Source organism: Grus americana, chromosome Z, assembly GCF_028858705.1.
Source record: "Grus americana isolate bGruAme1 chromosome Z, bGruAme1.mat, whole genome shotgun sequence".
NCBI lineage: Eukaryota > Metazoa > Chordata > Aves > Gruiformes > Gruidae > Grus > Grus americana.
Window position 1 is genome coordinate 40892515 of NC_072891.1, and position 144179 is coordinate 41036693.

At 40.2% G+C, this 144179-nt stretch overlaps 3 protein-coding genes across 16 annotated transcripts; 2 read left to right on the forward strand and 1 right to left on the reverse strand.

The window, feature by feature from the left end:
• Nucleotides 1-8753: 8753 nt before the first annotated feature.
• Nucleotides 8754-22349, reverse strand: CZH9orf85 (chromosome Z C9orf85 homolog). The gene is made up of 4 exons (XM_054809113.1): nucleotides 22212-22349; nucleotides 15413-15519; nucleotides 10595-10708; nucleotides 8754-9826 (listed from the first exon to the last, which is right to left on the reverse strand). The coding sequence occupies exons 1-4, from the start codon at nucleotides 22311-22313 to the stop codon at nucleotides 9649-9651; spliced, it is 501 nt and encodes a 166-aa protein (XP_054665088.1). The 5' UTR covers nucleotides 22314-22349; the 3' UTR covers nucleotides 8754-9648.
• A 219-nt stretch (nucleotides 22350-22568) lies between these two features.
• ABHD17B (abhydrolase domain containing 17B, depalmitoylase) lies at nucleotides 22569-42264 on the forward strand. 2 transcript variants are annotated; one of them, XM_054809115.1, is made up of 5 exons: nucleotides 22569-22859; nucleotides 29924-30157; nucleotides 30245-30398; nucleotides 39658-39837; nucleotides 40739-41033. In XM_054809115.1, the coding sequence occupies exons 2-5, from the start codon at nucleotides 29932-29934 to the stop codon at nucleotides 40956-40958; spliced, it is 780 nt and encodes a 259-aa protein (XP_054665090.1). In that variant the 5' UTR covers nucleotides 22569-22859; nucleotides 29924-29931; the 3' UTR covers nucleotides 40959-41033. The 2 variants fall into 2 exon arrangements, with proteins under 2 accessions (XP_054665090.1, XP_054665089.1); XM_054809114.1 differs by having other exon boundaries at nucleotides 29924-30398; nucleotides 40739-42264.
• Nucleotides 42265-58435: 16171 nt separating this feature from the next.
• On the forward strand, nucleotides 58436-118570 carry CEMIP2 (cell migration inducing hyaluronidase 2). 13 transcript variants are annotated; one of them, XM_054809121.1, is made up of 27 exons: nucleotides 64793-64882; nucleotides 70752-70814; nucleotides 71574-71765; nucleotides 72823-72987; nucleotides 77661-77997; nucleotides 82735-82875; nucleotides 83411-83972; nucleotides 86656-86825; nucleotides 90873-91061; nucleotides 93977-94146; nucleotides 96810-97019; nucleotides 97402-97607; nucleotides 98185-98254; nucleotides 100967-101095; nucleotides 102734-102822; nucleotides 104730-104861; nucleotides 105388-105423; nucleotides 106134-106289; nucleotides 108917-109094; nucleotides 109565-109780; nucleotides 110488-110696; nucleotides 111214-111399; nucleotides 112568-112787; nucleotides 113397-113495; nucleotides 114635-114783; nucleotides 115531-115637; nucleotides 116365-118570. In XM_054809121.1, exons 5-27 carry the CDS (start codon nucleotides 77673-77675, stop codon nucleotides 116559-116561), a joined length of 4146 nt encoding a protein of 1381 aa, XP_054665096.1. In that variant the 5' UTR covers nucleotides 64793-64882; nucleotides 70752-70814; nucleotides 71574-71765; nucleotides 72823-72987; nucleotides 77661-77672; the 3' UTR covers nucleotides 116562-118570. The 13 variants fall into 13 exon arrangements, with proteins under 13 accessions (XP_054665091.1, XP_054665102.1, XP_054665104.1 ...); XM_054809118.1 differs by lacking the exon at nucleotides 72823-72987; XM_054809124.1 differs by lacking the exons at nucleotides 71574-71765; nucleotides 72823-72987.
• Nucleotides 118571-144179: the final 25609 nt, after the last annotated feature.

Below are 144179 nucleotides of genomic sequence, written 5' to 3' on the forward strand. Positions count from 1 at the left end.
TAATATAGGTTCAGATCTTTCTTTCAATAAAAGAGCTGCTTATCGTGCATCTTACTCCTCTGTGAATACAGCAACCAACTTTTAGTGAGAGGCAAACATTTCATCAGATTGATGCATATGGATCCCCATGTGTATGCTCATAAATTTTCTTGCAAATTTGTTCAGTCTGTGCCTAGAAAGGTCTGTACTGACAATTTTACAATAATTTATATTTTTGGCACTCAGACTCGAGATGTAACGCTGAGACAATTCAGAAAGCACATTCAGTACATAAATATACTGGGTCTGGCTGGGATGGGGTTGACTTTCTCCACAGCAGTCCATATGGTACCAAGCTTTGTATTTGTGACCAAAACGGTGTTGACAGCACACCCGTGTTTTGGCTGTTGCTGGACAGCACTTGCACAGAGCTAAGGCTCTCTCGCTTTCACACTCTGCCCCCCACCAAGCAGTAGGCCAGGGGTGGGCAGGAGGCTGGCAGGGGACACAGCCAGGACAGCCGACCTGAACTGGCCGAAGGGCTAGCCCATACCATATGGATGCCATGCTCAGCAATAAAAGCTGAGGGAAAGGAGAAGGAAGGGGAGATATTTGATAGTGTTTGTGTTCTTAAGTAACTGTTAGGCATGACGCAGCCCTGCTCGTCAGGGAGCAGCTAAACATCTGTCTGCCCACAGGAAGTGGTGAGTGAATTCCTCTTTTTGCTTTGCTTGCATGTACAGCTTTCGATCTACAAGTCTCCTCGCCTTCCTTCTATGTTCTCCCATGCTGCGGAAGAGGGGAGCGGCTGTGTGGGCGTTAGCTGTTAGCCAAGGCTGGCCCACCACGGTACGTGAGCGGGTGCTCATTGAGGTGGAATTCAACACAGGATGCCGAACTAACTCTTTTTCATCTGCTCTTGTTCTCGGCTACCTGAAGAGAAGGGCAAAATTTTGTTGGCCCTGACACACACCTACTTAGAGGTCCTATCAACTAGCAGCTCAGAGGTGCTCCTGAGAAGCTGCTGCTGAATAAAGTGTCCTGGGTGAAATGTCATTTGGTTGCAACATTTTCATTTTCAGGCTTCTTTCTCTCTCAACCACTCTACACGAGTTTTCCAAGATTGCTGAGAAATTCACAAGCTGAGCTTAACATATCAGTGTGTAGTCCTTTCTTTGGTGTGATTGATATGTTGTTTGTGCTGTGCTGTGTTTATTCTTTTTCATTTGCATGACAGGGGGCCAGAATATTGAATGAGCACATTAGCATTGGCTTTTGAAAATTCAGTATTTGCCTATTTGTGATATTGCAGCTGCAGGTGTGGAGGCCAGGCTAGGAAGCACGGCCTTTTAAGCTTTCCCTAAAAGCGGACTCCAAATTAAAAGCAGAATTCCCAGCTCAGGTGTCCACCCTTGATCCCAGCTCCTCTCCTGAGCAGCTTGCTAGAAGTGCAGATCATCTGGGTCGCAGCGAGCTGCACGGGTCAGGAGGGGTTGCATCCCGGTGAGTTAAAGGCTGGCCAGCCAGCTGTGGGGTATGAAAGCAAAGTACCTTGGAGATACCCAGACTGGAGCCCTGAGATCGCAAGTGGTTTTAACGCGATTATCATCACGCAGTGTGAAGCCAGCTTCCAAGACAAATTTTTCGTTTTGCTACAGTGACACCTGGTGTTGTAAAGGAGATTTTTTTTTCGAGAGAGAAACTCCAGGATGTCAATAAAAACAGCACCGGAAAGGCTTGCAGCTTTGCTCAGCCATTCGCCATACGTCACTTGCAACCAAATGTGCTGATTTTTGAACACATGGCGTTTTTTGAGCACTGTTTTCTTTGTTCCACATATATTAAGTGAAGGAGGGAGGAGGGGGAAGAAAAAAAAAGAAGAAAAAAGAAGAAAAAAGAGGTGACTTCCTGGTTTTTTTTAGATTCTTAGTCTACACAAGGTCACACCTCTCATTTGTACGTTGGGTGTAGAAGTCATATGGTGGGCTGCAAAGTTAAATGGGCAAGCATCGGAGTAGGATGTAAGAGTTTTGGTTCTTCTGCTAGTCTCTTGCTGACCTTGTAGCTCCTGCGACCTCATGCATCTACCCTGATTTATGCCATGGACTCTGGGACAGCAAATGCCATGCAGAATTGGGGCAGAGCAAAGCACTCCTGTAAATAAAAACACACTCATAAAAAAACCCCAGCCCTCAGTGAAAATAAGTTAAACATGAAGCCCAGTGGGCTATCTTGATGTTAAATCAGTTAGGGAAGATATAGTTCACCACTAATACGGTTTACTCAAGCTTCCTCATAACACTACTTACCTTTAGGAAGGTACAAAGCAATTCCAGCTGCAGAATGGCAAGATTCAGTGGTGGTGGTGTTAAAGCAGTAGCTTTACGCAGAACAGAGCTACACTCAATAGTGTAACTAAAGGCAAACATAACTTTAGTATATATATTTAAAGAAAAGTAATGAAAAAGCCCATAAAATTACAGAGGTAAAGTGGTGATAACTCTGTATTTTGTCACTGTGAAGGTCTAGCTTCAGTTCCAAGAACTGGAGTCTTAATCTGAATTATTCTTTTTAGGTAATTTCCATTTAGGCCCCAGGAGAACAAATACATTACAGAATAGTTAGTGTCCATTACAAAATTTCATTTAAATTGCTTTCACTTTGACCTAAAATTAAGAGAACTCAAAACAGAAATAAGCTATTTCATTCCCTGGAGCCTGCTTGCAAATCTCTTTTAACGTGCTAGGGGGCAATAAACACTAACTTGTTGTCAGGCTAATTATAGTAAAGCTGTAGGTTTATTATTTGGATTAATTTCCATGTACATTACAGTGACAGCTGGAGACTGTGAAGATGCAGAGAGGCAGTTGCAGGCTGTGTGAACTTCTGCCTCTCCATACTCGCAAGCTGGCTGCTGTGTTTATTTGTTAGAAGCTTTTTCTTTTTTTTCTTTTTTTTTTTTTCTTGTTTCTTTTTCCCTCTAAATGGTATTTTGGACAGATCTGGCTTGGGCACCCTGCCTGACACCCTCAAATATTTGGCAGAGACCTTTCTCTGCGTTTAAAGACTAGAGGCAGATACATTACCCTCCTTTTTGAGCCACACACTGTGTTCTCATTAATGACAAGCAGAACGTCTCTCTGCTCAGTGGGGGAACGATGCTCACTTTTAATCCCAGCCTCTATAGTAGAGAGAGGTCTGGACTGCCACATGCTCGGAGTGGCAGGGGACAAGAATGCCCAAGGGGACGCATTTCTGAAGTGCGCTGGGTAAGTGCTACAGTCCTTTTTCTTTTTCTTTTTTTTTTTTTTGTCACAGCCACTCAGCTGTTAATGGGATTTTTTGGAGTAATGTAGACAGCCATCATCTTTCTTTGGTCTCCACAGACCTTAGAGAGAAGTTCAGCCATGGAGATGTGAAAGGAGCAACTAGCTGAATGTGGTGATACAAAATGTAATTCTTTCTTGATGCTGAGAGATCACAATGTCAGTACTACTTATACCCAAATGCAACCCAAGCTAATACAAAAACTGGAAAGAGTAGATAACTCTCTGCTGAAACCACAGTAAAAACAATAGCTCTGAAGTTCCAGTCACTGCATAGTTTTGAGATGGCTTAATCCTTCATGAAACACTTTCCTAAAATAGGAATATTTTGGCATAACAGCATCAGTTTTGCTAGGCATTTATGCCAAAATCCTCACAGTCTTTTCAGAGCACAGGGTTACAGTTTCATAACATAAAGAATATATTACGTCTTTTCTCCAAATAATGCAGATACAAGCTTGTTCCATTCTGAGACGTTCCATCACTAACTTATTATAAGAAAGACTGAGCCACTACTGAAGAGTTCTTATCCTTTGAGCATGATGTATTAGCCATTCCCAGAGAAAGACTTTTTAAATCTCTGTCACGTAAGCAATAGTAAACCTGCTGTTGCTAAAAGAATAGATGTAGTCTGATTTTATGGGGGTTTTACCCTTGGAAATGGAAGGTTTGGGGTTATTCTGCATTTCTCTACTATAACAAAAAAATATTGTAGGGCCCTTTTATCCTTTTCCCCAATACCTGCAGCTTCATTTCATTTCACAGACATCTCACAAACATCACAACTTCCAAGGATGCAGGAGTTTTTATGGTTCTGGCAACAACTCTGTCGCTGCTACTGGGAATAAGCCAGAGTAATCTATTTTTGCTGTCAGTCAGAGTCTGTATCAGCTCTCATTCAAGCTAGCAGCTTCTACAGTTCTACAGTGCAGAACCACACTGTGGGACAAAGATAGAAAATAACCCTAAAAGGAACAAAATAGTCAGGAGACAGACTAAGGGCTATGAAAAAAAAAAAAAAATTAAAAAAACCCTAAACTGTTATACATGTAGCTTAAATTACTGATTTAATAAATGCTACAAGTTTCACTGCTGCGACTTTTACTAGTACATAAACTATGGATACTCTCAACAGATTCTTCATACACATTATGTAACACTTTCTCACTTAGGATTTAGGAAACTGCAAGCCGAGTGCAAGGAGTATAGCTGTGACAAACTTGAGACTCAGAAATGCAAGCTGTCCTAAAAAGAGAGATTTCAAGTGAGTGCTGTCATTCAGAAACATGCATAATCAATTTTTTTTTTTTTGTACAAAAACATGGTCTGTGTTGCAGTTTTAAGAAAAATACTGAAATATTTGGTACTGCTTTCGAAGTGCTTTTAGTTATGAGACTACACCAGACCCTTTTAACTTGGGTTTCTAAAGCTGTATCGAAGGCAAATGGAAGTACAGGTGCTGAAATTCAGGTCAAATCTTAATGTGTTGGATGTGGTCTTCAGTCTGTTTTCAGATCTTCAAATTCAAGCTTCTTATTGATGACTGAATTATGAATCCTATCCCTATTATTACAAATAGTTGTTTTCTCACTGGCTTCAGTAGGAAAAAAGAGAACTCCTGTGTGATTTCGTCTTAACTATTTTAGAGGCTCCAACAGGAAAAACTGCTACCTGAAATATGCCAGATATTTCATTTCTAGTCTGTTACTGATTATTTTTTAGATAACATGTTATCAATCCTGAGACAGATCCACCTCACTTCAAATATTAACATATTTTCAACTGGTTTTAGGTTTAGGAACCCTACTGTACACATCCACTGTATGTGATAAGAGCATGTATGCAGAGCACATACTTTCTTTTTCATATACATTTTTGTCTTCTAACAGCTTTCAGATCAAAGATAGGCCAAAGAATGAAGTGAAACAGATGATGACAGTGTGCATGACCACCTCCCTAAACACCTGATTATTAAGAATGTCTCTCCATTACAAACCTTTCCTCCTTAGCTCTGTAAGTCACCCTGATGCTTCCTATAAGCAGAGGTAATTTTGCATTTTCTACCAGCATCCGTTCACTTGTGAGCACATATAAGTGCAGGGCAGAGGGTTACAAGGTGGCTCACATTTGATTACCTGCTATATTTTCCTCTATTCTCCTTGCTAATGCTACGATTTGCATCTCAGCATCCAAGTACATGCCCATTACAGGGAGAAAACAACCCATCCTTTTCCTAATTAGCCAGTAGTCCTATAAAACTTCAGAGGCTGGTATTATTTTAGTACTTTACAGGAATTAATCAGTAGGCAAGACAAGAATAGAAGAGCCCAGCCCATGCAAAACTAGAAGTAAATCATTGGGCAATGCTTTTTGTATCACCTGATACTACAAAACATTTGATGATAGTATGTCTCAGAGATGCCTGTGAACTTTGACAGAGAAGATTGTTAAAGAATTATGCTAGGAGGCAGTACTGTGCCCATACTGCAGTCTCCTCATAGTGCAATGAATCCAGATTGCCCTAAGAAATCCTCACATATGGGAACTTGGTTTTCTCGAAACCTGTACAAGTCAACAATGACAAGTTCTGACAGCTCAAGCCTATGATAAGCATTTCCCCTTGTGCAGAGAGAATCATCTTGCATGCCTGCCGACAGTCCATTATCTAATTAATTACTGTCAGTGTTGAGTCACACTAAATGAGAATTGGTAGTACTCCTAAGGACAACCAGTAAACAGGAATCCAACTGTGTCAGCAGCATCACTGCATCTCCTTTATTCTTCAGATGACTAATTATTAACATCTATCATTCTCTTCTTCAGTAATGTATTCGGTAAGAACCCACGAGGTTCACTTAAATTCTTGAAACACCCAATCAGTCATCCTAGGTAGATTCTTTAAACTGCTTCTCAATATCCTGCAGGCATGGTGGTGTTATTTCCCCTCTTTTGAAGTTTACAAACAGAAATTCATTATTCTTTGTGAAAGAAGAGGTAGATACCTTTCAAAATCTTAATTAAAAACTCTAAATATGCAACTACCCTAAAGATTGCCTCAGAAATCTCTTTGATGACTTTTGATCTCCTTCCTTTTTTTTTTTTTATCTCATCTATATATGATTTTACCGAAGATCAGGGTCTAAAGGTGTTCTGCCCCCACATCATCCTCTGTTCAACAAGTTCTTCACAAAAAAACCCTCCCTTGAAACTCAGAACTATTACTTAAAAGTCTTAGAAAAATAGTATCTTACTCCAATTCCAAATACATTCTAACCAGTCAAAAGTTAAACAAGAAAACTAAAATTGTTTCTTCTATTCCTGTTAGGTGTCTTCCGTAAAATACAAACTCTTTTCCTATAACAGCAAATGTGCCCAAACTCCAAGTTATCAATTTTGCAAGCTGACTCACAACCACATCATACATGGTTTTAGTTGCAGCAATCATTCCCAGCAGTGTATCTTTTAACCGCAGTGACGACCAAAGACAGAACACTTGCCAGAATCAAAAGCTGACCTCAGAGAGGTTGGACGAACACCATCCAGCCACCACTGCAGCTGTGCTCACTCACAGCAAAGTTGCGTCAAACATAGTATCAACTGCCCACCTAAACTCCCAGCAGAGCAGTGGATGTGCGACACAAAGATGCTAATTTCAGAGGACTGTCCCTAACATTTGTGTTTTGCTGCTGCAGGTTTCTCATCTGTGTGGCACTGCTCTTCCCTGGTACTGACAGGTTGTGTCACCACTTTGAGAGTCCTTCCCCTTATTTTCTCACTATACAGCTCCTGCCAGTTCCATGACATGTTTTCCTCTCGTTTCAGGATTTCCTCTCACCTTTGGGCAAAGGGCTAGGCCATTACCTAATTTTTCCAAGTGGGAGAATATTTCCTGTACATATGTCACTTTCAAAAGCCAAGTTCACTTTTGATGACACACATGGTTTCCCCTTCAGAGAGACCCTTTCTGAAGCTAACTCCATATCACTTCTTAATTCCCCTCTACCCCACCTCCGCCCTGTCATCTGCAGTGTTTGGGGGGATATTCCTTGTTCACGCTATTGACGTCAACTGGCAGGACAACAGGTGATGTCGCACTAAGTCAGACGTCACTGCTGTCCTGTTGGGAGGACTTATCTGTCGATACAGCATGACTTTCAGACCAATTTCCAGTCACTTCTAAACACACCAGACAACCTCCTTTTCTGCCACTAAGCACCTCTTGGCATACTGCAGCTTCATGGACCATTCCAAGAATACCATTGCCCTTCTACAAATTTTAAACTTCTAAATTTCTTGGAATTTGTTAGTTGCAGTTAAGTGAAAGTACCAGCGTGTATAATCACAAAACTAGTGGTTTAGCTTATAAACATGTTTATAGTGTGGGTGGAGAAAGGAGATGGGTTGTTTGGGTCATCAGTCCTAGTTCTGTATGACTGCAAACAACTATATAATAAGCAACCACAGAAGGAAACAATACATAGTATTCAACACTTAGTAAACTTTAGACTTTGCCTCAGTGAAAAGCCACAAAAGTCATGATGCATCATGGGAACAGAGAAGTCCAGTGCAATGTTTTTCAATGGTTTACCACTAGTGGTTATCACAAAACACTTAGCAAAAATCTACCTATGCAAAAGATCTACATGGGCCAGAAAAACTAATAATCCTAGGGAATCAAATTCTTCAACAGTGGAAGGGCAGCATGGAAAGGGAAAAGGAACCACAACAACAACCAGGGAAAAGGAACCACCACCACCACAACAACCAAAAAAAAACCCAACCAAAAAACAACAAAAACCCCAAACCCCAAAAAACCAAGCAGATTACTAGTCCTTACAGATTATTATAAAAGCATGTTTTAGATACTAGAACACAAACTTACAAATAATTTAGAAAAGGTAAAAGGGTGTTTAAATGTGCAGTACAAAAGTGAAAGACAAATCTAAATAAATAAACGAAAAAGCTTATTCTTAAAGCTTTATGTGTAGTGACAAGGACCTACAGTTAAGAAAAACCAGTAAGAGCTCACTGTTCCATGACTGATTATAAGAATTTTTGCTGTTGCCTGTTATTGTCAATACTAAGTAATAAAGTTGTCCTTTACATCTGAACAGTTTCTAGGCTATCAATTGTTGAATGTCTTTGTACTCCACATCTTGGTAACTAGTTTTTCTTTAAAGTTAAGGCCAACTACAGCAGCCACAGGGTGCCTATCTCTAACCAACAGATAAAGTTACAGTATTTCCCCCATTGGAGGGTGGGGAATAATCCCAGAGCTGAACTCCCTCACAATTCATTAGGAGAAGGTAGTTTGGGAATTAAATCTTTCTGTGCCCACTACTGTAAATCAGGCAGAACACCAAAGCAGATCTGTAGTTGTTATGCAGTTAGTAAAAATGGCATAGTATGTTGTCATAGGTTAAACCACTAAATTAAATTACTACAAAGTACTTCTTCAGCTTTATTTATAGAGGTAGCAGACAATACAGAAATCAAATCATCCTGAATTCCATAAAAGACAGTTACTGCAAATTCAGTTAAGTTCTTCCTACAGCTTAATATACATTGAAATAACCCCTAGAAAGAACTCAAAAGCAGGAAGAGTAACTATATAAGCATCACTACACAAGTGTTTTCATATCAGATCTGCATGCATTAGATATACAGTCAAAGGAAAAGGAAGTGTGAGACCTGTTATGAGAAATTCTAAAGTCTTCAGTTTTTTTCTTTTCAAAACATTGGTAGTAACAAGGTCACACATTTGTAATGCATATTTATATACAGTAAATAAGTGTTAACTGCTGAAGAACTGTACTGGTGATGGCATCTAGGCCCTCCCTTTTTGCAGAGAAAGAAACAACAGGCATAAGAGTAACGGCCACTTGGTATTTTGACCCTGTATGGAAACTCACTGACAGAAGTGGCAAGTTTTTCCCTCAGCAAACTATTACAGCTGGTATAGCTCTTCCTTTTTATGACAAGACTCTGTATTTATTCTAGACTTTCATGTAGCTTTCCAAGTGGCAATACAACCATCACATAATACTGAATTTAGAACAATTACATAAAGATGCTTTATTCCAGAGACACAGGAAGTTGTTACATGTATGTAAGAAGTAACTATGCTTAAAGATTCAATTTCTGAATCCTTTCACAAGAAATTCTGCTCTTAATACAAAAAAATATTTATTTATACAAAACTCCCAACAAAGTGTCATAATACACAGTGCCAACATTTATATGCAAGGACCTCAGATGTCAAATCAGGTTTTCAGAGCAATTTAAGGCAAACATTGGTTTACCACTGTTGATTGTACACAGTCTCTCATATAAACTCAACCTTTTACATCTCTGTCCTTTCAAAATTCATACTTTTAAATCGTTCTTCAAGCACTTCAGAATCTTCATCACTGTCTACGCTACTGAAGTTTGTATGAAAATCCAGCTCATCTTCCAATCCACTGCTCTTCTGGCCATTTTTAGCAGTCACACTCTCAGTTCTGTCTTGTCCTTTATCAATCCTGCAGAAAGTAAGAAGATGTTACCACCACCCACTTTGGGAATTTATTTTTCTCTTAAACAAGAATGGGATGGAGGGTAGAATATGCTACCGGAGATGGAAAGAGGCAGGAGGTGGGGAGGAGGAGGAGCGAGACAATAACCTAAAGTTATTTTCACATTGAGTAGAAAAGATATAAAAGACAGTAAAGGAAAAAGAGTCTGTGAAGAAAAAAAAAAAAAAAGGACAATTTGACCAACTAAGCAACTGCTAGACAGTTGTCACAAACTAGTCAATTAATACAGAAGGCTCCATAAAGAGAGAACTCTAGTAAAAGAGTAAAAAAAACCAAAAGCCTGCTAACTATGTTGTGGTAACTGTGCTCAGTATCAGCCCGTGTTTAGTTTTTGTGTTCACTAGTAACTGAATCATCACATGACAGACAAAATACAAACAGTAAAGTGGCTTACGCATATTTTATGATGCTTGATACTGAAATCCATTTTGAAGTGCTTTGTTCCTAAGGAAGACATGCAATTTACCCTTTGGTATTAAAATAAAGTGTCTTATCCAAGCAAGATTTTTTTTGGCCCAGCCCCACTAAGATCAGTAGGCATTTCACCCCTAGTTTCAGCAGAAAAAGTGAGGGTAATGACTCCTACTTATTCCTGTCAGGATTATTCAGAATATGGCATAAGTACAACAGCTTCCTGACAGTTTCCAAACAAGCTTTATTAAAGGAGGAAGAAACAGTGCCGTAATGAAACTATGTAACCTATGAGCTACTTACGGAATTACTATTTCTTCTTCTTTTCCACATTTAGCACAAACTTCTAGTTTACCAGCACATGGTCGACAAATAATATGGTAAGGATCTTTTACAGTCTTCTGAAGGCACTTCACACTGTGAAGAGAAAGAAAACATGATTAAAAAACATTTGTGGACACCTATTAAACATCCTGTGTTAAAAGACAATATATACATACTCTTTAAAAGAGGAACATCATGTTATAGGCCAGTCTCATATAGAATCATAGAATGGTTTGGGTTGGAAGGGACCGCAAAGGTCACCTAGTTCCAACCCCCCTGCCATGGGCAGGGACACCCTCCACTAGACCAGGTTGCCCAAAGCCCCATCCAGCCTGGCCTTGAACACTTCCAGGCATGGGGCCTCCACAGCTTCTCCGGGCAACCTGTTCCAGTGTCTCACCATCCTCATCAAAAAAGTTTTTTCCTTCTATCTAATCTAAATCTACCTTCTTTCAGTTTAAAGCCATTACCTCTTGTCCAAACACCAAACAATTGGAGTTTTAACAAGCAGCACTATCAAAATCATTGCCTGTCATCCCCCTCCTTTAACTTCTCCAGGAAGAAATATTAAAACAAGAACTGAAGAACAAACATAAAGTCAAGAATTTTTATATTTAAAGTGACAAAAGAAACCTTTCCATTCATTTCAGTAGATAGTTTAAAAGCTACATAACATCTTCTGGTTTAACAATAAAAACAAATAAAAATATGTTATAAAAAGGTGCATGCATTTTATAAATAAAAAGCTTTCAATTTCAAACACTACAATGTCTTCCTCTTGAACTTCTCAGAGCCAGTGTTGGACTTTGCTTTCTATGAACACAAGCCTGCATGGAACTGTAGTCTGAACAAACCAAACCTAATTATGTAGAGGTTTTTGGCTATTCTTTTCCAAGATATGATAAAACTCTGTAGATTAAGTCATTTCTAAAATGCTATGGCTTAACATTCAGCTGACATTTCTGCAGCTTTGTATTTTTGGAGCCCAGAGCCCAGAACTATATATCCCATGTAATGCAGCTGTCCTAAAAGTCACTCTTTCTTGGTTTCTCAGGCACGCAAAAGTCTGTCAGGAAAGATTTAGCATACAGTTCTGAACAGTGGATTTGCAGACTTGGCTAAAACAGGCTGAAGAAAAATATCAAGTGTTTTTGCCTTATAAGGAGAGATGCATCTAGTAAAACAGAATTTTTACTTGCTTTCTCAAATCCCATTCTTAAGCACTATTGCCTTCTCCCTACTATCTTCATCTAGGCTCTGCTTTCATTATTAAGATGCACATATGCAATTCCTTAAGAAGCTGTAAAATCACAAGAATTGCCATAGGACACATTTGACAAAAGCAAAGTCTGAACTATCTAGTGTTTCCGGTCTTCCCTCTGCCCCAGGAAAAACCTACAGTTAGATGTCACTGGAAACACCTTCTTAGTTTGGGGTTGTTTGGTTTTTTATTTCTTCTATGTTCTGTTGCATTAGTATCAAAAAACATCTACAGCTCTTCCCAGCCATGTCACTCCAATCACAGACGCTATCAGGGCAAGGCGGATAGACCTTTTCTTTATAAATAGTTTAATTTGTAATATAATAATAGAAGTAAAGTGGGGATAATTTGTGGTTGTACTAACAACCATAATTTTGAAGATGTTAAAAAACTAAAGATAAATTGAGGTACAAAGAAGTCCTCCATTCCTACCATTTGTGATGTGAAGAATTCTTTTTTTCCCATATAGTCACATTTTTAATGTCCGTAATGTGTTTACTTTACCTAGAAGCTTCACCACTGAAAATCTTCATAGTCTTATTCTTTCAGAATGCTCAGCCATTGTCCTGCTGTAGGCTACATTAGAAACCAACACCTGCAGAGCTAGATTGGTCTGCAGCCCAATTAACTTGTTCAGAAATACAATGGAAAACATCACATATTCTGTCATAAGCAGCTGTCCCACAATGCCATTTTTTCTGTTTCCAATGTTTCTCCGATTTACATGCTTTTTGCCTGCTTTTTTTTCCTTTGGGGGTAGGCATAAAAAAGGAAAAAGAATCAGATCCACCACCACATGATTTATTACAGCTCGTTACTTTTAAACAGGATGCACATAGTCATTTGAGAAAGAGTTACAAAAAGACAAATCCCAACTTTATCCATGGTGAATAGAACCCAGAATATTTACTTTGAGAACCAGTGAGCCTTCTACCTAATAAATTATTTTTTTTACATGAAAGGGTGAAATTGTTTACTAAAACCAAAATATTTGTTGCATATGGTTTCATATTAAAAAGTAAAACTTTTCACAAGTGAGGGATATAATATGAACAAACATTCCTTCTCTTTTAACCCAGTGAAAATCAAAATAAAATGCATTGTCATTCAGAGAACTGCACACATACATTTACAGAACCTCTTCAAGCAGTTCACAAGTATTTCAGAAGTATGTACCTGAGAACACACCAACACAGAGTGAACTACTGTGACAAAGGCTGGTGTATACCATACACCACAGGCCAGCTGTAGTTTCTTTGAGTACAACATTTCATTGTTGAAACACTGGCTGCGCCTGCAGCCACAGAGGTAAGGACCTCTGGAGCTGAGCAAGTAAGAAGGAAGCAGAGAGTATCCACTTCAGAAAATTAACCTACCACAAACTTATAAATTATTTTAAGATATTTATCACATTTGTTATGTCTTTATTCAAAAATACTTAATACAGAACTGTATGCAAGCAATGCTAAAAATTTAATATTTAGTATTATAGTTTCATAGAATCATAGAATTTTAAGGTTGGAAAAGACCTCCAAGATCATCAAGTCCAACCATCGACCCAACACCACCATGTCTACTAAACCATGTCCCGAAGTGCCATGTCTACATGGTTTTTTGAACACCTCCAGGGATGATGACTCCACCACCTCTCTGGGCAGCCCCTTCCAATGCCTGACCACTCTTTCGGTGAAGAAATTTTTCCTAATATCCAATCTAAACCTCCCCTGATGCAATCTGAGGCCATTTCCTCTTGTCCTTTCGCTAGTTACTTGGCAGAAGAGACCAACACCCACCTCACTACAACCTCCTTTCAGGTAGTTGTCCAGAGCGAGAAGGTCTCCCCTCAGCCTCCTCTTCTCCAGGCTAAACAACCCCAGGTCCCTCAGCCGCTCCTCATAAGACTTGTGCTCTAGACCCTTCACCAGCTTCACTGCCCTTCTCTGGACATGCTCCAGCACCTCAATATCCTTCTTGTCATGAGGGGCCCAAAAGTGAACACAGGACTCGAGGTGCGGCCTCACCAGTGCCCAGTACGGGGGCACAATCACTCCCCTACTCCTGCTGGCCGCACTATTCCTGATACAAGCCAGGATGCCGTTCGCCTCCTTGGCCACCCAGGCACACTGCTGGCTCATGTTCAGCTGGCTGTCAGCCAGCACCCCCAGGTCCGTTTCCACCAGGCAGCTTTCCAGCCACTCTTCCCCAAGCCTGTAGCGTTGTATGGGGTTGTTGTGACCCAAGTGCAGGACCCAGCACTTGGCCTTGTTAAACCTCATTCAGTTGTCCTTGGCCCATTGATCCAGCCTGTCCAGATCCCTGAGTAGAGCCTTCCTGCACTTCAGCAGATCAACACTCTCTCCCAATTTGGTGTCATCTGCAAACTTACTGAGGGCGCACTCAATCCCCTCAAGATTGGCCCCAAGACTGAGCCCAGAGGAACACCACTTGTGCCTGGCCACCAACCGGATTTAACTCTGTTCACCACAACAATCTGGGCTCAGCCTTCCAGCCAGTTTTTTACCCAGCAAAGAGCACACCCATCTAAGCCATGAGCCACCAGCTTCTCTAGGAGGATTCTGTGGGAGACAGCATTGACGGCTTTACTAAAGTCCAGGTAGATAACATCCACAGCCTTTCCTTCATGCACTAGGCGGGTCACCTGGTCACAGAAGGAGATCAGGTTGGTCAAGTAGCACCTGCCTTTCATGAACCCATGCTGGCTGGGCCTGATCCCCTAGTTGTCCTGCACCTGCCTGGTGAGCGCACTCAAGATGAACCACTCCATAATCTTCCCTGGTTGCAAGGTCAGGCTGACAGGCCTGTAGTTCCCTGGATCCTCCTTCCGGCCCTTCTTGTAGATGGGCATCACATTGGCAAGCCTCCAGTTTGCTGGGACCTCCCTTGTTAACCAGGACTGTTCATAAATGATGGAAAGTGGCTTGGCAAGCTCCTTCGCCAGCTCCCTCAGTACTCTTTGTTTCATATACAAAAAGACAGAACATGTTAAGAGGTAATGAAAGACATGTATTGCAAACATTTTGTAGGAATTGAGGCCTCAGTAATGCTGAGAACAGTGTTGCTGATGAGTTTTGGTACGACACAAAATTAAAGCCTTCCTCTCCTCATTCTTCTACCAGATAACTTTTGCCATTCACAAAGGCTAAGACACGTGCAGATTCCCCTAGTGCTGACTTACAACAAGGCCTTAGAAAACCATGTTACAACTGGTTCAGGTTTGACTTTTTGTTCAGGAGGACACACTGGCAGTTTTGGAAACTTACAGGTCCACAGTTCAAGCATTTTAACAGTGAGGAGGGAAGCACCTGCTTTTCCACTGTGTTTTCTTTTCAAAAGTTTAATATAAAAGACTAATGAATTAGAAAATTAATGTTGCATATATATTGTCATTGCAGACTCCGAATTTGAAGAATATCATATAGTAGCAGCTACTGCTTGTGAGTTTCCAAAACTAGAATATTTTCCAAAATGTTCACAAACTACACTATCAGTGATTAACGCAGAGTATCTTAACTTACCATTTTTTAGGTTGTGATAGTAGTTTGTACTTGCTGAATTTTACTCGCCACTCCAAGATACCTTTGCAATGCTGACACACTCCATCATGAAGCTTAGCATTTATTTTCTGCATAAATAAATAAAAATTGAAATAAGAATATATTGAAGATTTCCCACTTTTATGAGTATAATCTTGCTTAGAAGGTGTTTCTACCCATCATGTGATTAACACAGTATTTAGAAAGATGTTTGTTTGATATTAACATAAGCATTTCACATACATTTGCTACCAGTAATTTTCTTCAGTGGAAAGAGTGCTGAGGTAGTCTTTTACCTCAAGGTAGTCTTCATCAGTATTGTCATCATAATTTTAATATTGTTAATAGTAGTACTTATTATATTGTTGATAATGATTATTATAGATATTTTATGATTATTTTTCCATCTCTAGAGATTTTATAAAACAGATTTAAGTAGAAATGAGCCCTAAAATATGCAGTTTTTATCCAAAGAAGACAACTTGCAAGACTTAACATTTAACTTGTTATTGCTCAAGCTACCATTATACTACACACTTTAAGTAAGTAGTCTCAGGATTTTTTTCTCAGATCATAACAAAGTAGAATCCACATATTATTTGCAGTCAAATCATTCAATGTCTCTTTCATAATAAACTTCCGTTATGAAAATGTAGTACTTTTTTGCTCTCTAGTATCTAAGATAAAACCATCAAAATGGTCATTTAAACTACAGTATCTTTTCAAGACAATGCAAAGTTTACCTTAAGATCTTCAACAACACTTTGCAATTAGTTTGAGGAATACAAGATGTCAACTGGCCAGTACTATTTGCACAAGAGAAGTTATTCTGAGATGGGAAGTAGTACCAAACCACACAGTTACCTTAAACAATAAGCAACATATATTTGTACATTCAACCTACTTTTATTTCTTTTCTATCTAAAAATGCCAGAAGTAACTTTATCTATCATATGGTTGTGTGTATTCATTCAGAACTTTAAAAAATGGAAATTTCACAATTTAAAAAAAATGCATATAGCAAAAAAAATTTCTATTGTGCCTTTTTAAACACAGTTTAAAAATGGCTACCACACCAAAATTACATTATTAACATGGTCTAAAACATATCTATTTCTCAGAATAACTAAAAGTTCATTGGAACAGATTCTGCATTAATTGGGATTAGACTTTATGTTATTCTTTTACAAATAAATTGAAAAGTTATTCTATGCATACCATAGCTTCTGAAGTAATTTCCTGGTTTTATGACCCACAAGAGCTTCTTATTTACTAATCCATAAAGTTCTACTTTACTACACTAGACAAAACAACAAGCCTAGCTTTAAATATACAGTATCTTATTCTATTCCGAAAAATGTATGTAGCAGAGGAAATGCTACTTATGAGTGAGACTATACTACAAGTCTTTTCTTCCATTGTTTCCATTTTCACTAAACTTCAACCATTCAGTATGAGTTTTCCCATCATGCAGTTAACTGAAGGTGTGGTGCATTTGGCTAATGTGGAAACCTTCTGAGAGAAGAAAATAATTGGTAAGTTCTCAGCAAATATCTGTTAAAGGGCTGGCAATTCAAACTACTGTCAGTACTGACTGTGTTCATTCTTTCAAAATTGATGCAATTAGAAGGTAAGCCTTCTTCTCAGTGCTTGACTAGCACAAAGTAAGGCTCCAAGTAGTATAGCCTGAATAACCTTATAACAACATGCAAATTAGCCTGAACTTCCCAGTACTCCTCTCACTCTCCTGATTTGCATAAATTAGTAATGCAGGAGGGGAGAAAGACACAAACACTGCAATTTGTATTCCCAGGTTTTCTTTATTGTGTTCAACTATTTTTAGTATTGCTAAGACAGAATCCAATATACATGAAAAGACTGCAATAGTTTAAGCTGAAGACAGCTGGTTGTCCTTCTAAAGGGAGTTAGCTTCCTTCCTGAAAACCACCTCGTTTCAGCAGTTTTTCTTTTCTTTTTTAATGCTCATTTCCCTGGTTTAGTCAATAGCTCTTTCCTCTTTTCTTTTGCCATACTTCCCTCCAAGGACGAGTGCACCTCATCCAGTATGTCTATATAGACTCTAAAGAAATTACGGTTATGCAATACAGGCACACGCAAACAGTCTGAAATATACAGTCACAAAATATTCCATGTACATATTATACACATGCTGTCAGGTCAACTGCATTAACAAAACAGCATCCTCTGTATACTCATGTAACCTAATATTAAATCATTTAACAACCAGCCAAAAGCAGTTCAGAATGTATTAAAGTAAACACATGCACCTACACCTACTAACTTGGCACACAAAATAACCCGTAGCTTAAGCCAGCATTAAAACACTCACAAGCAAGATGTAATGATGGGGTTACAAAGAAGCATCACTGTCTGTCTGGAAGTTTCTAATTATGTGTGAACCTATGGGTATTTTGATTTACTCTATTGAAAGCAGACTCCTACTACTGAGCACACATCAATGGTCTATTCTACTGTAAATAAATGCAATGTCAATGTCATGCATAAACCTCCTTGTCAGAAGCACGGGTCATACTGCTTCAATCAACAAAGCTGAATATCAGCATTGCTGAATAAGCACACTTCTCAGAAAAACAAAACTCCACAGGATCTCCAATGCATGACTACAAAGATCAGTGCAGACTAACAAATGTGAAACTGTGATACGAGACACCAGCTTCTCAGGGTTCTATTATGCATTTCACAGGATAAAATCAAGTCCCCCAAAGAGCTTCACCTGCTCACATATTGTGGCAGCATTACTTTAAATTTCATTTTCCACACAAATTTTCTCACATCCTTCTAAAGAGAAGTATATTTAATATTTTAACCAAAGCTTTAAAGTCATCCTTACATCCATACTGGTTATGTATGGATGGCTATATAGCTACCATTTAAGGCCCTTTTGTGTTTTATTCCTATAGACTTTAAAACACGTGAAGTCAAAAGCTTTCTATAAGCCCAATTCCAAATGGTCATCTTGGAGATCAAGATGTTTAGTTTTTTTCAGATCAGTGACCACAGATCTGAAAACATGCAAGTAACTGGCAAGAGAATGTACGCACTTGGAAGGACTGACAGTCAACTCCCATCCTCGTCACCACAAAGAACTGAAGACACACACACGCACACTCTCTCCCCACACCCCTGCCAAGTTAGGTTAGAGTCCAGAATAGATGTTATGCTTGCTCCTCTTCTCCCTGCCTGAAAGGCTATAACCACAGCCTGACTGTACTTCTGAACCCAGAATAACAGGTGTGGCTAGAGAGTAGACTTTAGCCAAGCTACTCTATGAGGCAGCAAGAACAGAAACTTAACCAAACTCCAATACTGTTATCTGACAATTCCAGTTGGCTGCTGGATTATCTGTATCTCCCCTCTGAGCTTCAAGTCAAAATCACTGACTCAGCATTTAAGTTCTGTATACACCCGTTCTGTTCCTACTGTCTTCCAACAGTCTTGACCAGTGTCTCCACTAAAACAAGTTATTTATCTGTACAGCCAGCTGAAGAAGTAGCTGACATCAACACTATGGTAAAGCTGAGGTTCAGAGATAATAACCTCTGAAATTTAGGGAAATGTGGATTATCATCTGGGGCGCACTTAATGAGAGGAAAGAAATGAAGAAACAGATCAGTCATTTGGGTGTAAATATGAATCACTTTGTGGTTTACCATCTTATTACAATGGAGTTCTAAATGTTCCCATTGAATGCTATTTGCTTTCATCTCTAGAACTACTCCAGCTTCCATGTTGACTTATGTAATGTACTTTACATAAAATGTATATTCATATAACATAATGTATATTCCTCAGCTCAGTGCCACAAACAGCTGTTCTGGAATATGCTATGCAAAGCAAGCACCCATAAACAAATTCTGAGATTCAATAAGTAACAACACAGTGTGTCTTACGCTGTCCTGGCTCTTCTTTCTTCAATTCATCCTAGGATGCAAGCTTTCACAGCACTGTTGTAGGCAGCTACCCAAATAAAGTAGAGAGGTAGTGTACTTTGCTGCAAGGGTGTTTCACCCCAACTAACCTATTCCAGAATAATGCTGTAGTAAAGACTCATCATTAGAGGAAAAAGAGATGGATCTTTCAGTATGTTCTGCAAGTAATCAGATCTACGGTCTTTAAGATGAGAAAAGGGATGCCAAGGTCAGTGTCAGACAGAGAGCACAAAACCTTTCAAAAAACCACGAAACAACTGGATAATGACTGCCAGCAGGGAAAACTCAGAAGATTATTAGATCAATTTCCTTTGTAGATACTGCTTCACTGAGAGAAGCAGCAATAACACACCGAATAACTACCTCAACTCCACCCAGCTGAAGCTACTGTAGTTAATGTTCAACATTGCTAAGGCAGTGCACAAATGCAGCAATATAAAAATTTTAACCTAAAAAGCATTCTGCAACCTTTCAAGATAGTATTGCATTGGACAGTGTATAACAGTAGTCAAAGACAGGCCTAAAACCTAAAAAAAAAAATAATTAAAATTTAGCAGTGATTTACAGGAGATCCACCCTCTTTCAGCAGCTCAGCATTCTTCTGACCTACTGAGATGTGAAAAGGAAGAATGCCACACTCCTGTATCAGTCCCTGTGATCAAATTGCTACTATTTCTTTCCTTCCCTCATCACACCTTGAGCATCTGAGGCACATCTGACCATTCAGGACTACCCAAGACAGAGGTGCAAAACTGTCATCGTTCAGCATAGTCTGTATCTAAACTACGACATTAATCACCACTTACTCTTTGTTAGTCTAACTTCTTTTCAAATTTCTCAAATAGCAGAATCAGGCCTAGTCATCATTATAAAGAGCCTTGTATGTCCCTTAGAACTAGAATTTGTACATAACAGTATGCCAAAAAAAACCCGCATCCTTTCCCTTTACACACTATCCAACCTCATCATAGGAAGGACTTCTTCAAGAAGCTTCTTCCCTGTGTTCAGCCATCTCCATGAACTGGCAGGCACAGAGAGAAAAGAAATAATTTGCTTGAAACAGAAAGGAAAAAGACACGGTCCCATATAACAGTTAATGCTCACAGTGAATCTTGGCTACATTCAAAAGCTTTTAAAAAAACCTTGTTTATCTGAGTGCATGGTACTGTGTAACCAGTTCTATATGATATAAAATATTAAAAAAGGGAAGAAAAACAGCCATATGAGTATTAAAGTGATTACTTCACGTTGTTTACTGATGTCAGAACTCAGTTTCTCTTTGAAGACTTTTCTGATAGACCAACTCTCTAGGACATTTTCTGTGTCTGTAGAGACCAAACAGGAAAACACTCTCCTATGAGGGATCATGCAGTGACTCACAATAAATAACATTGGTTCTGCTTACAGCCCCAGGACAGCAGCCTGTTCAACTTGCAGAACCAGTCCTACATCTGGGAAAAAAAAAAAAAAAAACAAACCCACAAAAACCCCAAACCTCCTTTTTCGGTAGCAGTTTTAACTTACTACTTTCTTCCCCTCCTCTCAGTTCTTTTTGCCAACCCAGTCAGGTTCAATTAAAGCGATACTGACATAACAGCAATAGTACCAGATAAGCCTCTTCTAGAATGCTCATCTTGTGTTTTGTTTTATTCATCTCTTTCAGTTTAGCTTGTAAGACAAAACATTCCATTTCTGTGTTACCGCTCAGGCACACTGCTTGGTCTTCATCCTCTCCCACACAGCTATTATGTTACCGCAACTACATGCACAGAGCATGTTCCAAGAATATAAGGTAAACCATTACCTTTTCCTTGCTTAGAAACAGAAAAGACAACAATGGTCTTTTGTAACAGTAGTGTGAAAATATCAAGCCTTGATAATTAATGTATGTAGCAAAAGCATTGATTAAACAGCTAAAGACACCTTCCTATGTCAAAACTCAGAAAAGACCTTTAAGATTTCTTTAAAGCCTAAACGCAAACATGAGCCTTTTTTAAGTTGTCTCAGAATAATGCAAAGTGAAACTTGATATTTATGTGGATGATGGGGGCAGCTGTTCAAAATAAATTCTCAAAATGTTAAGATGTCTGAAGTAAGACCACGTAGTCACAAACTTTGAGGAAACCCAACACCTTTCAAGAAGTCACATGGAGAACGCTGCAGGGCACGTTTACTTACTGTAGTCACTGCACAAAAGTAAATGTTTGATTTGTCTTCCTCTGCACAATTCTTTGGCTTAACGAGGGCATTTCATGTCATAAACATAATTCAAGTATCACCCATTGTATTCGCTTACACAACAGCCTAAGACACAGGGCCAGGTGACATCTGACTGAAACGGCTGGTTACGGATTACTCCCTCAACACCGCCGTAAACCTTTCGGACAGGTCTGGGCCAAAAGTTTCTCCACCGCTAAAATGACGAGGTTTCTCGGCTTCCACTAATGTCTGACTTCGTTTGCGATCCTGAAGCTCTTCGAGACCCTCCGGCAGAAGACCGCACAGCGACAGGCCATCGCTCCAAAGGCATCCGTGCACCCAGCAGGCCGCAGACTCCTATTTACGCTTTCGGCACCAAACCCCGACCGCCGCTCCGACCCCCAACCGCTCCGCCGCCTCAAGAGGGGTCGCCCCTGCCACGGCGTCTCCCCGCCCGCCCGCAACGCATCCGCGCCCACCGGGCAACGAGCTGCGCTGCGCGGCCTGGCCCAGCGCTCTGCCGGGGGGAGGGGGGGGGGGCAGGGAGAAGAGGGGAGAGGAAAAGAGGAGACGAGATGCCGGTCCCGTCCCGGGGCCGCCCCGCCGCCCACCTTGCGCCGGGCGCTGGTGTCGTATTTGTCGTTCCTGAAGGCGCGCGCGTTCTGGTAGCGCTGGGGCCGCGTGCGCGACACGTTTCCCTTCTCCGAGCTCATCCCCCGGGCAACCGACACTGCCGGCGACACCTGCCCCGGAACCGCTCCGCTCCGCGCTCCGCGCCCCGCCCCCTCCGCCTCACCATTGGTCCAGAGCTAGCGTCTGTATAGCCCCTCCGCCCATAGCGGTTCGCTGTCTCTTCACTGCTTCCCGCCCACCCGCCTTCAGGCGGAGCCTCAGTGGCCGGAGCGGTGCTGCGGGCTGCGGCCCCATTGGTGCGCTGCAGCCGCCGGCCGGTCCCGCCCCGCCGCCCCCTTGGCCGCTTAGGCAGCCGCTGGATGCGATGCAGTCGCGAGGCGAGGCGAGGCCGGCGCCGCTTCTCTAGGCCTCGCGGAGAGCAGCTCTGCAGGGACCGCGCGTTCTCTGCCGCGGAGGGTCGGCCGCTGAGCTGCGAGTGCTGGCCGGGGCACTGACAGCCGCCCGCCGTCGCGCCGTTACTCAGCACAACCGGCACCCCTCCCCCCCGCCGGCCGGGCGCTCGAGCGGCGGCGGTTGGGAAAGTGCGGGGCCGCGCGCGCCGCCGCCGAGCGGAGCGCCAGGCGCAGGTACGGGACTCTCCTTCCCCCGGCAGCGGCGGGGCCGGGACGAGGGGGTGCGGGGCCGGGCGAGTCGCGGTGAGGGGATGGTGGGGAGCAGCCAGCGCGGCTCCGGCTCGGCTCTGGCGGCGGGGTTGCGGTTCGAGGATCCGCTTCCCAAGTGTGGCGGCGAGTTGACCCCTCGGCAGGTCCGGCCGTTTCTTTTCCCTCCTCACCTATCCGCGGTCCTTCTCCTCCGTCTGGGGCGGGCGTGTGGCGGCCCCCCTCCCAGGGCTCTGGCGTGGGGCAGGAGGAGGGGCCGCGGCAGGCACCGGCTTTTCCTCAGTGAGGAAGGCGGCGGTTCGGCTCTCCGAACCGGGCGGGTCGGGGAGGGGGGTCTGCCCCCCTGCCCGCGCCCCGGCTGTGGGCTCGAGGCCTCTGCCCCAGCGCCGCGGGAGGGATGTCGCCTGCCTCAAAGGGCCCGGCGTGCTGCGGGCGGTCTGTCCCGGGGCTCTCGTCTCCGGGGTCTTGCTTTGGACTCCTTTGTTCGGGAAACGGCCGCGCTGACCTTCTGAAACGCTTGTTAAATTCTGGCTTTTACGGGTCTCAATAGTGCCGCCGCGTCAGTGGTGTTGACTTTTGCGAAGTCCTTTTTGGACGTGGACACCTGAAGTGTTCGTTTAATTCTCGCGAGCCTGATTTAACGTATGACTTCAGCTTCTGCTGTTGATGGTAGGAGTGACACTGGCGTTAAAATTGTTCTCAGGTATTATTAATTTGAAAGTTTAAAGTATTTGGCCAGAAGGCAGCTATAAAAATACATGACTGTAGAAACCAAAACAGTACCATCTGAACATATACCAGTTTTAAAAGTGTAGCTTCTTATTAGTGATTGACCGACTGGTGCAGTAAAGCACCAGCCTGCTGTTGCTGAAATACAATAGGGGTCTTCAGCGCTTGTCAGCGTCCAGATAGTTTTAGCAGAGCAGTTCCGTGGTGCAGAGTCTTGCTTGGAGCATGCAAAACATCATGTAATCCCACTTAATCCCACAGTTGTCTCTCTGGGATCTTCAGAGGGTTCGTTTGCTCTTTAGGTGAGAAGGAATGACGATTTTTCACTTAATGTTTCCTGTATTCCCTTTCTTTTTTCAACTGTGCCATTAGGTTTCGAGGTATACAAAGTAACCAGCAGAAGGAGGATAATGTCTCTGTATACAAGTTAAGTTTAATAATATTGCTAGAATTTGTGAGGACAGTAAAGCTGTTTGTTTAAAATCAAACTAACCAAATGACATTTTGGTCCCATCAGGCTTCTTTGTTTTGATATAGGTAGTTTTGCTCTTTGAAAACTATCTTAAAGAGTTATTTCACATTATTTCTTGGTGTGGCTTTTTCATTACTGAATAGACTTCGTGTTCTTTTCTGGACCTGCAGTGTATTTTTTGTAATAATTCTATTACTTTAATCTTTTTATACAATACTTATTTGGGCATTGTTTGGGGTTTTGGGTTTTTTTTCCCCTACTAAATATTTTGTCCATTTAACTGTTGAAGAGGTTGGAGCATGTTCATATCCTTCTGTTCCATTTTAATATAATGCAGATGTTGAAATAAATGAGTGCTTCAGCAGTGGCTTGAACTCAAGTTTTCATTGCTTTGTGCTCAATGAAAGGGTGAGGGAAACTACTTTAGAGTTTCTTATTTCAGCATTATATAATGGAAAATGATGCTTTAAAAACGCAAAAAACCAACACCCAAACAACAAACAAACAAAACCCCCAACAATTTTAACATCTTGCCTGTTACAGTTAGAGCACCACTAAAATTTACAAACCGGCAGCTGTATTTATGAGTTTCACTTTGTTCTTGTGAATAGTTCATATGAAATAGGTAATTTAATTTAAATCTACAATTAGAATAACTTATATTCAATGTAAATATAAGATTTCTAGATAAGTGTTTGTGAGGGTTGGGCTTTTGAGGCTAACACATAGTGAAGTACTAAAAGATGTGATTAATAGGACCCACACTCTTGTTATGATTTACAGAGGGAGGAGCACAGGAATAATTGCCTATATGAAAGAACTACATTTGTGTTATCCTAGAAATCACAGGATAAATATTCGAGGTGTTCTTTCAGATTAGATAGACTTTTTCCCTCCCTCTTCTGTCAGCCTTAATGAAAGTGTTAATTTTCAAAGAATGGATTGAAATTACTGCCTGTGGGCAGTTTTACATTTGTCATTTTCTATGTTACTTTTTTATTCATAAGAGAGTTAAAGAGATAAATTTGTTAGAATGATCTCGCCTTTTAAAACCTATCCCAGAAGGGCTGGGTGGTGCCACTTGGGCCTGTTTTATTTCATAGTGAAATTGCAGAAGCTTATCGGTTTCCCACAGTTTCTTCCACAGAATTTTCCTACTTAAACTATATGAAAAATGCAGTATAATTTTGAGATATATATATATTTCTTCTGTTATATTAGTTTTGTTGTTAGTAATTTTACCAGCATTAAGAACTATGTTTGCAGAACAGCACTGGCTTCTTTATTAGTACTGAAATGACAAATAGAAGGGGAAATAGTTATGTTGTTGGGACGTGTTGAATTCTGCGTCTGACAGTACTACTGTAATGAGCACAGAGATTTACATCATACATGCTGAGAAGGTGTTAAGACTATAACTTAGGTATTCACAACATATCTTAGGCAAACGAGTCCCATTAAAGTTATTAATCTGTACTTGTAGAACAGTATGCTTGAGGTAATTTGTGGGCAGTGTTGTTTTTGCCCCAGTTTCAGTAAGAGTCCAGATAAAGCGTACATCAAGCCTATTTGTTATTACAGTGATTTTTAAATGCAACTTCACTTGTGATACCTTGTTGTCATGGTTTAGCCCTGGCTGGCAACTAAGCCCCATGCAGTTGCCCGCTCACTTCCCCCCTGGCAGGATGGGGAGAGAATCGGAAGAGTAAAAGTGAGTAAACTTGTGGGTTGAGATAAAAACAGTTCAATAGAACAAACACAAAAAGGAAGATGATAATATATACAAAACAAGTGATGAAGAGCACTATTCTTATCACCCGAAGTCAATGCTATGCATGACCACCAGCTACCCAGCCCACATGCACAGAACACAGGACAAGGAATTCAGTTACCACTTCTCATCCACCAGCAGGTGTTCAGCCATCTCCAGGAAAGCAGGGCTCCATCACATGTAATGGTTTCTTGAGAAGACAAATGCCATCACAGAGAAGTGGATGCTGCGCCAGGCCCCCAGCTGCTGCACCGGGCCTACAGCTGCCCAGTTAGAAAATGGGACATGAAGTTGTATGGTATGGAATATCTCTTTGGTCAGTTTGGGTCAGTTGCCCTGGCTGTGTCCCCTCCCAGCTTCTTGGGCACCCCCTGCCTTCTCCTTACCAGGGCAGTATGGGAAGGTGAAAAGTCCTTGACTGCTTGGCAACAGCTAGAAACATCAGTGTGTTATCAACATTATTCTCACCCTAAATCCAAAACACAGCACTATACCAGCTGTCAGAAAGCAAATTAACTCTATCCCTGCCAAAACCAGGACACTTGTTCACTTTCCATTATAATTTAGACTTAATAAAATAATTGGTCTCTTAAGCTTTTACCAAGGTTGGGTGATGCTAAATGAAGGGGGGTTTGTGACTTTTCATTTTTACCATAATAATTTCTGGCTGGATGAATCGTTAGGAAATTGTTACATTTTCTAACATTAGGAACACTAAAAAAACCCACTATTGGGAGGTAACATTAAGTTTAATCTCTCATTGAAGTATCTGAGTAGTATACCTTTTGAGGAAGGATAATGCCTGTTTAGTTGAAGTCAAGTTATGATATCTGGTGGATAACTACTAGCCTGAAATGCTGATTCAGTTGAACTTTTAAACAGTGATATCAGAATTACTCTATACACCCTGGGGACTCTCTCACATCCTGGTTCCCTTCCAGATCCGGAGGTTAAGAACACACTCATGTGAATACAATGAATGACAAACCAGTTCCAGTATAATGGAAACATTGTTTGCATTTAGTTGAAGATATCCTCCTGAGGAAGTTCAGTAGGTGTTTTGTGTCAGATTTGTTCAGTTAGTGATGCTAGGGATCTGCTGTTTTTCTTAGGTCTTTTGAGTGAAGAAAGTAGCAAGTATTTGTTTTAAAGAAAAGAGTTGTTGCTAGCCATGATTTAGGTGGAGAACAACTCTGGAATCAGAATATTTAGCTTTGGTAGGCAGAGTTCCCATTTGATTAAATGGACATTATATAAAGTCTACATTACATTTTAGTATAGGGGAGGAATAATACTTTAGCCATGGTATACAGCATAACTCATTTGCCATATGTGGCAACAACCCATTTTTAGCACATTTAAGCTATCTTGGGGCACAGTACCACCTCAGCTGATTAACTGTGGTTACTGCAGTACTTCCATGTGTGTGAATTCCACAGGCCAGCTTCCAGTCTTCTGAAATGACTTTGACAAATAGCAAATATTTTCTGAGTGAGGTGGTATTTGTAGTGTTGCTGGGCTGTTTATAGTTACAAATAATGTAAACTCCTGTTTTAATTCTTTCTGACAAATGGATTGGGAAACAAGTAAGAAATTGTGTAGCTATGGTTGTATGCTGTAATAAAGTACAGCCTGTTGTTCCTGGGAAGAACAGGCTATTTATACCTCACTTCTGGAAGTATGTATTCTTCTAATTTTTTCACATAAAATAATTTCCCCCTCCCTAGAATAAATTGTAGTATCTAGCTTGGCCTTCAGCTTTTCTGAGAACATGGGAAAACTTACTTGGAACAGATTGGTTTGATAGTTTCTGACAGAAGTGTGGTTGAATACTGGACCATGAGCACTTCTTGGGGAAAAAAAGCCTGCTGAGGCATCGCAGCAGTTTGTCTGGGCTATGAATATGAACTTTGTAAGTAGAGGTGAAAGAAGTAGCTCCTTTGGTGCTCGTAGCTGTAAGAGAATTAAAAAAGGAAAAAAAGTATTGACTTTGTCCTGTTCATAAGGCAGCCCAAGCCTTTTGCCAATCCCTAGACCTTTTCCATAGACCTCTTCCACTTCTTGTTCTGACTTTCAGGTTAAAATTAAAGTTAATGTCCAGATAATCTCACCTGACAGGGAACAGATGAACTATTCCAAATTTGAGTGACTACTTGTGCTGATTACATAAATACATGAGGTGGTTACTTCTTTAGCTGGCAGAAATATGGTCATTTATTCAGGATCTTCTTTTAAGAAACAGTCTACCTTTTTACAGGAAGTGATTAGTGCACCCTTCCTGCCATCTCCTCTAAATCAGTAGCGTTGGTCACCCATACCTAAGAACCTGTGATTTCCCTCTATTTTGAAGGAAACTGGAGACTCAGGATGAAAGCACTTGTCTTTAGCAGCCTTGGCAAAAAGCAAGGTTCTTTTGTGCCCTACAAAGAGAATATTCCAAGAATGCTCATGCTCTTTTTCAGACAGTCTTGCTGTGCCTGTGTTGGCTACTCTGCAAGTATACTCTATGTAAGATTGTATGCAGTATGCATTCATACTCTACCAGGAAGAGACCATTCGTGCATCCAAAATATGGATAGTTGTTCTGTGATCTATATTCAACAGTTCTTACAGCATTGTCCTTCAAGATTTTTTTAAAGAGAAATTTATACAGGCATGAAAACTATGCTTGTATACCAATTAGAGGACAAACTTTGAAATATGATCTAAATATCACCAAGTATTATAGTTAGCAGTAACATTTTATTGTTGGATTATTCACGTATTTCTGAAATGATGTAGGACTGTGGATGTCAGAAATCAGTTTGTTTTGTTCCCATTTGTAAACTTGAATCTCGCAGTCAAAGCTGATACATGAAACTGCAAGAGTGTTTCTGTTTGCAGTGGCCTGGCTGGAACTGAGCTTGAGACCTGTGGATAAATTTGGGATGGAAAAGTTAAGTTGAGATGAAACATTAGGTGCCTTAACACAAGTAAAGTAGTGTAAATGCTTATCTTAGGTGTGTTGGTTTCCACCCACAGCTCTTAGCAGATTTCATTGCTCTTCCTACCTCTGAGAAAAAGTATTGTTAGAACAAAGGATTCCCCCACACACCCCCAACACTATTCTCCCTGCTGTAAATTAACGGGTCGCAATGCCTGCTTTTTGGGGCAACTGTATCTTTACCTCTAGCTTGCTTTAGGTGTATGTGTGTTTACTTCTTTTCACCCCCACTCTGTTAACCAATGCTTTGAATTGGTAGTGCGTATTATATTGATTTGCCAAATGTCTGTGATAGAGCATTTGGTTTGGGATGTTTTTGTTAAAGTGTGGAATAAGAATAGCCGTATCATTAATATAATCCCATTTCCTATGTGCAATACAGGAAACTTAGCTAATACTGTCTTTGAAGGATTTGGAAACTTTAATGTCATCCAGTATGTGCAGCAAGAAAGAGTTTATGGCTGGATTTTGGTGTACTGAAAGTCTACAGTGTTTCCTAAACCAGCAGAAGCATCTTGTTTTGCCTTCTAAGTTTTGACCTTCATGTACCTTTCATACTACTGATACTGCTTGCAGGAGCCTATAACTCATGATTGCAATACATATTCTCTGTATTTAGGAAATGCTGTAGTGATTTTTCAGTGCAGAGATCTACGTAGCCTTAGTATCCTGCAAACGTTGCAACATATCTTAATGGTTCTTTATAAGATATGTATTTGTCAATGGGGTGAACACTTCTCTTAATGGCTTGAGATGAGGGACTTTATTTCATCCAAAGAAACTCCAAAACTCATGCTTGTTCTTTCCCTGGGTGATCATATTTTAGTTTAACTATCTGGCCGGGCTTTAGAGTTATCGCTGTTCTTTAATAATATGCTCATTTTAAAGTAGCTAATAATATCAAATAAGCTATTATATAGAATTTTACATATATATTTAAATCTATGTTTTGTTAAATGTTTCCACTAAAATTATGTATTATTTTCTAGAGAGATTAAGTTTACATTTTCCATGAGGGTTTTTTTTTATATAGGATCGTAACTAGTAACTGATACCATTCTCTCTTCCTATTTCAGACTAGAAGATGAATAATCTTTCCTTTAGTGAGCTGTGTTGCCTGTTCTGTTGTCCACCATGCCCAGGGAAAATTGCCTCCAAACTGGCATTCTTACCTCCTGATCCCACGTACACACTGATGTGTGATGAGAGTGGTAGTCGCTGGACTCTACATCTCTCAGAGCGAGCAGACTGGCAATATTCTTCTAGAGAAAAAGATGCTATTGAGTGCTTCATGACTAGAACAAGTAAAGGTAACAGGATTGCCTGCATGTTTGTGCGTTGCTCGCCTAACGCCAAGTATACTTTGCTCTTCTCACATGGAAATGCTGTTGACCTAGGTCAGATGAGCAGCTTTTACATAGGACTGGGTTCACGGATTAATTGCAACATATTCTCATATGACTATTCTGGATATGGTGCAAGTTCTGGGAAGCCAACAGAGAAGAATCTGTATGCTGACATTGATGCTGCTTGGGTGGCTCTTAGGACAAGGTAAGACATTAGTTGCCATTTTCCTTTTACAGTGTGCTTTTCAAATGGATGTACTTCATCTACATTGGTAGTTTAAACAGAAATGCTGTATTTTAGGATTAAAGAATTCATATTCAAGCTGATTGGTGAAGCATTGTCAGTATTGAGCAGGATCAGTGTATAGTACTGATATACTAGAAAATTGAAATGGGATGAAATTTAATAAGGTATGCTTCAGCTTTGAATGATTAGAAGATAATACTTATTGTCACAGTTTGGTATCTTCTCAGTTGGAAATCTCAGAAGATAGGAAAATCTTATATTTCAGATTCCCCAGTAACTGAGCCACTGGTGTGACGTTAGTGAAAGAAAATGCAAGTTGGTTTTTCAGATAATTCCATGTACTTCTTTGTAAGGAGGGGCAGTTATAAAGGAACCTGATGATACTCTGGATTTCTGTATGGTGTTCAGACCACCATGATTTCAGAATTCAGACTAGCAGCTACAGCATTTCCAAAGATAGCTTTCTATATAAAACAAATATGTTTTTATCTTACAAAATATGATGTGTGGGAGAGGTTGTAGTTGAACTGTGTAAATACATTGTGGTTGGAAGGAAAAAAAAAAGGAATTTGAATCAGTGATGTTGGCTCATAGAGATTAAAACTGGACAAGGAAAAAAGTGCAAATTGGAAGGATGTTGTTTCAGCAATATCTGTGTTCTAAGCCTCTGGTTATACAGAGATAAAATATTAAGATTAAAGACTCTGGAGGCATTCTTTCATACAGGTAAGAATCCCAGGCACCAAACAAATGCATCACTGAGTACCAACTTGTTAAATTTGAGAGCATTTTTCACCATGGTTTGTTCCATTTAGAGCAATACTGTTCTTCTGTTACCAGTACCCAAACTACGAAAAGATTACTTATTTTAAAATACTGTGTGATCATAAGAATACATGTTCACCAGAAAATCTCCTATCATATTGTGTATTTAGCACCAAAAGGCTGTGAAAACCTGGATTTAATGTAGAGCAGCATGTTATGGCTTGATCATGGCAACTTGAGAATACTGTTTAATAATATAATACGAGGAATGTGACTTAGTATAAGGGTGTGTGTAAAGACTCTTTAAATCCTGGAGCCTGGTAGTTGTCACAGTGAATTTAGACCTTGATGTATGTAATATTAAACTATTTTTCTATTACTTTAGAGCAGATTGGCCCTTTTCAATGTTTTAAGTATTGCCTTGCATTTTTTTTTACATTATTAAAAAGAAGTATCGCATCTTTGTTAAGCATATTTTATTCATATATTAAAGTAGAGGGAACACTTATTATCTTAAACCTCATACAACCACAGAGGACGGGTATTCAGCCTCATATTCAAAAACATGTGTACTATGTTGTTAGATTAGGTTTTGGTATTTCTTTTGGTGGAAAGTTGAGATATAACTGGACATCCATTCTGTAAGCCAAGAGCTGCAACAGGTGCACTGGTGACTGTAGTTGATAGGTGGTCTGGAACTTAGCCACTTGGTGAAATAGCCAGTAACATTGACCAAAAACATAACATGGTTTATGAACAATGTGGAAGACAGTCTGAATTGTTTAAATGTACCAGAAAAAGGAAGAGAACTAGATGATGAAGCTTAATCATTTGTTTATGTCAGTTTACTGGCTCTGTCTTATGAACTAATTTGTAATTATCGTCTCTTCCCCCTGATGAATTTCTGATTGAAAACCTAAAAAGAAGTGTGATTGCAACTTGAATTCTCACATCCATTATTTAAGAACGCATAGTGTACCTTCCCTAATCAAATAAGATTGTTCATTATAATATCCCATCTGAAAATGCCCTTTGCTGAACAGACATTGTCGGGAGAACTCTAAATATATACTCCATCTATCTGCTTTTCCCTCTTCCATTCAGGAATGACCTCACCTCAATCCTATTTGCTGTCTGCATTTATTTTTTGTTTCAAAACTCTCTTAGAAATACATTATTCTGTACCATGTATAAGGCTTGGATTGATCTGCCCAACTTGTGGATTTCACAAATGTCAACAGAATTTTTTCTGTTGCTTAAAAAGTGGTTAGTGTTACTAGTTTCCACTGTGATACTTTCAACAACTGTCCAATTGGTGCACCTGGACTTGTCCTTGAATCTGAATGCTGACTGGAGCAGGGAGAAGTTCAGCGCATGACTCTGGGTATACTGTCTCACACAGTTTGGTAACCAGTCCATGGTATTCTCTTGAGCCCAGAGACAGTGCTCAGCTGTGTTTAAATACTTGATAAACATCTGGACCAGAATGGAGCCTTTGAGCATTTGCTTGCAACATTGATTCACTTTTCTAGCATAGCCTGTTCTGTCAGTGTTACAGTGGCACCATCTTTAACATTTTATAATGTGTTCTGCAAAACCAAATTAATTCAGCAGATTGTTTGCAGACTAGATATAAGTATAGCTGTACCTCCTTTGAAATTCATGTTGATGGGATGAGAGAAGAAAGGAATCCTAGACTTTTAAACTGTGCCTCACAGATTGTGATGGGGCGAAGAAAAGAGTGGAGAAATTACCTTTGTTGGAGGTTGGCTGACAGCCACCCACAACTCCCTGCATTCCCTGTTCTGAGAAATGGGATCATAAAACCCAGCATTAAAAGGTGTTTCTGGACTAAATGAAATGTTGATGTGGACTTCATTCTGCAGTCAACACAACTGCTTGTGGTGGAGGCATGTTAGTGTCTTAGTTTTATATCTTGGAAGGACAGTCCAGATGGTCATCTGTAAATTGGCACAACTGTCCAGTGGGGACTGGACACCTAGGGTGAAATAGTCTGCAACTAGTATTTAGACTGGTGGTGAGGTTGGTCCAATGCCACTTTCTTAAAAGTGGTTCCTGTAAGGATATTTGGATATTATCATTCATGTAAATGAATACAGAAAGCTAATTTGGCAGCATATCAGAAGAGGTAAACAGCAGATGCAGATTCTGAATTGTGTCCCTATTCTTTGCCTGCTCTTGAGTATTTTAATAGGAAGCAGTAACTATCCATGTGGACGCTGACTGTGAAAGAAGGCCAGGTGATTCACTGTCATTGTGTGTTTGGGAAAGTTGCACATTATTGCATATTCATGTGCATGGGACTATATAAAAGCTGCAAGTGAGGACATTCTTTTTCTGACTGTCATAGCTACAAAGTTTTGAAACGCCGCGAGTCATTTTGGGATACGCCTATTTTCTACTGTCCCGGTCTCTGAAGGCCTTTGATGACACCCTAGCAAGGGTGGAAAGGTTTAACCAGCCCCAGGCAAATGCAGGGCAAGTGGCACTCATTCAGAAACCTGAAGACTTGCCAGAGTTGCCTCATGACCAGATTTACCTTTAAGAAGCCAAACAGCCTTTTTGTTGTTGCTTATCATGGACTGTATAATAATTGAAGGGTAAATCATCAGACTGATGTGTCAAAAGTGGACAGAATGTCCATGATTTAAACAGCCAAATATAGGAATGATATCAAAAGTATTTGGATGTTGGCTGAAAGTGTTCTTTTGAGAATTCACAAATTATGTCTTTTTTTTTTTTTTCATTCAAAAGTAGGCGGGTTTTTTGCTAGAAGTTGAGGTGCCTTAACTTTGAATATTTGGAGACAAATTGAGCTTTTATTTAAATTGATAGGGAAAAGTAGCACAATTTATCACGAAGAGGAATCTTAGCAGTAAAAGAATGTACCAGTAGCATTGCCTCATGAGAGAGGTAGAGGAGGTGCAGTTTGATGACTACATGTGTTGCGTGGTCAACTGGGCATGCCTCTCATAAAACATATTTCCCTTCTTCTAGCAATGTTACTTATGGTATACACAAGAAGGGGAAGGTGCATCTGAGTTGAGGAAGAGCTGTACACTCATGAGTTTTATTCATGGCCTGGAATGTTGATAGTTAAAGGTGTGGAGGATGTTCATGCCTTTCGTGTTCTGCAATTTGCAGCTGTAATTTTGCATGCTATGTGCATGATGATAAAAGGTTCTGAAATGTGCATTGAAAATTCCCTCAGGATGTTCCCCCTTGTTTCTTGTGCCCCAAGCACTGCTGTCGGTTAAATGTGTGTGTTGCAATAGCTTCACAAGCAGTAGCCTCTCTAGAGCATCTATTGCACCTCTTCATTAGTGTGAGCCTGAGCAGTACTACAGAAAATGTACCCTTCTAAGGTTGATTTTGCTAGTACTTTATTCTTGTGAAGTGAGCAAGTTTTCTAGGTTAACAGCAGTAGTTCAGAAGTAAAATGGTAAGTTGCTTTCTGTCTCCCTTAGGTACATCAAGGGCAAAAGGCAGGGTACTCTTAAGAGCCTGCAAGTATAGTATGGTAATTGCAGCTGGTATTTAGTTGTTAAAGGTACTTGAAGTTTAAAACAAAAACAAAACAACCACCACCAAACAAAAGAAAACCAAAACCACCAAAACAGCCAAAAACCACTCCTTACAGCTAGACATGCATTTTATAGTCTGCATATTGGACATCATGGTAAGTGACGCATATCCAATGAAAGTATATAATATGGTGAATATCCAATGTAAGTGATATATGATGTATATCCAATTAAAGAGCTCAAGGTAAGGTTGGATGGGGTTTTGAGCAACCTGATTTAGTGAAAGACGTGCCTGCTTGTGGCAGGGGGCTGGACTAGACCATCTTCCAACCCAAACTGTTTTATGATTCTATGAAATGAAAAAAAAAAGGGGAGGGGCAGAGAAAAGAGGTGGATTGCCACTGAGATAAGTGTTTAGTAAAGTGCAGAAAAGGTCTTGTTACAGAGACAGAAATATAAAAGAAACGGTGAAACAGTTTCTGCTACAGCACATTGTAAAGTTTGTCACAAAGGGGAAAAAAAAGAATATTTCATTGTTGTTTAGCAGTTCTTTTCCTGCCAGAAGGTGAAAAGATCAGGCAGGAGTGTTCAGGGTTGCCTCTTTTACAATGGACCATCTATATCTGATCAGCATATGTAGGCTGGCAGAAGAGGACACTAGTTTCATTAGTTGCCCTGTGTTAGCTTGGGCCCTGATTCTAGGGAGTGGTCTGATGGTACGGCTACAAAGATTTATTGGCTTGTTCCTTCCTTTAACCCACCAGTGGCATGTCATTTCTTGCCTGGCCCTGACGACAGCCAACACAAAGGAGCAGAAAAGCACTTGCTCCCCTACTCGCAGAAGAGATTAATTTAGTTTCCTAAACTGGTTGGTGAAGCCCAATGAGGAGCAACATGTGCCTGAAAATGCAAATAGGAAAGTGGTTTTCTTCTGTTCGGTGATAGCTTAGCTTTGTAGTGACATTAACCTGTACCTTTAGTGTGATGATAGGGCAGAAGTTTATGAATGCTCAGACACTTTGTGTGGATGCTAGCAAGCTTATGTCAACAGAGGTACATTTAGTTCTATGTAAAAACTCCTCTTCAAGTTCCATGTGCTTTCCAGGCAGATAGCCTTTAGGTGCATGAACATAAAGGATGAATTAAGTGTTGAAAGGAATTGAAATCTCAGTTGCTGTGGGAAAACAAAAAACATTGTGGGCAACCTTTAAACTGTGGAAAATATTTATCTAAATTTTGTACCAGATTCAGTTCAGAATAACTTGTCCCTGAGGAAGAGTGCTTTCTCTGAGACAGTACATCTGTGCACAGCTACTTTAAAGATTTTGTTCCAAGGTCCTTTCTGGTGATTATGGCTTTTTTAAAAAAAAAAAAAAAAAGCAAAACCAAACAAAAACCAAACAAAAAAAACCCACCAAAAAAACCCACACAACCCCACACTATAAAACCCCCACCATTACCACTACCAACAAACTGAAGGCCTGTCTATTCTGACACAAGTTATCTAAGATTACTTGAGTAGACAGCAATGTTTATGATACTTCTATGATTGACATAATGAGCTCTCAAAGATAGCAACAGTTTTTACAGCATGTCTTTGAGCTTCTGTCACCAGAACAGCTTCTTATAGCATATGGCTCTAACTGTCATGTTCCCCTGCCTCAGGATGGTTTATAATTCTAAGGCACTTAGTAGTTTCCTAGAGTAGTTGGTGAAGCACAATGAGGGGCAACATGTGGCAGAAGGTGCAAACAGGAAAGTGGCTTTCTTCTGTCTGGCAATGGCTTAGCTTCATAGTGACATTAACTTCATACCTAAGGAAATGTGAGTGTGACAATTTGCAAGCTTTTTTATTTGAGAACTATGTTATGTCATAACGTGCTGTGCAAACTCCATGCCGCACTTATGAATAGTATTACTGCCACTTTTTCTCTTGATCTGACACTTCCTCATTTGGGAGACCAGGTATGTAGTCAACTAATAATTTTCTACCAAACTTCTTGGAGTTTACGGTACTGTCAAAAAGAGGAGTAGATTACTTTTATGACTAGGGGACCTACCAACAGTTATCTTTTCAAGAGTTCTTCATTTTAGGTTGGAAGAGAGGAACTGAGGGACAGTTGGGGTCTTCCTTTTCCCCCAGACTTTTCAGAAGCCTTTTCAAGAGAAGAGGAAGGACTGGAGACAGACACAGCAGATGTTGTTATCTGTTTTCCAAACTTCTTGTTTTGTGGATGGTTTTTGGGGGTGGGGGCAGAGAGGGTGGGGGTGTTTTAGTTTGGGTTTTTTTGGTTATTTTCCCCAAGCCAGAATATGCAAAAGTCTGACTACTTTGAATCACCACTTCTGGTGATTTGCATCACTATATTTCAGTTTCCAGACTGCAAAACAAATGGCTTCTGGTGGGTGCTATGAATGCAATCTGGCTGTGATGGAGAAAGGATTACTTTAATAGAAATATAGTAAATGCTTTTCTTGGATTACTTTTTGTAGCTAATGTTTAATTGTCTGTAGCCTGAAGGATTTGGATACAAAAAAAGGGGGGGGGGGGGGAATAATGAGAAAAGAGAATATATTCTCCAAAATATACTTTTAAGTTTTGCTTTACATTTCTGTACAGTGGCCTGCATCTTGTAAAATTTCATACCTGAGGAAATGTGAGTGTGAGGGTTTGCAAGGTTTTTTGTTTGAGAACTATGTTATGTTATAATGTGCTGTGCAAACTCCATGTCATACTAATGATGCAAAGTGTCAGGTATTAGTGTGAGTTTTGTTCCGATTACATGAAGGGGATAGAAGGCCATACTGTACTTTCAGAATGGACAAATGTGATTTGAATTATTTCGAATTGGGAGATTAATTGTGAAAGGATATGTGCTAGGCTGTTCTCAGGTATTTCAGAAGAGATACAGAAATAGTGAAGACCTTACATTTGTTTTGGTTTCAAAGCTTCAATTTATTGTATTTTTATGTGTTGGAATTTTGAGAAAATATTTCCTAATCAGAATGTTTGAATTTTTTTATTCTCTGAGAACTATTGTGAGGTGGAGTGCTTTGCCAGGCTGATGATAGAGTCTTAGTGTTTTAGAACTCTTGATTATGATCCTAGAAACTCTTTCTAGGAAACACTGACAGTAATCAAGTAGTCATGATAGAGATAGATTCTATGAATATATCTATGCTAATACTTTTACAGTTTTTATGTTTCACTCTAGCAGAACACAAATAAATAGATGAATAGTTAAATAAACAACGTTAGCTGTGAACAGTGGATTTTAGCCTCAGTTTAGAAAGCTTTTTGGGGTGCCTAATGAATTCTACTGGTGACAGTTACATTTTAGTAATACCTAAATGTAATACTTAAATGTGATTTTGCTTTTCTTGAACTCTTCCTATGTGTGTTTTTCAATTGTTTATTACATACTGATGTAACACACAGGACATGTTTTCCGGTTTATTGAAAAGTACTTTGGGATTTTTGTTCTTTGGTACATGTGAACCATCTTTTTTCCTAATGTCTCTGATTTTGAGGCCTTTAGACTTTTCTAATTTTCGTGTTTGGTGACCTATACAGTTACCATACAGTTATTTAGCTGTATTTATAAGATACTGGACAACTTTTACCTCTGTTTCCCTGGATTTACTGGAGATACACAAAATGTACTAATTTGAGAACTCCTTTGTGAGTATTGGTGTTGTTTTCTAGCTTTGACAGAAAACATGCATGCATTTATTGTAGAAGAGGTAATGGTTGCACTTCAACTGAAAACAGTTGATTGTCAGTCCTTTTAGGATTATAGTCAGTGGGCAAACATTAAACTTACCTTATGCTGTTCCACAGCAGTGTTAGGCTAGTCTGCTCTAACTCAAAGCTGAACAAGCTTCTGATAATACCTAAGAAAAATATTTGAATTTTTTTTCTTTTCTTTTTGTAATGCAGTGGAGTATCTGTTCCTATTTAAGGTAGTTCCTTTCCCAAATAAGTTAAACAAGGTTACCCTGATAGATACACTTTTGCAGTGTGAAGCTGTACTAAGAGTACTTTGTTAGTATAGATCAGTGTATCAGCAGCTCAGTTCTTCTGTGGCCGCTGTTCTTGCCAGCATAGCATTCTGCTTAGAGGTTTTCCCAGTGTTACTTGGGAACCAGCTGCTCTTTGTGTCCACGCTAACGCAGAAGAATTTGAAATCTGACTTGTATAAGTGTTAACTATATGTGACTCTCTTGTTTACCTCAGTTAATTACAGAAAAAATGAGTGTTTTCATCTTACTAGGAGGGAGGCTTTGACTTTAATTTTGTAGTGCTTATTGGGCTGTCTTAATTGTGGGTTAGATTGGTATTCCTCTGCATATCAAATCAACTGTGGTAAGAAAGAAGCATCTCAGGTATTACATAGAATGTATAATATTCTGACCACTGTCTGTATGGGTATGCTTTAAGTCCCACTAAATTGCTAGGCAATGTTACTGGCTTTCAGTTTTTATCTGATATCAGAAGAATAAAGCCGACCAAAATTTTGCACGTTTGATTGCGCTCCACTTGATAAATGTAGAGCTAGTAAGTCTCTAAGCTGTTTTCTGTTGTAGGTCTGCTATGGTAGAGGCTTTCAACTAGTATACAAGTCACAACTGCATTCACACATCCATATTAAAAAAGAAACCCATATTTCAGTATCACTCAGGCATAAGGCAAAAAGAAAATACTACAAATACAGAGTAAATAATTGTCCTTTTAAGTCAGGAATGCTATGGCATATACTTCCTTGTTCTTCTGCCAGATCCTATTTCATAGTTTATCCTCTTCAGGAAATTTTTGTCTTCATAAATGCTTTTTTTGCCTTGTTATGTAGTTGTGTTTGTCTGTTTCGCTTCATATGCCACTTTTGTTAACATTTTTAATTTTCCAGGTATGGAATCCGCCCTGAAAATGTGATTATATACGGCCAGAGTATAGGAACAGTACCGTCTGTGGATCTTGCTGCTAGGTATGAAAGTGCTGCTGTAATTCTTCATTCTCCACTGACCTCAGGAATGCGAGTAGCTTTTCCTGACACAAAGAAGACCTATTGCTTTGATGCATTCCCAAAGTAAGTTGTAGGATTTTTTTATTCTGCATGCATTTTTTTTTCTCTATTACAGTAGTTTTAGACTAGGGGAACAAGTAATATTGCAAAGTCTCTCTGAAGTTTCTTTCAAAGGTTTAAAAAAAATAGTTGGAGAAAAATCAGAGTGAATAACAAGGAACATTTGATTTGAAGGAGTTTACAGAACTTTGTAAATATTCTAGGGTTTTCACCTCTCTAATCATTTCAGTGGGTATCTGTTAAAGAAGTGGTTAGTTTTCCTATATGTAACCCCTCACATCACTAATTCTAACAAGTAGTTCTGGTCCAGTGAATTGTTAATCTGGGTAACTGTGAACAAAGTTTTTTCCCTATGTTTCTGCAAGTAGCAAAGACTGGAAAATTAAGTAGACTTTAACTGGAGAAAATTCCTGTAATATATTTCAGAACTAAGCCACTAGTTGGCCATTACAGACTAGTACACTTGTCTCAAGGAATTACTTGTATTTTGAGCATCTAACTTCAAAGACCTTTTTTCCCCATAGATGGTCAAACTTTAAGTGCTAAAATTCTTTCACTTCTGACAAGCACTTTTTTACTGAAAAACTCTGAAGTAATATTTTCCTCAGTCCAGTGACTGATATTTTTTGAAGTGAACATGTTAATGAATACCACTTTTAGATGGATTGCTCTATTTGATCTTAAGAGTTTCCAGTAGTGTTTTTCCTTTTTGTATGGCTTTGCATGTGCCACTGTAATGTCTTCCAGGGTGTTGATAAGATCTAATTTTCTGAAGATATAAACAACTTCAGAATTAAATCATTAAAACTACAATGTGTAATTAAAAAGTGAAATTAACGGTCTGGTCCTTCAAAAAGATTTAATAAAGTTCACTGTGTTCATAAATATAATCTTTTTCTTACAGCATTGACAAAATTTCTAAAATAACATCTCCTGTGTTAATAATCCATGGGACTGAAGATGAAGTAATTGACTTTTCACATGGCCTAGCGTTATTTGAGCGTTGCCAGAGACCTGTAGAACCACTGTGGGTGGAAGGAGCAGGCCATAATGATGTGGAACTCTATGGACAGTACCTTGAAAGATTAAAACAGTTTGTGTCACAGGAACTGGTGAACTTGTAATTTTCTTTGTACATTTACATGCTTCTTCATTTCACTGCAGAACTGCATACCTTGATAAATACATAACATAAAACCTGAAGGTTGTGTTTTCAAATCATTTTGGTTGCCTTCATTAAATGTACAGGTAATGATTTGTCAACATAATTAATGAAGGTTTTAATGCCAGTATTATAAACTGGAATTACATGATCATGCAGTCAAGCTTGGCAGTTCATATTACTTTGTGTGAGGTTTTTTCTTCTTAGATGTAAAAAAAAAAAATCACAAGAAGTACTGTATGAAATTTTAATTATATAAAATCAAATGCTGTAAAAGTGTTGCCAAATGCTTTAGCATATCAAAACCAAATTTATAAATATTTTTTAAACATCTCAAAATGTACTGTGACTTACTTTGTTGCACAGGTGTAAATTAAAAACCAGACTTCTAAGCAGTTGTTCTGTAAAAGTGTAATAGCCATGAAATTTGAGCAAATACTAATGTATAAGAATAGACAGTCACTGGAAATGACCCATGCCCTGTTATAGGGGGAGGGGGTCAAAATAGATCTCTTTTTCCATATTTTTCATATCTTTTGTGCTTAGTTTTACTTTAGTTCTTTTGTTCTTGTGTTGTCCCTTACCTTTCAGGTTAAACAAATTTACCCACTAATCTTCTCAGCAGTCCTAATCTTGCCAAAATAATGCCACAAGTTGTCATTGTTGTAACGTAAATACTATTCATGTGATTGCTACTGAGGCCACTAAGTACTTCACTGAAACCAGTGAGACTTTTAGAACCTAGAAGGCTTTGTGGACAACGTAGTTTTCAACATTGATTGTGTAGAGATGCAATATTTCATTAAAAGAACCTGGAAGTTTATCCAACTTTGTAACAGACAATTTGCAAGTTTGCAGTTGTCTGATCAGGCTTACTTTTGGATGTTTAGTGTAAAAGCTTATTGCTTTTTGAGTATTGTATGAAAATATTACTAATTGCACCTGGATGGGGTGGGGGGGGAGGGGCAAGAAGAGAATGTTGACATTTTTCTATTAACTCATAGTGAAATCAACTTTGTAAGTTGCCTTTCCCTTGAATGCATTTTGCTTGAATAAAACTATGAAAAAATAAACTTAATTATATGTAGCCTATTTGTAAACAAAGTAATATTCCAACAATACACACTGTGCTTCTAATTTTAAGGCCTTAAGTAGTTTAATTGTTCTGCTTGTTTTTTGTGATTGAGACTATTGTACACTTAAATGTAGCTTCAAGTATTGTGAAAACTTTGGTTAAGATGTGTTGATTAACAGTAAACAATATTCTACACACTTGCTGTTCTTTCTTTTTTAAAAAGAGAAATAGCAACAGTTGCTTGTGATATCAAAATAATAAGCAATTCCCCATTTACTGTAGGAAATCTGAGAACTAAAGCAGTAACCCATTGTTGCAAATTGTCAGCACATTTCTTTATCAGCAACTACTGTTCTGATCACTCTCCCACTCCCATGCCTCATCTTACTACTTTCTGCTGTTCAGCATACAGGTTTTCTGCTGCAAAGCTACTTAATAAACATTCTTCTGTAATGAATTCAGATTTAGGTTTCTTTGAAATCATCAGTGACTTCTTGTCTTGTGCTCTTTGGTTTGTTAATAGAATAGAAAGAAATTTGAATTTGTTCTCAAGCAACTGGGTTCTTGTTTGTCTTTTTGATCAAGTATGCTTCAATGTGTTCTGGACTTCAGGTTAGTATTCAGGTTCAATAATATTAGACTTAAAGATTTTCATCCTAATCCAAGATTTTGCAAGTGGAAGTGTGTTTAAATAGATATGTAACTCAGCTTTATTACATCATACTGTATACACAGTGTGATTTCATTTTCTTACTACCTTCCAGCCACTATCTCTGATTTAGATGGAAATCGTTACCATTAAGCAGTTAAGTGCTTTCTTTGTGAGGAATGAAGTGCGTTTTGAGAATCCTCTTCAGAAATTCATAAATAAAGAATGTAGAACTGCAATGATGAGTGATACACATTGGCTCATAGTACTGCAAATTGCAGGCAAATGATCAAGTTTTATCACAAGAACTATCTAATTGTGCTGGAGAATATTATGGCACTCTGTAATTGAAAAGACAGAAAAAGTGGCGTAGCAGTTTTGCTGCTTTTGTTTCTGTGTTTTGTTGAAGCAGAACAATAGGCCTGACTAACAGTGTTTTGTCTTCAGTAGATGCAGCTGTGCAGGATTACACTGGTGAGTAAAGGTTCTGGTTTCTTTGGGACTACTTACACATGGTTAATTATTGCCAGTTTGTTCTGATTTGTATTTTACACTTAGATTTTTCAGACAAATTTTTTTACTGAAGGAACTAAAATTGGTCTTAGGCAAAGCCTAGCTTGTGTTGAGAATCATATTATGTCATCAAACTTGTAACCAACATAAAGCAACTCTGAGCTACTGCAGCGAGGAGGAAAACATTTGACATGGTGGTTGTCTTGTCCTTAAACCATCATTTTGGCGAAATTGACAGTGGGCTGTTGTTTTGTTATAAATGCAATTGTCTCACGATAAATAAGAGTTGATTCAGCATTCATTAACAAGACAATGCTGTATTTTAGGGAAAAAGAAAAGATCATTTTGGGAACAACAGTGGTGGTGTTCCTTTTTTTTTTTTTCTTTGAGTCAGATATTTGACAGTAAACTGTCTTTCATTTCCACAAACCTTGGCCAATCAACTTTAAAAACAACTTAATTTATGTAAAATATGAGATTAATTTCTAAAGGTGGGGTCTTTTGGGATATGTTTTGCTGTCTCGCATTCCCAGCTGTACATTTAAAAAAAACCCACAAAACAAACCTTCCCTCTCTTACTGTTTGTGGCAGCAAAGAATTCTAGTGTATGTTCAGTTAGCTACTGTTATTGACTGATTTCAAACTTGTTTTCCTTTCCAAGCTTTTTTTAGTGTGGGGAAAAAAACCCCACAAAACCTGCGGGTTTACTTTTGGCCTCTTTTAATTGGATGACATTGTGCAGCAGAGCTAGCTACTTGGTACCTCTCACATTCCAGGTCCTACAGATAGAAATTTTTCTCACTATACAGTAGCCATTGTTAATATCTTAAAGACACAACTAAGGAGCATAGTGTTTGAGAACCAAAGGAAAAAGCATCCTGTGTAAGCAGGGGGCTGATTGCTTGAAAGCAGCTTTGCAGAGAAGGAGTTGGGGACCCTGGAGGAGAACAAGCTGACCATGAGTACTGCCCACTAAGAGGACAAGTGGCAATGAGCATGCACTGAAAAACATGAAAACAGATTTGAATACCAGAAAACAACTCTCTGTGAGGGTGGCCAAACATTGGAACCAACTGTGGAGGTCCCATCTTTACAGATACTCAGAACCCAGCTGAGCACAGCCGCGGGGAACCTGCTCAAGAGTTGGACTAGATGATCTCAAGGGGTCCCTTTCAAACTCAGCCGTTCTGTGGTTTTGTGAAGTGTGGCATGCAAATCCTTTAGATGGTTGGCACCATGCATATTTGTGTGCCATCACCATACACCAGCTCAGATGTGGAGATGTGTTGAGTTACAAGAATTATCTTCATTTTAGAGCTCCCTACTTTTGATGGTTTATTTTTCAGCAACAGAAAGCAGTAAAAGGACTGCTATGGAAAAAGCTCCTTATCTCTTCATCCTGAGACCATCAGTGTTTGATGTGCTGTTGCTGAGACTGACTCTAATACCAAAACTCATGCCATAGACAGAGACATCAGAGATCACATTGCTACCCTAAGACAAAAAGAACATTGAAAAACTAGATGTAAAGTATAGGCACGCTATCCTGAAAAGAGAAAAATGACTCTTCCTGATTGTTAAAAATTAGTGTCAAAACCCATTGAGTTTACATAGCACCAGATTGAAATTTCAGCATGAAATAGCCTTAGAATTCTTAACATATGGAACTTTGTGTTGAGAGAATATTAATTGTAAAATAGCCATAGAAAGAAATGTTTCCTTGTGAAGAAATTCCATTGTATAATGATAACAAATTCTACACTATACTTTTTTTTTATTATTTCTCAGGTAAGAACTCTTGTTCTTTCTGTGAAAGGAAGTAAAATTCAAGCATATTTCTGGTAAAATGGCATGGAAAATACTTAAAGAAATAGGAGAGTGTAAATGAAATGGGTTTAAGCTGAAGGAGGGTCGATGTTAAATGTTAGAAAGAAATTCTTCACTGTGAGGGTGGTGAGACACTGGCACAAGTTGCCCGGAGAAGCTGTGGATGTCCCCTCCCTGGAAGTGTTCAAGGCCAGGCTGGATGAGGCTTTGGGCAACGTGGTCTAGTGGAGGGTGTCCCTGCCCATGGCAGGGGGGTTGGAACTAGATGGTCTTTGAGGTCCCTTCTAACCCAAGCCATTCTATGATTCTATGAAATGTTCTTAAAAACTGATTACTCTGCAGTGAGGAAGGGGCCAGTCTTAAAAAAAGTATCCCAGCATCAGCCTCTCACTAGAGGTATTTGAAATAAATTATTAGACTAAGATACTTTACTGAGTAATTAGAAAAACCTCAAAAGGGTTTTGTTGCCTAGAATAGATTTTGTGGTTGGTAAATGAGGCATCGTACCTCCAGGTTGTAATTTAACCTCAACCCCAGGTTGTAATTTTAATGTTTTATTTTCAAATTTTTTTGCTTACAGAGGGCAAATACTTTTCTAATCTTTAGAAGAGAAGACCTGGAAGAGAGATTATTGAAGATGAGATAGCTTCTAGCATAACAGGAAGGTAAATTTACTATGCGCAAGTAGGTAGCATAGAGCATAAGATATATTCATACGAATGGAATCAAGCTCTCATATTGGGACGTTTTTTTCCTCCAAAACCACAAAGGCACAAATGTTTTTGCCTGAGGTTTTCTTCTGGAGTCAGGTAAATAGTGAATTTATTGTGTTGCTCCAAAACAGAATTATACCAAAGATGCAAATAAGTGTTATACTAGAACAGCATTTGAAGTCATTTGATCAGTAACTCTCTAGTACCCTGAAGACATAAAACGACAGTGCAAGTCTTTCTCAAGCACCTTAGGCATTGCGAAGGTCCTTGGTTGGGCAAGTCAACTGCTTTTAAAGATTATACAGTCTAAGTACACTTTAAATGTAAAAGCGTTCTAAGCCATCCTAAGGAGAACGTGGACTCAAAATCACCGGCAGCTTTGTCAGAGCATTACTGATTTGGAGCCACATATGATGCATTGTGATTTTGGCCTAAATCTCGATTAAAATAAGTTTGCTAGGTCCATTTGGTAGATGCTGCATACTATTCAAAACAGGAACTGAACTGTGCTGATCACTGGTTTGAAATGGCCTCCCAGGATGGTGCTTTTTTGTTACATTGATGGCAATGTTTTAATTCATTAGAGGCACATTCACAAAAGATTTGGGCAATAAAACCTAAGTACTGACAAGAGGCATTGTGGTTTCCAGACACTTCTGCTATCCAAGGTGGCATGTGACGATGCTAAATATGTAGTTTACTTCTTTATTTAGTATTTGGCCAACTCTTTTGTAGCATGCTGTACAGAGAAGGGCAAAGTATTGCATGGTTTACTTGCCAGAATTCTGTTTGCGTTGTAATACCCTGTACAGTTAGCAACAAGATTGAATAAAAGCCGTTACCTGTCAGAGGTTTTGTGGCCACTCAAGTGGTGTAACACAGACCACATGCTTGGAGCCAGAACAGGAGAGACAAAGAATAGAGTCTTGGAAAAGTGTGTGAGTTCCTCTTCTGCTGTAGTTGTAGAACCCAGCACTCTGCCCATCATAGCAGGTGTGTAATAGATAACCTGTCATTCTGTCACATATGATTCCTAAATGAAAAGAATTGGAATCATTCTAAAAGGTAGGATGATACATAGGCTGTATTTTATGTGTTCCTCTGTAGCCTGAAAGGCTAGAGGGTTCTGTTTTAAGGAAAAGTTGAGATTCACTTGTCAGTAGCTAGAGCTCTTCAGAGACATGAGATATCATAAGGCATGATAAAACCATGAGGACAGGCAAATCTGAATATGCAGTCCTGGAGGCACCTCCAGAATAATGCAGATAAGGTAAATGTTAAGTCTAAGCCATGATCTTTGCAGACTGTGCTGTTACAATGCATTATTGTCGTGCTAGATTTTCACTTGGTACTTTATGTGAGACATTGTTCATGAATAACAAAATCCCATTGTATTTGCCCATGACTCTCTGATCTGTGACATTTATGTTTGCTTTCTACAGAAATTTGCATAAACAGGTGCGTTTACGTGGATGTACTACTCTAAAAAACAATCATATATGAACAAGAGTGTTCGTGTGTGAACAAAGTTACATGACTCGTTTCTGATTATTGCTTCACCAGTCTTCAACAGCTCTTGTGGGCCAAGTTGTCTCTTCTTCTGTGTGTGGTATGTGAGGACTTGGCCACCCATGAGAACGTATGTGCTTAATAGAAATTTTGTTGTTCTTTTATTTCAACTTTATCACTTGTTCTGAATTGTAATTAGTACTTTATGACTTCAGTGAACAATTTTGGATTTTATAAGTAACCAGGAATCACCAAGGTATAGGTGTATGTTTAAGTATTTGATTAACATTTTTAAATATACACATTTCCATATATCACTGGCAATGCACAGAAGTCACTGTTAGATATATAGCTCTTGTATAATTGTATAGTTTCATTGGAGTCAATCCTGTGATCATTTATGATAGCCAAGGATTTAATTCTTATTCAATAGTGAATGATTTAACTGTCTGCAGTGCTTTTCTGTGCTTCTCTTTTATGATTCTTAGTTTTTGTTGTTTTTTCTTGTTTTTTTCTTTTTTTTTTTCTCTTGCTTAGGTCTAATTAAAGAAGCAATTTGGTTATGATGATGGGAGCTCATCCACTCCATGAGGCTTCCATGAAACATACAGACATCTGTTTCCACATCTAAGTTTTTTATATTATTGCAGCTTGCTGCTCTATGTATACTGTATGTAGAACAGGATATGGGTGCACAATAAAGTTTTTACTTACGCGAATTACTTACACACATTTACTTACGTTTGAATTTCTTGTGTGTCAGGTTTTTTGTAATAACCTTGTGACCTTACCCACGATAAATGCAGGATTATATATGCTTCTTTCTTCTAATTGTATCACACTTACATGTGGGTTGGAACACGCAAACATATTATCATATTAACATATTAGCAGCTAATGCACAGTAAATGCTTTCCTTGCAGTGAATTCTCTTAAGTGCCCTAGTCCATCTGTCTCAGTATTCTGTCCGCAACAGTGATAGTCGGAATTGCTGTTTAGGAAGAGCTTGCAGACTTGGATACTCTCTGTTGTCAGATCTTCTCATACTCCACTGGCATCCTAAATTACGGAGTTGGAAATGTTAAAGGTACATCCAAACCTATGCCCTTTAATATCTGTTTATCTTTTGTATGCAAATTTGTTTATCCCTTTTTTGAACTTCTTTATACTGTTGTTCCATGGCTACAAATCCAAGGTTTTCATTACTCACTCTAAAAGAAGTACTTTCTTTTCTCTGTTTTAAATCTACCTCCTAAAAATTTCACTCCTAAACAAGGGTTCTCTATTTTGTGTTTGCAGGATTTGGTGAGCAGTTCTGCCATCATTTTACCCATCTTACCCCTAGCAAATTTCACTCCATTTTTCTTTGTGGAGCAAGTGCTTCCTCACCTTAATAACTTTAGTTTTCCTCTGCTATGTCCTGTTTGAGAAGCAGTAATTAGAGTGCACAAAGAAACTGCATTACTGAAAATACGTGCACATGCTTTCAAACAATCTGATGAAGAGAGAAGACCCAATATGGATGACCATAGAATTTAGCACTCGTACATTATGGATCAATATTTCGATAGACATTTTTATTTACTTTTGAGACCATTACAATAGAAAAGTAGATTACATTTATGGAATGTGGGTGCTGATACTCTTTCTGCGATAGAATCATTCAGAAAAAAGATTGTTAAGAGGAAGAGTATGTCAAAAAAGCAAAACATTCTCTCCAAAGCACTTAGATCTTTTTTAACACAGTTAAAGCAAGAAAACCATATATTTTGAGGACTAGTTTAATTATTCATCTTTAACTTGTTAGTAAAGTTATCTGATATGTACTATAATACTTTGATGTGGTATTTTTGGCCAAAGGTATGCATATACATTGATAATTTCTGTAGTGACCCTTTCTTTTAACTCTAGGAATTTTTCTAAGGAAAAAAAAAAGTGCCTTAATATCTATGTTCATATTTTTGGCTTACACTTCAGAGTAACTGATAATTTCTTATGCCATCGTGTATGCTGAAACACCTAGGATGATGACTTTTTGAAAACTGCAGCAGCAGTGGAACAACTAAATAAATAATCTCAGATTTCAAAGGCTTTTGACCACTAAGTCACGTAGTAATTGCTGCTGTAACAATATTCGAATTAGAGTAACGTGCTCCGGCCTGTAATTGCCATCTGCGAATATAGGAAGCCTTCCCTTGAGTTCAGTTTGCCTTGTTCTTTAGCTTCAGCTCGCACACACACACGTTCCTCGCTGCAGACTCTGACCCGCTCCCCGTTTTCACCCTTGCGCTCCGTCTCGCTGTCCCTGAGCTGGTCCCGGTGCTTCGCAAGCCAGCACGTCCTCCCAGAAATCTTCCATCCTCCTGCCAGAAGTGGATGAGGCTCCACTGGCTGCTTGCCCTGTTCTGCGTTTCGGTGGCACAGAGGACCTCTGGCAGGAAGGGACTCGTTGCAGCAAATGGTCAGCTATTCCTGCTTTCATAAGGGCACGTTTGTTGCCAAGGGAAAGGGTAGCCGGAAGGCTAGAGGAAACAGAACACTACAAAGGCATGTCTCTACTTCCAAGCATTTCTCTTCCATCTTGTTACGGGAAAAGAAAATAACAGGAAAGAGAGGATGTGGAAAATACAAAGTCCCACTGGGGAAAAGAAAAAAAGGTTAAGGTTCGGGGAGGGGAGGAAATAGGCGATGGGAAGGCCCAAAGGTCTGCAAATGAGATAAAAGGGGCTTGTGGTTTGGCAGAGGAGGGCAAAAAAAGTAGCATGAGACAGAAGAGGGGAGATGCTGGGAGTAAGGGGAGATTATGACAGAACTAGGCAAAATGAGAAAAAGGGAAAAGGAGGAGAAAAAGACAAAGGAGCTAAGAGCTTTTTGGCTTCATAAAATAAAACATTTTTAAAAGAAAAACTAATCCAAATGGGAGTGGAGAAATTAATAGATGGAGAAGTGCCAGATATAATGAAAAACAGAGGGGAAGAAGGAAAATGGAAAAATAAAAGGAAGCAGAAAGAGAGGGGAGGGGAAGTAACACCCTACAAATTTACTTCTTTTTTCCAGTTCCTGTGTTTTGTCATATGTCCTTGGGGAATCAGTTTATTCTGATAAAAGAATTTACATGTAATGAAGGCACATCCTCTACTTTTACTCATTGATACCGTTACTGTACTAGGGCTAGGCCAGTGGTCTCCAAACATTTTTGATCACGCACCTCTATCAGTAAAACTTTTTTGATGCAACAGATGTACATTTATTTATTTATAAATTACATAAATGCATTATTGTACTAACTTTATACGCATTATAAAACACATTTATTAACTGTAAAAAACATGCATTCCTGCACCCCAGTGAATTGTCTTGTGCACACCCTGGGGTGTATTTACCCCACCCCACCCTCCCCACCACAGATACACATTTTGGAGACCACTGGGCTAGACCCTAATGCAATGTCTAAAACTTCATGGTGAGCTCTCTCTATTGCTGACATTTCTGATGGCTTTGGTGATATCACACGTTGCACGGCTGTCTTTTCGTGGCAGTGGAATCTGTTTCTAGTGCTGCGCAGAAGCAGATCCTGATATAGTTAGTTAGGACAGTCAAAATCAAATATATGATCGTGCAGTCTGACCACACTTTAATTTGCTAGGTTCTTGTCATCTTATTTTTACCAGCTATAAGGATGAAAATAAGTTTTTAAAAAATAGGCATGTCCTACTGAAGGCAGTGGCCATGACTTTATAAATTTCTAGTCTTGCTACAACCAAATTAGACCTGAAAGTGTTTGCTAAAGACATTGAGAATTTTATCCTATTTAAAGTCCTTTATATTTTTCTAAGATTCTTCACAAAGTAGGATCACTAAATTACAGTGAGTTGTGTAGGTTCTTTGATTTAGACCTGCAACCGTGCTTTCAGTTGCACAGATAAGATTGGACTAACTGCTTCAGGGAAAACTTTATTTACATTTGTTGACTCTTAATTTTCAAATGTATTTAATGTAACGCACTAATGTGACATTCAAAACTAAAGTAATAAATCATACTGGGCTTTCTTGAGAAGGGTAAGTCTGCAAACACCTGCCTTCATGTTGTCATTTTCCCATGTGCTTTCCTGTGGAAATTCATATAACAAAGTTTATGGGAAGGTAACACCTATAAGAAGATAAGCATAGACTTCTATTTAAAGAATATTTTTTTTTTTTACAACATTTAAATGTAATGTTTATAAAACTCATTTTCTTACACCCAGAAGCAGAAATTTCAAGCAGTAACAAAAGGCAAATTTCAACAGCGAAACAAAAGTACGCTAAAACAGTGGATTATTTAATGGTATTTTTAGATTAGATTACAACTGGAAGCTTTCTAACTTTCTTTATGCCCTCTGCTGACATATACCTGAATTACCAGACATTATTAATACATTTAACATGCTAGACTGAAGAATCTTTGTTACAGGCAGGTTAGCTGACAGAGTCTTCAGTTCAATGGAAAGGCTGCTGGTTTGAGTGCTGTAGGAATGTAGGAATTTATGCCAGCATGAAAATCAGCAGATGATATTACCCACTTTATATGTATTTATACTTATGTTTCAAATATGTACTTGCAGTTTAGTGGGTTTTTTCTGACTTCCGTGTCATTGTACATGTTTTCTTGAAAGAGCTCATCAATGGTAGTGACTGTCCTTGTTAATGACTTAAGGACCAGAATGGGTAGATCCCAAAAAGAGGTGTTTGATCTTCCTGTGCTTGACCTTTCTGCTGAGAATATCAAATAAGACAGTAATTGTTACAGAACAGACATCGGTTTGCATGGAACTGGACGGAGAAGGTTGCTTGTCTTCAGTATGCTTCCCCACAGTAGCATCAGGCAATTCCTCTGCGCTTTGTTTTTAACTCACTTTATAAACACAAATCCATCATTCTTCTCATCTGCTGGAGCGCTGGTTGAAGTTGACTGAAAGATAAAAGGGTCTGTATCCTGTTAGCTGTCTGCTACCCTTTAAGTAGTATTTAATGATTGTACTGTTTGTGAGACAATACTGGCAGAATGATAGGAAGACAATACTGCATTGTGAAATAGAAATGATATTATCAATGAGATATTAAAAAAGAAAAGTTTCCTATAGAACTCTGTGTAGATAGTGTGTCTGGAATTTAGTTCCAGATAGAATCATTCTGTAAAGTTTTATAAGAGATGTTTCCTTGAGGATGTTTATGAGTCTTTTCAACAAGGAAGAGCTAGTGCACTCAAGCCCAGCCCAATCCGGTATATTAAAAACATATGTTGGACCACAAAAAGTCCTGATATTATCCCTCTCCCTCACGACAAACTAACCCAAGCCCAGTCCTCCTGCGTTTTGAACCTGCAAAGGACACACAAATATTGCCAAGCTCCAGCTTTAAAACAAAAGCTAAAAATGCTTCATTTTTAAGAGAAAACTCAGATTCTGACATAACCGTAGCATTCTAGAGAGAATAGAGAGCCTAGAGACTGTAAAACAAACTTTTATTTAAACTTCAAGCTAATGAAAGAGTTATGGGAGCTGACAACACCAAATGTGCCTGAGTTTGCACTTTCCTTATGTGCTGCTACTTGTAGAACCAATTCTGAGATTCTGCATGCTGGGGCCTGAGGGGTCAAGGCCAGGTGCCTGAGGTCATAACTGATGGGTACCTTGGGGTATATGACAGGGGAAATCACAGCCTCGGCTGCTGTAATTCCACAACTTCTCTGAGTTTAGGCCATTTATAGTGCAGAGGAGATTTCAGTGCTGCAATTGGAAGATTAAACACATTGTGAAATGTCAGCCAGACATCAAATGTAGCAGTCTCATGCTTTAGATTTGTCTGGTCCATAGTAAAATGCAGCTTTTCCGTTGCTAACATTATCTGAATGTTTAGAAGAGCCTTAAGCTCTGAGGAACTTCATCATAAGCTTCTGTTCCTTCTAGTTCTTGTGCAAAATCCAGGAATCATCATCATCTTTTTTAGGACTCTCTTATTGCTTGGCCACGTTCAAGTCCAAGGGAAACAAAAATGGCCTTCACCTGACAGTTCTGTTCAGATCTTAAATACTTCTCTAACTTACGTTCTAGCTCAAGAGTAGCCCGAAGAAAGGAGCAGGCCTCCTGTGAATTTTCAGGTGTTGCCAACTGCATATGAAAAAGTCAGCATTTTATTGGCAAAGTAAGGAAGAGAAAACTTGTAGCTGTCTGGCTTCCTCATTGAGGAAACATTTGAAAATTTGGCTATTAAAAGGGACATAATGTATACCAGGATGGAAGCGAAATTCTTTTAAAGGGAGGAAGAAACCTCATTCTCCAGGCAAGCATTCTGGGTAGCAAGTATCAGTTTTACTCCAGGTTTCGACTGGAATATGGCACTGACAATCAGTGATGGGGAGTTATCCGCCATACTAACTTCCCCTCCCCCAATCAGGAGTATAGTAATTACTAATATATATCCCTTTAAAATGTGATTACTGATCTTGAGGATTAGCACCCATGAGACATACAGGAGCCATTCCCATCTCATGCCTTTTGTTCTACTAGTCAGCAATCTCTGTCATTAAGTTGATACGCAGTCCGTATTTTGAAACTTAATTGTAGAGCTGCAGGCTTTCCAAGGCAGGTGTTAAGACTTCCTGAATATATTTGTATAGTATCTCACGAGAAACTTAAAGGCACTGAATTGTAAATACATTAAATAAAATAGGATCTTGTTTTTAGGGGACGAGAGAGGAGTGGTAAACCAAAGCTTAAACTTTGGAGACCAAATAAAGGCATACATTTCAAAAAAAGAGAATAATCCTTTAGACATGTATCTACCAACATGTCACTGAGAATTTGCTGTACAGGATAGACGGATCAGGTAGTACTGCTTCAAATTTAATGATATGCTGTGAGAAGAGATCTGAAATAACAGTATGCAGAGACATTTATGTCCATTATTTCATTTTAATTCATTATCTCTACATTGTCAACACTTTACATTGAGGACATTAAAAGTGAAAATAATTTCATTGGCTTTCAGACAATCTATGATTTATTGTCACATTTCTCTGATTCTGAAAAAGTGTTTTCTTTCCCTGGTTACTTGTAACAGACAATAGAAATTGTGAAGTTGACTAGAGGTAAGCTGTTACAAAAAACACAAAGAAACAGGGAAAAGCCTTTTAAAAAAATCTTTCAGTTACAATGACATGCCACAAAGATGAAACTACTATATAACTCTGATGTTGATTTTGGCTGGCTGCCAGGTGCCTACCCAGCCACCCTCTCACTCCCACTCCTTAATAGGACAGGGGGAAGAAAATATAACGAAAGGCTGGTGGGTTGAGATAAGAGCAGGGAGAGATCACTCACCAATTACCATCATGGGCAAAAAAGATTCAGTTTGGGGAAATTAGTTTAATTTATTATCACTCAAATCAGAGTAGAGTAATGAGAAATAAAACCAAATCTTAAAGCACCTCCGCCTACCCATCCCTTCTTCCCAGGCTCTTCGCTCCCCATTTCTCTCCCTCATCCCCACCAGCAGCACAGGGGGACGGGGAATGGGGGTTGTGGTCAGTTCATCACACATTGTCTCTGCTGCTCCTTCGTCCTCCTCAGGGGGAGGACTCCTCACACCTTTCCCCTGCTCCAGCCTGGGGTCCCTCCCACAGGAGACAGTCCTCCACAAACTTCTCCATCGTGAGTCCTTCCCACGGGCTGCAGTTCTTCACAAACTGCTCCAGCGTGGGTCCCTTCCATGGGGTGCAGACCTTCAGGAGCAGACTGCTCCAGCGTGGGTCCCCCACGGGGTCACAAGTCCTGCCAGCAAACCTGCTCCAGCGTGGGCTTCTCTTTCCATCAGACCACAGGTCCTGCTAGGAGCCTGCTCCAGTGTGGGCTTCCCACGGGGCCACAGCCTCCTTCAGGTGTCTCCACCTGCTCCGGCGTGGGGTCTGCCATGGGCTGCAGATGGGTATCTGCTCCACCATCATCCTCCATGGGCTGCAGGGGGACAGCCTGCCTCATCATGGTCTTCTCCATGGGCAGCAGGGGAATCTCTGCTCTGGCATCTGGAGCACCTCCTCCCCCTCCTTCTGCACTGACCTTGGTGTCTGCAGAGTTGTTCCTCTCACATATTTTCACTCCTCTCTTCCAGCTGTCGTTGCACAGCAGTTTTTTCCCCCTTCTTAACAATGATATCACAGAGGTGCTACCACTATCGCTGAAGGGCTCGGCCTTGGCCAGTGGCGGGTCCATCTTGGAGCCGGCTGGTGTTGGCTCTGTCGGACATGGGGGACACTTCTGTCATCTTCTCACAGAAGCCACCCCATACACCCCTGCTACCAAAACCTTCCCACACAAACCCAATACAATAATTTGCATGTAGGAGTTCATTTTTTATCTCTTGAAAGGTATATGAGTTTAAACAGTAATGTCAAAAGTGTTAGACATTAGATAACTGAAATGAAGTAAGATAACAATCATCCTAATAATCTCTATAACCATGTAATAAAGAATCCTTTGTGTACAGCAAGAGATTTGACCTAAAAGCATCTGTAGCTTCGGGAAACAACAGTATCCCACTCTTCACCTTTTTGGTTAGCAGGATTGTGAATGTAAGGGTTTATATTCCAGTTGCTGAGCACTTCAAGGAGAGGACACAAATTTTCCCAGTCTCAGACAGCTTCTCGTTCTGACCAGTCCTGCTCAAGAACATCTCCTTTTCTGAAAATATAAATAGCTCCCATCATACGCATTTAAGTATTGGTTTACCAAGTTCAGCTTTACTCCTTTGTTCTTAAGATCGGAGCATGAATCTGGTTCATGTACAGGTGGAGGTTTAGTCCAAAACCTGCATGAAGCTCATCCCTGCAGCAGAGGCCAATGAGAAGCTGCTGCATTGCTTAGAACTCACCCAAGTTTTAGTCTGAACCCACGGAAAGGTCTAATCATTGTATTAGCTCAGCACCACTGGTGATTACTTATGTTTGTAAACAATGAAAATATATGGTAGGAAACACCATGCTTAGTGGAAAAAGTTGGCCAAACAAGTCTTGTAGACAGGCCATGTGGTATGTAAAGCCAGCAGGACTTTCTCTGTTCAATGTTTGTTCCCGTGCAGTCATTGCCTCTGATTCTCTAAAGGCTTGGTTGTGTGGGGTTTTTGTAAAACCCCAACTGTAGCATTGTTCCCAGGCCTTGTCTTAAATTACAGCTAAGTTTTCCATCTCCATAATGTCTGTGCTTTGTCTAATTCAGACACGGAGAAAATCGCTTTGACAGATATTATGCTATCTGTATGCTCAGCTTGAAGTTTCAGCTGAGAAATCATTGTCTGAGAAATCTTTGCTGCCTGACTTTTGGACACATTACATACGAAGATGAAGTATGTTCCCAGCTGTAGACTTTTTTTTTACTTCCCCCCCCGCTCCATGCAGCTTGCTCCATGGAATTTTGTGGAGGTAGGACTTAACTATAAAATGTTGGTGTCAGTCCAACGTGTACATCTGGCTGGTTAGTAAATGTGCTTCTACTGCAATAAAATAGGCAATAGGGGAAGGGAGTGGAACCAAAAAGCAAGAAAGAAACAATAGATTGGTAGCAAGAGAACTTGAAGGAAAATTAAGAGGTCAGCAGAAAAGAACTTTCCTGTTCTAGTGGTATCTACTCTTAAGTGTATAAAGAACAGCAAGCTTGCACTGAGAACACTGTCTTGCCTTGAACATGTTACATATTTTATTAGGTAGCTTTCCGGGGTTTTTTCCCCGTCATTGTTTATCTAAAATTAAATGACAGTGTTTGAGGACACTACAGGGAAATGATGTTCTATTTTCTTAAAAATGCTGGTGTGTTGCAAAGGTTATCATTTTTAATTGTTCCTATTTTTTAACTGACACAGAATAGGAACATGCAAATAATCTGAAGAGCAGTTGCTTCTTAAAAAGTTACTGATCTGATTGTGGTAGAACTTATAAGTTGTTGTGAAATCTTAAATAAAGTTTATATACACAATTATGGACTCTAAACAGTTACTGTTCAGAAATAAGGTCTTGGCATTACAATGAATACTACTAAGCGAACATCAGCTCAATATTCAGTGGTGGCCAACAAAGCAAGAAGACTTTAGAGATGATCTGGGGAGAGAAGAGAATAAAAAGAAAGCAGATTTTTTAATCCAAGGTGCCCATATTCTGGAGCCTACTGCAATTCTGGTTCTACTATCTTTAAAAAAAAAAAAAAAAGATGCAAAGTGTGCAGCAAAATTGACAGAAGAACAATAAGGATGGCGAGATATGAAACTACTTCCATATAAGGGACGAAGAAATATATTTCATTAACATGTTTAGACTTGAAAAGAGATGAGTATGGGACAATGTGACAGAGTGCCATGGAGAAGGTGAATGACTGTTTCTTTCAACATAAGAACTATGGGGTATCATATCAAATGAGTAAGAGGAAGCTCCAAACCCGACAAAAAGAGGTATTTCTTCTTACAAGAAAAAGTTGTGCCGCAGAACTCCTTGTCATAGAACATCATGGATACTAGGAACTTACGTGAGTTCAGAAAGCAATGCATTATCTTAACAGAAACTAGTAAAAAGAAGTATGGCAACATTCACACAGAGCTGCAAATCACTGGAAGATGGGGAAGTAGTCCACCAAGTGTTGATGTATGTTTATTTAACTTTTTTTTATACTCTTGTCATCAGCTACTGTTGGAAATAGGCTACTTTGCTAGATGAACCTTTGCTCTGGTATAAGGAGTCCAATTTTATTATCGCTTTATGTTTTTTTAAATAAATGTATCTGCAAAGTCAGTAATGGCCATTGTGCTTTCACCTCAAGCTCTTGGTTTAGGAGCCTACTTTGAAAAAGTGCATGATTTTCAGGGTTATTTAATACCTCAACCTGAACTTCCACTTTTTTAAGGTGATACATGTTCTACAGCACTGCAAATGCACTTGTGAGACTCAAAGGATTCATTTCTGATGGACAAACAAATACTTCTTGTTTTTACATTTGGTTGTCATTCATATGAGACACTTCAATTCCTGTTTTTTGTAAAAAACAAAAGGGCAGGATGCTATCCTATGCAGGGACCCCAACAGATAACTTTTCCTGTAACAGTGATTAGCCTTTGTATTTATTCTTTCCCAAAAGGAAAAAGGTTCAGTCAGCCATTTGGTGACACACTGTGTTGACAGAAAACTGAAAATTTACTGGAAACAAACCCCTTCAATTTTATGTATGCATATGATTGCTGTGGTACAAAACAAGGTAAGCAACATAACTGCCTTATTCTACAATATTACTTAAAAGTGCATCAAATGTGTTTTCATTGAATTTTAGAGAAGTTTTTATAAAAGAGTATAATTTTGTGGACTATGGTCTGAATGTGTAGCAGAGTTGAGAGCCCAAAGCTTTGTACAAAGATTTGCATTAGCAAATCATCTTTTGCAGGCAATGTGTCTTGCAGTGTTTGATGGAAAGTCCTGTTTCAAACTTGGATTTAATGCCATGAAAATGAATGTTACCTTGGAGTCCTAAGATCGCAATTTACCTGCTACATTTTTAAAGACACAAAAAGTATTCCTACCTGCATATGTTTACCAGTAGATTCAGGTTTTTAGCACTTGTCACATCTGGTTTTGGCAAAAATCTAGAAGCATTAGAGGTTTGTTCTTTTTCCAGAGGTATTTATTAATGCCTTTTAATTATGTAATATTCCTGAGCAATTCTACTTGTGAAAGTATTTCTATTGTCTATTCAATCAGATATGTAATAAATAATCATAAAAGAAAAGCACTCAAAATGCATTTCTTTACAGCGCAAGTCAGACTCTGTCTTTCTCCTAGATTAAAACAACACTATTTTGTCATGTATCTAGCTTACTTGTATGTATCTGCTAATGTTAACGCACATCAGAAATCTGTGGTTTAAGCTCTACTCTTCTTCTTGTTAATTTCACAGACTCTTAATCAAAATCATTCTCTGTTAAGATAAAAATAAAGAGCAAAAAATTCAGGACATAAATTTATTGCATAGAAATATTATGTGCATAATTTTAAAGTGATTACACCAAGCACATGAGGTGAAACGCAAATGGTCATATATGTTCCAAATAGTCTCAGCTAAATTCTGGCAAGCAATTTGTAGGAAATTAAGTATTTAACAATTTTTAGTCTGCCTTATGGATTGTGGAATGTCTCATAATCTGTTGTACATCAAAAATTTCTGACAGTTGTGTAAAGGTCCATAGACTGTGGCTTTTGACTTATGAGCACAGTACTCTGAACTCAACTCTCCTGGGATTGACTAGCCTAACAGCTTTTGTGGTTACATATGGTTTATGTTTCTTGACCAAACAAGCAAACAGGACCAATAGTCCTTATGGTTATGTTTCTGGTAACTCATTTAGCAATCAGTTTCCATCAATATTTCCATTAAATGCAAGCCAAATTTACTGTTACAGTTTGCTAGTAAAATTGGCATAAACGTCAACCCAATTCACATTAAAATAATTATTGAAGTGTCTTGGAAGGTGGACACCTTTCAAGAGAAACCTTCCCAAGGAAAAGGAGTTTAAATACAAAATACAATCACAATCACATGTTTTTAATAACATTGAACTAAAGTGTAAACACAAATGAGAAAATATTATCTGTGTTTCTTAATGTGACTGGAGGGATTGGTTTGGTAGGAAATTGTGACTTTTATTCAGATGATATTAAAAATTAATGCAATATGAATTTGTTGCATTTTGTCTTTCACCAAAATGCATTTTAGGAGAAGTATAAAAGGCAAAATACAGAATACAGCTTCCTTGTACCCATATTTGCATTGTGGTTTCTTTCTCTTTCTTTCTTTCTTTCTTTCTTTCTTTCTTTCTTTCTTTCTTTCTTTCTTTCTTTCTTTCTTTCTTTCTTTCTTTCTTTCTTTCTTTCTTTCTTTCTTTCTTTCTTTCTTTCTTTCTTTCTTTCTTTCTTTCTTTCTTTCTTTCTCCTTTTGTCTCAATTATCTGCTCCCCTTCATGTTTTTTATCTATGTGTATGTGGTTCCTCACAGTTACCCCAGTGTCATTTGCTCTTTATATTTATTTTCAACTGTTCTTTTAAAACTTAATTTATGGATCCTCCTTTCAATCTTCAGTGCAGCCTATAATTGCTTCATTAACAGGAATTTTGAAATTATTTTGCTGATTCACTCTTGGTGTCTGATTACAGAGGAGAAAATCTGTGAGACACTAAAAATGTATTGGTTCTTGTTGTTGGGTTTCAATGGTCTCTCATTTTTATATGACCCAGAATCTTGAAATTCTGACATGTTTCTCCACTGTAAAATTTTTTGTAACAGCCAAAGTGTGTGTGTGGGGGGGGAGGAACAAAAGGTAGGATTTAGGTAGAATTTGGCAATGTCTCGTTAGGGGAAGCTTTAGGAAAGCTGGTGAAATCCTTGAAGCACCAAGGGCAGATACTGCAATGTTGAGGCCACATGTCTCCTGTCAGCATCACTGCTGTGGCGGAGAGTCATTGTCACTGATTTAAAAGACTTTTTGTGTAAGATAGGTAAAGACTGAATCCAGACTTCTGAACTCCTGAGTGAATGCATTAGCCACATAACACAGGTTTTTGCTCTTTGCTTTTAATTTTATTAGTTTCAGTAATAATACATGAATTCTCTAGTAACTTTCTTCACACTTTTTTGTAGACCTGCAAAAAGCAAATGAGTTGTATATGGGTTTGTTTTGACACGCATAAAGAAAAAGGCGTGATTCTTCAATGGTCAAGGGAAGACGGTACACTGAAACTGTTCCCTGCTAAAACCTGGCTACAAATTAGCTTTATGTTCCCTAAGTACGCATTTTAAACTCGTCTTCTCCCTTAAACTGTTGTTATATTTTGTTAACTGCTGATAACTTTGGTTGAAGCACAGTCTGTCAAAGTAGGAACAGGCTTTTACCACAAGCAAACCTCCTCTCAGCCTAGGCAGCCTTTGTATTATTTCAGGAGTATAGCTTTTTTTGCCACCTGATGTGTTAGACTCCCAGAGAGGTAATTAAAAATCCATGTGTTTAGTATGATAATTTAAAACACAGCTACTGCATAGAAAAGGTATTACCACAGGATACCTGGGACATATGCCAGAAAGGCTTAAATAAGGAAAGAAATATGTATGTTTACTCTCATCTCAATAGGCCAAAGGTAAGATTTTCTAAATCACAAGGATCTTGACAGGACTTCAGAGAACAGGACATAATTTTGATTAGTAATTGGATATACTTACCACTGTTCCCCCCACTCCTAGTACCTCTTTTTGTTCAAAAGGACAGAAGTTGGCTTCCTTCTCGCTTATATTGAAATCATCAGAGTATAGTGGCTTGCATCAATCACCTCGTTCAAGTCTATCTTTTGCTATTTTTAAGCTTTGGGTTATATACTTGACCAAGGTTTTGTCTGCTTAAACCCAAAGCAGTATGACAAAAGAAGTCATACCAGATGGAGATGTAATGCTTTAGTGCACCATTTGGGTTTGATACGAGATTTCAAATACTCGAGTAATATTAAAGTCCAATCTTCCGCATGCTTACAGGGTTTCGGGATTGTTTTATTCAAATATATCCATCACTTTAAGAAATTATAGCTGTTGGGTGATAATTCCACTCTGTAAGTCATCTAGTGTTTTTACAGCTGACAGATATTTGTGATTTGCCAAAGACTGACAAGTACGTGTTGTGTGTTGTCTAAAATACACACACACGCACACACACACATGCATACATATATAATACAATATATTTAGCTTCAGACTAATTAATGTATGTAGAAGTGTTTCTGCTTTATGCCCCCATATAGCAGTACTAGCAAACATCTACCCAGGTATCACTGAAATGAGCTCTTCGCAGACTTACAACTGGGAATGTTGATGAGCAGTCTGTGTTTCTTCATTCTGTATACAAGGATATAAAAAGTAAATACTTATTGTTCCTGGGCTCCTATCTTTCCAGTGGATAAGCAGTGTTTTGTGTTAATGAAAAACAAAAGTGTTTGAAGAATAACACACATGAAGAATTTAGTTCTATTGTTTAATGAGAACAGAAAACGTATCTATCTGGCAAAATCAACTTTACAGATATTTTTTATGGAAGTACTGCATTAAGTGAAAATAATTCCTCAAAGGACAGGAAAGATTTAACCCTAAATAATTTATGGAATATAAAGATTTCCACAAATTAAATTGCATGAATATTTTGTTACAATTGGTGTTCCTGAGGAATAATTCAGCATTATTTTTATACAGGCTTATATGGTGAAGGATAGTTGAAAGAGTGTTCTGCTACTAAAAAAACAGCTTTTGGAAGGTCAGACACATACTAAAAACAGTGCATGCAGTAAAAACAGTACACCTACTACTTACTTGCCGATCCAAATAGACAACTGAAGAATTAGACACATGCATTTCATGGACAAACATAACATTACATGTGTAAAATGGATGTCTGGTGCCATGCTGATTTTTTTTTTTTTAATTTGAATTTCACATTAAACAAATATGAACTACCTTCAGTTTGATTTCAGCCAAAGTCAATGGCAAAGGTAAATATTCAGTTTGCACGTGCATTTGTTGAAATGAGGTAAAGCTTTACAATCACATCTGTTAGAAGGATTGTGCTCCTGGGCATTCAAAAAAAAAAAAAAAAGCTGAAGAAGAAGGAATAGAAACGCAGAGACATGATCAAAGTGAAGATGAAACTGCCTCATTCAAATACCTAAGGGCTTCCTTCACTGTGGTTTAGTGAGAAGGGCAAGTTAGGAACTGTCCCAACCCCCTTTGTGTCTCTACAGACAAATCTCTGCCCTGAGTAAAGTATTACTCTCAATCTCAGCCCTGAAAGCTATGGCCTGGAGCTCAAGCTGTGCAGTGGATCTGCAGTCACAGTCGTCGCTTGAGTTACTACAGCTGCTCATTCCATCATGGTCCCTGCATACGGCAACTGCTATTTTGTGGTGCAGTGGTTTGCAGTTCTACCACCCTGAATGCTTCAGCCCTAGTGAAATATTGCAAGCAAAGTATCCTAGTATAATGTCTAAGATTTCAGACTAATTGAAGCTGATTTGCAGTTTATTATTTAGTCACTAGATGTCTCCATATGCTGTAAGCAAACACAAGCTATGCTTACTGGTAAACAAAGAAGAACTCACTAGAACTAAAGTTACTTGGGGCAGTGTTTGCAGGAATATACATGAGCAATCACTTCGTTTCCAGCTGTCTGGAATTTCCCCAAGGAAATAATTATGTTGGAAAACTCCATCTGTATTTCCTAATCCATTTCATTGAAAGCATTTTGAATCTGATCAGGGCACTTTTTTCTTTTTTTCTTATTTATAATGAGTTGGCCCAACCTCGGAGCACTGGAAACAGTGGGAGGTCCCAAACTTAAGAAAAGCCCGTTGTCAGATATACATCAAAGCTCACAGCCTGGGAGGCTGAGGTGCCCTGGAGCTCTGGGTCCCCAGCTAAGGTAAGTCCTGGAGCTTTACAGTCCGAGTTTCTAAACGAGACTGATGTTCTTTACTGTGAAACAGCTGCAGGCACTGCTTTCTTAAAATTCAGAACACTTTTGGCTTTAATTTGACTTTACTCCGAATCAGAATTTTTTTTTTTTAAATAAAAATCTCAGAAAGCAGAATCAGATTTTCCAGACAGATCTTTTCCTAGGTCAGAGACTGCGCGGGCTACAACTCTTGTAAGTAACTTTATTCCCTTTCAGCCCAGTAAGCCAAGCTGTAATGATAACCACCTCATACCCTTCTGCTTTTTACCGGCGTTGCCTGTGATTTACTTGGCGTGTCCCTCCGCGGCTGTCCTTACCGAGACAGCACGTTGTGTCTCCCCTCGCTGCCTCCCTGCTCCTTTACCTGCTCTCGTACAACGGGGACCTTTCATACCTCCCCTGGCAGCACCTGTGCGCTTATATTGTGGATCTTTTTTTCTTTCTCTCACGTGTGCATCTAACGCTGTGTTTGGTACTTTAGCTCTAATTTAGCTTTTTTCCACGCCGCCCTGAGGAGAGCCGTGGGTCAGGGCAGGAGTGCAAAGTGCCCCCGTGCCTGCTACCGCCTCCCCAGCCCCGGGTGCTGCAGGAGCCGGCACCCGGCCCCTTCCCAGTGGGTGGGAGGGCCGGGGCTGCTGCAGTCCCACCGGGCCGGGGGCGGCCGGGCACCTCCACGGCCGCGCCGGGCCGGGCCGAGCGCTCTACAGCTCCAGCGGGTCGGGCCGGGGGTGGCCAGGCCGAGTAGCGCGGCGCCGAGAAGAGCGGAGGGGAGCGGGGCGGGGCGGCTCGGGAAGGCCCCGCTCCTCCCCCGGCGCGGGGGCGGGGGGCGGTGGGAGGCGGGAGGCGTGTCCGCGGCCACGGGGCGCAGCCGCCTCCTTTCGGGGCAGGGGATCGTCGCCCCGGGGGGGCTGCGGCCGCTGCCAATTGCGTAAGGGCGGCAGCCGGGGCGGGGAGCGGCGGGAGGTGGTGAGCAGCCGGGCGGCCTCCCGCCGTGTCCGGGGCGGGGAGCGCCATGCCGCCACCCTGAGCGCGCCGCCGCGCCGCGACGGGCCCAGGTGAGTGCGCGCCCGGCCGGGAAGGGGACGGCGGCGGGGCCGGTGAGCGGCGGGGCGCTGCGGCGGGGCGGGAGGGGGCTGCCGGCGCGGACGAGCCGCCGGGGTGCGGGCCGGCCTGCCCGACCGGCCGCTGCGGCACCGGCCTCTTTTGTTCCCGGGGCCGGCGGGAGGGGAGAGAAGGAGGGAGGGGAGAGGAGAGGAGAGGAGGGAGCGGGGGCGGCGGCAGCCGGCGGCGGGGCGTGGAGGGCCGGCGGCGGGCGCAGCCGCGGCTGCCCGGAGGAGCCGCCTGCTCCGCCCGGGGCCATGCGAGCGCGTCCGGAGCGCTGGGGGCGGAGGCGGCGTGTGCCCCCGGCGAGGGGATCCGCCGCCTCCTTCCTTGCCGGCAGGTGTGGGCTCCGCGCCCCTCTGCAGGGTCCGATGGCAGGTGCCGCGGCGGGGGTGCCTTGGCAGGGGTTCATCGCTTTGGTCAGCGCTCCTGCTCGGATGCTCCCGGGTTCACGCCGGGAAGCGAGGCTAGGCTCAGGCTTCCAGGGCAGTAACTCACTGGGACCTGTCCTGATAGGCATCCCCGAGTGCCTGGGTTATTACGGATTGCCTTTCCTGTGCCTCATAACCAGCAATCTGCTTTACTTGTCCAGAGGCATGGAAAAAACAGAGTGGGAGTTGTATATCTCATCCCTTCTAATAAAAGAGGGTGTGCGGTGATGAACGCGCTACATTTGTGCTACATCACAGCTTAGATGAGGGGTGTGTGCTGAAAATACTATCCGTGTTTATATTTTAAAAGTGAGTTAGTGGCACAGATTCTTTAAAAGGGAAGAGATTTTATATTCCTGAATAGCTATAAAAATGAAATAGTGCCTGGGGCTTGACAAAGACAGCGCAATAAGGAAGATAAAGCAGTACTTGAAATTTTTAGGTGGCATCAGTCAAGTTTTGATAAATCACAGAAAAAGATTTGTAACAGCTTGTCTACATTACTGACATGAAATGGCCCATGGGTAGCAGTAGGGAGGAGGGGAGGTTCATCTTTGTTCTTATAGAGTCTGTAGCTCTCAGAGGTGCTTTGTCTACATGGATCTTGTGCACTGCCTGCACGAATGTGAAATCTTCTGCCAGATCAAGTTTGTTGGGTCTGCTCCTCTTGCTCTCTCACTACTAATTCAGCAGCCAGTGGAGTGTATGCCAGGGGCTGAAGCTAGGCAAAGTGTGAAGAAGAGCGACAGTTTTATGTAACCACAAGTAATGCCCCCAGCTATGAAGGGATTCAGGAAGAAAAATAAGGAGGGGGGGGAAAAAAAAAAAGAGACAAGTAAGAGGACTGCCGTGAGGTCCTTGCTAAAGTGAGATTGCAGAAGTATCTTCTGAAATTTAGTGTCTGATCTGAACAATGACTGTGGTATGTGCTGTTTTGACATGTGAATAGATATTTTTTCAGTGGCGGACCGTAAGGTTTTTTTAATTTTGACCATCAGCATTTTAGCCGCACAATATTTTGTGGGGAAGGTGGTGGTGATGGTTATCTGGAAGCTTTTAACCTGATCATCAGACTTGTTGCTAATTGGTGGAGACACTAAGCAGTAGAGGATGGTGACCCCTGTGTGGAAAAACTGTTGTTTTCAGCAGGCCCTGTAAAATCCACTAAAGGTTTCCCAGCTGTAATCGGCCCCATGACTAGAAGAGTTACTGTTTGGTGGAACATTTCACATTTCTTCCAAGCTGATAAACGAGGGGATGGGGCAGGGGAACAAAAATGTTGTTTTTCTTCTAAGGCGTGAATATAAAAATAGGCATAGTACTAGGAGATTTATTAGTCTTAGAAGCCTGAAGAAGAAACTGTGGGACTTCCTTGGTTATTTTACAGATTGACTTTTTTTTTTTAAACTCAGTTGATACATATTTGAATAGCTTGTCCTTAAAAGGAGGTTAGGAGGTTATATTTCTGTGAGTAACTATAGGATGCGGTGGGACAGGTGCTTTTCAGTCTGATTATAAATGCTTGAAAACAACATTCTTATCACTAAATATGCAAATAGATGCCTACATATCATGGACAATCTGGACTAGAAACATTCTTTAATTACAGATAATTTATTGACTTGCTTTTAATACCAAGCACAGTCATTAATTTCCTTTATTGTGTGTCCAGCACGTTGCAGAAAAACATTTAATAAACGGTTTTAGCATACTATTTTTGTGCGTTTTGAAGTAATTCAGTTCAGCTTCTTGGTGTAGAAGTCTTATTTGTAGAAAATGAGCAATGTTCTGCAGGTCGTTATTTTTTTTTCTCCACATGAGGAAAGAAAGATGGGTATTAGTAATGTCAAGGATGTTATTCAGTGACACAGTTATGTTTATCTTACCTGTTGAGTGTGAGGTAGCCCTTTGCTTCTTTACCCCCAGGAAGGCACTGACCACCCTCTACGCTGGGATCAGAGCTCCACCTCCTCTTTGTTCTGCCTTGCACAGGAGGTGGAGGGGGAGCTGGGGAGGAGGAGGAACCTGTTCCCCAGTGTTCGCTGGGGACTGATGCTACAGCCCCTACAGCCGTAGAGGTACACTCCTGCTACTCCCGCCCCACAGCTAAAGGAGCTCCTCAGATGATCAGCCACATCAGGCATCTCTGCAAGGAAGCTTGTCCCACAGTGCTTGCGGCAACTCTGTTCTTCACCTTCTGTGTGCTTAATGATTTAAAAACTGCTGACAGAAACTAGTGGGAAAATTGCCATCTAGTAAGTCTCGCTTTCTGTATATTAAAAAATCATATGATAGGACCATAGTCTGAAGTAGATTCTTTGCATTATCAAGGCAGTTCTATAAAATCACCTGAAGTATACATCAAAATGTGATTTAAATCAATATTGTAAATTACAGTTTCTTGTTTGGAATCAAATCATGATTAGACTTGATCGTCTCTCAGTTTATTTTTACTAAAAAGGATTTCACTACTGATTTAATGGAGATGTTTTTGGCAAGACAAGTGGGAATGAATTGTTTGTAGATGTGGGTGTAGAAATCCACAGAAATATTTTCTTGGAATAGTAATACTGAGAAAGGAAATGGAGAGGGAGTAGAAAACTATATACCTTGAAGAAAAATGTGTGAGAGAAGAGTGATGTATTTGCCAATACGGAAAGGAAATACTGAAGACATTAAAGAATGCATACTTTAGAACTTGTAACTGATTTTATTTCTTTGTGCGGAAGTAGGTTAACAAAAGGGAATGTAGTGGTAGCTCCTCTATCTTTTTGGCACGTGGGATTAAGAAAAAAAATTTTAAAAAAAGAGTAGAGTAGTCATGCAAAATGACTAGCTATACCTTGCAGGATATTGCAGGGCTTGGCCGTTGGGTGCAAATTTCTCGGAGTTTCCTAGAAAGGAATTTACCACAGTAATCCAAAATATGAATGCAGCCACCAGTTCAGGAGAATGCATACTTAATGGTGGATTAGAAGGCTTTGTTTTGCTTCTTGAAGACTTGCTTCTGTTTTGAAATATCCCAAATACACTGTTCATGATTTTTATAAAAGGGAAATAATAGAAAATGTTTTTTCTTTTCTAAAATTGTACAAGAGTTTTGTCGTGTACCTTAAATCACTGAATGATATTCACCAAGCAGTGTTCCCCAGGGCTCAGTCTTGGGGCCAGTCTTGTTTAATGTCTTTATCAATGATCTGGATGAGGGGATTGGGTGTGCCCTCAGTAAGTTTGCAGATGACACCAAGTTGGGAGGGCGTGTTGATCTGCTGAAGTGCAGGAAGGCTCTACTCGGGGATCTGGACAGGCTGGATCAATGGGCCAAGGACAACTGAATAAGGTTCAACAAGGCCAAGTGCTGGGTCCTGCACTTGGGTCACAACAACCCCATACAACGCTACAGGCTTGGGGAAGAGTGGCTGGAAAGCTGCCTGGTGGAAACGGACCTGGGGGTGCTGGCTGACAGCCGGCTGAACATGAGCCAGCAGTGTGCCTGGGTGGCCAAGGAGGCGAACGGCATCCTGGCTTGTATCAGGAATAGTGTGGCCAGCAGGACTGGGGAAGTGATTGTGCCCCTGTACTGGGCACTGGTGAGGCTGCACCTCGAGTCCTGTGTTCAGTTTTGGGCTCCTCAGTACAAGGATGATGTTGAGGTGCTGGAGTGTGTCCAGAGAAGGGCAGTGAAGCTGGTGAAGGGTCTAGAGCACAAGTCTTATGAGGAATGGCTGAGGGACCTGGGGTTGTTTAGCCTGGAGAAGAGGAGGCTGAGGGGAGACCTTCTCGCTCTGGACAACTACCTGAAAGGAGGTTGTAGTGAGGTGGGTGTTGGTCTCTTCTCCCAAGTAACTAGCGAAAGGACAAGAGGAAATGGCCTCAGATTGCATCAGAAGAGGTTTAGATTGGATATTAGGAAAAATTTCTTCACCGAAAGAGTGGTCAGGCATTGGAAGAGGCTGCCCAGAGAGGTGATGGAGTCATCGTCCCTGGAGGTGTTCAAAAAGCCATGTAGACGTGGTACTTTGGGGCATGGTTTAGTAGACATGGTGGTGTTGGGTCGATGGTTGGACTTGATGATCTTGGAGGTCTTTTCCAACCTTAAGATTCTCTGATTCTATGACTCTTGACTTACGTAATTCTGTAACTCCTCTGATACCTTAGAGCCATAGAGGATGTTGACATTCAGACATACAGTTAAGTTATACTGTGTTAGCTTAGCTGCAGAAGCTCTTCTCACAAGACTGTTACTTTTAAGGCTTTGTGCTCTCTCCGATTTAGCTGGTATGTGCCCTACCCTTCTGCTGGAGGCCACTATTCCTACAGCAATGTGAAAACTGTTCCTATGTTTCAGCTGCCATATGGTAGTCTGGTACGTTAATTTAAGCCATCAGGTAAAGCTGTATTTTGTGCTGATAATGTCAACAGACAATTGCAGTTGCTGAGCTTAGAGGGGGGATTTGGCCATCATAGGAGGAGGTGATTTTGGAAAAGTAAGGGCAGAAGAAGAAAGTTAAATGAAGACCTTAAAGCATAGTAGAAGAATAGCCACATCATGTCAGCATGCCAGGCAAAGTGTCCATCCAGACAATTACCAGATGTCTGACAGTGATGAGTAATAGACGTCTGGTAAAGATACCACGTCATGATATTGCTGCTTTCAGCCTCCAGTAGCTTATGGAACTAGATGAGCTTTAAGGTCCCTTCCAACCCAAACCATTCTATGATTCTAACTTGGCTCATACAAACACAACTCTAAAAGAATGTGGGTGTGCAGCTACAGAATTCAGCTTCTCAAGCAGCATTGTTTTCTTTGTAGCTGATGCACAATTAAAAACTGTAGAGACAATCCTTCAAGTGAGCAGAATAAGCTGCATTTACTGAAATTTGAGTTGGACCTGTGGGGGGGAGAGGAACAAAACCAATCAACCAGCCAAAAAAAAACCCCTTGAGAATTATACCTGAGAAGAAAACCAGGATAAGTACAAAGAACCAGGATGAAGAAGAAAGAAATCCATATACTGATATGGAAGACAGCATGTTGTGCTACTGATTCATATTTTAAATATAATTTAAACATGACAACCCACTGATTATTAAGTCATTCTATCAATACATTCTTGAAGTATTTATGCTTGTGCCTGTTGACCAGAGCGAGATATGGGATCTGACTCTTTTCTCCACTGTCTGTTGGACATGTACTGTCATATATGCTTATAATCTATTTATAAGAGCTTTTCTAATTTAATAAGAAAGAAATAGATATTTAATATCACCTTGCTCCTCTTGAATGGATTACAGGCCAGAACTCTGTTTCATCAGTGATTCAACGTAGTGCGAGAACTGGACTTGACTTTTCTGAAGTGTATTACCATTACATAGACATTTTTTTCTACAGTGAAGTCCTAAACTATAGCTGTTTTGGATGGCATTTGTGGTGTTCTAGAGACTGCAGATATCTGTAAGTACCACTTCTTCTTATTGTCAATATGAGAAGTAGTTTAAAAAAAAAAAAAAAAAGTCCTGTGTTTAGGTTTTTTTCCCTACCACCTTCTTAAGGTTCTCTAAGGTGAACGCCGCAAATGTGTTACTTTCACGTGGAAGCTGTTGACTTAAACAGAGCTATTTATTCACTTAAAAGTAGGCTTGTACTCAGATGCATCGCTGAGCTGAGGAAGACCAAAGTTCTGTAAACTAACCCTCACAATGTCCCTGTGAAGCTAGTGACTGCTTTTTTTCTCATATTACAGGCTTGGGGCCCAAATAAGCTGTGACTCACGCAACAAGCTCATGGCAGTTGCGTGATTAAAATGCAAGTTTCCACTCTTGATTTCTTATGCAAGTTATTAAATCTTTCATTTCTGAGAATGAGAGAAACAGTAAAAATTATTCCATTTGTGTTGCCTATTTCAGCACACGTGCCGTATTTTCTAGTGTACTCTTTTGGATCCTCTGTATTTAAGACATTGGTTGATTTACTTATATGCAAAGAAACAAATGGTTTCGGAATAATTTCCTTCAGCAGAACGTGCTATTGTTTTAACAATGAATGAAAAACAGAACAGAGTTCCCCAATTTGTAAGTCATTTATAAAGAATAACTGTGTCAAAAAGAAACAAAGGGGGAAAATATTGAAGTCATGGGAAGTGTCAGGCACCATTTTAGGTACATAGACCACAGTTCGATGCTGAGGTTTCTGGCTTATGTTTCTTTGTTTCAGTGGGCAAGATCTGAAGATGTTACAACTGTATAAGAGCCGACTGAAAATAGCAGTGTCTCGAGGTCAGTTAAGAACACATGAGTGCTTGCAGGATAGTGTTTGATGTCCAGAATTGGAAAAGACCAACACGTTTCTGCAGATTCTGCAGTAAGGTGCATCTCTGCAGAAGAACTATGAAAATCCCTGAATTTTGTACGTGAACTTTCTGAAAAGTCAGATACTATATCTCCTGTATCAAATGCTTTTCTGACAATTATGTAAGTGAAACCAAGTGACTGCTGCAGACCTCATTCACACAAACTGGGTGAAGGACAAAAGCTCAGTTGTCATTGGAGAGGAGAATGATTTTTCTTGTACAAAACTCCATTTTGCCTCTGATCTTTCACCCGCATCCTTAACTGACATCTACCAAATGCTTTCAGAAGAGGCTAGGAACTAAATTCATGGCTCTCCTGTATGCCGTAAGCCATGAACCCGAGAGTGGGTTTACTTGACGTGCTGTAATTTCATACTTGTTCCCACAGACAAATTCATATTCCACAGGCTACAAATTACCTGTCTCCTTCCCTTGGCAAGCAGTCTTCTCACTATCCTCTCCCCCCTGCCCCAGCATCCTTTCTAATCCATAGATAGTAACTAAGTTGTTTTGCATATTATCTAAACATATGTAATTAAACTCTCCCTACTTGTATATAAATTTGAAATTTGCTTCTGACCCAGAGAGAGACCTGTGTGCTAAGATTTCATTAGACCAGCTGATAAAGATTACTTCTATCTACAGACCTTGTCTTATACTGTGCTTCTGTCTCTTGATCTTTGTACTTTGGAAAAACTTGTTTTGGGAAATGTGGTCCTCGGCTTGAGTAGTTTCCAGTGGTTGCATATCATGCAATTTTGTGTGTTTTCTCTGTGCCAAAAAATGCAGTAAAAATTAATAGTTGCTACACAGGAAATTCAGAAAATCTGGTGCAATATAACTTATTTTGGACAAAGTTTTTGTAGTTCATACCATGCTCGTTTCTCACTGGCTGTTGCTGTTTGTCCTCTGATTTTCTTCTGAAACTGCTAGGCAAGGGAGAAGACTCAGTGGTGGCATGCAGCAAACAGTGTTATGTGATAGAAGATGTCTAGACTTTCTACAGTTTTTTTAAGTCAGCTGGGATTTTTCAGGCTGTTATAAACGTTGTTGTGATTTCCAACAGTTACTTAACTGTGCTAATGTGTTTTACTGCGTACATATTCTTTCCAGCTTTTGCACACGCGGGTGGAAAAATAGGTTCCCACAAACATGCTGTCTGTTATCATAGTGAAGAGGTGTAATTTCAAAACAAGGCAGTGGAAGAAGAGGTGGAACCAGATAGGAAAGCATATGGGCACCCCATGCATCTACTGGCAACCATTAATTTTCCTAATGGTGAGGTTAAGATTTGTTGCACTGGGGACTTGAAGGCATTTGAAACATTGTCCTGAAATTAGTATCTTCGTTGTAGTTGACCAGCTTGGAGGCTTGTAAAGGTGTGAATGTCATATTTTAGGAGTTTGCTTTAGACCACTTTCTGTTCAGTAATTGTAGCTACTTAGGAGCTTTTTAATACTGAATTCTTGTCCCTTTCCCTACTCTTGGGTTTCTCACTGTGCTTTGATCTCATACCAGACAAGTGCCTGTGCCAGGAAAGCAGCAGTAACCAATGTGGCGCTGGATTGCATGGGGAAATATTTTTCCTGATGTGTGTGGTTTTCCCCCACCCTTCCTCAGTCTTTTCCTTAATGGTGATTATATACCCTGAGATTAAAGGGTGTGGTAATAGGTTGGCACTACAGCTGGTGGTGTTTGATAGCCCAGAGCAACAGAAGTGGGGTTTCTTCTAGTTTCTCTTTTGTTTTATTTTTAAGACTTGTGAACTATGCATCCTTAAAATATGCTTTAAGGGAAGCATTAATTTCTGTGCACTGTATGGAAGTAAGTGTACTTTGTCTACAAAGTTTTGAGAAGGTGCAAGGGTGCGGGAGTTTTCTAGCACATTTGACATGTTTTGTTACACTAAGCATTTGACAGCAGAAAAGTGTGAAATATTTTGGTATATTTCTCACCTTTTGGGTGGTGTCAGATGATGTTTTGAATTACCTCGTGAAAGAATCTGATTTTTTTTCCAGGAAACCAGCCCCAAACCGAGTAACAGATAAGCATGCAGCTCGCTTCTGAGCTCACACTCATGTCTCAGGAGGTTCAGATGTTATCCCTTGGTTGTACAGCGCATATGTTTCTAGTTTCTGCTAGTGCAGAACAATGTGGGCTTGTATGAGTGTGTAGTAGTGGCACAAGTTAAAAGTGGTGAAGGAATACGTGAGGAGACTGGAGATGTTGCAGCCTGTTCAGTGGTTCGTTGCTGTCTGCCTGCTGGGGTTTGCTGTCCACACAGCTTAGACACTCTCTTGGCAGAGCCAGACTTGCAGGTAATTGCTGTTTTTACTTAGATGCTCTGCAAAATAAACTTTTTTTTTTTTTAACATGGTTTAAGCTGAGTTGGCTGATGTGATGATTATGAGAGTGCTTGCTTGCCTATGTTGTGGGAAGGGGTGCCTAAGCAGAAATCTGGATTGTGTGGAGTAGCACTACTCTTGCAAAAGTGTGACATGCAAGTAGTGTAGCCTTGCAGCAGATGGGTGCTAACGAGTACTGGGTGCTAACTAGCGGGCTGAAGCCTCTGAGGTGCTGTAGCTGAATCCATGCATTGGAAGCTTCCCTGGTACTGGTGAGCTGGAAGCACATACTCACCTGTGGCCCTGACTAAAAGCTGTGGTGAATAATGGCTTTGAAAATATTGCGTAATACCCTGTTGAAGGCTGACGGGCAAGAAGTTTGGGAATACTGAGACAGCTGCCTGCCTGAAAGGCATGGCAAATAACAGATTTGTACAGATTGAAGTCTATATAACTGTAATCAGTTGTATATTGTGCAAGAGCTTGACTTTTACTGGAATCACTCTGAAGCTAGCAGCAAAGTAAAATACTGCATCACTCTGTATACTACAGTACAATTGTAAAAGTGGTGCTGTCTAGGACTGCACCATCAGGGGAGATGCTCAGATCATGAGCTCCTTTTAGAGACCTCCCGCTTCTGTGTGTTTAGGAGCCAGTCCTGTCTGGTGTTTGTAATTGCAAATGGTCTCCTGGGGCCTTTGATCTCCGCATTTTTTGCCTTTTTTAGAGAGACAACATAGACACAGGCAAAAGGGAAATGGCAAACCTTGGGCGGAGAGAGAAAAAGTGTTACACGGAAAAATTCAGGTGCATGGGAACTTGCAAGGAAATGTGGTATTTAAATAGTTCAAACAGTTTTGGGTTCCCCCCGCCCTGCATTTTACTCAAACAGTATTTGTGCAACCAAATACCTGCACTCTCTAGGGTGTGACTGGACATATAGCCAGTTACTACACTTGCATTTGTGTGGTGCTATCTGAAGACCTCCACAGAGTGGAAATACACAAGTCACTAATTTGATTCAGATTATCAATGTGTCTTAAGAAAAGCCAGTAGCTGCTCTACAGGATAGAAAAGATCCTTCTTTCAGCTAGAGAATTGCGAATTACACAGGAAGAGGGAAGGAAGTGTTGAAATGGTTACTCCTGTTGCAATGGAAAACTATATAGTAAATCTTTTGATTGTGCTAAGTATCTCCTTATGGCTTTGTTTCACTGTTTTTATTTGGGTAAGACAATGATTCTGCAGTCTCTTTTCCACCCATCCTTGGGGTGACCTGTGTTTGCACTTGAGTGGGATAGTTGGAAAACTTCTACAGTTTGCAAAATGAGGCTTGCATAGAAGGCAGAATGCTTTGTAAAAAGCAAAATTTACTTGAAATATGACACAAGTGTGTTTGATGTCTGCTGTAATTAATGACTTTTTTCCTTTAAAGGACTAGCAGTATTTTAAAAGGCCTTAGTAGACAAAATTGTGGTGAAATTATTTTGTAAAAGTAAGTTAAATTTTGCATAACCGTTCTGGATTTAGTTCAGACAGCTAATCAATTAACAAACTTGTTACCTTTTTGTATCACGTTATAATGACCACTCTGTAGTCATTTTGTCAATGCCATATCTGAAAACTTTTTAACCAAGTTTAAGAAGTTAGGGGTCCAAACCATAACAAAATCTCAATGCTGGATCAGATTTCTTTAAATTTTTAATAAAAAAAGATACTTCAGTATTTGTTTCAGCTGGACATAAATACTGCCTTTGAATTAGTTGAAAAGCTCCTTCTCTACTCAGCTTTTAACACCACTTCTAAAGCATAGAAATGATTGAGTTCTCAGTGGTGGAAGATGACTAGTGGAGTGTAAAAGCAGATGTGGTGAAAGCAAGCTGTTCCGCAGTGCTCAGAAAGCATTGGGCAGTTAAGTTGGAGAGCAGAGGATTAGGTTTGGGGAATAGTTTCTCAAAGAACAGAAAGGAGAATGGTGAAAATCAATTTGCTACAACGAACAGGTGCAAGAAACACTGCTGGAGGACTTTGCATAATTTTTGCACTCTGGGATGGCTACTCCAGTTAATGTTTCAGTGCCTTTACTGTCATTGTGCGTACATTTGGAGATTTATTGTCTCCCATGAAAGGGTAATCCAGCCTGTTCAATAACAACTCTTTTGCCTTGAAACAGTGAAGTATCAGATTTTGCAGGATGTGAGACAAAAGGCTCCTTTGCTACTTCTCAGAATACGATTACAGTTGTCACTTTTCTCCTTCGCTAGCGTGCCTGGCACTTCAGAGTATAGCTCAGACTTCCCTTTGTTCATGGAAGAGAAAGAGGATCTCTATGCTCTTCCGTTATTGGTAGTTTTTATTTTCATAATTCATTTTGCTATTTAATACACATGATTATGCTTAAATCCCCTTCAGGATTTAGTTTAGAAAGCTAGGTTTCAGTTAATGAAACTTGAGCAGCCTTCTCAAAAAAAATGCCATCCCTAAGAAGCGTGAACTAAAAAAAAAAAAAAAAATCATGCCAGCTTTGTGAATACTCCATACAATACAACACAGTTGACCAGAAAGCCTGAGAAAACAGTCAAATGCAGTTTTGTGTCTCTTAAAGGAAACCAGAAAAGCGTGGTAGGTTAGAACTGCTGGCGAGGATGAGCCAGGCAGTGATGTTTTTGGTAGGCTTTCCTCATTGGCTGCCTCACAAAAAGATGGAAACGGTACTCGTAACTGAAATAAAAGTAGCACTTGCTTCTGGGTGATAGGTACAGCGATCTGGAGCAGTTGTGTTGCTTCCAGGCTTTGTGTCCAAACCCAAGGAACTCAGCAATGAGAAAACCCGTGAGGTTTGCTGAACAAGATGCAGATGACTTCCTTACAGGACCATTCCTGATGCACCTTTACTAGCGATGAATCCAGCTGCTAGTAAACTAAAGAGTGTGTGGGCTCTATATATCTCAGCTAATTAAAAATGCTGACCGAGCTGCATCAGCGTGAATATAAATAAAATTGTGTTTGGTATTTTACGTATTAAATGTAAATACTTTTTACTGCTTCCAGTGTGGAAGGAAGGCTTGTCTCTTTCAGCTTCTTTTCCATAAAAGAAAACAATGAGGAGTTTGTTCAGCTCCTGTGTGCAGAAGAAATACATTTAGGCATTCTTTGCATAACTGTGGGGAAGAAGGAGTTGCTAGCTTTCTCATTGTTCAGCTTGTTTCTAAATCGCATAATACAAGTTAACTGTGAAAAATACGTAGCGGAACTACAAAGAAATGGTCTGTGCTGTACTGTGCTCCCATGCCAGAAGCTTTCGAGGTTAATTTTGTTGAAGAGATTATAAATATATATATATATAAATATATATATATATACACACACACACACATGTACTATTGTTTAAAGCTGTTATACCATGGCAAATGACCAGTAGCAGCAACTGAGTGACTGATACTTTGTAAATAGCCACAGTTTCAGTGGCTGTTCTTCTTAAGAAGGCATGTGGCTTAAAATTGGTTTTTTTGTTTGTTTGTTTGTTTTTTCTTTTATGTATTGTACTCTGTATTCTGAAAGCCTGTCTCTTATTTTTTCCCCTCTGTGTATGTGTGCGTGTTCCAGTGACTTTATAACATGCAAGACACTGATGCCAGGGGGAGCTCCCCTGCTTTCCTCCGGCCTCAGAACGGGAGCAGTCACAGGTCTTCGGGGTATGTCCCGGGGAGAATTGCCCCTCTCCGTCCCCCGCTGCCTTCACAGAGCCATGCTGCAGCCGAATTTACCTCTGCGAGACAAGAAGCCCGGACAAGACTCCCATCCTTACCAGTGGATCAGCACCGCCGCCAGGCAGAAGCCAACAGGCATAAAAATACTCTCATTTGCTTTGCCATTTCTAGCCTTTCACTTTTTGTTGCACTGGGGATTTTTTTGGGAATAGCTTCAAAATATGCTCCAGATGGTAAGTTCTTTTGCAAACAAAATCATCCTAGAAGTTACAGTCCTTGTGAACATAATTCAATAATTCAGCATCAGAATTGGTGTTAAATGCAAAAATAGGAGCCTTACTGCAATTTTAACATGGAGAGAAGTATTGTTTGGAGGCTAAGATCAGCTCCTTTTTTTGTCAGTGACATTTTTATATTTTTTTACTGTGAATGATTTGATTTACTTACATGAAGCAAAAAGGCAGAACAGTAAATAAAGACTACTGGTGAGGGGGAGAGAAACACGGATGTTGTATAAGTGTAACTGGCTTTGTCTGCAGAAGAAGCTGTCTGATATGTTCACAAATTGCAGACAAAATGAAATCCTGTCTTTTTTAGCAGTAACTAAGGAAGGTAGGAAGAATGTTCAAGTAAAAAAGATCTAAAAATCTGCAAGAATTCATACCAACGGTATGTTTGCTTTGTTTATACACAAATTGGGCAGGGACCTTTTTGATCTATTAGCCCTGATTTTTTTTTTTTCAGTTCATCTTAGAAGACTGGGCAACTTCCACAGAATTTGGAGAAACCTCCCAAATGTGTCAGTGGTTATAAAGCATGAACAAGTGACATAATTAAGCACTGGTCGCTAAGTATACAACCCTCTGGCCAAATACTGCTAGGACTTGCTATGAGGTGCAGTGCTGGTAGTATAGTTGGGAGCATGGGTTGTTTTGTTGTTTTTTGTTTGTTAAAGGCAGAAGTCAGGTTTCTAAAAGCTAAACAGGGTTTTGGATTGAAACTGTTGACTATTGTAACACAACAGACTTAGACTCCTCAGTGGCATTTAGCATAGTAACACAAAAGATTTAGTTTCCAAAGTCAATGCAACACAGGCTGAACAAATTAGATAATCAATTGGAGATTTCAGATGACAGTACAAAATGCATGCACTCATCTAACTGGAGCACTCTTGGTGCTGGCTTGCCGAGATCTCTTCTTGGGTTACTGAGTATTCCTAATAATTATGAAGGAAAACAAACAAAAAAAACCCCTGAAGGAGCAGAAATGCAAAGCTATTGCTATGTTGTGGTCCAGATCACTGGTAACAGGGGTACATATCTACAGTAAGTGCTTCAGTTACAGCCAAGTTCAAGAGAAGGCTGAAGGGTGACTTAGCCAGTTGACCCTGACAAGTACTTTGGCAGGGGAACCTTTCTGCTTTGATACCAAGACTTTAACTTTTAATTAATTAAAAGCTGTAGATTTTCCTGATGGTTTTAGAAGTGTGGTATTATCATGTGCTGTGGGATATGTAAAATAATAGTCCCTTTATGCTTTAAAAGCTGATAATGTGAAGGAGATGGCTTGCCTTTTTTAAAAATGCAAGTGGTTTTGGAATGGTTTTGCTTCATCCACACTAGCTCATTCCAGAGGCATTGAGTTGTGCGGATTTTTTGCACTGAATGCATGGTCACCATGTGGTTGATGAATCACTGGGAATGCTGAGGATGTTGCAGGTTGCTGTGATTTAATAGATGGGCTTTTTTTTGTCTGTGGTAATGAGTTATGTAAGGGCTAAGGAGTAACCCAAGGTCATGACTGCTTTCCTTCAACATCGCACTGCTTCTCAATGGAACTCCAGCCCAGTTTTCAGCGTTCATTGTTGCACTATGTCTTTCCGATGTTTTCCTGCATTATCCTTTTAAAAAAACCCACAACATGCACCCATAGAATCCTTTGGAAACCCTGACACAAGAGAAACTCTTACAGGCACCAAGAAAAGTCTGGCTGAAATTTTAATCTTGCAGTATTGTTGTTGCAGCAACTCCCCAAAAGTTTCCCAACAGGTTGAAATGTTAATACGCTCAGCTCCAACCTAGCACATGCAATACTGCAGCCAACGACACCAGTTCCAGCTAGGTGCGTTCTTCTCAGGGGCTAATTGGAAATCCATATTGTCGGTACTTTTAATGACTGTTTAAAAGGCAGTAGAGGGAATGTGAGACTTAGTAGTAATTGCGTGTAAATCCTAAACCTCCGGCATACCTTCCCCAAAGGGAAAATGATACTTGTCTGCATTTCTGTTCCTGCCTGTCAGCTGGTTTCTTTTTTCCTCCTTGCTTTTATCTTCCTGTCATCATCTGGGGCTTTTTTTTCCCTTTTTTCTAAAGAGTCCTGAACACTGGAGATCAGGGAGAGCACTGGAAATGCAATTTCCTTCCCCATTTCCAGGGGCTTGTGCTGCAGGGTCAGGATGACAAGCTGGGGAGGTTTTCAGGGAAAAGTTCTGCTTGGCCTTTTCAGCTCTCAGCTGGAGCTTGCCCAGGGTAAACAGGATCCTCAGAAAATTTAGCTGCCAAACTGTGATAAACTTCTGCTGAGCATAATATAACACTGATAACTTTTTCCCAGAGGCCTTAAAAACTCCAGACTTGGTGGCTAAGCAGGTAGAAAGCATCTATTTAACTACATCTTGAGAACTGTTTCCTGCCTTTTCTCCTGCCAAATTTCATATCCTTGCTCCAGCACATGGAAGGTTCTAGAATTTTCTTTTTTTTGGCAGGGTGTTTTTTGTGGTGGTTTTTTCTTTCTCCACCATTTGCAAAAATACCACTTCCCCACTCCACCAACTCTATTAGAAGCAACTAAACCTCAGGAGAGCTGACCTATTTTTTATAAAAATGCTCTGAAGTAGAGGCTTGGCTTGCAAAATTTTCAACATGAGTGGTTAAATTTGGTAAGGCCATAACTACTTAATGTTTTCTGGGCTATGCTTTTGTTTGCATTTAATCTTAACTGTAGAGGCAATGACTATGGCCTGTAAAATATAATCAGTAATTTTGGAGGTAACATTTGGTGAAGTACTAAATATTTGATGTTTCCTTGCAACCCCACTGCAATTGCTAAGGGAGGATTTCAAAATACTTTTGCTAAGAGGATCTGATCTGCTTGCCAAAAAGTTGATCCACCATGCTTCAGAAACATGCTTGCCTTACAGGAGTGCCTATTTCTAATGCTGATGGCTTCCTTGCTGGATTGTAATGTACAATAGATTTTTTTTTTTTTGAGTTACTGTGCTATATCTCTCATTTCTGACTCAACAGAAAAATTTACAGTTACTAGATATCCTCTTCTGTGAATCACGCTAAGCAGAAATCATCAGGTTGCTGACTCATGGTTTCCTCACATTGCCCTTTGCTACCAGCCAGGAAATACGTTCTTCACAGTGCCTGTGTGTGTGGTGTCTGGGGGAGGGGGTTTAGTGACTTTGCATGAGTCAGGCAATAGACTTGCATTTATCCAGTGAGCATTCAGCAGTCTTGCTGATCGCAATGCTTCTTGCTTTTTGGCTTTCCCTCATGTGTTGAATTTCACTTTCTAAATGCCGTCTTCTTAAGGTCCCACCCAAAAGATTTTACTTTGTTTTTATTTTTGTATTACTGCTTGGATGCCTTTTGCCCTTATGCAGTTCTGCTAATTTTTTCCCACTGGTAGTCAACTCCTGGTTTATGTGGGTTTCCTGAGTTGGAAAGGATTCGAAATGTGGAGAGTAACACCGAAGGAAAAACATTTCTGTCAGCAAAACTAAGGCTGGCTTGTGTTAAACTTGTGGATAGGTTTTACTTTCTTTAGATTTTGGAAGAATGGGCTATTGCTAATAGCTCTTTGCCCCCAAAGTTGCATTGCAGATGTGTGGGTGTTCTTCACCAGAAGATAGGATGTGAAAAGCCTGTTTTGACTGTTACTCTCAGTTGGACTGCTAAACTGTTTATTTTGGCATCTTTTTGGTTGTCTTTTGCTTAAGGAGAATGCTTTCAGTCTGACTGGTTTTCTTGGTAAGAAAATCCAGGGAATATACTTCCCATTTCTGTTTTTGTAGTATGTCTGTGCTGCTGCATTACTCAACTGCTTAACAGGCTAAAGATGTGCGTGTTGTAAATAGTACATTGTGATGTCAGGTGAAGTTACAGCACAACACTGTCACTTCTTGCTGCTGCTTCTCCTTTTCTGGCTTCGTAGTATGGTGTCATTGCCTGTGTAGTGCCACACCTTTGGTAGGGTTTCAGTTGGCTTTCATGTGCCTCTGCTCTCGTGTGGTTTGTAGCCTGATATTTAAGCTGATTTCTTAAGGAGTACAAGCCATGAGTTTAGACCCAAATGTCTTGTCTCCCAGAAAACTGCTCTAACCAGAAAGGTGTTATACTAAATATGCTAAGGATATCTTGTCCCCTCTTTGTCCCTTACCTGCAAACCTACACTGAAAGAAGTGATTTGCGTGCTTAAAAGCAAGAAGGGATCAGCATTTCTCACACAGGGAGAGATCTTGAGGGAGGTGAGATATTTAGATGCTTTACAACCATGCTACCTGGCCTAGGACATCCAGTGCTCAGCGTGACTGCTGTGGATCTGAGTGCTTCCCACTTTCCTCATATGCCGCAGGTGATGTACAAAATATCAAAAAAATCAGATGGTGGTCGAAAGCATCTATTGTCGACAGTATATGTTGGTAGTTTGGTCTGTGGTCATCAGTAGATTAATTCAGTATAAGAATGCCTTCCCATCCTTAAGAGTTTAGCCACCTTTCAGGTATCTTTTTGGCTGCTCGAATACAAACAGTAGCATCCATGGCTGCAGTATTGTAACCACAGGAGGAGGTGGGAATCCTTTGTGGGTGATTGACTCTGCCTTGCTCGTGTTCATCCTAGCGCTGCCTTGATTGATGTGATGGTGCTTGTTTTTAAAAGGCTGAATTTCACATTGTATTGCAGAGAATTGTCCCGATCAGAATCCTCGTCTTAAAAACTGGAGCCCTGGAAAAGATCCTGAAAAGAGAGTTTTTATCAAAAAAGGGGATTTGTTTCGTCTGGACTCAGACGCTACAGTACACTCTATAGTTATACAGGATGGAGGTATGAAATGGCAAGATGAACATCATGCTTCAGTTTACTGCATAGTTTTTACTTCTGTGATTAGATGAAACATGTGTTGGAATTTTATATTGCAGCTTATTGACCAGATCCCTACTTTTACTTTTCAGCCTGCTACCAGGCCAGAAATATCATTAAATGATGAATGAACTCTGTAGAGTCTTTTCAGTGGAGCATTGACGTGGTTTTCCGTAGGATGTAGTAAAACAAGATTTGTGTAGTAGCCTTCCTTGTACAAGATCTGATTGTCTTCTGATGGTGACTGTGGTATGTTAGTAATTCTGCCAAAATGGCAGAAAAAATTAGGAATAAGCCAACTAAATTCTTAGAAAGATAAATCACAATTGGTAGGAGTTACTTCCCAAATAGTCTTAAACATATATAAGAGTGTAACAGTTTAATTCATGGTGTAGAAAATAAATCAGTAATTTTTCTGTTGTTCTTATTGCAAACTTGGTTTTTTGAGTCCATCTGAATTTTACTTTTACCTACAGAAATATTTTTTTTTTTCCTTTAGGATTACTTGTTTTTGGTGATGATAAAGAAGGTTCTAAAAATATTACCTTGAGAACTCGATTTATCCTGATAAAGGATGGTGGAATGCTTCATGTTGGAGCAGAGAAATGCCGCTATAAATCCAAAGCAACTATTATTTTGTATGGGAAGTCAAACGAAGGTGCTGATGTGCCAGAATTTGGCAAAAAATTTATTGGAGTGGGCCCTGAAGGAACACTGGAGTTGCACGGGCACCAGAAGTTATCATGGACTCTTCTGTCAAAGACTATGTATTTCTCAGGGCTGGCTTATGGTCATTATACATTTAAAAAGAATTTTTCCCGAGGACTAAATGTGAGAGTAATCGATCAGGACACAGCAGAGATTTTGGAAGTGCTGAAGTTTGATACTCATGAATTTTCAGAAGAAAGCTTGAAGCTCCAGAATTTACTGAAAAATGGAAGTCCTGGTCGCATTGTTGCTATTGCTGTAGGAGATTCAGCTGCTAAAAATCTACTGGAGGAAACCAGAGTTACTATTCAGAATCTTCTGGGAAGTAAGTTTGTCAGAGGATTGAGTTACAGGTAAATAATTTATTTTTCCTTTTGTGCTGAGTGAAGATTAGATACAGATTCCGCTGCCTTTGGGGGATTCGTTAAAGCTTGGCAGTGTCTATTCTTAAAGTCTTCAGAGGATTCTCGTTGTTGTAGGTAGTATTGCAGTAGTAGTATTCAGCGTGCAGTATTTTGATAGTGCAGAGACTGATAGTTACACGTAACTGGGTGATAGACTTTATTGCTTACTTGTAATTGCTCTCTTCCACTGTTCTTTACAGAAATTAAAACTGGGTGCAGCAAGGAATTTTTTTTCTCATTCAAACACACAGATAGAAACGGTTACTAGGTGAAGCGTTTAATGCATATGACTTTGTGATTGGAGGAGCAAGGAATGCCAAGCTAGAAATGGAATACAAGGAAGGAATGCTAACCCTGTGTGTCGAACAGCAGCTTATTCATATCTGTGCCCTGTTAAAATGAAAGTACATTATGCCTTCCCTGATTCTGCAAAGGAGCTGACCTGTAAAAATATTTTGTTATTGAAGTACGCTTGTAAAGTGTTTCTGTATCTTTTGATCATTCTTTTCAGTTGGTCAGGGTTTGGGTGGTGAGACAGTAGAAGAGGTATAATAGGAAGTATTAAAGCAGGAAACTCAAACTGCTGTGCTGTTCATTCAGTTGTTGCAAATGACTTTTTGCAGTGCATGTTCTGAACTTGGCTTTGTGCTGCACAGGGTTAGCAATACGAGTGAAAGGGACACCAAGTGTTCTAACTAACCGTCAGTCTGTTCTTCAGCTTCCTTTAAGATGGTGTTGTATAACCCATTTCTACTTTCCAGTATTTACCAGGAAATCGGCCGTGTAGTTTTTCTGTTCTATTCTTACCCCTCGCTATCGGCCAACATCTGGATTGCAGTCAGTTTCCTCCCTCTGCTTTGGCAGAGGCAGGCTGGGGCGTCAGTCAGGATGGCATGTTCTGACCTCGGCTCCCATCAGGAGCACGTTTGTGTCAGTGGCTCTGTAAGCACGTGGTCATGGGATGGAAAGCGCGTGCAGCGCTGCCTCTGAAGCAGTTTGGTCAGAGTTGCTGGGGCCTGGATGTCCTGTAATAAGCATCCCCTCCTGAGGGCAATGAAGCCTGTGTGGTCGTTCTTCAGGTGGCTGTGCGGCCAGCCCCGACCTGGCCTGGAGGTCTGGGTTTCTGGTGTTCGGCTCTGCCCATGACCTCCATGCCGGTTTGTCTGAAATAAGGAACTTCAGCCTGCAGTTGGGAAGAAACAGCCTTTCCTTCTCCTCTGCTGAACTGATTCTTGTCTGTTTTCATTAGTCAGTAGAGGCTCTGTAAGCACATAAAATTGTCGTCATCTGCTGTGGAAGACGGGCGATAAGCTGTCCCCGAGACCTCACTGAGGACAAGCAGGGTTGTTTTGTTAAATCTGTAAAGCTAGTGAAGGAGACTTCGGCATGGAGGTGAATACTCTGTTACATCTCCCCTTCTGCCTCTTCCCGCAAAATAGCGTGCGTTAAAATGTCTTGATATTTATTTTAAACGTTGGCATGTGAAACGTTCAGCTGGCTTGCTCCTGCTGCTACTGAAAAGCTGGCCCAATGCGTACTATTCCTATGAACAGATGAACACTATAAACAGTTTTGTTTGACCTTTTAATCCCAATCAGTAAGAATATCATGAGGGGACTGAGATAAAGGCAACTGGATTGAAGGTGGTTTTCATATCTGCCTTTGAATCAGTCATTAGCAACAGGCTACAGTCCAGCTAGCTGACACTGTTTTCATTTGGGGTGAGTGATTCAACTTTAATGATGCAAAATTGTCCAGCTTTTTAATAGATGATCTCGACCGCTTCCTCTGTACACATAATTATGGCATTACAGAGCAGTAAAGGACAGCAAAATAGTCTTGCTTTCTGAACTTGATGGCAGCTTTCCGTGGCCTGCAATTTGTTTTTCATTTCCAAAAACTTGGACGCATTAAGCAGAGCTGTAGGAAGGGGGAGTGCATCCAGGACAGTTCCCTGATCTATGCTGGTGCTCAGCCAAGTAAGTGTCCAGCTGAGGGAAGAGCCAGCGAGGGGGAAAAGGAAAAATCCTTGGTATCAGCCTTCAGAAGCATCGGTGATCCCTTGTGCAAAGGTTGTGTAACAGTATGCGGTTCCTTTTTTTGTGTCTGAGCATCTCGAACGATTCAAAAGGTATTGCCCATCCAGTACAGTGATTGCCAGCAGCCACTGCTGGCTGTGTCCATCCCTCCCAGCCATCTCCTGGGACGCCATGACAGGAGCAGGCTGCAGCAGGAACGTTGGCACTGGCTCCTAGTCTTCCTGTGCCCTGGTAAACCTGTTTGGGAGCACGATCCTGTATCATTTCTGTCTCTCATCTCTTGTGGTTTGGTTTTGGTAAAAGCGTATCTTGTTGGATGTTGTACTAAAAATGTGTCTGAAAGTCCTCTCCATTAAGAGCTCTCGTATTTGCCAATTTATATATAGGACATCCGATTATTTTAAACTATGTTTCTTTCCAGTGAGGTCTGCCCATTTTTTTTGTGCAGTTTGAGACTCCATTTTAAAATTAACTTGAAAGAGTAGGCAAAAGGATTATTTATGATTTCCATGCTCCTTGTCTTGTCCTTTACCTGTTTGTGAAGAATTTGTTAAGGACTGCTATATTTAAACATTTATTTTTGTTTTTCACAGGCAAGCCTGGGCTTTTGTTGGTGTCATAGGTGGTGGAAATTCTTCCTGTAATGAATCAGTGAGAAACTATGAAAATCACAGCACTGGTGGGAAAGCTCTTGCTCAGAAAGAGTTTTTCACGGTTGATGGTCAGAAGTTTGTTGTGAGAGCTTACAGCGAATGGAACGATGGTAGGAAAGCATTTTGTAAAATCCTGTAGTTGAGGAAGAAGTAAAAAATATTGTATATGCTTTTTTTCATTGGAAGTATGGGTTGCAATTTAAATTTCTGAATGCTGCTGTAAGTTGTTTTGGTTTGGTTTTTTTTCTCGCTATGAATGAGGTATGAGGACACTGTTCTTCTTCAGTGCAACCTATTTTCTCAATCTGTTCGCATATAGTATGTGAACAGCATAACGTTAAGTGTTGATTTTTAATATATTTAGATAGAGATAAGGAGTTTTATAAAAGGCCCAAACAGACTTTTTTCCTTTTCTTTTAGTAATTTGTCAGTCATGTATATTTTAAATCTAATCTGAGATGATGATTGTGATCCTAAGAAGAAAACTTGGTAGAAACCAAGAGAAGTGTTTTATTCTTGTTACTGTATTCTGTTGCTATTTGATACTGAACTTTATACAGTTTTTCTCCTACCAAGGTGAATCAGTAGTATAAAGAACCTGGAAGGCCTACCACTCATTTCCTTTTATCCTTTATTCATTTTTGTATTTAAAATATCCTTGATCAGAGTTTTGCCTTTTATGGGCAGTCATTTTTTCTGTTTGTAGAATTACTAAGCAATATTGTATTGCCTCAGAATTTTTTTGAGGTAGTCAGATATTTATTTGTTAAGTAATTGAGCTATTTGATACTACTCCTTTACTGTTCATTGCAGCCCTATGAAAATGTATAGACTTACATAAAAAAAAATCCACAAAAATACATCTTTTACTTGCTGGTACTGCAGAGTTAGGGTCAAGAGTAAGCAAGAGTTGTTGAACAGGCACGTGCTTGCAGGACTATGATCTTATTGGCATCTTGGAGACATGGTGGGATGGCTTCTATGACTGGAATGTTGGAGCGGAAAGATACAGGCTTTTTAGGGGGGACAGGCAGGGGAGACAAGGGGCTATGTGTTGCCTTCTATGTCAATGACCAGCTGGAGTGCATGGAGCTCCACCTGGGGATGGATGAGGAGCTGACTGAGAGCTTATGGGTCAGGATTAAAGGGAGGGCAGGGACAGGAGACATTATAGTGGGGGTCTGCTACAGGCCACCCGACCAGGAAGACTGAGCAGATGAGGCCATCTATAGACAGATAGGAGCAGCCTCACATTCATGAGCCCTGGTCCTCATGGGAGAGCCCAACCACCCCCATATTTCTTGGAGGAACAACATAGCAGGGAATAAGCAATGCAGGAGGTTCCTGGAATGCATTGATAATAACTTCGTTTTTCAAGTGATAGGGGAGCCATCAAGGAGAGGTGCCATGCTGGACCTTGTTCTCACCAGCAAGGAGGGGCTGGTGGCAGATGTGAAGCTCAAGGGGCAGCCTTGGCTGCAGTGACCATGCAGTGGTGGCATTCAAGATCCTCATGGCAGGGAGGAAGGTGCACAGCAAGCTCACTACCCTGGACTTCAGGAGAGCAGCCTTTGGCCTCTTCAGGGATCTGCTTGGTAGAGTACCATGGGACAAAGCCCTGGGGGGAAGAGGGGCCCAAGAAAGCTGGTTAGTATTCAAGGATCGCCTCCTCCACGCTCAGGAGTGATACATGCCCACAAAGAGAAAGTTAAAAATGCCAGGAGGCCCCCATGGATGAACAAGATGCTCCCAAACAAACTCAAGCACAAAAAGGAAGCCTACAGAGGCTGGAAGCAAGGGCAGGTAGCCTGGGAGAAATACAGAGAAATTGTCCGAGCAGCCGCAGATCAGGTTAGGAAAGACAAAGCCCTGATAAAATTACATCTGGCCAGGGACATCAAGGGCAACAAGAAAAGCTTCTATAGTTACATCAGTGATAAAAGGAGGACGAGGGAAAATGTGGGCCCTCTCTGGAAGGAAATGGAAGACATGATTACCCAGGACACGGAGAAGGCTGAGGTACTCAATAACTCTTCTGCCTGTCTTCAGCCGCAAGGGCTCTAGCCACACCACCCAAGTTGCAGCAGGTAAAGGCAGGGACTGGCAGAATGAAGAACCACCCACTGTAGGAGAAGATCAGGTTCAAGACCATATAAGGAACCTGAAGGTGCACAAGCCCATGGGACCTGATGGCATACATCCGTGGGTCCTGAGGGAACTGGCGGATGAAGGTACTAAGCCATTCCCCATCATATTTGAGAAGTCCTGGCAGTCTGGTGAAGTTCCCACAGACTGGAAAAGGGGAAACAGAACCCCATTTTTAAAAAGGGAAAAAAGGAAGAGCTGTGGAACAACAGGCCGGTCAGTCTCACCCCTGTGCTTGGCAAGATCACAGAGTAGGTCCTCTGAAACTATGCTCAGGCACGTCGAAAATAAGGAGGTGATTGGTGACAGCCAACACGGCTTCACTAAGGGCAAATTATGCCTGACAAATTTGGTGGCCTTCTATGATGGGGTTACAGCATTGGTGATTAAGGGAAGAGCAACAGATGTCATCTACCTGGACTTGTGCAAGGCATTTGACACTGTCCCACACAACATCCTTGTCTCTAAATTGGAGAGACATGGATTTGATGGATGGACCACTCGGTGGATAAGGAATTGGCTGGATGGTCATATTCAGAGTGGCACTCAACAGCTTGATGTCCACGTGGAGAACAGTGACGAGTGGAGTTCCTCAGGGGTCCGTATTGGTATTTAACATCTTTGTCAGCAGTATGGACAGTGGGATTGAGTGCACCCTCAGCAAGTTTGCCGATGACACCAAACTGTGTGGTGTGGTCGACACGCTGGAGGGAAGGGATGCCATCCAGACGGACCTTGACAGGCTGCAGAGGTGGGGCTGTGTGAATCACAAGAAGTTCAACAAGGCCAAGTGCAAGGTCCTGCACGTGGGTCGGCACAATCCCAAGCATGACTATAGGCTGGGCGGGGAATGGATTGAAAGCAGCCCTGAGAAGAAGGACTTGGGGGTATTGATTGACGAGAAGCTCAACATGAGCCGGCAGTGTGCACTTGCAGCCCAGAAAGCCAACCATGTCCTGGGCTGCATCAAAAGAAGTGTGACCGGCAGGTCGAGGGAGGTGATCCTGCCCCTCTACTCTGCTCTTGTGAGACCCCACCTGGAGTACTGCATCCAGCTCTGGGGGCCCCAGTACAGGAGAGACACTGAGCTGTTGGAGCGAGTCCAGAGGAGGGCCACAAAGCTGATCAGAGGGCTGGAGCACCTCTCCTATGAGGACAGGCTGAGAGAGTTGGGGTTGTTCAGCCTGGAGAAGAGAAAGCTCCGGGGAGATCTAATTGCGGCCTTCCAGTACCTGAAGGGGGCCTACAGGAAAGCTGGAGAGGGACTGTTTATCAGGGAGTGCAGTGACAGGACAAGGGGTAATGGGTTTAAGCTGAAGGAGGGTCGATTTAGATTAGATGTTAGAAAGAAATTCTTTACTGTGAGGGTGGTGAGGCACTGGAACAGGTTGCCCAGAGAAGCTGTGGATGCCCCATCCCTGGAAGTGTTCAAGGCCAGGCTGGATGGGGCTTTGGGCAATGTGGTCTAGTGGAGGGTGTCCCTGCCCATGGCAGGGGGGTTGGGACTAGATGATCTTTGAGGTCCCTTCCAACCCAAACCATTCTGTGATTCTATGAACTTACACAAAGCATGTGTATGTAATTTAACCTGCCAAACTATTTTATTGGTTGTGAATAAAATGGAAAGTTCCCTTACCTTTATTTTGCTAGTTCCTTAATTACATCTGTAGAGTTTTAAACAGCAGAAAAATGTGACTTATAACAAGTAGAGGTAGCTGGACCTATAAATTGTTGCCATATGATATATGGGGTTATTTTAAAAAATTTCTAATTTTTTTCCTGTCACTGTTAGTTGTACCTTTTGCATTTGTTTTATCTGAGATGCACCAAATAAGCAGACTGTAATAGTATCCTACACTGGTACATTTCAGAGCAGAATTGTACTTTAGAGGTCTTTGGAGCTTGTGAAAACTCATACATTTCTTATTAGTATCTTCTTGGAGATGGTTTCATTATAAAGGTGAATATAATCTTGTATTGTGTTTACTTTTTTCTTTTTTTTTTTTAATTAGGTGTCCCAATATCAGGCTTCCAAGTAGAAGCTGTAGGTGGAGTGATGCTGAATCTTCTGGATGATGTTAGTAGTTGGGAGCCTGGAGACCGGATTGTGGTCGCAAGCACAGACTATTCAATGTATCAGACGGAGGAATTTACCCTCCTTCCCTGCCCAGAGTGTACCAAGCATCAGGTTAAAGTCAAAGGTATGAGAGCAGTCCCCACGTGAAGATTCATGTGAAATACGTGTTCACAGTAGTAGCCCTGGATGGTCCCTTTCAGCAGGAGCAGTAAAGAAGAGCCTGTTCATCTATCTCTATCTTGCTTTGTTGCCGTATACAGGAATGTGCACTTCTCCTTGCTATAAAATTGCTCTGTATAATGTCAGGTCTGCCTCACAGCTTATCATACTGACTTTTCTTTCTTCTTTCTTCCCAGGCTCATTGAACACTTTAGTTTTCTTCCAAGAGGATTATGCTTGTTTTCCTTCCCTGGCTCCTGTCCTCTCACTAGTTCTTTTTATATGTGCTTGAATGACTGTTATGGTCATTACCACTTCCTTTGCCTTTGGTGCCCTTCCCATCTTTTGAAATGTTATATTTTTTTCTTTTCCTATTAAAAAGGAGAATGAAAAAAAGGGAAGAAAAAAGAAAATGGCAATCTTTGAACCAGTCTCTTTTTTTCTCCTTGTTTTTTTCCCCCCCTCAGTTCCCCTCCACACCCCACCAGCAAAATGGTTATGAAATAAGTGGCACTTCCAAGCCTCTGCTCACACAGGATATCCCTGAGCAGTGGCAATCTGTTTTTCCTTTGGGCGTGATGCACGCAAAATGGTCATGCATGTTGTTGACCGTTTCCTTTTTTATCTGAGTCATTCTGCTTGGCTTCACAAGAGCCTCCCCTGGGACTGGTTCCCCCACTCTGCCGGCATCTGTCTTTTCCTTCTGCCACACCGTGCCAGCACCCTCATCCCTGGTGGGCCACCAGCCTCAGGTCTTGAGCTTCCCCTCTCGCTCCCGTATGGTGGGCTGCAGCGTCAGTTTGTAGCACGATCTAACTAGTGTTATTTCACAGTGTTAGTTTGCAGCAGCCAATCAGCGCTCTTCATGATCTGGTTTTGTCCCATTCACCTCTGTACGTGCGACTTCCTCTTCTTGAAACCACTGTCCTCTCTTTCTCTTTGTTTTCGGAAGTTTTTTCTGTGAACGCCCTCAAACTTTCCTGTTCCCTCACATCTTAAGGGACTACCAGTTTGTATGTCCACTTTGCAGTGCAGTTTGCATCCCACGGCATTTGTTAGCATGGGTCAGAGATGTTTTACTGCATTGTGAAGTCCCAGATATGGAAAAGTCATATCTAAGTTCACTTTATTATACATCAGAGAATACTAGAGTGTGTGAAGCTGCAGAGCTGACTTAGTGCCATTGAGCATGACATTTCCTGGGCTTTGTTCTTAAGTGTCTCAGGTTGTGTGTGTTATTGAGCACAGCATTTTAAAGAGCAAGCTTGACTTGAAGGTTGCAGTATGACGTTTAAGAAGGTTTTTGTCACCACTGAATAGTGTATGTGCAAACTCTGTTTCATCTTGGAAATCATGTACTGTGAAAAAGCAGCTCATTTTAAAAGATTTAAAAAATACTTTTTTTTTTTTTTTACAAGATTTACAATATGGCATAAAATACAAAATCTTACCTTTTCATTTTGAAAATAAATGCTATCTGAACTATATATAGCTCTTTGAAAGATGTTAAAGGAGATGAACTGGCTCATCTTGGTTTTGGTTGGTTTTGGGTTTTTTTCACCCTTAATATCAGGTCTCCTTTGTCATAGTAACAACTACTGTTTAAAAAATCCACAAACAACCCTATATATTTGTTGCACAAAGAATGAATTTTCTGTGGAATGGCAAACTTGACATGCTGAAGAACTCACCATATTTTGAAATTATTTCTTGTATTTTTTGCTAAGTTTTTGGCCCCTTTGTAGTAGGAAAACTAAAAAGTATTGTGTTGTAGGAAGCCTAGTTGCTCTTTCTTTGCTTGATTTATGTATGTTAGTCAAATATAGGGAAAAACAATAGGTAAGCCTTCGAGGATAGGAGTGCAGTCCCTTTTGCAGACATCTATTGTCTTTTTAAATACTCAACAGTAGGTACAGATTTAATACTACTTTTCATTCTGCTTCTTATTGTGGTAATGAACAGGTTAGGCTTATATCCTTTTGTAAGCTTTGAGGGGACAGTGACAGTCTGTATTCAAGGAGTCAAAAAATGGGGGGGAAAAAACCCCAGAACTCAAAAAATCAAGGGGAATTTTTTTTTAATAAACACATAAATACATTTTTTAAGGGTTAGAGGACCAGATAATTTTATCACTTTGTACAGACAAATAAGAAATTGATTGTTTCTTTGGAAAAAGAGTGTAAAACCAGGGTATCTTGTTTTCCCTAATTTTAGTTTGTGCATCCTTTAGAATAGCTATCTGGGAAAGGGCAAATTTAGATAGGAAAGCAAATCCCTTTTTCTTTCAGAGGGGAATGAATACAGTATTTTCTAAAGGTCTTTTTCTTCAGAACAGATTGCGCAGCCAGCTTTTTTTCTTTTAAAGCATATCTGCATCTAAATTTCATTAGAAGTTTTCTAGATACATTGGATTAAATTGAACTTTTCTTTGGTTTTTATCTGTTCTGTTCACAAACTATTGGACTGAAATTAAGATGCCCTTGCAAATAAAATGTTGAGGTTTGTTTAGGATTAGTTGTCTTACTAAAATGAAAAATACATAGACAGCACTTTGTTTTGGAAGGAAACATGGAGTAGCATACTTGATTCGTCATCTTACAAGATGTTAACTATCATTGAGTCAACCGCAATCTGGAAGGGAGAAATTTGCATGGTGTTAGCTAGGTTAATGTTTATCATGTAACAACGATGTGCTTTTTGTGTGCCTCAGCATAAGAAAAGCTAAGAGAGAACAGCATGTTAAGGTGTCAGAAGGCATGGGTTTTGTTGTTACAATTAGCTTGCATATATAAAAGAAGTTGGGCTTGGTTTTAGTCAATGACAACTCTTTTTTGTTTGTTTGTTTCCCCTCTTCCTCCTTTCACGACTGTTTTTGGACAGAAAATCCTCAGTTTCCTCATGTAGGAGAAGTTATTGATGGAGTGGACATGAGGGCAGAAGTTGGAGTTCTTACGAGGAACATCTTAATCAAGGGGGAGACAGAAAATACGTGCTATCATGAAAAGGAGTGTCAATTCTTCAATTATGATACCTTTGGTGGACATATCAAGGTCTGAAACATTTTAAAGTAGATTTCTGTCATGTAAAGGCATGTTGAGGATAAAAAGACTAATGCTAAATTTGGAGGGATTTGAAAACTGAAAGAACATCAAATCATACAGTTGCTTTGTGTAGAAATTACTTCGTTCTCAGCCTTCTCAAAATTAGATTTAACTCATCAAGACTTAAGTCTTCAGAATTGGAGGAAGGGAAGGCAATGCATGAAATGTTGTAGAAGTATCCAGCATGTATTGCAATGTTGTGTGGCAAGGATTAAGCCTTACAAGTGACATCCATGCATGTGTACCCTGTAATATTACAGAATAGAGTTTGATCTCTCTTTTCTTTGTTCCATCCTTTCACTGCCTTTCTCCCTCCCCAAATGATGAGCATTGAATCCTACAGGTCTGCCTCATCTGAAATTGGGCACTAGTGTAATGGAGAGGAAAGAAACTGAGTCGGTCCATGGTGGTTTTTTATTTAATTTTTTTTTTTAAATTGAAAGTACTACGGTTAGGTAAAGGAAACTGCATCTAATTTCTTGTATTACCATAAACATAAAGAAAGCTGAGGGAAAGCAGTATTATAGAAACTAATATTTAAACTCATATTCACTTAGGTTTTTAGATGAAAGGATTGAGCAGCAGTGTATCAGCTTTTCACTGATGCCGGAGAAGTTTGAGGCCTTGTGTTTTAAATGCAAATGCATTTGTGCTCATTATGTGCTGGTCACAGTTTAAATCTCCCTTTCTAATATATTTGCATGCAGATTTTAATTTTATAGCGGGGGACATACTGGTGGGAAAGAAAATATGGTCTTTCCCTGCTGTGTGGCAGCTTTTGTGGAAGAGAAGTAGGTGGGCTCAGGGCACTCTTTTGTGTTTAAGATAATTTAGAGAAAGAAGATAATGACAAGCTGTGAATCTTGCAAAGCGTGACCTTGCTTGCCACAATAGTGCAAATACAGCAGACTCCTCAGATGTCTGGAAGATAGAACAGAAAACAAACACTTCGAGTCATCAAAGTTGTTAAACTGTTCCCAGGAGACAGTTCAGCCAAACCTGGACTTCAGCACTAAAAGCATTTTCGGCTTATGTTAATCTTGCTTGCTCAGGCAGAGGGATCCTAGGCACTAGCAAATGTTACTGGCCTCAGGGATTTTGATCATCCTGGATTTTCTGCTGGTCACTGGGACAGTAACATAAAGGAGGCTTAGTGGCAGTGAGGAGAGGTGTTGGTTTGTAGTTTTATTTAAAAGCATTAGTGCTTTTAAATGATAAGAGTCAGACATCTCAGGGATGCCTGGTTTTGACCATCCCTCTGTATTTTTGGCATATAAACCTTAGGAGTGCAATTAGAGGAGGGGAAAAAATAGGTCCACATTACTAATTTCCTTAGAGAACAAAGTACATATGAAAATGGTTATTTTTGATAAATACCCAGTACAGGTAAGTTATGGAAATAACAAAAAAGTTTTTTTTCTCAGCTTAGCTCCTTGCAATGTAGCTGTTGTACTTGGTTTCTGTCTTCATAGCAGGTTAGGTAGAAGAAAATACTTTCACTTTCCTGTGTTACTGGTACAGCCCTGTTATGTTTTTACTTTGTATTAGGTAGTGTTGCTGTGAAGCTGTATGATTCTGAAGGCAATTTCCTATCTTCCTTAATGAAGAAGTTCCTCCAGAGCACTGTGTCCAGTTTTGGGTTCCCATTGCAAAGAAGATATAGATCATAGAACCACAAATCAGTTAGGTTGGGAAAGACCTTTAAGATCATCAAGTCCAACTGCAAACCTAACACTGCCAAGGCCACCACTATACCATGTCCCTAAGCGCCACATCTACACGTCTGAAGCACCACATCTACACGTGATGCAGCGGGGTGTGTTCTGTGAAGGTGGTGTGTGGGAGCAGCGATGATAAGTGAGGAGGACCTGAGAGAACATGGCTTGTTTGGTGTGGGGAAGGTGGAGAGAAGGGATCTCGTTGCTGTCTTCAGGCACTGGGGGAGGAGGGAGGCGCTTCAGAGACGCCAGAGCAATTCTTGGAGCTGTATGATGATAGCATGAGATGCAGTGGGACCAAGCTTCAACAAGGCAAATTCTGCTTAGATACCAGGGAAATGAAAGGGAAGAACCAACTGACATCATGCAAGTATCTCTGTGGCTGGAGGTATTCCTTGCGCAATGTGCTGAGCAGCTGTCTTTAAGCTGACCCTGTGCTGAGCTGGCAGTTGGACCCCGTATCTCAACAAGTTCCTTTGAATCTGTATTACTTTGTGATTTTGTTCAACTAAGCCTGTCCCAGGTAGGCTACGCTGGTACAGCTTCAGTATAGACAGGCCCTGATGCAGGTGACTTCTGTTTATGTGAACAGTATGTGGTTATACATAAAGGATATTTAACATGCCAGCTGGTAAAGACCAAATGGTAAAGTGTGGCAACAAGTCTGGTGAAAATGGCTCTTAGCCACATGGAGATTTAGCTTTTACACTTGTTTATGACGGATACTGTTTTGTAAGGTAGGGTATAAAGCAAGACTTTTGTTGTGTTGGCCTGTGGTAACTGCGTACATCTAACTCCTGTGCATCTGGTATAGATGATGTATTAATTTAAATGTCCATTGGTTACAAAGCAAATAATTGGTTATTGATTCTGGACTTCTCATTGTATTTTTAGATTTTGAAGAATTTTACATCTGTTCATCTCTCCTATGTGGAATTGAAGCAAATGGGCCAGCAGCAGATTGGAAGTTACCCTGTTCACTTTCACCTTTGTGGGGATGTGGATGAAAAAGGAGGTTATAGTTTTAAGACTTACCTGGAAGGTCTTTCCATTCATCACTGTTTTTCCAGATGTGTGACTGTTCATGCAACTAACGGCTTGCTGGTAGGTGCAAGGAGAGTAAAACATACTATGTTGAAATAAATGTTATAAAGAGCTTTTAGAGGAAGAATAGTCCCATCCCTTCTTCAAGTTTAATGCTCAGCAGTGGGTTTTTGCAATGAATAAATGAGCAAGTGCAAACAGTAACTTATTTTTAACAGATCTTACCATTCTGTTTTTTCAGATTTTTCCAGGCAGCTAAGCTCTCCAGACATAGTAGTGTGTTTGTAAGGGATAAATAAAACTGTATGCTTGAATCATCTGAACTGCTGATACTGAGGCTTCACTCTGCAGCTGTGCCAAGATAGTAAAACTAAATGGTACTTGTCAAATAAATCTGGGTAAATGCTATTGCTACTGACATAATGAACTTGTATTTCGGCAGATAAAGGACACCATTGGCTATGACACACTGGGTCACTGTTTCTTCACAGAAGATGGCATTGAGCAGAGGAATACTTTGTTTCACAACCTTGGGCTAGTCACGAAACCAGGCACTCTTCTTCCTACAGATAGAAACAGCAGCATGTGTATTGGTATTAGGGATAAAGTGTATGGGAGTTATGTCCCAGTGCCAGCCACAGACTGCATGTGAGTATTTCATGGTGAAAAAGTAAACCAGCTGCAGCAGTTAAACTGATGATGATCTCTTGAAAATATACAGATGGGAACACTTTTATGTATGATTTAATCAATGCAGACACCTTAAATGTAGTTCACATAGTAGTGGTATTAAAAAAAGAATTCACATTCAGTCTTTTATTAAAGAGAAAACATGAGTTGTTTTATAGGAAGATTGTTGGTTTTTGTGATGCTTGTTCAATAGACATTTAAGGTCACATCTTTACTTCTGTGTAAAGGCATGCACATTCTTAAGTTGTTACCACTAGTTTTTCTGCATACTACTAATCTCTTGTAGTAGCTTATTAAAACAGTCTATCATTGCACAGAGTATCTGAACAACATTAAATAAAATATTGTGCATTGAACTAAACAAAGAAGCATTTCTAACTTCTAAATGGAGGGATGTGTGTGATTTTTATTTCGTATGTGAAGTAGCGACTTCAGACATCAGGTTAGCTTTTTCTAATGTGCTTGTAAAGGGGGGAGATATTTCTGTAGGAGCTAGAGCTTTTCCATAAACACCTCTTTCTGAATAATATTGCAGGGCAGTTTCGACATTCTGGATTTCTCATCCCAACAATCATCTTATAAATAATGCAGCAGCAGGTTCACAGGTGAGGTGCATGGATGTAATTCAACAGAAACTACTCATGCTACTGGTATTTGTAAAACTTGTAACATTTACACTGACAAAAATACTTACATTTTTCTTTTTTATATATGAATATGTTGGGGTTTTTTATGTTTGGCAGCATATTGGCATTACAAGTGCAGAATTTGTCTAGGTGTGCGTTAAAGAGATGCCAAAAATCTTTGTTCTGGCTGGAACAGAGGAGGTCTCTTCCTCTTTATAATTAATAGACCTGACAACAGTATCAATGTGTGTGTGTAAAAAATAAATCCTTTTATTTCCAAAGAACTAAAGTGCATTTCATAGTAAGGCTTCTCTATTTTCTGTGGGTTGTCATGAATTTACTGCGTGACTGTTCTGCAACATTTGTCTTCATAGCTGTAGTCATTGAAATGAAAAATTACTACCAAAAATGTTCATTGTGTAAGAAACAGCTAAAACACTTTTTTTGTCAGTCATTAGTAATTTATTTCCCGTCAGTGACTGCTGATATGTTTTTACATGTGAACCTTCTATTAGTGCAAATCTCTTGTCACAGCTGCTTACGAGTAAAACTGAACTACTCAGTACATGTTGTGGAGGAGGGTACTTCTGCATTGGGTGAGAGGCTGAGGTGTGAGTGGATTTTTCTGAAGTCATCAGTGGGAATGGAAAAAAGAAAGATTTCTGGTTTTGTTGTTGCAAAGGCTCCAGTGCTGGAAGGAGAATATGAGTGTGTGTCAGTGTATTCTTATGGACAGAATACATAATAGACTGTTATTAATAGAACAGGATTAAAAATATTTAAATGAGTTAAAATATCTAGAGTATTAAAAGAATTTTGAAAATTTTGTTCTGCTTTTTGTATGGTCTGGATTTTTTTGGACAAACTTTTCTGTCTACCACTAGGGCACACATATCAAATCAAACCAATACTTTTCTTCCCAATGCAATGTCTTTCCATTTTGCCTGCTGTATGTAATATTCCTTTACCTTGTTTTACCATTGCAGGCTAAGTTAAAGGAAACACCTTCCTTGATCTGATGCTTAAAACCTGCAAGGTCTTTTTCTGCCTCTCTACTGTATCCTAGTAAATGTCACTTCCTTGTGTTGCCAGAATGTGGGTGGTCAGAGCAAGCATTTGTGTATGTTACGAAGTTTTGCTGCTCTGATATACCTCCCTTGCAGGGGTGTAAATGCATTAGTATAAAGGGTCTACAGCTTATTATGTTTCAGAAAGAGAATACTTCAACTGTGTTGACAACTAACTCTGCACAGTAGACCTTTTGCTGGTATAAACTGTAACAATTCACAAGCAAATAAAATAATTCAATTCCGCCCCCCACCCCCACCCCAGCTCCTTCGTTACACAATGGAGCCTGTTGTAAGGGTGTATCAGCAATAGATGTTTCTTTTGTTTGAGCTGTATATGAGAGAGGGAGGGGGAAAAAACCTTTTCCATTTTTGTGAATGCTTACGAGTGCTTAAGGAACTTTTAAGTTTATTACACTTTTTTCCAACCATCAGGATGTGTTTTGGATAAAAATTACTTGAGTCTGCCAAGCACAGAGCTGTATTTAATTATATGTGAAGTAAGATTTTGGGGTTTTTATTAATGGAACATCCACATTTGCCTTGGAATTGTTAATCACCAGAAATGTCAAAGTGTGTCATCATTACGGATGGGAATATGTTACTGAGAAGCAGAATTTCCAGGACTGTTTGGAAAATGACTATATTCGTGGAGTGAAATGCATGAAATCTTTTAAGCCAGAATGAATTGACTTTATCCATATTTCTTGAACAGGAGGATGATGACTATTTTTCATGAGATGGAGCAATGAGTAGGCAGTGCTTCTTTAGCTACTGTTTAACCCTTCAATGTGCCTTATGCAATGATTTCTTTATTTTATAAGGGCACAGAGTATGTGGTCAGGCAAAATTTTTTGTGTTTGTAGGTATCTGCTATGCAGGCGCTGTTGCAATACCGCCTCTTGTGAAGCCAGATGTGGTTGAAAGTGGAACTTTTACAGATCTCGTTTAGCAGATAAATCCAGCTTCTTTAAGATCAGGGATGTCGAAGTGGAGAAAATGAACAGATGCTGAAATTATTACTGCATGTTATTGGCACAGTGCTCTGAACTGGCCAGACTTCTTGATGTGCTTTTTTTCCTTCTGAAAGCTCTTGTGGGCTTTTTGGCTGTGTCATTAAATTCTAATGTGAGCAGAGATGAACAAACCTTAGTCAGACTAACAGTAAGGAGGATAAGAGGGGTTTTGAGTATTTTACTGTAAATGGTCTGATTTACTACTAAACAAAGGAAAATCAAGTGTGTGATGAAATATAACTGAAATGTAGAAATTACTTTAACTCTGACACTTTTCTGATTTGAAATATTAGAGGATCTTAAATATGTGGTATTACATGACTTCACTGAGAAACAAAACACTTTTAGTGCATATTATTCACTAGAATAGAGCCTTATTTGCAAACTTCCACTGTCTCACTGGGCAGTTGTTTGGAGACTTTATTTTGAAAAATGTATTCCATTGTACACAGTTGGTTTGGGCTATGTTCTTATTCGCTTCTTTACTTAAAATATCCAAGTTCAACTTGACATACACTTATTTTGTAATTAGATACTACTATCAGTGCTGATGTATCAGACTCACTTATAAGTAATTTTAAGTAATGTCATTCTCTGCTTACTTGCAGGATGCTGGAATATGGTATTTGTTCCACAGGGTTGCTACAGGAGATTCTCATAGTTTAGCCATTGAAACCAAGTCGGAGCTTACACCCCTAGGAATCTTCTACAACAACAGGGTTCATTCTAATTTTAAGGTAATGTATTATCTCATTAAAAATTTTTCGAAGTTCTTTATGTGTAATTGTTCTATATTATGACTGGTCTGTTTACATTTTAAGCTGGTTAGGTGATGGATTCGTGCTGTGTTTGAACTGCGTGATTCTATGTAGGTGTTGTAGAATGGTGTATAATCAGCACGTGCATAGTTTCTTGCCATGTTTCAAGTATTTGTGATGTTTAATATGGCCGTAAGGCACAAACAACTAAAATCAATTAATGTTTCTAACGAAACACATTTTCTCAGAAGTAGCATTCAGATGCTACTCTCTTATTGATGGCATTGTTTTCTACTCTGAAGAAAGCTGACCCTTGAAGCCTCAAAGTTTATTACAGTTGTGATTCATCTAATAGATTCCTGGAATACCTGTGACTTGTTTTCCTGAGTCTCTAATGTACAATAACTCAAGTGTTTGCACGTGGTGGCACAGTCTTTGACGAGAGATTAAGCTTCCAGGTTGCTTTCAGAAGCCCAGCCACTGGCAACAGTTTTTTGTTAGAGGGTTCTCAGCCTAGATACAGGCATTCAGTATTGTTTTATTAATGTGACTTTAGTATCTTTTCCACATTCAGCTAAGTGAATTCAGCTAAGTCCTTTATTTCATTTGGAATCTAACTGCTGTGTGTGACTGTATATAAATATAATGACATTTACAAAGCCACCTAACTTTAAATATTTATTTGTGTTAGAAGTGTACCTAGTAAAGTTCAGGATCACTACTGGACTTTTTTTACCAAGTGAAACTGATTTTACTTGACAGTTGGGTGTCTGGTATATGAAGAAATTATGCACTGTTTTATAGAAGTCGTGTTAATGGTGTGTTTGGGACTGTAGGGCATTTGTTCAGATTGGAATTAAGACATACTGAATGAAAAAGTGAATTGTAAAGAAAAAAAGTGTTTCAGCTGTATGGCTCGTATTATCTTTAAACAAGTGTAGCAGTTTGTGTGCTAAAATTCCATGTTAAAAGAGCAAAGTCCACTAGCAGGTCTGAGGATCTACTTGTGTAGGAGCACTGAATTGTAATCATAATCTGAATCAGAAGTGAAAGTAGCTGCAGGTATTTCTGTATGTAATTCAAGTTAAATAACATTAATCCTTCTTTCTGCTTCTATTTTCTCAAGTAAATAATTTCATACTGTATTATTGAGTTTTAAGTTGATGATTGCTTAGACAAAAATCAACTTTGGTGATGAAGGTAGTTTAATTTTAAAGTGAAATACAAAGCATTTTTCACAGTGGTATGTTGGGGGTTTTTTTCCATTTGTGACAATATTTTGAATTCACCAAAAGATTAGCTTCCAGATTTTCCAGAACAGCGTCTGGAAATAAGTGTGAAACCTCAAATAGTTAGATGTTGTGAAAGAAATCTGAAATGAACTTTAATAATTTTCTGTTACTTTTTTTTTGATCCCAACCAATTCTTTTCCTCTGCCCAAATTAGCATAGATAGATGCTGTTTTTCCCTTATACAGTATGTCAATTAAGGCCAAGCTGAAAGATCTAAGACTTTCTAATACATGTATTGAATGCAATGTAAATTTTCAATTTTAGAAATGTAATGTTTACTGTATCTTTAGTTTTGTATAGTATGAATTTTCTCTCCTTGTTTCAGGCTGGTTTGTTCATTGATAAGGGTGTTAAAACAACTAATGCTAGCATTGATGATCCCAGAGAATATCTTTGTTTGGACAACAATGCAAGGTAAAGGATATTGTCTTTCAAGTGAGTGAAAAATGGCAAAGTTCTGAGATTGCTCTGACATTCACATGAGGAAAAACATTTCTAAACCAGTGTAATTATTTATAAATAATAACTGAACAATAAGTTCACATATATATCCTTTTCCTTCATTTGTTATTCTCTTTTGGCAACAACACAGCATGGTGTGCCTTAAAGGAGTTGGCTATTTCTTCTGAGCCCTTGCTCAGGGTAGTTTTCAGCCTCCTAGAAGACATCATTTTAAACAGGCTGTACTGTCACGCTTAAAGTATTTTCTGGAATTGCTGCTAAAAGTAAAGTCTTACTTTTAAAATCCACTCTTCTGATTTATGAGTCGGTTTTAAATAATTGTTATAAAATGGCTTAATAGAGCCAAGTAATACATCCACTTTCCTTTCCTACTGCTGAATGCTTCCTGCTGCACCTTCTAGACTTGGAAATCATAGCTCAGTGGTACAGTTTTACTGATGGCTATTTGCAGAGATAGTATAATCAACCACATTTTCTTTAGTTTACAAAGTGAGAGAAAATAATGGAGATTCTAGGAGAATTCCAGGTTATACTGTGCCTGGTTAGTCTTATCCTCAACTTCAAATAAAATAGCCCGGGATACTGGTCAAATGACAATATTGGATAACCATATCCATCAACGTTTTATTGTGACAACTAAGCATTAACACTAAAAATATAGTTCATAAGATTATTTCTGATTGACCTGTGTTTAGGATGAGGATAGTTAAGTGATAGTTGCAGATACGGAGAGGAAAGTTCCCAATTTTGGTGGTACTTGATACTTCATGATTTGGACTCGCTGATTCAAAGTTTTGACAGAAAACCCATATAACCCTTCTGGATTACCTCAGTCGTAACAGGTAGTCAAGAGGAACATATGAGGGGCAAAATGCCCTGTGAGAACCTGTACTGTGTTGACAGGCCATCAACAGAGGATGCAAGAAACTCGGTCCGTGAGATGGCATTCATGTTTCATAGCAGCCAAAGAAGTACGAGCCCACTAATCATTGTACATGGAACCAAACTGGAGGGGTTTAAACATTAATTGAGGAGACTGAGACTCAAAAACATTCACCCATTCTCCCCTTCCTCCCCTGGTGGGCACAGGGCAGATGCAAACTAGAGTATAAGGTGATTGGGTCAAGGGGTGTATATATCTTTACCTGCTCAAAATGTATTTTTAAAATAATAATATTTTATTACTTTTTCTCTGGGATCTTGGGGATAATCAAGTGAAAGATTCCACCAGTCTTTAATCAGGTTGTTTATTCCTGTTGTCTAAAATAGATTCCAGCCATAGCTTACCATATGAGACCATCTTAGTAGCAATGCAGAGTGTCTGGGTTGGAATAGAAAAATCTCAGGTGTGCTCAAAGAAGGAGCACTCCTCAACATCAGAAGAGTGTGAAGGATTTGAAGGAGCAGTTAGACAAGCCTCCAACCTTTTTTGTATAGTGTGTGTCAGCCCTGTGTATCCTTTGAAGCAGCTTTAATTCCCTCCATCAAACTTACACATTAATGCTGCAATACAAGTGGGAAGGGACTGCTTTGGGGAGGGCAAGAAGAAAAAGGGCATAAAAGGAGGTGAGGTTCAGCTAAAGAAACTCAGGGAGATTGAGCAAAAGCCTTGAGAGTTACTGGAAAAGAGAAGTTTTATGTTTGTGCTTCGTTGTACCCTGAAGACGCTTTCCCAGAAATAGAGAGCTAGAAATGCACCTGGTTTTGGCCTGTCATTCCAAACAGGAAGCAGAGTTGATTTTGCACATCAGATGAGCATGAGTGTTTATCTTTCAGGCGCTCTCAGCCTGACATATATGGCATATGTAAACCAAACAGTATTCTTACGTTGAGTTTTGGGGGTTTTTTATTTGTCCCAGGTTTCGACCTCATCAAGATGCAGACCCTGAAAAGCCACGAGTTGCTGCCCTGATTGACAGATTAATCTCTTTCAAAAACAATGATCATGGGGCCTGGGTCAGGGGAGGGGATATCCTCATTCAAAACTCTGGGTAGGTATCCGGAAGCAAGCAGCTGCATGTTGTTAAGAAGTTTCCCCTGAAGCTTTGTTTATGAAAGTGCATTACAACCGTGTTACAAGAGAAGATTGATGTGCAACTCAAGGAACTTCTCAATATCTTGAACCACTTTTTCACACCTTCTTGCTATTTTAAATAAAGCAAATTTATATGTAATTAGATGAGAACCTGCCTTAAATGGCAAGAAGAAAGTATGTAATAAAAAGAAGTCTGAAAGTTGGTAAAGACAGTGAATTTATACTGAGTTATCCTGAAGCTGTTATCCTGGTTTCCCTGAAACTGTTATGTTGCTTTTTAGAATATATAGAAAATTACTTGATATTTTTTTTAACAGCAACATTTTAATAAGAATTATTAAACCACCAGTGTGTGGTGGTTCTAAATTCCATCAATAGAAAAATTCAGGCTTTCTTCGTTGCATAGCAGGGATGTGTTCTTACAGTAGCTTTATTATAGGATAATCTAGAAAACATGACTGAAGCTTTGAACTTTCTTTTAGGTTTGCAGACAATGGAATAGGTTTGACATTTGCTAGGTGAGTACTTTGTTAATCACTTGTAAGCTTCTAGGCAATAAAAACCGGAAAATATTCATCCATCTAGTAAAATTAATAGGTATACTTTCATAAGGCTATAATTTCATTTTTGGGCCCGGTTCTATTTCCAGTGGTGCAGATAATGTTGCAAAGGCTGTACACTGACAGAGCTGCCAAAGGTTGCGCTTTAATACAACCTGTGCTTGGTTTACACCACAATTTTCTGCCTCTTCAGCAGAAGGGTTAAGTTTATCCAGTTATTTTTGGTATTGTATGATTCCTTAGGCAGTTTTAATTTTCCTCCTGAACAGTTAAAAGTGAGTAATGGAAGGGAAAAGGGATGAGCATTTAGAGGGGGACAGAGCCTCTTTCTAATCAAAAAAAGAATCAAATAACTTATGTAGTAAGCCAAAATTGCGGCCGTTTAGGTTATGATAAACTGGTTCTAGGATTGCGAAAGTGGGCTGTTAAAGAAAGAGTGCTGCACTACAAAGGGAGGTAGAAAATTTAATGCTTGGCTCTCTGCTGGTGTTTCAAACAGCCTGTAGTACCACTAATTATTAAATTTATTGTTCTGTGTATTGTAAATGAAGTCTAGACTGCTCTGCTTTAGGAGGACTGTTACAGAAGTAAAAGCAGGACTATGCCTCAGTGTGTTCAATTGCTGGAGAGTCTTGGCTAAAAGCTTATTTCTGACCTTCCTTTGATAGTGATGGGAGCTTCCCGAATGATGAAGGTGCCAGCCAGGAGGTATCTGAGTCACTGTTCATAGGTGAGAGCAAGAATTATGGGTTTCCAGGGGGCCAAAATAAATATGCAGGAACCGGAGGAATAGACAACAAGACGCGCACTCTGCCTAGAAATCGGTAAGTATATTATGAGTGAAGTTAAGAGTGTTATTTGCCAAGTTAGTTTTCATCTGATGCCACCAAAGATTGCTTTTCCGTAGTGATTTAAGTTATCCTACTTTAATGTAACCTTAGTCTTAAACAACATTTGGGCCTGGAAGAAAGAAAGAAAAAGCTTTTGGGTAAAAGGATTTCAAGGGTCAATTCAGGACTGGAGACTACAGTCTGTCTGTTGCAAATCCCAATCTGTGACCATTATCTCTTTCTTTTCATAGAATCATAGAATGGTTTGGGTTGGAAGGGACCTCAAAGATCATCTAGTTCCAATCCCCCTGCTACGGGCAGGGACACCCTCCACTAGACCAGGTTGCCCAAAGCCTCATCCAACCTGGCCTTGAACACTTCCAGGGATGGGGCATCCACAGCCTCTCTGGGCAACCTGTTCCAGTGCCTCACCACTCTAACAGTAAAGAATTTCTTTCTAACATCTAATCTAAATCAACCCTCCTTCAGCTTAAAGCCATTACCCCTTGTCCTGTCACTGCACTCCCTGATAAACAGTCCCTCACCATCTTTCCTGTAGGCCCCCTTCAGGTACTGGAAGGCCACAATTGGATCTCCCTGGAGCCGCCTTCTCTTCTCCAGGCTGAACAACCCCAACTCTCTCAGCCTGTCCTCATAGGAGAGGTGCTCCAGCCCTCTGATCAGCTTCGTGGCCCTCCTCTGGACTCTCTCCAACAGCTCAATGTCTCTCCTGTACTGGGACATCCAGATCTGGACACAGTACTCCAGGTGGGGTCTCACAAGAGCAGAGTAGAGGGGCAGGATCACCTCCCTCAACCTGCTGGTCTCTCTGACTTGCTGTGATGCTTGTTTAACATAGTGCCAACTCCTACTCTTGCCACAGAATAGGAAAGAAGGGTGGGGTAGGACTAGTTTGCTCTGGCTTTTTGCTGCTTAGCCTTTTAGAGGGAAGAAGTTAATACGGTGGTGATACACGAGGTATTCAGTCTAGTTGAGCAGAATCACAGAGCAATTGAGGTTGGAGAGGACCTCTGGAGATCATCTTGTCCAACTCCCCTGCTCTAGGAGGGCCACCTAGAGCTGGTTGTCCAGGACCACGTTCAGGCAGCATTAGAATATCTCCAAGGATGGAGACTCTGCAGCCTCCCTGGGGTAACCTTTGCCAGTGCTCAGTCACCCTCACAGCAAAAAAGTTTCTCTTTACATTCAGGAGGAACCTCCTGTTTTTCAGCCTATGCCTCTGGTCCTGTCACTGGGCACCACTGGAAAGAGCCTGGCTCTGACCTTTTTGCACCCTCCCTTCAGAGATTCTTATACATTGAGATTCCTGCCTGAACCTTCTGTGCTCCAGGCTGAGGTCTCCCGGTGTGTCCTCCTATGGGAGATGCTTCAGTCACTTAATCATCTTTGTGACCCTTCACTGGACTCTCTCCAGTAGCTCCATGTCTGTCTTGTACTGGGAACAAGCACTCTAGGTGTGGCTTCACCAGTGCTGAATAGATGAGAAGGATCACCACCCTGAATCTGCTGGCAACATTTCTCCCAGTGCAGCCCAGCATACCATTTGCCTCTGCAAGGGCACATTGTTGGCTTATGGTCAACTTGGTTTCCACCAGGACTCATAAGTCCTTTACACTGGCATAAACGGTTGTTCCTCCCTAGGTGCAGGACTTTGCATTTCCCCGTGATGAATTTCATGAGGTTCCCATCTTGCCATTTCTCTAGTCTGTCAAGGTCTATATGGATGGCACACAACCTTCTGGTGTATCAGCTGCTCCTTGCAGTTTCATGTCCTCTGCAAACTTGCTGAGACTATGCTCAGTCCTGTCATCTGGATCATTAATGAAGATGTTGAACAAGATTGGACCCAGTATTGACCCCTGGGGTGCACCACTAGTTACTGGCTTCCAAGTAGACTTTATGCCATCACCCTCTGGGCCCAACCATTCAGCTAGTTTTCAGTCCACCTCACTGTCCTCTCATCCAGCCCATACTTCATGAGGATCTTAATGCAACACAACGTCAAAAACCTTACTGAAGTTTAGATAGACCGTGTCCACTGCTCTACCCTCAGCTACCAGGCCAGTCATTTTATCACAGAAGTTTATCAAATTGGTCAAGTATGACTGCTTCTTGATGAATCTATGCTGATTACTCCTGATGACTTTGTCCTTTATGTGCTTTGAAATAGTTTCCAGGATTAGCTGTTCTTTCACCTTTGCAGGGATCAAGCTGAGCCTTACCAGCCTGCAGTTCCCTAGTGTTCCTTCTTGAAGTTAGAAGTGACATTTGCTTTCCACCAGTCTACAGACACTTCTCCAGTTGCTATGATCAATCAAAGAGCAGGTGCTACTAATTTCCTGCTGTGTTTCCCATATTGGGAAAGGGGCACAGTTGTGAACAGACAGTAATAGTTCTTCTAACAGGACAATTCAAAAGAGTGGGGGATTTTTTTACTCATTAGGTAAGTGCAGAAACAAGATTTCCATTACTAAGACATAACCTGCCTGTTGTTCTCTTAGTGTTGCTTTCTTGGTTCCTCTGAGAGGAAATGTGTTTGACATTTAGGTTTATCATGGATTTTTTTACAGGATGCTATAAATATTTGCTTGCATTGACAGGACATTTCCAATCAGAGGCTTTCAAATTTATGATGGACCTATTCACCTTACCAAGTGTACATTCAAAAACTTTGTGCCAACTCCAGACAGATTTACCAGTGCAGTTGGATTCTTGATGAAAAATCCGTGGCAGATGACACCAAAAAACAACATTTCTCTTGTGAAGTTTGGTCCAAACGTAAGTTTATTACAAGTTTTCTTATATTCTTGCAAATGGCTTTCTTTGCTTCTTGACGTATTTAAAATAAACATCTAAGGGCCCTAGGTCATCTTTTCCATACATTCCTACTCCAGAGTCTCTGTCGTGGTTGGAAGTCACTCAAGGTGCATCCTTTGTCTGCCAAGGAGAAAATAATGCCAAGGGAGATGTAGGATGTTTTAATAGTGATCTCTTTGATGGCTAATGGTAAAGCTGAAAGGAGATTTCTGTAAGGTTTGGTATATCCTTAGTAATGAATTTTCAGTTGCAAATGTTAACACTATTCGGAATGAAGCGTTGGCCTGAGCCTATTACTAAAAATGTCTGTTTTGCAAGATTCCACTATCCTTGCCAAAAGGTTTTAAATCAACTTTGTCAAATTTCTGTATGCAAGTGTTAGTCTGTGCTTTGTCTGGGGTAAAAAATAATATTTTAATTGTTGTTGCCAGGTTTCTTTGAAAGTCTTCTTTGGAAAACCTGGTCCCTGGTTTGAAGAAGGAGATCTGGATGGTGACAAGAACTCAATATTCCATGATCTAGATGGTTCAGTGACTGACTACAAAGATACCTATGTGGGCAGAATGGATAACTACTTGATTCAACACCCCAAATGCATTAATATTACAGAATGGAATGGAGTGGTTTGCAGTGGGACCTATGCACAGGCTAGTACTCTTGTAGTTTTCTGTTTGGGGCAAATCTACAATATAAACAACTTGTTGGGGCAAGGGAAGTGTAAGAACTACAAAACTACATAATTTTTTATTTAAAAATTGACGTTTTAAAAATACTTTTATGTATATTATACTTTTCAGCCATTTGTGTATGTCATGTTCCCTTCAGCAAGCAAACTGTGAGTACAGTGTTAGATGCTGCAAGGTAAAACCAAATGTGTATGCATGCCAGGAGTTCTGTGTTGCAGCCCTATCCGCTAAAACATTTTTGTATTGGAGGTGTTTTGTTCCACTGGAGTTCTGTCTTTTTTTTTTTTTCACAGAGTGGGTTTTAAGGGGATTTTATTCTTTTTTTTTTTTTTTTTTTTAAAGTTGAGATGCTAAATACCACCTTCTGAATACAAATCTCACATAGGTCTCATTTTCATTCTGGTTCCTGTTCTCTGTGAGTTTGGCCAGGTACCATAGCTGATTCTATATATATTTTTTCCCCTCTCTCCACTTTTTTGGTCTGTGAAATGGGCAAAATCTACAATAGTTTTTCAAACAGGGCTCTCCTTCAGGAGATATTTGTGTATTGCGTAACTGAGAATGTCAGATTGCAGCATTTCGGCTAATAAGGTAATTCTTCACTATTTCATTTCCTTTTGCACAGTGTCCAAATCCTTCCTATTTTCATCCTCTTTAATATCATGTAGGTTTATGTCCAAACCTGGAATGGACAGAATCTTTCCATGACTATCATACGAGATGAGTACCCTGCCAATCCCATGGTTCTTCGAGGTATTAATCAGAGAGCTGTCTTTCAGCAATACCAGCCAGTAGTGATGCTCCAAAAGGGCTACACAATACATTGGAATGGAAAAGCTCCAAATGTCACCTATCTTTATCTCATTAACTTCAACAAGTATGTTTACTTTCTTTCATGTCACTCATCCATAAGGCACTACTGAAGTAATGTCCTGCAGAATTAGCATGCGTGAGAGTTTGCAGCCATCAGTAGGACTGGATCTCGGGTTGGGTTTTCTGGGGGTGGGGGCAGGGGAATTACAAATACTAAAGTATGAGAAGCAAAAGATTAAGCAATAGACCTGAATCTAAAGTTAAGCTTTTGTCCAGTACAGTGTCTTCAAGGAAAATACTTTGGAGAATAAAATCTCCAAGTAGTAAAGTTGAGCAGAATTGCAGTTGAATAGTTTAGCGTATTTGATTTTATTGTCAGATAAACTTATTAAAGGTCTAAAGTATAAAATCCTTGGAGTACCAAAGATACTATAACATAATGAAACACTTTGTGTAGAGAGAGGAAGAAGGGTGTGGGAGCTTTTTTGTGTTCCTGTTACTTTTTTTTCCAAGTGATGTTTGCTGGGCATTGTTATCTAAACTGTTCCTATGGTGAATCATACATTTTATTTTGTTTTCAGGAATGACTGGATTCGTGTTGGTCTTTGTTATCAACCAAATACAGATTTTAATATAGTATTGGAAACCTTTCAAAGGCGATCATCTGCTCTGTCAAGCAAGGTAGAGCGCTACGTGCCTGTATCTTCAATGATGGAGCTTGAAAAGAATCGATCAGACAAGAAGTTTTACTTTGACAACAGTACTGGGTAACTCCTTGTAACTTGACCCTATTGGAAGATGTTGTTTAACCTTAAAATGTCCATTCTTATAGAGTTAAAAGCAACTGATTGAGACACCTGCATAAGAGGAAAGCTGCTGCAAAGGAGCCCAAAGCCTGTTTGAAAGAATACCTTATGTGACTTTGAATCTCTGAAATACAGTGGTTGTCATGGAAATACTTTTCCAAGACCACCACAGTTCCCGCAGATATTTCCTACCCCGTGCCTGGGGAAAATGTGGTGTCTTGTATGCTGCAGAGCAGTGTCTTTTAGGAAGTACCTTCTAAGTCTTCAAAGAAAATTTTTGTTGTCTTCTTAAATTGAAAATTCTAGAAATTTCCAAGAAGTTTTCTGTTCCAAGAACATTTAAGAATGTTTTTCTGAAAATCCTAATCTGTTTTCATCCTTCTTGAAAGTACTTAAAACTCCTAGTCTCTCTCAAAATTACTTCAGAGAGAGATCCTTCTGAGAGGCTTAAGATATGGTCAACTTTGAGTAAAATAAGTCCTACATACATCTCTTGGGTGTTTTGCAAATGTTGATGTTTAATTTACAATTTTATCTCTTATTTATTTTGTTCCCTTATCTGCTACTTTGTCTGTCTGTAGTGAATGTAGCTTTTGAAAAGACATTTATGTTTCTTTTGTCTGAGAGCTACAGTGATAACAGTCAAATATATAATAGAAGAATTACCAGTCTCTGCGTACTGTGAACATTAATGACCACTACCCCCTAAACTGCATTTCCAGGCATTTGCAACAGTACAATTACATTGTCTGGTGCTGGTGGGTGAAGTTGTATATTTAAACAGTTACTTCTGGGTATCTGCAAAGATCTATGATCAAAGAAAATACTTCTGCTCTCCAGTTTGTTTTTTGTTTCCTGCAAGCCACTGATTTGAGGAGTGGCTGTTCTTTTCAAAGCATATGCGTTCATAATGATGTCTCCTTTAATTGTTTGTAATTTCAGATATGTCAGTAGAGACTTCCTAACTCTAGTAAATTGTAGATATTCTGAGGACGTTTGAACAATGGTGCAGAAGTGAATGCAGTAGTTCCTCTGCTTCTGAAAATCATGAAAAATAGCTGTTAAGGTTTAACATAAATGCCTATCTTCCCAGCAACTGATCTAGATTTTCTTTCCCCCTTTTGTGCAGATTACTTTTTTTATTTCTCCAAGCCAAATATAATAGGGATGGTCACAGTTATTGCTCATCTCAGGGATGTGAAAGGATCAAGATTGTGACCAAAGATTCAACAAAAGGGATCAGTAACTGCATGGCAAAAGCTTACCCAAAGTACTACCAAGCACCAACCATCATAAAGCGGATGCCAGTAAAAACTACTGTACCATGTACAAAATGCGGCACAACTCAGGTAAAACAAAACAAGCACAAACTTTCATGAACTGTTTAGTTGGTGTTGCTGTCTACTCGCTTTAAGGCAGAATTTCAGTTTTTCAGCACAGAATACTGCACCTACCAGTTTGCAATGGTCACGCGGTCCATCTCCTGTACGCTAGAAGGCAGGGAGTCCCTTGTAGCACAAAGGTTTCAGGTTTTGTTCTTTGAAAAATACTGCTTCCCCTTACTCTTGCTTGCTATGGAGAAGGGACATAGGTAGATCTGATGTCTTGTACTACAGTATTGTCTGTACTCTATGTAGTAGGATAGCTTTGCTGCAGAGATCTGTATGCTGTTGGCCAACCTTCTCTCTTCTTTTTCGGATCTTTGCTTATTAGCATGACCTTGAAATTGCATTATCCGTTTTAGCTATACAAGCTGAGAAAAATACTGAAAGTAAGGAATAAAATGTGTTACACTATACATAATGATATTTATGAGCATTGCTAGTACATAAATAATGTCACTGACAAATGGATGCATTTGCTTTGGAGCATGGGCAGTCTGTTGTAAATTGTCTGGCATGATAAAGTGTTGAAGACGCATGGATATGTGTACTTAACATGTTTCATTTGATATCCAGACGGTATTCACCAGCGATCCTCACAAAAACTACCTCCTTGTGCAGATTAATTCATCTGGTAAAAAAGAACTAAGCAGAGGTCAGGAAGCATTTATTTCTGTAAGTATTCTTTATGGTTTTCTTTTAACTGTCTTTTTAGCAGTTTGTACTACAATAGTTGTACAGCTCTACGTAATGCTGACCTTAATTTTCTTCACTTGAATGAAAAGTGTTGGTTCATAGTTTAAAAACCAACCAGTCAGAAAGCTGATGTTTTAACCTCAGAAGATGAGGCTCCAAAGCTCTATTTTGTAATCAAATCCTTTCCTGCTGGATAGAAAATTGTACCAGTAAGGGAGAGATTAAAACTTCAAATTCATGTTGAAATCTGGATGGATATACATTTATTGATGGCTGCTTTTGGAGAAATAACACAGCAACGAACCCGGTTTTGCGCTAATTGTTTTTGTGCTAACAGATTGGTGAGTTAATGGGATGACTCATTCAAGCTATTAAGCTTTGCTAAATTCTTTCAAAATGGCAATTAATAAAGAATCCATAGAGAGTTCTGTATTTGTTCTGATGCAATCCCAATAAGCCTAGTGATGTAATACTGTATAAAAAGTGGTTTACTTCAACTTTTCTAATCAGATGCTGAAGGAGACTTGCACGTGATGCTGAAATCGCGTTTGCAGACAGCTTCACACAACAAAGCTTAAAGTCTGTACATGGTGTACATTCTGCAATGTCAGTGTGCTAGCTTGGTTGAAATAATAAAACTCTTGAGTTTAGACAGACAGTGGCATGTGAGCAGCATAACCTTAGGAGCTGCAGACTTCTATGGGAATATGTATGCCGTAAGAGCACTCTGTAGGAAGAAACTCTGCTGGAACTGGGCTGCTGCAGAAGCAGATTAACTGTACTATTGCCAAGAAGTCCAGGTAGTTCCATACCTGAATTTAAGCTTCCTGAAGCAGGAGCAATGCCCAAGACAGGTAGTAAGTCACCTGAAATGTATGATCTCCCTGTAGAAGCCAGGGACTTAAGGCTCCCATGCAATTTCAGAAGTCCCACTGAAAGCGTCCCCTCAAGGGGGAAAATGAAGAGATGCAAGGGAGAAGCAAGTATTTCTAAGGAAATAGACACCACCGTGTCTAAACTAGGTGAAGATTAAAACTGGAGTACAATTGCTGTGGAAATCACATTAACTTTAAGAAAGAAAGAAAAAGTTCTTTTCTCTTTTTTGTCTTCCCATTCAGGTCAATGACGCTATGTTTCCCTTTAAGGATAATGGCATACGTATTGTTGTAGTTGATGCCTGCATTGGCACAGTGCTGGGAAACAAATTATTTTCTGGAGTAGACATTAAGCATGTAGATGGATATTTAAAATCTGAAATTCCACAAAGGTACGTGTAATGAACATTTATTTCCCATATGTCCTGTAAGCTGTAGCTCTGCTTTCTAAGGAGCATTTAAATAACGATGTCTATACAGGAGCACTGAAAGTGATCAAAACATGTATCTAAGTTGAGGGGCAAGGAGAAACATAGGAGCATTTTAACAGACAATTTAGCCTTCTTTAAGAAAACAAAGCAACTCAAATTTTAAGCACTTAAATTTTTCCCATCTTGCCTGTCTGTCACCTCAGATAAATCTATTTAACTAAACATCATGCAGTAGCACTTCTTTGCTTAAAACAAGAATAACTTTTTTGTTTAATAAGGTCACTTAAGGACACTGACAAGAACTATGTGACAAGATATCATACTGTTCTCTCCCTATCTAGGGAGAAAATTGTTTATCATTAAAGGAAGATAAAAAGTATCAAAAAAATTAGCATTCTAATATTCTAATTTTGGATCAATATCTAAACTTGATTTTTTTGATACAAAGTATTAAACTATATTTAAATAACACTTTCCAATTATTTTGAAGTTAAATTTAAAAGTCAGTTTAAAAAAAAAAATTATAGGTGGATGCTTTTCTAAGTACTGCTTTCAGAGGGAGTTGGCTATTTCCATGTCATGAAATGATATGGCATGAGTACTCTCATGCAAGTGGACGATGAGGCCAGCTAGCTGTAAAATCACATAGAAGAATATTAAGAAAACTTTGCATTCGTAACAGCTGCTGTCTCTGCACCCTTTCTGCAGGTCTGTTGTTCTACTGAGTACGAGAGGTGATGTAGCAATTCCTAATAATTTATCAGAAGCCTTAATGTCCCTGGGGACAGCCAAACCGCCTTATCTTCAGAGCAATGGTTGGTGGAAATTTTGCACGTTTCTTTGACCCCGCCTTGGTCTGTGTGTTTGTGTTGGCATGGTGGGATTCTGACGGGGCGTGTGAAAAGGACGCAGCTGGCAGAGGATGGATGCCAGTTTGCACTGGTGTGGGCTGCCTTGTTGAGGTGGGGGTTGGCAGCCCTTCAGCAGATGAGGCAGAAAACCCTTCCTGTTGCCCCAAAGGGCACTGTGTGAAACTCCTTGCAAGCAGAGAAGTGCCTAGCGGTTCTTTGTGCCTGTGGATTACAGAAAAAGAGCCTCAGGCCTTTTTTCCCAAAGCCTGTACTTTGTGCCCTGCCCAGTGAATCTATTTTTAAACAATCTCCTGCGCCAGGCTAGTATTTCCCGTTCTAACAAATTTAAAGATAGTATTTTAATGGATGATCACATTATAGGCCACATGGGGTAGCTCTTGTTCATTCAGGGCCCTGGCACAAGTTCTGTCTCTGAAATCAGGTTTTATAACTGTCCTGATTGCTGTGTTTTCAAATTAAGATTTCAGAGTATTTAATACTGAATATTGAAAAAGGAAATTGCAAATCAGTATTCCCTTGTGAGGGGCACGTCAAGTGCAGTGTGGATTAATGTCCTGAACAATCTGGGGGGAGAATTTAAGAGGGCTGTGCCGTTCCCTGCCTAACTGGTTCTGTGTTGTGCTTGGACGGGCTTGGCTGGTTCAGTAACACTGAGCTGTTTTTGTCACAGGAAGCCTGGCCTTTCTGGGCTTCAGAGGAAACTTTAAGCCATCCTGGATTACACTGTTTACTGGTCCTGCTGGGCATGGGCTCGTTCAGATAGAAAAGTATATCCCTTTACAACTGGAAGAGTATGGCTGTGCCAGAGCAATCAAAAGCCGACGGAAAGACCTCGAGCTTCTGAAGAAGGCTACACAATCTCATTAAAGACTAAGATGTACATAAAAGCTGGGGAAAAAAATGTGAACTAACTTATTTTTTAATTTATGGCATTTTAAACTATATTGTTATCCAAGTAAGTCATGTTATTGTCTCAGATGTTTGCCAGCATTGACCGCTTGAATGCCAATCTGTGCACCTTCTAGTTGTACAAAATATTAAAGAATTTATTGGTATTTGTATAAACAGGTTTCAGAGATTTTTCAGATGTAAACAAGTTCCTTCTGTTTAATACTCCTTTTGTATGTAAGAGGGTGTTCATAAAAGCCTTAAATTTTTGATAACAGGTGTTGGAATGCATCTTGGATTACTTGAAAGATTAACATAAAGTCTCCATAAACAGCTTGAATTGTTCATTATAACTTATGCATTTTCCCTCAGCTGTTTAGGTGTTTTCCTGAGGGTTTATTTAGCAGTCTGTTCAGCTACGTTCTCAGTCTGCTTTCCAAGGTGTTGAAAAACAATTTCCCGTATGCATGCAGCTGACTCAAGGGGTTTTAACTGCAATAAATTTTTTGCTTTGCTGCATGAAAGATGGAGAGTGGGGATTCAGAGATCCAGCCTGGGGCTGGGCGAGGATTGTGTACTGTGCAACAGAGTTTAACAAGGCTATGTGTACCAGCATGGCATACAGAGCAGAAAATTACTACCATTCTTTGGGGTCAGTGTTTACTATTCACCCCTAAATATACAGGTGTCTCTAAGAGTTACTTCGGTAAACAGTCTGGGTGTTAAGGCTTCAGGCTTGGGTACAGTGAAGCTGAGATCTTGTTAATCTCACCTTTTATGAAACTAAGCTTCTACTTTTGCGGTGGTGGGGGTTTTCTTTTTTTTTTTTTTTTTTTTAAGGCTATCCCAGCTCTAACTTTTAAGTGAATGGAAAGTGCTCTCAGTTCATTCAGGCATGTTATATCTTTTGCCTTAACTTCGATTCTTTTAATATACTCATGTTGCTAATTCCTATTGACTTTATATTAGGTCTGTTTGATTTCTTTTGGTTTTGTTGCAATTATTTCACCATTTCTTTAGATAGTGTGAAAATCATTTAGAAGAACTGAGGCACAGCTGCCCTTTTTCAGGATCCTAGTCCTTGAAATAAAATTTCAGAGACTGTAAAGATGCATTTCATAATAGGGAACAATAGGTGCCATAGAGCTAAAATGTAACCTTAGTTCTAATAAAACTGACATAGTTCCTTCTTGTATATGTTCTCATTCATTCTAGCTGGTATAGTGGATCTACCATTCAGAGATGATTTGTGCTTTGAATTCAAAATAGAGTGGCTGTTGGAAATTAACTATACGCCTGTCTTCTCCAAAAAAGTTGAAAAACTGTGGGGATTTTTTTTAGTGCTTTAACGGAGAGGAGGCACAGTAGCAGACCTATTATTCTGTTCAGTTAAAATATGCTACCTCAGTGCTACAATTAAATTGCCTGGTCTAGTGTAGTTTCCTAAGTGAGAGGGGAGGGGAAAGGAACACAACACGAGATGAAGTTAACAAATAGGTGACTGATGTTATTTTTATTGTAAAACCAAGCCAAATGGATGACTGTGTATTTTTGCAGTTGTTTCGATGCACAGTTCTCTTTTAATGTTAAAAAAAAAAAAAAAGATGTTTTGTTAGGTGGAGATGTGGTAAATCTTTAGGTATAATGTTTGGTGTTACTAATGCAGGGCAATGTGATTTAAGTCCTCTGAGTGCAGTAGTCATAGTGTTTGGGGATTAAAATGGTTTTAAGACTTCCACTGTTCTGTGGGTCATGCTCAGCAGAGAAATACCGATGAGGTAGTGACCTTCAGGCTTGTGAAGTTGGCCATTATTTATGAGATTCTGCTGTTCTAAGCCATCTTGTAAAAATTGTACTTGGAAGTGTCAAGGGTATTCTGATGTAGGGTTTACTGATGGACAATTTGACCCGAAGTGTTTTCTTTTATGTAAATTTAAACACTTGATAAATAGCATAAATAAATTTTTACATCTGACAAGGCCATAAAATCTTGGGTCTCTTCTGTTCTTGTATCAAGTAATTTTGTAATGTGTGTTGTGTAAATACTATAAACTATTTTATTTCAGACAGCACTAGACCTGTGAAGTTTATGGAGCATATCTTACACCTCATTCAGAGACAAGTTGTGAATACTGGGAATGGAGACACTAATGGTTACTGAAGTTATGGGCCTGTCTCTAAAGTCTGCCATCTTACAGTCTGCCTGAGCTGCTGAGTGTAGAGTCATTCCGGCTTCGCAGGGGCCAGTGCAGTATTGTTACCTACTCGAGGGGCATCTTATAGAATCATAGAATGGTTTGGGTTGGAAGGGACCTTTAAAGGTCATCTAGTTCCAACCCCCCTGCCATGGGCAGGGACACCCTCCACTAGACCAGGTTGCCCAAAGCCTCATCCAGCCTGGTCTTAAACACTTCCAGGGATGGGGCCTCCACAACCTCCCTGGGCAACCTGTTCCAGTGCCTCACCACTCTCACAGTAAAGAATTTCTTTCTAACATCCAATCTAAATCGACCCTCCTTCAGCTTAAACCCATTACCCCTTGTCCTGTCACTGCACTCCCTGATAAACAGTCCCTCTCCAGCTTTCCTGTAGGCCCCTTCAGGTACTGGTAAGCCACAATTAGATCTCCCCAGAGCCTTCTTTTCTCCAGGCTGAACAACCCCAACTCTCTCAGCCTGTCCTCATAGGAGAGGTGCTCCAGCCCTCTGATCAGCTTTGTGGCCCTCCTCTGGACTCGCTCCAACAGCTCAATGTCTCTCCTGTACTGGGGCTCCCAGAGCTGGACGCAGTACTCCAGGTGGGGTCTCACAAGAGCAGAGTAGAGGGGCAGGATCACCTCCCTCGACCTGCTGGTCACGTCTCTTTTGATGCAGCCCAGGACACGGTTGGCTTTCTAGGCTCCAAGTGCACGCTGCCGGCTCATGTTGAGCTTCTCATCAATCAATACCCCCAAGTCCTTCTTCTCAGGGCTGCCTTCAATCCATTCCTTGCCCAGCCTGTAGTCGTGCTTGGGATTGTGCCGACCCACGTGCAGGACCTTGCACTTGGCCTTGTTGAACTTCATGTGGTTCGCACGGGCCCACCTCTGCAGCCTGTCAAGGTCCCTCTGGATGGCATCCCCTCCCTCCAGCGTGTCGACCGCACCACACATCTTGGTGCCATTGGCAAACTTGCTGAGTGTGCACTTGATCCCACGGCCCATGTCACTGACAAAGGTGTTGAACAGTGCCAGTCCCAGTACCGACCCCTGAGGAACACCACTCATCACTGATCTCCACTTGGGCATTGAGCCGTTGACCACAACTTTCTGAGTGCGACCATCCAGCCAATTCCTTATCCACCAAGTGGTCCATCTATCGAATCCATGTCTCTCCAATTTAGAGACAAGGATGTCATGCGGGACAGTGTCAAATGCCTTGCGCAAGTCCAGGTAGATGACATCTGTTGCTCTTCCCTTGTCCACCAATGCTGTAACCCCATCATAGAAGGCCACCAAATTTGTCAGGCAGGATTTGCCCTTAGTGAAGCCATGTTGGCTGTCACCAATCACCTCGTTGTTTTCCATGTGCCTGAGCGTAGTTTCCAGGAGGGTCTGCTCCATGACCTTGCCAGGCACAGAGGTGAGACTGACTGGCCTGTAGTTCCCTGGGTCTTCCTTTTTCCCCTTCTTAAAAATGGGGGTTCTGTTTCCCCTTTTCCACTCAGTGGGAACTTCACTGGACCGCCAGGACTTCTCAAATATGATGGAGAGTGGGCTGGCACTTCATCCGCCAGTTCCCTCAAGACCCCATGTCTGTAAGTACCTGGCGGGGGAGTAAAGAAGATGGAACCAGCCTATTCTTGATGGTGCCCAGTGGCACAGGACAAGAGGCAGTGGACACACCTTGAAATGCAGACAATTCCACATAAACAGATGAGAAAGTTTTACTGAATGTTGTGGTCAAGCACTGGAGCTGATTGCCAGAGAGGCTGCAGAGTCCTTGCCTGTGGAGGAGCGGCTGTAGCTGACCCTGCTTTGAGACACGTAGTGTCCTGGGCCATCTCCAGAGGTGGCTGCCAGCCCAGGTGCCTCTGTGGTTGTGTGCAGTTAAAATTACCCATGTACCTAACCTCTTTTTCTCTTAGCACACCAGTTGCCACAGCGTGTGAGGGCTGAGTCACACGCTTTTTACCTCATGCCTGAGATTCAGTGACATCTTAAAAATGAGGCATCTCTGCCCTAAACACAGTCCAAAGGTATTGTAATTGCCTCTTCGTGGTCATGTTTTGTATAAAAATAGATACATTTTTCCCTTCCTTACTCAAATGGTGGCATTCTGCAGTAAAGAAATTAAAAACTCAGCAGGCTAGAGCAAGGAAGGCAAGTTTAAAGCTGTAACATAACATGTTACAGCTTTTTAAGGCACATCTGGGCTCATATTCTTGCTCCACAGGTATTTTTTGCATTTTATTTTGTAATTTTTATAATGTTTTAAAAACAACAACAGAGAAACAACAAAAGAATAAACTACTTGGATCAGGGATCAGATTAAGTGTGCTGTCAATAAGGCACTCTCTGAAAAATCCACTATGTGAGGGTCTGGAGACGCACCCCTCAAGAGCCAGGATGATGGCAAGGACATGCTTTTGGAAAAGATAGACTTAATTCTGCATATTGTGGGACTGCAGTGACAGCTGAGGGCCCAGATAACTTCTAACCCAGGTAACGAAAGTAAGTTTTCCTCTTTTAGGCAAGTCCTGTGATTTCCTCTGCTTCCCCTCAACTCCTTTTCACATTACGTGGGAAGGATGTACATGTGAGAACAGTCACCCAGCTCCGATTGAAAAGCCCAGTCCACTGAGTTTGATGATAGCTGTATCACATGGTGTAATGGTCAATGAAGGTTAAAAGGATATATCACAGCTATATTTGTTTAATGTGATCCTGGCATCATCCTAAGTGTCCAAAGATCTATGAAGCAGTAACTTCTGAACTTCAAAACTGCATTTATGTGAGCTTTTTCCTAGTAATTACTTTTCCATGTCTTCTGCTCATTCTTGTTCTAGCACTTATGGGAAGGTTCTACCGTTTCCTAGAATTCACAAGCATATTTTTCTTTTCTAATGCTTTCTGGTTTTTTCCCTGTGTCTTGTGCTAGTTAAAATTCTGAAATAATACTTGAAGTATATAAGGCCACCTTTGCTTGAGAGAATTTATGAGCCTTTTAATTATATGGCCTGGGAGTACTGCAATTTTGCATATTAAATTGTATTAACAATTGACTTGCTTGACTGGCAATGATGGGCCTGGTAAGTCACAGAAGTCCACCTCTCCTTTTTTATGTGAAGAAACTGAAAAATAAATAGGCTTTGAATACAATAGGAACAGTTTTAGGAGAGAGTAACCTGGGGATCTTCTGAGATCAGCCTAGCCTTTTCTGATATGTTGTCTTGTGCCTGTTCTTCTGTCCTTCCCTTAACCCATACTGAAAAAATTCTAAGAGACTAGTGCTTTTCTTGAAAGGTTTGTGGTTGTCACGTTTGATGTACTAGTGAGAAATTAGCTTGGTCAGATCATAGAGAAATTTCAAAGTAATCAGTCTGTATAAACTTTGTCCTTAAAGGCCAATTTTTTCACTTTTTTATTTCTATTGTATTTAAAACTACAAAGCAGACTTAATTGCTATGCCTGGGAGGCAAATTATTTGTTTCATCTTTGTCCAAGTTGAATAGGGTGACAGCTGACTATCCCGATTTTTTTTTTTTTTTTTTTGAGGAAATGTTCTTAGAACATGCAATGGCCTATCTTTGTATATGATTTATTCTAAACAGAACATTGAAAAAAAGTGATATTTCAGGATTATGTTTGTGTATGTGCAAATTTATAAGTAATAATGCTGTACTAGAACTGCTATAAACAGTTACAACTATCTTTTCTAGATATAATTATCTTATAGAGATATAACAGTTGTAACTATCTCGCTATAGTTTATCTTATAAACTATATAACTATCTCTTTTCTGTGCAGCATTTCCAGTGGCATTTTCAATAGATAAATGAGGATCAGTTCAGGGTATGTTTTGTGTAATTGGTAGTTTTTAGGGATGGATCCAGATGATGACATGTCATCTTTTTAATATCTGTGAGTATCTTCAACAGAAGATGGTTTACTCCATCTGTGGGGTGGGAACTATGATCTAATAGTTTTCTTCCATCTCTGGTGCAAATGGCTGGCACATGTTCTCAGTAACAGCAGACAACACCACAGTTATCTGTGGTCTCGTATTACTTCTATTTCTAAGAAATTTCTATTTCTTTATGATGAGCATCACTCAGTAGTAAATATTGCACATTTGTACTTTTTAATAGTTTTTTTTGATAGTGTAATACAAATTTCCATGTGGCAGCATGTTCTGGGTTAAATTTTTATTTTTAATATTGCTATATTGATATCAGATTTTTCTGTCCTTCACAACAGTGAAATGCAAAGTATTATAAGATACATGTATGTATACTCACATGAATTATAGCAGCATGCACAATTACCATTGGGTTCCTTCTGCTAGCTAGCAGACAAATGTAAAATAAGAACTCAGGTCAGGCTTTAGTAGTTGGACATGGAAGGAAACAAATGAACGTTCAAGAAAAATTTGTTTGCAGCGTCTTTCCCTTATAAGCCATACAACCTTTCTCCTGTTGCTTTGTAGGGACAGGGTTCTCCTCACCGTTTCCCTCTCAGTCCAAACAGGCTGGGATGCTGCTCTGGTTATGTATCTTGTTCCCGTAGAAGTTTCCATTTCTGATATTCTAAATGTTCTGCTGCCTGTGTATTTTTCTGAATAATTGTCCATCCTTCTCCATTACCTCTATTTCCAAAGCATCTTGGCGAGTGGTTTGAACCTCTCCTGTTTTCTCACCAGTCTACCCAGCCTGACTTGAGTTTCAGAATGTCTCTTAACAGAGCCATTACCTAAAATATACTTCTGTTAACTTCTCTTGTCCCCGTGCCTCACATTGTAGCTACATGTTCAAGATCAGATAGATGCATGGAAATATTTTTTGCAAATAAGCATCAGATGTGGGGACACTGCCTGTGTCAAACTGAAGGAATTAATGGCACAGAATTTGTGTAAAATTGTTGATCTCCACTGCCTATTTCTATGTGCAGTGTTGCCTGCTGGGCATTAAACAGGCCCTTTGTAATCTGGGAGCCCGGGTGGGTTTGAACTCTTCCATAGCTATCGTGTTGAGTGAACCAGACTAAACACTGTATGCTCCAGAATACAGAATTAGAACAAGTACCAATATGAAGTTTGGAAATGTTCATATCCACTCTTTATAGGAATAATTGGCTGGTATTTTTTTTGTACTTTCACACTTAAGTCATTGTGCACTCTCCCCCCGTTCCACCCTTCCTCCCAGGCAGTCCTACACAAACTCCATGACATCATTGTTAAAAGTGACATACAAGCCAGTTTCTAAAATGAAGCTAATAAATTAAGTGCACACTAATAAGCATATGCCTAGCAGTTACTGATTATACAAGTAGTAAACCACCGTCTTAAGTGAACTGCAGTTTCTAGATTTAGATGTGTTTAATACATGAGTGTGTAAATAACAGTATTAATGTATTTCCAAAAGTAGAGTCTAAAATTACAAAAATATTTTTATGTGCAAGCAGTTGCCCTCTTGCCCTGTGAAAGCCTGGTGTTCAGGATCTATGAAAGAGTCAATGGCATTGCAAACTGCCAGGAATCTATTCTGAAGTTGTTAAGGAAGGTTGCTGCTGGAGTGCCCCAGGCCATGAAGTCTCAACACAGAGCTTAACAGGGCAGCAAATGCTCTGTTAGGAGCACAGTGTGCTGCAAGTTGGAGTCAAAATCATGTTTTCCCTCTCACAGGTGGATATACATACATTAAAACCAATATGTGAACCCACATCTATAGATAACCAAATTCTGATCAAGTACTTGGAAGACTCAAACACTCTGTGTTTTAATTGTAAACATTAAGAATGCTCAGAAATGTTATGCAAAATGAATAAAGTTGAACAGAGACATGCCATTTGCTAGAATATACCTGTGATGTGAAAGTACAAAGTGAGGTGACATTTCTCGTGAGGCAGAGGCACAACAATATAGGTGCAGGCAAATTCTTGATCTCTAAAGACAGTCATTACCCTTGACATCTTTGTAATTTTTTGAAGTTATCATCCCATAAATACTCAGTCCGTGCATAATCAGCTACATGAGCTTAATGTCATAGGAACAAGTATTTGAATGTAAGTGTGGTTTTTTGTTCATGAGAATTGTTGCAGAAGTAATTTGGCAATTTGTACCTAAAGAGAGTGTTTAATTCTGCTTTTCTTTTTGTAGTCTGTTAACTCTTGCTTTAACTTCTCCTTCTTGCAAACCAAGTTCTCATATTGGATCTGTAAAATTCCTTCTACAATTAATGAATCCAACTACATGCAGAGGAGCCATCAGTGGGATTTTTGAGACAAAAAACTGCAACAAAACTCTTTCCCAATGTAACAGTGGCTAGGGAGTAGTGTAGGGTTTGTGTGTTTACTGACTCTTTTACAGATTTGTCTGCATCTTCCCTAGCGTTGATACATTCACAGTAGTACAACTTATTTTTCATGTGAGACAGATGACTTGTATGGGTACAACTGTACATCTTTTTTTTTGGAAGATGGAAAGCCAATTATACTGGTACCAAGAAAATGCAGTCCACATGTACATACCTAATGTGTTCAGAATGGGGTGCCCAGATCTTCAGGACTGGTTTTGAAATCCAAGGCAATAATTGTATATATAAATAGTTTAATTTCCAACTTGGTAGCCAAAGCTTGTCCAGAAAACTCCTTTCACTGGGTGTGTAGAGACTGTCCCACAGGAAATGTGGAGAGATCACAGAATACCCAGAAAGAGAGCTGATTCATCATGGAAGAGGATGAGTTTAGGAAAGAAATATCTGTAAATGCCGGTATGTTTTTTTCTTTTTCAGATAAAGTATGTCACAAACAGGAATGGGTTCCAGTGGAGGAAACAGCTCTTCCGTAAAAGGGGCCAGGGAACAGAGTGTATTAGGCCAAGGCAGCGGCAGAGCAAACAAAACAAGTACAGTGGCTACTGATTTCCTTCCTCTGTCATGCCACAGCATAATTTATTGCAGAGCTGCAGAGAACCAATTACTCTAGCTTTCACACAGTTCTCACCTCTGATTCAGAAAGAGACTATTGCATGCTCTCATCCCAACAGATACTTAGAGCAAAAGGTACTAGCTACGGAAAAACAAATGCAGGCGGCTGAATATATTTGCTATCAAAATAAATTTCCCTGGGATATTACCAGGAAAAGGGAAGTTCTCTTATGAACAAAATTGTTCAAGAAAAGATTAGCATGAGGCTATAGAGTGCTTTCACTGAAGGAAGTTACATTTTTGTGCCTCCAGTTAGCTAATGCTCATGAAGCAAGAAGTGCTATGATATGCAAAGCCAAAACCTACCCCTACTGATCTTACGAGCACTGCCAACAGATGCAGAAAAAGCCCTCCCTTGCATATTGTGGTCTCACACTCAGAGGAAACATACACGAGCTCCCACGAGAGAAGCAGAGGTGTCATACCTGCCTGCCTGGAGCCAGCAGCCAGTGAGAGAAAGGATGTGGCTGAGCAGCCCAGAAATAAAAAAAGAATCTGTAGAATTCTGTTTCTGAAGTGAAACATTTTGGAGCAAGGCTTGTTGAATCACAACTTTTCTTGAGCCTTTTAGGAGCATTAACCACTACAGGGTATGTCAGACCCTGGCAGGCTTGCGCTTGTTTCCAAAAAACGGTTTTGGTGTGTCTCAGTTACAGCCTGTAATGGTGAGCTGGTAAGAGTCAGCCTGGGAGGAGCAGTAACTTCCTGGGGTGTTTGCAGCTCCAACGTGCTTGGACCCAGAAGAGGCAGTGCCAAATGGCAGGGAACTCGTATTGCTTTACTACTTGGCACCTGTCCAGCAGATACTGCATCCTCTTAACAAGATCTCCCCACTAGGCAAAGCAACAAAGAAAGGCTTGCTGTCACATTAACTGATTAAGGTGAAGGTGCTATAATAAAAAGGGGGGTCACTTTAATTAATGGGTTAATGTGAGCCTCTAAATTGAAATCTCGATGGAGGGAATTAGAATAACCTCTAGGTGAGCTTGGTTGGAGCTATCTGCTGAGCTTTGTATTAAGAAATGTAAAGCATGGCTTGTTGTGAGCACAGATGAAAGAGTATCTTGGGTGGGAGCACTGGGGAAATGAAGGAAGGATTAAAAGAGACAACACAAGTTACTGAAGAAGGGATTTCTTGCCTCTTAGCTCCCACTCCATCTTGAGCATTAAATTCCAGATGTTCACCACTAAAAATCTCCAACAGATGTCCATCTTCAAGTAAAAACCTGCAAGTAGGCTGCTGAGTAAAATTTGAGGCTGTCTCTCAGCATGACTGAGGATCGTGGTTTAATCAACCAGTAAAGATGTTCTCAGATAGCTCTGCCATAGCTCTCTTGCCATTTTACGTTGTAATTAAAAACACAACAACAAAACCTCAGAAGCTGTCACCTCTTGAAGAAAATATGGCAACAATTCATTGGAGACTAGGAGAAATTGAACTCGGTTGGGAGGTAGGAGTCTGGTTTTCTTTGCTAGCTAGATTTTTTTCTTTTAATGCTATGCTTCTGTCAAAGTAATGGCTATTAGTCTGTGGACTCTAAAGAGCAGATCTGCATGGCACTAAAGATAGATTCAGCCTTTCAGTATCAGATCGAAAGGTACAGATGGAGACAGAGGACGGCAACTGCGTTGGAATATTTGGTGCCAGCTGATAATTGCAATAGCAACCTGCTCAAAAAATGCCGAGCAGACTCTATGTAGTCATTTATTCCTAACCCAGTGCCTGCGTATCTTCTTTAAATGCTATGCAGGGGCTCAGGCCCCATGCATTTCTACCTCTGTCATCTGAGTCCTTTCTTCCTTGCCTGTTTCAGAGTTCTTCCTCCCAGATCAGTTTTTCTCCAGATGTCAAATGTCTAAAGCTCACTAGTTAACATTAGTTCAGTCTTAAACATCCATTAGATGTTCTTCTCTCTCCTGTCCTTAGTCATTGTGGTTTCCCACACCCATTAAGAAAAAGGCAGTCAGCAAAATGACACTTATTATTAACCCTTCCTCTTCCAATGGAAGGGCGAGGTTAAACACTAAGTATAGATAGAATCTGAAGAACATTGATAGAAATCAAGTTTTTGAACTTCCTACTGTCTATTTTGAAAGACTGTCAGCAGTTTTCCATTTCTTTCCTCTATCTATGTAGGGGAAACACATTTCCAATAGAATTTATGTTTGCATCAGTAATGTCAGCAATACTTTCTGAGATTTGTTTCCTGATCCATGCTGCACATTTTACATAGCAGAGCAATAAAGTTGGAATCAAAATGGTTCCCAACTACATTAATGTGAAGGGAAAGCCTCAGGTCCCAAACAGCATTTCAAAACTACTTTTATCATTTATATGTTGAATAGGACTTATGTTATTCTTATGCCAGTTTGGGGTTTTTTAACGTCATTTATTTTTTCATGTATGGCTTCATATTTCAGCAGAGGGCACTGTGACCTTACTTAGAACTCAATCTGTTAATGGGGCCACTTGAGAATGGCAAAAAATTATACCATTTTTCCTCAGTATCACAGGGTGATATATGCAGTATTTACTTATTCTCCATTTTAATCACTGCCTCATCATCATGGCTAAAACACTGGACGCAAGTGAGAAAAAACACTTCATGGAATTTTTTTTTTAAAATTTTTTTTTTTTAATCTCCTTACCTTTCTGTAGGGGAAAAATAAAGGCTTCTACTTTTCTCCTCTGTGGTAACATAGTTTCCCACAGTACAACCCCTGGTGTAGGCATTTTTGCAAAGACTTTACAGCAGCTGCTATGTCAGAGGATAACAAAAAAACCCCCTTGAAAACTCTCAGACCTCACTGATGCATACAAGTCACTGAAGCACAACCTGCTGTTCTGTTGCATTCCCACCCACACAGGGCAAAAGCACCAAACCCACGTCCACTGCAGTTAAACCTGGGGGAGTCCGGGGCAGACTGTGAGACTGGCAATCCTGCTTTCCTGTGAGAGTCGAGCCCGTGCTGCGAGCCTCGGCCGGCCCCGGCTTCCTTTTCAGCTCAGCTCTTGCATTTTGGTACCAGCGCATTGGCTTCTGAGGCTTGTTTTGAGTAGGTAGGCACTAGGAATTTGCTGAAATAAGGAAGAAGTGAGGAAAAAAGAAGGAGGAAGAGGGTTTCTGCCACCTGTTTCCCCACCAGGCCGGGACGTCCGGTGTTATGCCAGCTTTCTCTGCTGCGGAGGAGCATTTCGTGATGAGCGTCTCACAGCTACAACGGGAGGTGCAGTTACGAGAGAGCAGCAGAGGTAGTGTGAGATGGTGCCCCGTGGTGCAGCGAGGCCGTTAGCATCGTGCCCTTGCTCTAACCAAAGGTATAGCAACCACCGCGCCTCTGGCTTGTCCCCGCTTTGTCGAATGGCGTGAGCCCGACGACTCCTGCGTGAACAGGAAACAAAGGTTTTGCTGGCAGTTGCACTTTTACTGATTCAATTTATTCAGTTGCTACACAGAAAATGCCAGTAAAAGGGTAGTAATAGAAAGAGATCTGTTTAGATAGCTGATAATATTCCCTAAAAGATGAATCAGTCATTCTTTCACGTGTGTATTTGTATATTTATAGCTATTAACATTGAAAAGATGAGGTCAGAATAAAGAAAAGAGACTAATACAGGCTAATAACCCCATCTTTTAAGTTTTGTGCATTGAGTGGATTGTATCCAAAACTTTCAGCTGCTATTTTATCCAAAGGTGGTATTTGTATTCCTCACAGATCATACATAAATTGGCAGGAGGTACAATGGTTGCTTTGAGCTCCTCAGCTAGGAAAGCTTATTTAAGGTATCTCCATTTAGTTTTGATGGTAGCATATGTCTGAGGAAAACCAATTTGTTTTCTCAGAATGACCGTCGTCTTTCCCTCCCTCTCTGGGATTAACGTGCTGTTTTGGCAAAGCAGAAATATGAGCACAAGTCACTTGTGCTTTAGACTGCAGGATTATAATCCCGGGTAATAAAGGATGCTGTGATGCTAGACACCTATTATTTTCTGTGACCTATGGCCCACTCCATGTAGTTGACCAGCTGATATAGGTTGTGATCTGTTTATACACTGCTTGTACCAAAAGATCTCTGAGAACATGAGGCTCCTGGTGGTTTACAGACGTCTGCTGCCAATGCTGGAAACAGGTAATACAAAAAGGGGACTTTCCTGTGGGCACCATGGTAGACGCCTGCCATGCTTGAGTCAAATGTCCTGAGAGTTATTTCTAGCCCCATGGGCATGCAGCATGCCTGACAAGCACAACAGTTATGCTTTGTTTGTAGCCAAAAGTTTGTGACAAAATTGCCCACCACCTTGTTGACAGGCTGTCCTACTAGAAGCTGTCAGCAGGATCCATCTAATGAGAAAACTATTTCTTCACAACATATTAAATAACAGATCTACCTGCATGTAAAAGCCATATGCCACGCAACAGTGACCTCTAGCTAATTATTGTTCCTATTCCACCCACTGCAGCCACAGGAAGAGTTGCAGCAGTTCAATTTCTCCGACCTGTTCTACGTCTTTGATTTTGGGGTAAACATGACAGCTGAAACTAACAGGAATGCTCTGTGACAACGTGAGAACAATGTCTTGGTTTTCACTTCTGTTTTTCATTTGACATGTTACCACCCTTGCTGCTTTCAGAAGATTGACGGGTTTCACCGCGTGGCTCCATTTGCCTCGTACAGTCCCCCACCACCCCCCAGCAATAACCTCTGTGGCCACTCTGGCCAGGAGGGCAAAGCCAAGTAACTTCAAAACCACACTGACCTCCAGCATTGATTCGTGATTCTATGTGATGCGATTGCCATCGTGTTCAAAAGCCTCCCTGTTGTGTCTTCTTGTGAGTCCGTAGGTAGTGCTGGTTCTGAAGAAAGCAGTCTCGCTTCTGTACACTGAACACTTACAATATAGCTGCCACTTACTCTTTTAATTGTTTTTTGTCTTCTGAAATATACAAAGAAATCCTACCTGTTACACTGCTTTTTACTTGTCACCCCCAGGCCTGTATAAAATGGGAGGCATGGAAAATAAAAAGTTAGATGTTTAACTTTTTAAGAAAGTCTTAAATGATTTAACATTATGGTAAAGAGAAGGAGGAAAAGAGACACACTGTGCAACTGTACTGGCTTGAAAAGGAACAGGTGATCACCACAGTGATGAGAACAAACCATGGCATGACTGGCATAAACCCTTTCCTTCATGTGAAGATGGAATTTATGTAGCCAAGTTGTCATTTATATCTATGGATTTCTCAAAAAATGCATTTTTCAGTTGAGTTATAATAATTTGTAGCAAATCCATTGTAACAGAAATGAGTTAGAACTCCAGTCTGACAGTGTAAATAGCATTTCAGTCATGTAAGACCATCACCTTGCATTTCTTGTGGGTTAGATTGCAAATTGCACCCATGAAAGCACAGCTGTGCCCTGTCAGGCTCCAGCAGACTGCAGAAAAAACTGAGTTTGGTGTAATGACACTTCACAGAGGTGTATCTGAGGGGAAGAGGTGGTCTGAGACGGGGATGACAGTGAAGATGAGCAGCTGTGGTGCAGAGCAGGTGCTGGAGACACGGGAAGCACGTGCGTGAGGTCGGGTGGCCCCATCGGCTGCAGGAGCGGTTGGGGGGCACAGGCAGGAGCTGGGGAAAACGTAGCATTGCTCACAGTGGCCATGGGTGACCCAGGCTGGTGGTGGAGCTGGCTCTCCCAGGGCCAGAGCAGGGTGTCCAGGTGCCTCCAGGGCAGGAGCACCCCGTATCTGAGCAGATACCGGTGACACGTCCCCTCAGTCACAGGCTTGTGGCATGCTTCTGTCACGGCCGCTGGCAGACAAAGGAGCAGCGAGCTCCCACGGGGCAGAATTGAGGACAAGGAGACTGTGGTGGGGATGTCAGGAGAGAGAAAGATGATCTGGTTCATCATTTGTTCCCCATCAGCTCCCTTCTGGCCCCTCTCTTCATTTCCTAACATAGTCCTCCTGCAGAGGTAGCATCTCTCACAGTGTCCATATCAATTACTAATTTTGCTGATGACACTAAATATACTAATTCATTTAAACCATCAATCCTATTTGATTCTTTCATTGCAAATGGTTTAAATGGCTCTTTCAGGGCTCAATGTTCTTCTCTTTTGAAATATTGCAGAGTCTGTGATCATGGCTAGGTTTTGATTTAAAAGTGGTACAAGGGTGCTATTAAATTGTGATTATTTATTTTGGAATCACTTTTGCCTAATTTAGATCTGATAGCTGTGAGTGATTCCCCCTCACACTGAACAATGGCTGTGGTTTCTTATTATAATTTGTGCACAAATCCACCAAATCTTGCTCATTTCTTTCTGGTCTCCCCCTTCTCCTTTTCCCAGTCTTTAATGCAGTTCCGCAGATTTTTGGTTGGCCCACCTAGCATTATTTTTCATAACAGATTTTTGTAACATCTGCTGCTGTGTACACACACTGAGTCTAACTATTAGAAACTCTCTGGATGACAACACATACATTTCATTGTGTAATATAAGGGGACCTAGCTGAAAATTGCATACCTGTTTCCTGAATGCTGAGACGCTAGCTGAAGTTTGCAGGCCCTATATGATGTGATATGTGACTTAGTTCTCCAAGCAGTGGTTTGCTTCTCTTAGTTTAAGCAGGGTACAAGGCAATCAAGGCTTTATGAAAATCTGTTGAATATGGACACTGGTTAAAGAGAAGAGTCTTCTCTGTGCTGAGGCTTGGAAACTTTGACCTGAAAAGAGTGGCATGGTAAGGAGAGTAAAATCTTGAGTCAACCCAACAGCGGCTGCTTACAAAAGTATGTCCTTCAAACCCACTAGTTTACAATCTAAGCACATGTTTAACCCAGCAGGAAACACTGTATTATAAATGCTCTCAAACACAGTTTAGAGCCAAGAGCAGCAGACTATGTTTACCTCAAGACCTAGCTTTGTTACTCTGCAATGCTGATGGCATGAACATCTCCAGGCTTATTCACATAGAATCATAGAACATCTCAAGTTGGAAGGGACCCATAAGGAACATCGAGCCCAACTCCCTGCTCCTCGCAGGACTACCTAAAACTAAACTGTACGACTAAGAATGTTGTACAGACGCTCCTTGAACTCTGACAGGCTTGGTGCTGTGACCACTTCCCTGGGGAGCCTGTTCCCGTGACCCTGTTTAGTTCTACCAGGATCTGATGAAGTGACAGCATTTTGAAAAAGCCTTTCTGTGAGAAAGGCATCCATTTTGGCATGTGCTGCTTTGTAACAATTCTATTTCTTAATTAGGCATTCTTGCTTCACTATTGCTGATTTTATATGGTGGCAAGAGTTTTGATGGCTGCTTTTACCAGAAGAGAACTGGAAGACAGGTAGCTATTACAATACAAAATTTTTAAACATGTTATTTTCTGCAGGCAAGAGATACTGTTCAGATACTGAGACACTATCCCAAAGACAGAGTAAAAATGGATGCAAATGGATAGATCTTTAAAGATACAAATACTTCGGAATCCTGGCAGTAATTTTGCATCTCAGTGCTCATATGCAGCATGCACTACAGCTGCTCTTTCAGGCCCTCATTTGCTCCAGTATCATCACATTAATGAAATTATCTCCCTCACATGGGAAATAATTACATGAAAGATTTTGTATTCGAACTCTGATTTCATCCCCTTGTTGGTGCAAAAGGCTTTTCTCTGTTTAACTCAATGCTCATTTATCACATAACATATTAATGAGGAAATTTCCTTTCCTGAAAATAAACTTTTCTGTCACACAGCTCTGCATCAAGTAAATAAATCTCAAATGGCGATTTTGGGGAAAAGATATTTTGAAGTAACATTTATTTTTTCATTAAATAGCTTCAAGCTATTCAAGTTAACCATGCATGTTACTGTTCAACTTCCCGTTTTTGTTGGACTTCTTAAGTAATTGAATTTCTCTTATCACGATTTAGTTCTGGGGAACTTACAGAACAAATAATTTTTCCTTTTTTCCTCCTTTGTTTTGATTCTTGTCTCTGTAGTATTTATCTTTTATTTTTGTTGTTGTTCCTTTCTCCTTGTTTTGCAAAAGCGACCTAGACACAAAATAGACTTGTACAGAAGAGTGCATTCCAAGTACTGCAAAGGAGCGGTATCAGTAGCCTAGGTGTGCTAGCATTCTGCTAACCAGCTAATCTAACCTAATCAGCTGCAGAACTGATGGTAGCTACTGCTTTGATATTTGAATAGGAAAAGGGAAATGATGAGGCTCAAGCAAGAGGTTTACAGGCTGAGTACCTTTTGTTCCTCGCTGATTTCCATGGATGCCAGAGGCAGACAGCCCTGTGGGTTTTAAGGGCTGTGGCCCCATAACCATCCCCTTTTCCTTCTGACGCTGGTGCTGCTTTGCTGCTCAGCACCTTGGGTGCTCTTACCTGCAAGCCCACAGCTGCTTTCTGCTCACAGATCTGTACCTTTTCACCCAGGCTGTAGGGACAGCGTTTCCCGGAGCCCCTGGTGCAGTATTTCCCATATTGTTCCCACACTGCTGTTGATATGCTGTTGGTCTCATGGCCTTGCACACGCCCACTCTTGTGCTGTTGTTATGGCAGATTTTCGTGGGAAGCGGTTGCTGATGGCACGAGATTCATTCTCCCTTTTCCCTATCCTGCAGCTGCAGCTCTGGCTTTCGTTTGGACACCCAGTAACGTGCCCGCACGAAGCTCGACAGCCGTCCAGGCATGCAACAACTGCCCACACCAGAGCACGCTTCTGCCAGCGGTAATGGCACCAGAAGCACCAACTGCCAGCAGGGACTTCAAGCATGTCCTGATGAAAACCTGTAGAGTTAATATGGCAAAGTGTTTTGAAGTGTAGCATCTGCTGCATGAGAGAGGACACCTACACCTGGGAGGATGTTCCTCTGAGGACATCCCAGTACTTTCTTCTCTCTCTCTGTCCCTGCCTCCCCTCCTTTTTTGCCTAATTTTTCCTCTGTGAGTAACTTTGATCATTAGAGTTTATAAATGTCACCAGCTACAGACCCGGACAACACATCTTTGTGCATGGGAATTAGTCTCAACACATTTTGTACAGCAACTTTCTCCAACTGCTGTGAATTGTTGTGAAGAGTATTTCTGTGAGAGAGAGGCCTTACTTAAACTTTGTAAGAATTTATATATATGCTATATCTGTATGGCATGTTTAGCAGTCCTGAGCATGGAAAAGAAAAAAGGTTCTTGCATCAAAATAAGCCGCATCCATCAGAAAGCTGTCACATTCAAACTTGTTATCTAATTAAATGACATGCTGGGCTGCTGCCACCAATGGCTAGATTTAACAGGTTGGCCATGTAGTAACGATTCTGCTCTCTATCCTATCAGGGATCACAGGTAGAGCTATCTTATTCACTTCTTCATGTTCCTGTCTACCTCTTAGAGTGCTTCAGTGATGAAGGAGCACAGAGATTATATAACATTTCATTAACAGCCTGTCTGAAAAATAGAGATTTTTCTTTATGCCTTCCACTAAAGATTCCAATATATTTTTCTCTGATCATATTCTGCTCATCACTGACTACATTCAGGAAAGAAAACTGTGCTCCCTGGAAGCCTTTTGCTCCAGCCTGAAGCCTGTTTTGGCATAATTGACTAATGAACTTCAAGATGTTCTGTAATGGTGCATGCCATCCTCTTGTAAGAAAATAATTTGATGTCAAATGCAAAAATACTGGCAGAGATATGGTTCTTCCATGACTCTTTCAGTTTGTGAAGATGTGTGCAAAAATGAGATGTTTTGATTGAGAAAGGTCATGCTCACATGGGCCCACTGAAAAAAAATGCATGTGTAGTTTGATGCAGCACATACCACATTTGCCAACTGATAGAAAAGTTTCACAGTTTTTACAGCAGACGTTCATGCCTGACTTTAAGGCTTTTTTGTTTGTTCCAAGGGTATGTAGGTATGTTAAAAAGACAGACAAGTTTAGGGTAAGAGAGACCTCCAGTCCTTGTATACACTATTAAGTCCCACTGAAGTCTTCTTGGCTTTAAGAAGAGAAGGGTAAGGAAACATTTTAGTGCTGTGACCAGTTGGAGAATTTCCCATTAGATACTAGGAAAAATCTTCTTTCCACAAGGGTGATCTGGGGTCAAGTTGCATGGGCAGCTCATGGTATCTCCACCTTTGAAGCTATTACAGATGTGACAAGCCTTGAGCAAGCTGCTTGAGCCAGCCCTGACTGAGCAGAGAATTGGACTAGAGATCTCCTGGGGCTCCTCCAGCCTCCCAAATTCTGTCCTGCAATTATATTAGCCCTCCGTTTCCACTTCTCTTTACCAGGCTGAACCAACGCTCCTTCCTCAACCCTGTCTTGTATGCCAAGTGCTCCTGCCCTGTGAGCACATCAGTGACCTCCACTGCTTGTTTATGGACATCTCTCTGGTCTGGGGAACCCCAGGCTCCCTTCCCCCAGCCTGATGCCTGTGCTCCTGCTAATGCTGCCCAGTATGTTCTTGACCTGTACTGAAGAGATTAATCTCAATACCTCTTAGATATCTGCCAGGATGCAAAATATGTGGTGCTTTTATTTGTACTAGTGAAACCCTTTGTTGTCCAATAATAAAAACAGCAATTCTAGTTTGAATTTTGGAAGACTCATCTTAATTTTTCTTGGTTGGAGTATAACAACCTGGTTTTATGTAAATTAAAAGATACATACACACACATGTCTGACTATTCAGTCCAACATATGCCTTAAAAATATTGCAGGTGCAGCTATGGAAACCCTTTGAAAACTTGGCACCTTGTGCTGAAATTATTGAACTACCATTCTAGATAAGCTGAACATGGTCATATTGCAGAATACTTAAACTATACAGCTCAACAGAGTCTTCTGGCTCGGTCTTATACCTATTTTAGAAGCTTATAATATAATTTGAGATCTTGTGTGAAGAGAGCAGTGTAGCATGTGCATGACAGTCTCCATTTGGCCTAATCTTAATCTAGACTTAAAACTTTGCCTCAATGAAAACAGTAGGAGCACATACTCAAGGATGGAAGTATAAGAAAAAATTTTGCAAATTATTTTTTCTAATAGTTTTTAAACAGCAAGAATTTCTACCTTGCATGTGACGTTTCACTGAAAGTCGTTGAATGAGGCTTGTAGGTATCATTAACTCTTATGTGGACCCAAGCCTTGAGTATGTGGTATAAGGTTGAAGTATAAACATGAAATCAGAATTATGTCAGCAGTCCAACTACTCTGGATAAAATTCCTTTATTTGTTTTGGCTTATTTTTCTCTCTTTGAAAGAAATTTAACACCATCTGGAAAGCTGCATGCACTATTTCACAATTAGCATCCACTGTCTTGTTTTAATTTTATTGTATTATACTGATAATCACAGCTACATCTTATGCACAAAAAAGTTTTGGTTTCCTGAAGATATCAACTATAAGAAAATAAATAGCGGAAAAGGTGCAGCCATGGTAGCCTAGGTACATAAGTGAGGCAAAGATTGTGGAGACTGATCTATAGTTGTGGGGATGGGAGAACATAAATCTCAGGGACATAGCCCTGTTTGGAGTCAATGTGAGAGCAAAAAGGTGTTTGCTCTCCTTCAGGAAGGCTTTGGTTACCTGGAGAGTGAAAGTTCTCTTCCTCCGGAGGTTTGAATAGGAAAGCATGAAATTCCATTTGTATTTCTTTAAGAAATAGTGTCCCCTGTGTTTTGCTACCTGGTAAGTTCTGTCTAGGCTATGAGGATTTTGAATAGAATGTTCTTCTAGGCTCTTTTGGGGGTGGCTGGGGTTTTGTTGTTGTTGGTGGTGGTGGTGGTTTGGTTTGCTTTATTTTATTTTGTACTTTAATTTCATTTATTTTGAATTCAATTTAATTTAATTTTACCTTTAATGTTAACCATGGTGCTTTCCCTTTGTCTCAACATATGAGTTAGTTCATTTTAGGTCTGAAGCGGGTAGTCTTGCCTACTCAGCACCTTCATGGGGGGGGTTTACTAGCTGCTCATCTCTCTCTGTCCCTACTTGATTCATCATTTTCCCATTGCTCTGTTCGGTCCACCTCCTGCAGTGCTTCTCCTGTCTATGGCAGCAGCCCCTCGTGGTCCCTGTTCCTGCAGACCCTCTGTGGCTACTGGGTGTCTCCTCCGGAGGGGATGGGAGGCCCTGTGGTGCAGTCTGCAACTCTTCACACTGCACTGCTTCCCTCCCATCACTTTCTCTCATCCTTTAATGATGGTTTGCTTTTTGTACAGTTCCAGAGGTCTGGTCTGGCTTTCTAGTCTAGCCTTTCCACCCGGCATGCTTAGCGAGTTTTCTTATTTTGATTTTTCAGCTCAGCTTTGATGTTACATTAGCCATTTAAAGTCATTTTATGGATGGCAGGAGAAACGATCTATGATTGTTGTGGAAAAAGTGGCAGTTTAAAAATAAATCGAGTACAAGATAGAAACATCCTAAGACAAATGTCTGATTTATTTCTCCATGCACTCAAACATTTACAGATTTACAGCATTTTTACACAGAGTATTCTGTGGTGGATCCTTATGGTGGATCCAACTGCTTGTCCTCTTCTGTCAGCTGAGTTTTGATGCGAAACACCAGTATTTTCACCAGCATCATCTAGTTTTCTCTTGTGTGGTTTTATTCTACATTAGCTACAGCAACAGGAGTAACCTCTAGCCTGTGACTAGACTGTGGGGAAGGCTAAACTGTTTCCAAACTGTAATTAGACCTCGCTCCTCTTTAATCACTTAATCAGAAGAACCCACAAACGTAAAAGAGATGGCGTAAATATTTATACACATAACATGGTCACAACACAATTGCTCTCATTGTGCGAGTTTATTCTCAGATTTTTACTACTAGAAGGTACAAACATGAGAGAAATACAGCATGGAACTCACAGAGCCCATAAATTCTGACATGCTGCTAAATAAATGACAGTGATCTTCATTACCTTTATTAGCATATATGCAGAGGGAATCAGATACATTCTGCTTGATCACAAACTGTCTTTTCCAAGTCACAGAATCATAGAAGGTTTGGGTTGGAAGGGACCTCAAAGGCCATCTAGTTCCAACCCCCCTGCCATGGGCAGGGACACCCTCCACTAGACCACATTGCCCAAAGCCCCATCCAACCTGGCCTTGAACACTTCCAGGGATGGGGCCTCCACAGCTTCTCTGGGCAACCTGTTCCAGTGCCTCACCACCCTCATATCCATAAAATATTTCTGCAGTTGGAGAGAAGGTTCTTAAAAGTATTAAAAATTGATTGACTCTGTACAGAAACAGGTAAGTATTGGTAATTAGCATACAGAATTATGTTTGAGATGTTATTAAATAGTTATAAAGGACTCATTCTTTTTTTGTTAAATGCTTGCTTGGACAGACTGAGTAGCAGCTTCATTTTTTAATGAACCCATTTTCAACTAGGTTGTTTCATCTATCTCCAAATATTAATTTGAAGTTTAAATGAAAAAAATGCCATTAATATTTTGGCTGTAAGTGTCCTCTCATTTCTGAGATCGAGAAACATTGTCCAGCAGAACAGATGAGGAAGAAGACATCTGCAGTCTGGGATTCCTTGAGGGATGCCCCCCTCCCCAGTGCCAGCCCCTTTGGAAGCGGTCACTGTCCTGCACACTGATGGTGGGTTAGGACAGCTGCTCTGCATGTCTCAACCAGGAGATATTTTCCTTCTGCCACTGAATGGCAACCTACAGAGTTTGAAAATGCTGTGATATCTTTCTGGAGGTCTGGATGTAAGAGTCTGTAAGTGAGTGCCGTTAAAAAACAACATGCCACCTGGTTAGCTCCTTAAATCTTGTTCCAGACTCCTCTCTGCTTGAAGGATAAATTATAAATGTGTTATCACAACAAGATAAGAAGCACTTTGCAAATTAATTTCTTACTTTAAAAGAATGGAAAAAAGTGAAAGGTCATGAGTAACTCATGTTGCCTATTTAAGGAATTGTATTTCCTACCAGTTATATAGTTGGGAGTGAGCCATACAAAGGTCCGGCTTTTTCAGAAGTGACAACATAAGTTAACTTTCCAGGGTCAAAGGAGAGAGCATCCCAGATAGGCTTTCTTGGCCAAGACTGGCCATTTTGGTTTTAATCTTTTAATATACGTTTGGTTTGAAGAATTTAAAACTACTTTATAAAGAAACAATACTCCCATGCTAGTTCTGGAAAAAAAATAAATCATTCCTGCAGTCACAAAATGTATCAGCAGTAGAGTCCTTAGTGTATTTAGGTCCTGTGCATCTCTTCTTCAGCTGAAAGCAGGGAGAATTTAAGGAAGTCCTATCTTAGGAAAAATATTAACATAAGTGAAATTCATAACTGCCTCAACCAATGCTATATTTTAAAAAAATATATTTAAAAAAATATTATTCCTGAGTTCCCTCTATACAAGATAAAAATGCCAGTACAAAGTGAAGCACCCGTTTTTTCTCACTAGTCAAACAGCTCAAGACACCAAACATTTTCAGTCTCTTTTTGAAAGTGTTTTGTGTTATGGATCATCCAGAAGACTACCATGTTCATCTTTTCTGCTACCTACTTTGTTACTTTGATTATTTTGTTTGCTTACTCTGATAATATCAAAATCGACTATCATTCGGACAACCTTTGGTGATAGGGAAGGAGAGTTTATATATGATGTTGAGATACAGAATGCAAACGATGGCTGTGCATGTTATATAAATTGGTTCAGCTTTCCTATTTCTATGGGGAAGAGGTTGTGCAATAAGTGCCCGTTGATACTTAAGTACGTGAAACACATTTGAAGTACACTGAGTGGTTTAGTTTCTGCAATATGGGTACTCTGTTCTACATGTTTACAAATATACCAAACATAACAATCTTTAGGACATATAAATTACATATATTATTTACAATTCTGTACCCAGATAACTAGTTCTTAATCCACACTTTCTAAATGTGCATTTATCATACCCCTTCACTTAACTGAGGGAGAACTGAAAGCAGAGAAGTGATTTCCTCCGTAAAACACAAATTCATGTTCGTCACAGACTGACGATGAGACTTCTGAACCCCAAACCCCAGGGTGCTCTTCAGCAGCACACACTGCCCCGTGCCTCCAGACAAGTTCTTCCGTAATGATAGAAACTCACAGACCAGAATAATGATCCGAGAACAGGACTAGCAGGTTCTGAAATGCCTACCGTAAGCACTATAGGTGCGTCACGCAGCACGCGTGGATAGCATTCCCTTCCCACGTGGCAGTGTGAATGTGTCGCTGGTGAAACGGTTCGGCTGACACGAGCTGAGGAAGAAGCCGGGCCCTCTGGCTGCGCGGGTGCCTTGGGGCAGCGAACCCCAGCTCTTCTCTGATCTTTCACACTCACCCGTGGCTCTGAGCGCAACCAGCCTTGGGCAAGGCTCCTAGGAAAACAGAGGGAATGCATGTCGGCTGGTCTACACACAGATTTGGGGATATGTTTATATTGATTTAGAAAGGTTTGTAGCTCTTTGGCTTGCATCAGTGAATTTATATTATCATCATGTGGCTTTCTAACGCGATGGGTGATTGTTAAGATTCTCTGTTGGAAAATAAAATATGGAACATTGGCTAGCGAAAGAATTCCTCCTGCCTGCTGTTCTTCTGTTTGCCTAAGATTGCTGCAACTTTTCATGAAAAAGGACACACCTTTAAAGTAAATCTCAGCTGGAATATTTTCACTAACCTTAAAGACAGGAAGGGACAGGGTGGCAGCCTGGAGTTTTCACTGAAACTAACACAGGTGCAAGCACATATGAGGGAAAGGCAGTTTAAGGCCATGTGCAAAAGAAGCACTCTGCATTTAATCAATCTATCAGTTTCTCCCATGGAAGTCAGAAAAAAGACTCAAAAAATGTGTTTCTCTTTGCCATACTTCTGTATTTTTTTAAAAAAGGAGAACTTGCAGGCTAGAACGAATGCTAAGGTTTTGTTGTTTAGATAGCTTAGAAAATTGGCAAACCTTAAAGATGATACAGAATTATCATCATTCCCCAGCTGTCAGCCAGAAGAGCAGGTAAAACAACTGAATGTCAAGTATGCACCGCTAGTTTTTAAAACCATAATAAAACCTTGATCTTTTAGTACATCTGTAATGCATTTTCTCTGTGTCATCTCAACGTGTTCAGAGTAGGATAGAGAGCTATCTCCCTCCTGGTGAAGAGTGAACGCTAGCCAGAGACTGTGAGATGGCATACCAAAGTGGCTTGACAGCCTCAAGCCAAAGATACAGGGATGGGGAAAGGCATATGTGAATATTGATATGATTTTCTTTGAACTTGAGAAATTAAACTGTCAAGCTGGGATGCAATCTAAGTGTAAAAACCCCTCAAAAATCCTTCTCAGTTTTCTGTCAACAAGATCACCAGCACTTTTGCAACCCCCAGGAAGACTGGTGGATTATACCTTTTATAAAATTGTGTTACTGTAAAAAAAAAAACAACAAACCACCAACAAAATTGTTTCTTGTATTCATTCAAGATTAAATGTGAGGATATCTCCTATTTAATTTTGAACCTCTCCAAAACTTAGTTGCAATTCTAGGTCTCAGCTCTCTGCTCAGCCTTTTCTCCACAAAAGCCTGTCCATCTGGCACCCTTACTTTTAAACCAGGGAATACTCAGTTTTTGCCCTGTCTTCAGTGTGCAACTATACCACTTCATCTGGACACTCAGCCCCAATTTTCTCTGTGTAGTTATCTTGAGCAGGCAGCTGGAAATAATGTAGTATTTTAAACTTTGGAAATAAAATTCATTTCAACTTGTTTATTTTATAGTTACCTTTTTCATCAAGCTTTAGATGTCAAAAGATAGTATCTTTTGGCTCAGAGTCTGGCCAGGCCTTGCCTTCAAGACTTACCCACTTTTAGAACAGCAAAGATAAAAAAGAGGAGGATGTTCATTACATCTAAATTAACTTCTGCTTTGTTGATGGGTAATTTAAATGTTGTGCTCTCCTGTGAGAAGGGAGAGGGTTCGTTTTTTTGTTTTCATTATAGATATGAGCTACATGCCAATTGCAAAGTTTTAGCTAGGTGTGTCTGTTAGATATGAGCCATTTTTTCCCCTGTCATTTAAATTTGTTAGCTGGAAAAGATCCTTGCCTTAGTTTTTGATTTGTTTTGGTTTTGTTTTCAAATGTGTTGAGAGCTGATGTGATTGATTATAATTTATATATTCCTCAGAGCTGCAAATCACACCTATGGGTTTGGAGTGTTAAATACAGCTTTGTGTAAATATCAGAGACTCCTTATGGGAAATGAATTTTGATGTGTGACTCAGCAGAAACAGTCACAAGAGATTCCAAAGTGCGAGCAGTTTACTGAAAGAAGCACAGCATGTTCAATGTTAAAGAAGTTAGGCAGAAAATACATAATCAAAGGGGAGCTGTTAATAAGAATAGCTAAACTGCAGACAAGGTACAGTATTACAGCAGAACGAAATCCAAGGGAACAGGTGGGCTTCTGCTAATCCCAGAGCTCTGGGTATGCTTGAATTTCATCTATGCACTGCAGTGGGGCTGCTCAGTAATTATTGTCAATAGTGTGATACTTATGAATATTGTAACACTAAACAGGCCCAACATGTCAGTGGTACATCAAGGGTTGCTGGCTCCCCTCCCAAGATTGCTATGCTATGCTATGCTATGCTGTGCTGTGCCACGCTACGCGCTGCTATGCTGTGCTGTGCTATGCCATGCTATGCTGTGTTTGATCTTCGGGGCAGAGAGGATAGCTACGAAACCTCTCTTTTTAGAATCCAGGAGTGTGAAATTTTCAGCAGCTACACGAGAATACTTGTTAGCCTAAAGGTGTTCCTGCAGTTAATGAATATGCACAGAGAGGAGAAAAAAAAAAAAAAAGGCAGAAAAGAGGCAGGACTGACAAATGTTGTATTTGCAGTATATAAGAAAATCTCCACAATTCTGTTTAAGTGTCACTGTGAGCAGAAAAATGTGGCAAACTATGGGTCCAGTTTGAGATGAGGAGAAAGAGCTCAAAAAGGATTGTGATTGCTTATTTCAGAAACCAGTCAGAACAAAATGAGTTTACACTGTTATCTATGGGTCCTGCTCAGCATCAGTTAAAATAATAGAGGTCATTTTCAAAGCAAAAATATTTTTTTTCAAAATATACTCTGACTTTTCCTCTTCTGTTGACCTTGTTTCTTACAAAAACTGTCTTGAATGCTCCTTTCCTCTCTTTATGTTCCTACTAGACTTTGAGGGAGAGCATGTAACTTTCAGATTAAAGTGGCCTCTTGGTTTTTCCATCGTGCATATATCCAGAAGGTTATACATTTTTCCCTCTGGGGAGGAAAAAAATATGCAAATAAATAGGAAGATTGATATTAGCATAATCTTTTTAGATTAGATCATACAAAGCCTGCCAGTAC

Excerpts from the sequence above, each read along its gene's own strand:
- CZH9orf85 (XM_054809113.1), bottom strand. The coding sequence starts at position 22,313 with ATGAGCTCGGAGAAGGGAAACGTGTCGCGCACGCGGCCCCAGCGCTAC. Across the intron at positions 10,709-15,412 it reads CTATCACAACCTAAAAAATG|TGTGAAGTGCCTTCAGAAGA; the intron begins GTAAGTTAAGAT and ends TTCTCTTCACAG. Across the intron at positions 9,827-10,594 it reads GAAGAAGAAATAGTAATTCC|GATTGATAAAGGACAAGACA; the intron begins GTAAGTAGCTCA and ends TACTTTCTGCAG.
- ABHD17B (XM_054809114.1), top strand. The coding sequence starts at position 29,932 with ATGAATAATCTTTCCTTTAGTGAGCTGTGTTGCCTGTTCTGTTGTCCA. Across the intron at positions 30,399-39,657 it reads TGGGTGGCTCTTAGGACAAG|GTATGGAATCCGCCCTGAAA; the intron begins GTAAGACATTAG and ends TTAATTTTCCAG. Across the intron at positions 39,838-40,738 it reads TGCTTTGATGCATTCCCAAA|CATTGACAAAATTTCTAAAA; the intron begins GTAAGTTGTAGG and ends TTTTTCTTACAG.
- CEMIP2 (XM_054809116.1), top strand. The coding sequence starts at position 77,673 with ATGCAAGACACTGATGCCAGGGGGAGCTCCCCTGCTTTCCTCCGGCCT. Across the intron at positions 86,826-90,872 it reads TTACAGCGAATGGAACGATG|GTGTCCCAATATCAGGCTTC; the intron begins GTAGGAAAGCAT and ends TTTTTTAATTAG. Across the intron at positions 111,400-112,567 it reads TACTTTGACAACAGTACTGG|ATTACTTTTTTTATTTCTCC; the intron begins GTAACTCCTTGT and ends CCTTTTGTGCAG.